The sequence below is a fragment of the Mauremys reevesii genome, linkage group 1 (genome assembly GCF_016161935.1).
Source record: "Mauremys reevesii isolate NIE-2019 linkage group 1, ASM1616193v1, whole genome shotgun sequence".
NCBI classification, from domain to species: Eukaryota; Metazoa; Chordata; order Testudines; family Geoemydidae; genus Mauremys; species Mauremys reevesii.
The window spans coordinates 39,874,207-40,018,385 of NC_052623.1; the positions used below are offsets into that span (position 1 = coordinate 39,874,207).

At 42.7% G+C, this 144,179-nt stretch overlaps 1 long non-coding RNA gene across 1 annotated transcript; it reads right to left on the reverse strand.

The window, feature by feature from the left end:
• Window positions 1–22,826: 22,826 nt before the first annotated feature.
• LOC120388396 lies at window positions 22,827–109,177 on the reverse strand. The gene is made up of 3 exons (XR_005590560.1): window positions 108,868–109,177; window positions 83,982–84,039; window positions 22,827–23,060 (listed from the first exon to the last, which is right to left on the reverse strand). It is a non-coding gene; the product is annotated as an uncharacterized LOC120388396 (long non-coding RNA).
• Window positions 109,178–144,179: the final 35,002 nt, after the last annotated feature.

Genomic DNA, 144,179 nt, shown 5'->3' on the forward strand with positions numbered 1-144,179 from the left:
CAGTCCTAGACAGGAGGGCTGTGAGATCCTAGACCTGAGGGATTATCTAGAGGCTCAAAGCAGAACACACAGGATCTGGGAAGCAGGGCTGTTAAACCCCTGAATTTAAGAGGCTCTACAGGCCAGGGAGGCCTGAATTATGCACACACCAGCCCCTGAAACTAAAGGGGAACTGAGTAATCTGAATGAATTAGATCCCAAAATAAAGAGACTACTATTTTAAAGACTCCATGTGTATGTGAATTATTTTTGAAACTCAGACTAAAACTGAGGCGGGGTGCCTACATCACCACCCCAGACCACAAGAGGCTGCCTTGGGACCTGTTACAAAGGTCTCAAGGGACATCAGAAAGTTATGTGAAACTGATGTTTCAGTTAACCAGCAGCTCTTATTCTACAGGACTCCTAAACTCCACAGAGCTGAAGCTAAGCTGCTGCAATGTTCCATTAAACCAGAGGTATATGATAGATTAGCCTGAGCCTTATGTAGTTACACAGAACCAAAGGACTAGACCCAGAAGACAAACTCAACAGTAGTGAAGCTTCTGTCCGTGCTCCAGAAGATATAACCTGATGTGATCTGTGATACAGATGTGATATTCAAGCATGGTGGTAACACACTGTTCTTTATTCTCCTGTTATTGGGGCAGGAGGAATAAAGTGTTGTTTACCCTGATTATGTGAATGAAGGACTATGAAACTGTTTTATGACAGAGGGTCTCACCATCAACTAAGTAGCACTCGCTAGACAAGGGATATGGGTTCCAAAATCCAGTGAATTGAGAGAGGATGGGGCAGGTATTTGTAGATGGTGGTGTGGGCCCCTTTTGTGAGCCTGAAATACCAATTGCTGCTCCTCCTCCTCCTCATCTCTCCACTGTTGAATGTCAGGACTAATTTTGATTCCGTTAAGAATCTAGTTACAGGCTGCTGAGCTGACTTCACTTTGGGATAATGGTGCACCAGCACTGGGATTCCCATACTACAAGATGAAATAACTAAGAGCTGAAATTATTAAAGAGCTAAAGGTACTAAGAGCTGAGATCACTGACTGCTGTGTTAACTAGTGGGGGAGCCTGCAGCTATATTGTGGAGCGGAGCAGTTTGTGGGGACAGCTGGAGCTGGCAGATAGGTAGGATGGCTGGCAGAGCGGAGCAGTTTGTGGGATGGTTGGAGTGGCCCACGGAACAGCTAGTGGAGCAGAGACGTTTGCGGGGACAGCTGGTGGAGCAGAGCAGTTCGTGGTGAAGGCGGAAGCAGAACCCCATGGAGAGGCGGGACAGTCAGCCCTGGACCATGTAAGGTGCCCCTTAATATCCTGCGCCCCGCACCCTTTCCACCCAGGCTGGGGAAGGTAAAACCCTGCTGATAGACTTTTGAACTCTGGGGCTGCACTGACAGGACAGAGACTTTTGGGTTGTGGGACTTTTGGGATTGTGGGTGATTTTTGGGTGCTGGACTCAAGAGACTTTTGGGGTGTTGGACTTTGGGGTCTTTGGGTAATTTTTGGGTTGCTGGACTCAAGAACCAAAGGAAAAGGACACAGCCCAATTTGCTGGGTTGAGTCTTTGCTCATGGTTTGGTCTATGAACTTTAGTTGTGGTGTTTTCCCAATTTAATGCTGATGTCATCTACCTCATGTTATTAAACATTTTCTGCTACACCAAGACTCTGTGCTTGCGAGAGGGGAAGTATTGCCTCTTCGAAGCACCCAGGGGTGTATGTAAGATTTTCCCAGGTCACTGGGTGGGGGCTCGAGCTGGATTTGCATTACGTTGTTGGGAGGGACCCCTATGTACTGAACCTGGCCCTTGCTGCTATCAACTCGGAGTGGCAAAAGGGTTACATAGGAGAAAAGTAAAGTATTGGATAATCTAGCTAATTTCCCCCAAATTTGAAAAAAAATAACTGTTTTAATTGCTGAATTTTTCCTCAGCTTTTTTTTGAAAAAAGACACTTGTCAGAAGTGAGATTTTTTTTCTGGGAAAAACTTAGTTTTCAACTAAAACCCGACTAAAACTTTCTGCCAAATTTTGATCAGCTCTTATTAATAGCCATGCCATTGCTTCGTGTGATTGTTATTATGTAATATAGCAGACTGTCTCTGAAGGGGCAAAGGAGAGAATCTAGAAGGGTATCCTAGTTCTATTAAAGAAACCTCTTCTCTGAAGCCTAATACAAAGTTCAAAAAGAAATATAGAGAAAGAAAGTCCAACTGAATGCTGCTAACATGGAAGTTAATCTGGAATAAGGTAGGGTGTGAGTTTAAATTGGTTTAACTATTCTTGATTAACTCCATGTGTGGATGCTGTTATTCCAGAAATACGAGTGATAAGGCAAAAAGAAATAAGGCACTTTTATTCTGGAATAAGAGAATAACTTCATGTGTGGAAATCAGAAATACAGTTATTTCAGAATAACTTTCCAGGTAGACAAGCCATTACTTTCCTGTTGTCCTGCCTTTTTATTCAGAAGTAGAGGCCTTAGTACACTTTAATGGTAAAATTCCTTAGTGCTCTTGATCTTCTCTGGATTCAGAAGAGACCAGCAATGCCACCTGAAGGCTGTCATCTTGGAATCAAGTGACTAGACTTGCAAGTGCTGTTTGTTTATAGTTTCACTCAGTACCAAATTCTGGCAGAAAAGCAGCACTGCAGCTTTCCATTGAGATATATTAGAAGACTAGTGGGGGAAAAAATAGTTTGTGTTTTTTGTTTAGTTCTGTCTTTCAGCTGATCATCCTTCATGCACGGCTACTGTCAGGGGCTCCTTATTTCCTGTTGCTCAGAAGAAACTAAAAAGGTATTGCAAAGTAATGGTTAAAACCCAAGAGACACTTAGAAAAACTGCAACTGAATTTAGAGCTCAGAAATGTGAGTTTAAAATTAATTTTATTTTATATCAGAAATCGTGACCAGTGGATTACATCTACATTTTTCCACAGTGCATAACTGAAATTTAGATGAATAAAGTATAATATTTAACTCTTCTGGTTTTCGGCATATTGTGAAACCAAAATGTTCAGAAGTAGTGCTGATGGGACCAAGGTTCATTTCTATCTGATGACTGCTGCTTTTTGTGAAATGAATATGTGGTATTGGCATCCTCCTTAGCAATCTCTGCAGAAACTGAGGACAGAACAGGGCATGAACTAACAGTTCTCTTCTCACATCTAGAAATGGTCCTTGCAAGAAAGGATCGAAGTGTGTTTATAGTGGTGGTAGGAAGCTTGCATTGCTACTCTTCGGTCTCTCTCTGACCTGTGGTATGTGCAGGCAGAGCAATTCAAATCTCCATTGTTCTCAGACACAAGCACTCAAGTTGGGATTTCCTAAAGCATGCGAGTTAGAAGCTCAAATCTCATGAACTCACCAAAGTAGGAAGGGAGCAGTCCCTATGTTCCCAAAGGCCCACACTGGAATTCTACCTTGGCTAGTACATGGGCTGTAGAGAGTCTCTCTCCATCCCCGAGGCATGCTGCACACCTGCATAAAGGCCAAGCAGACTCTTGCTTTTAGGAAGCAATCGAGCCTTTCCAACATACATGTGTTGATTAAAATCAGGTAGAATAGCTGGAAAAATGAAATCTTTGTGAATAGGACAGTGCAGCTGACAAATATCCCTGGGAGTCAAAGAAACTAGCTGATGGATTTATGAAACCATTCACAATTAATTCTCAAAAATGTTGAGAATGGGGCAAATGGGGAGCCCTGGGCCCTTTTAAATCACTGCCGGAGCCCTGGGCTAGCTGGGGGAGGCTGACCCCCCAAGCCCTGTCCCTTCCACCCAAGGCCTCGCCCATTATGGGGGCCTGGAGCCAAGCACCCGTCCTGGTAAGTCTTCTGTTACTTTCACCCCTGTTAGTGACCATCTCCTTTCTGGGCTGCTCCTGTGGCATCATATCAGTGCCCTGTCCTATATGCAGGGTTCATGGCAAAGCCACAATTTAGCCCTTAGTGGACTATCATGAATATCAGGAAAAATTCATAGTAGTGAGGTCTAGTAGGACAGTGGAATAGTTTCTTAAAGGTAGTGCAGGAAACCCCATCACTGGTGTTATTGAGAGATGGACTGCACACAGTGCTCAAGAGTACACTGTAGGGTACAGGCCTGATGAGAATGATGGAGCAGATGACCTACGGTAATTCCCTAGGTGTTTTCCATTTTCAATTCCCATGCTTCCACACAAGTTATTATGAATTGTGTCTCTGTCTCAGTGTAATGTGGCTGGTACATGCAGATGATGCAAGTCTAATCCATTTGAATACAGAGTCACATTTGGTAAGTGTGAAAGAGTTGTTTAAAGAGGAGATTTGGTTATTTCTATGGCTATACAGGTTGAAAGCAAAATTGAATGGTAATACATACAACATCTTGCAGGCTTTCGATTTTCTCTCCAAATGCATTTTTATAGCATAAAAATGAATTCCTTTTATCCCAATTTTATGATTACAATTATTTGAGCAAATATGATCATCTGTGACTCCCATGCTATTATGTGACTCCCTTGGTAGTGAGTGCAAAGTCATTTTGACATATGGCTTACGGCTTAGATGGCATTTGGTTTAGTCTTCCCTGTGGAATTTGAAGTCATGCAAGTCTTACTAAACAGTTCTGAAGGAAATCAAGCAGAAAATACTCGTTTACAACTAAAAGGCCAGATAAAGTGTATAAATTAGAAAACAATGGAGGAAAAAAGAATATGGTAAACAGTTTACAAAAGTGCAGACTGGGCAGCAGATAATTCTTTCTGCATTTAAATTACAAATTTGCCTGGCTTTTGAACTTTTTCAAGTAAATATAGTACAACAGAATGTTCCCCAAGGAAGATGCTATCTTGCTTTGAAACCAACTGCCATCTGAGCTGCAATATATTTCCAATAAGGCAGATTTATTTAAGACAGTGTTTTTTATATTACATGCTAGGAGAAAATATACATAAGAATTCAATATAACCAAGAGAGCTTTACAGCAACATGTAAGTTATTCTTTCAAATATTGCCAATTCAGCATATTTAGCATGCTCTTCTTTCCAATATGATCTAGGGGATTAGCTTCATGATAGACAGATCAGTACTGTCTTCACTTAAAATACTTTTCTTGCAAGGCAAAATTTGTATTTTCCATCCACTACTGATATTATCATCTTTTATGAGTCATCTGTTTTCTTTTTTGAAATTTTAATTTCTTTTCAATATGAATTCATGTTATATTTTTGATATGATTAATATAGATCTATTAAGAGGATAATCACTATTTTTTGTCATCTGGCTACTTTCATATTATTGTATTGCATTTTAATGTCTTTTTCAGAGAAGTAATGACATCCGTGTCTGTTTCCTACTGGTGTAAACTGGCATTGTGCCACTGAAGTTAAAAGATTTATGCTGATTTACACCAGCTGAGCTTTTATACCTGCCATTCTCATATAATTCATTCTTCCACCCTAACTTACTCTGTTCCTGTCCTTCACTCAGCAGTCTTCTATGGGAAATTGTTACTGATGTTAAAGTTAAATGTTATACAGTTTAGGGGAACATAAATACACGTGTATAGATGTTTTTGTCTTTTAAAGTATTTGAATGGATCTGGAAAAAAGAGTCATTTAGTATTTGCATTGAGGACCTGCTCAAGGTTTATTGTGATCCAAATACTTAATAATGCTACTGATAATAGACAGCAATGTGCTGGACAGGATTTGCAGACCTTCCTGGGCACATGAAATAGGTAAATGGCTTTAGAACTCCTCAGCTGATCATAAGATTATGGAAAAGAGAAGGCCTGGTTTCTGGAGTAGGTGGGCTAGCTAGCCTTGCCTTTTTAGTGATACATAAACCAAGTTCTGTTATCATTCTTTTATTGATATCCTACCTGTTATACCAATCCTGTAAAGTCCAGTAAAAATAATAAAATAAACTAGTCCCCTATTTTTGACAGTAGAAAAGTGAGCATTAACTTGCCACAAAAAGGGCATGACATGACAGAAAACTACATCTGAATTATCTATTGTACTTAGATGTCCCTCATTACCATAATATCTCAGAACTGCACAGTCATTAATATATCTTTCCTAACGACATCCCTGGCAGGTACTGAATTGCTATTACTCCCATGTTTAGAGACTGGGACCTGAGGCACAGAGAGACTATGTCTCAGATCTACAAAGGTACTTAGGCGCCTAAACCGCAGACTTAGGCACCTAAGTCCCAGTTTTAGGCTCCACTGCAATCGCAAAACTCCCTCTCAGCTGCTGCCTAACTGTGCAGGTGCCTAAACTTAGGCACTCTGTGCAAATTTCCCTAGGTGCCTATGTTACTGCTTCTGGGCATGTGTACTACTGCCTCCCTTTAGGCATCTGGACACCTATCTCCCTCCTAAGCCCCCCTGCAATCCACAAACTGGGGGGAAAGAACAGGAGTACTTGTGGCACCTAACAAATTTATTTGAGCATAAGCTTTCATGGGCTACACTTTCCCGAAGAAGTGGGCTGTAGCCCACGAAAGCTTATGCTCAAATAAAATTGTTAGTCTCTAAGGTGCCACAAGTACTCCTGTTCTTTTTGCAGATACAGACTAAAACTGGGGAAACTGGGGAAAACTGGGGAAGTCTGAAAACTGGGGAAAGGTAGGCAGAGGAGTATCTAAGTCACCTGAAGTAGCTCAGAGCCTGCCTACTAAGTCAGGTCAGGTCCCATTAAAAATCCAGCCAGAGGAGGAGGAGGAGGCGGTGATGATGATGATGATGTCCACTGTGTAACTTTCAGCCCAGTGGTTAGAGCACTCACATGGGAGATGGGAGACCCAGAATCCAGTGCCCCTGTTCCAATCACACTTTATTTATTCAAAGTAGAACAGCTTAAGGGAGCCCCACATCAGTATGTTCCATATCCCAGTGGTTAGAGAACTCTCCTGAAAGGGGAGAAATCCATGTTCAAACCTCCTCTCTCCCCTTATAGAGGGAGGAATTGGACCTGGGTTTCCCCCATCCCAGGTGAATGCTTTAACTAGTGACCTAACATTTATAAGTTGGGTGGCATCATCAGTTATTTTGTGTGGATCATTACAGGTGCCTAATTCCTTCTTCAAGAAATGCCTTAGGCATCTGAGCTGCCTGGCTACAGGTTCGAGGTTCCCGGTTGTGGATCCCTAACAGAGACAAACGCACCTCTTTGCAGACAGCATTTAACTCTGTGAGGGGGTGCCCTGTCTAGACACCCCCTCTTACTGGCATCTCCTGTTGGCTAGCTCTGGTGGCTCCCTGCCTAGCATGCTGGCTTTAGTGGATTGCATTCTAAGGCACTTCTCTCTCTCCATGCATTGTATACGGAGCTGAGGTGCCTTAATGCAGGGTTTGTGGGTCACAATGTTGTTCCTGTGATTTTCTAGGCACCTGAAAGGTTGGCATGGCGATGCTGAATATTGCAACACCTAAGTCCCTTTGTGAATCTGGGCCTACGTGAATTTCCCAAGGTTACACAGATAGTCTGTGAGAGAGCAGGGAATTGAACTCATATCTCCCAATTCCTAGTTAAGCACCCAAACCCTTCTTTGCCTTAGCTTGGCCCAAGCCATCTCCTTTGGTAATGCAGTTCCACTGGAGCCATGCTACCAGCAGTTCCCCCAGCCATGGTTTCCTCTGCAACACCAGGTCACAAATTATATTATTTTATTCTGTTTCACTTCTTTGAGGATTATGAAGGGGCACTCCCTCACTCTCGTGTGGAGGACACTAACAAGCTCTTCTGGGCCTGGTCAGCACAAACCAGACACACCTGCAAGGCTTGTGATGCCTGGAGGGGAGGATCTTAAAAAGGGAAAACCTGCCACAGGAAGGGGTAGTGAACAGGAGGAGGGCTGCTTCACCTCAGAGGCTGCTAACCACAGAAAGATCAGTCAAGCGGTTTCATGGGCCAGCTGCAAAGCAAGCTGCATGGACCAGCTGCAAAGCAAGATGTCCCAGGAGGAGGGGTTGAAGGTAGACCCTAATAAAAAAAAATAGACCCACTGATAGGCCAAGCCCAAAAAACTGAATTCAGAAAGACTGCCTGAGAGTCAGGCCTTCTTTTGCTTTCACTGTATAAACAGTCTATAAACATTTGAAGGGTCTAAACACCAAGGAAGGACAGACAATTTTTTAGCATTATACAAGGAGAGCAATGGTCTGAAATTAGGAAAGGAAAATTATTAACTGACTATCAGAAAAATATGTCCTTAAAGTGAGATTTTAGATGTGGAAGGGTATCCTAACAGCTGTGGTAGATGCTCCACCACTTGGAACATTTAAAACTAGAATTTACAAAAAGTTTGTGAAGATACAGTAGGATCCTGGATTGGGCTAAGTGAAATTACATCATCAACTGGTTCCTTATGGTCTTAACATCTAAGAAGTCTTTTCTAGCATTAGCTGCCAGGAGTCCACAAAGTGTTAGTACAAGTGAAACCAACAAGTATTACATTTTCGTTGGTTTCATCAAAATACAAAAAAATTGGAAGTAGAATGGAAGTAGCTTGGAAGTAGAATGTTTTTTTTTTTGTGTGGCCAAGATAAAAAGGAAGAGGGATGTATAATGTCCTATAGACATTGCCTCCAGATTCTTTACCAGAATTTAGGCACAACCAAGGAAAAGGCTGGCCCTGGAGAAACATACCTAGATTATACATTGAACTGGGGACAGAATGTTGTGAGTTTAGGGAACACATACACATACACACAGAGAGGACCAATAATGTATACAGTTTTATACCTTACTATGCCTCAATGAATTAGAGGCATAGTAAGAATAAAATGTGTGGAGGATCTTAAAAACAAAGAAGGACATTTTGAACTGGATTCTGCAATGAATAAAAAGCAAGTGAAAGTTTGAGAAAGGGGATGATATGTCCCTGTTGCCAAGTAGAAGCTGAGATGGCACATTTTGGACAAATCAATATTTGGAAACCATTGGAGTCATTAGAGGTGATGAGTACATGAACAAAAGCTTTAAATGAGCGGTGAAGATATATCTGACATTTCAGAGGTTATATTTAGTTGTCTTCTGGATCTGAGAGATATGGAAAATGAAAGAAAGTATGGATTCATATAAAATTGAGAACTATGGATATCTGATTCTGTTTAATGATGTAACAGATTATGGCCCTCTGTTCTGATCTCCTGCATAATACAGGTCATAATATTTTACCAGTGATCCCTGCCCAACAATTTAAGGTTGAATAATAACATCTGTTTTAGAAGGACATTCAGTCTAGATTTAAAGACTCCAAGTGATGGAGAATTTACCACATCTCTCCATAACCTGTTCCAATGGTTAATTACCCTCTGTGTTTATTAAAAGGTCTCTGGCCTTTGCTGTCTTCAGTTTCCAGCCACTGGCTCTTGTTATGCCTTTGTCTGTGATGTATGACTATAGAAGGATTCTGAGGTTTGGTTCTAAATATTCTGCTGCCTATAATATCTGAACCTTAACAAAGCCTGCCACATTTAGTCTTCAGAACTGTCAGACTGACACAAGAGCTGAGCCTTTCCTTGTGTTGGTAAGCTCCACCCACCGCCCCAGGATTTAAATTGGCTGACACTTTTCATAAATGCCAAATTAATATTTAAACAAATAATTTTCTAAAACTGCATGGAATTATTGCCTTTGCTTTTAGAATAAATCATTTTGGAAAGACAAAGGGGTTGGAGGAAGCCTGTAGCAGTACATCATGTAAAGAAATATTTTAAACACATGTAAATACAGGCTATATAAACATGTATTCAAGGAAGTTTTTAAAATGCATGATATTGACCTGACAGGCCATAATGACTCCATGGGAGACATTTTGCAGCTTTGTAATATATGCCATATTGCACTGACAGAAAAAAACAACAACTCCAATCACCACCCCTCATCATTGTAAATTACATCTAGGTAAACACCAACATCTGCTTCCCATGCAAACCGTCTGTCATCACAGGTCCCATTATATTATGATTAGACAAGAAGGTTTAATAACCATTACAGACAGGCAAATAGTAAGAGCTGTCAATACTGGGACAAGAGCGGTCTGACTAGTGGTTGAAACAGGGATGGTCATACCTAGTGGTCAGAGCCAGAGGCCAATACTTGAATCAGGAACTAGGACCCAAAGCAGGGATCATAGTATTGTTGGGTCAATTGCTGGGGCTGGTCATCATCCCCAATCAGTATTCTCTTGGGTGGGTGCCTCTGGGAGGGGTCAAAGTTCTGCTAGCCCCTATTTCCAATAGTTGAATGGGGGCTGCCCAGTAGCGGCTAGGGTGTGAGGGCTGCTTGGGAGCTCTTGAGCCCAAGTTCAAGATCTGTCAGCCCTTACAAGAACTCATTCCATAAATGAACAGATGGGTAGTAAATACATGGAGCAAACTGTACCAGCTTCCATAGGTAACTTTGTGTATTAAAAAGCTACTAAAATATGGATCTAATATACAACATAATTTAAATACTCATATCAGAAAGCAATACAAAGCAAGCCAGAGAGACTGTGTGTGTTCAGTGAGAGTGTGTTGCTGAATCTTTGTGTGACTAGTCAGTGAACACACATAAGAAATGCTTCAATGTACTTATAATTTGCTGTTTTACTAGTTCTTTGACATGTTTTGTAATTGTTAATGTTGTGTTCTCAGGCCCAGATTATGGCCCAGCCTTATGTGGCCACACTGGACATAGGAGAAAGATTAGAACCAACCACTCCCACATACACTCCTCTGCATCTTCCCCAGATACAGAGTCTGCAGACGTGGGAAAGAAAACCCAGTTTTTGCAACCACTCTCTCTCCCCATCAAGTGGAAAGGCAGGAGGCAGAGAAGTTCAGGAAGTAGATGGAAAGTTTATTAAATCCCCTACAATGCGTCAGGCAGTAGGGCTGACCTGGATGAAGAGGAAGTAACTGTGTTTGATAGAGTGCTGGTCCAGATTACAGTACTTCCTTCCCACTCCCAACTCCACCCCTTAAGAAAGGGGGAACAGAGATGAAATTGAGACTGTGTTACAGTTCTTTCCCTAGGCCATTCCTAGGATGGCCAGTGAGCAGAAGTTCAGTCTGGCCCTTAAATGTTAAAAAAAATGCTGGAGTTATGTACATTTAGAAGGGGAAAACATGGATATGCAGTGAACCGCTGTGTGTTTATGTGTGTGTGTGAGAGAGTGTGTGGGAACAGTACACAACAATTAAAAAAACTAATATTCTAATGGTTTAGAAATAATACTTAGCACTTCTTTCATGCTTTGCATCTTCAAAGCATGATGCAGACTTCAAAGGCCATTTTTGCATGCTAGACAGACAAACTGGGTGACGTAATATCTTTTATTAGACCAACTTCCGTTGGTGAGAGACAAGCTTTCCAGCCACACACAGCTGCAGGTCTGGAAAAGATACTCCCAGCATCACAGTAAATGCAAGGTGGAACAGATTGCTTTGCGTACGTAGATAGCACTTATTTTAAGGGACCATTCAAAAGTACAGTGGCCAGTTAACACCTCTGAAGTCAGGACAAAAAAAGGGGGTTAGTGGGTTACAGATTGTTGGAATAAGCCATAAATCCAATGTGTCTTTGTTCAGTCCATGATTTCTAGTGGCTAGCAGAGTTTGGAATGTAAACACTCAGGCTTGTCTTTTGAAAGTGTTATGCAGGGTTCCTTTGAGCATGAGGACTGATGTGTCAGATATAGACTGATCACTGTGAAAAGTGTTCACCCACAAGTGATTCAATGTTTTTGTCTTTTATCATTTTCCTATGTCAGTTCATTCAAGAGGAACATTTAGTGCACTGGATGAAGTATGCCACATGTTGTGATAGGCATGGTTAGGATCCATAGATCTTGAAAGGTGTACTGTGGGGGGTGTTGATCATTGTAGCACTGCAGATATGTTTGCAGGTTTTGCATCTGTTGTTCTGGCAGGGTCTGGTGCTGTTTTGAGTTGATATATCCTGCTCTGTGGGGAGCTTGCTTCTGATGTTGAGCTTGGAGATGTTGGGGGGTTGTTTGAGTGCCATAAGTGGGGGTCCAGGAAAGATTGCTTTCAGGATGAGATTCCCATCGTGTATAGATTTAAATTGTTTGATGATATACTATATGGGTTCCAGTGTGGGATGGTAAATGACAACTAGGGGTGTGCAGTCAGAGAGGGTTTTATTTCTGTATTAAAGTTAGTTCTCTCTGGTATTTGGGTGACCCAGTCCATGATGCAATCTACTTCTCTGATGGAGTGTCCTTGTTTGGTGAAAGCGGTTTTAAGTCTGCTAAGGTGCATATCCTGGACTTTCTCCTTGGAGCATATTCTGTGGTATCAATGTGCCTGGCTATAGATAACAGATTTCTTGGTGTGTTTGGGGTAGTTACTGGATCTATAAAGATAAGATGGTGATCCATGGATTTCTTGTATATGGCTGTCCATAGGGTTCCACTGTTGAAGTTGACCATGGAAGTTGAGGCTATATGGGAGAGCTCCAGAGTCCAATGGACAGGTGGTGGTTGTTGAAGCTGTGGTGGAAATCTATGCCAACAGACACATGAAGCTGGATTTATTTTTTTGTTGTTGACATCGGTCTGAATCAGTGGATTGGATGCACTATGCATGTCAGTCACATCTGAATGAAATTTCTGAGATTTCATTATATTGAGATCAATAATATTTCTATTTATTATTTCTGTGTGTTTAATAACCTTTTAATGATACTGTTTTACTGTGATCCTGCTCATTTTCAGTACAGAAGAGATCTAGTCTCCATTCGATGTGTGAGGGGTGAAATGCACACATAAATCCCACCATATACACTGGAGCATAGTCTCAGTGGTGTACAAAGTCCCTATTCATGCTAGTGAGAGCTGTACTCACATGTGGGCAGGACTCCAAGGGCAATGGAACTTACTATATGATGAGGGTGGGATTGGGGGGAATATGCAGAGTGAGTTCAGAACCCCTGTGTACCATGAGACCAGATCTGCTAGGGGTTCCTGTGCACCCCTGGGTGTTGTAGGAGCCAGGTAGGATTAATGGGTCCACTGCTATGTTCCAAAGAATCAACAGGGACAACTGTATCTTGTGATGCAGAAGAGTTCTACTGGTACCCTATATCCTGAGGCTCAGGATTCCTTCCCTGCCACCAGCTACTACAGAACTTCTCCATTCCAAACCTTGCTAGGACAGCAGGTCAAGATGTAGGAAATGAAGAGGAGCTTTGTAGAAAAGACCCTTTTAATTACATGTAACAAGGATACTAACACATGCTTCTCAAGAGAAAAAGGCACAATGACCAGAGCTATTTAAACTACTTAACTAGTCATAAAAATCAGGGTTTGTAGGCAAGAAGCCTGTGGGGTTTGGGTCTGAAAATGTGTCCCCCTTGAGGCTTTTGGAGGGTAATGCTATTTTTCATCGTATTGTTTGGATGGGCTGCTGCTTAGCTCTGAAAGTCTAGCCCTGGCAAAATAGGTCAGGCACCTCAAAGAGTCACTTTAATGAAGAGGAATCATGGCTGCTCTGAACATGTGTGTTAGGTTCTAAACAGCTGTTGTGTAACCAGGCCCCCAGAGGCTTTTCAAAGGTTCTAATCAAAGTGCTGCTGCAGTAGCAGACATCAGCTGTTAATGTCTGAGCTATTCCCCCTAGATATTGCCTTATTAATCCACTCTATGTTCTAACTGTTTCATCATCCAGAAATTATAGTTTACTAGAACTTCAGCTCAGAGTCTAGCTTCCCAGGCTGGGAATACTGTAAGAGGCAGTGCGGCCAGCACCATCAAGAGGAGGAGTTTTATGTCAGTCTTAAGCAGACCTCCTTGAATCAGAAGCCGCATCCAACCCTCTTTGCTCAAGTGGAAAGACAGATTAATGCAAGTAGGAGGTCAAATATGATCATTTTTCTGCCCCATTAGCAGAATTCACCTGTGGGACTATGTGGTGCCCATTACCATGGTATCTCAGGGCCTCACAATCCCTAATGCTCATAGTGCCACTGTGGGGTAAGGAAGTAATATTAACTCCATTTTCCAGGCAGTGAAGGAAGTCTGTAGGAGAGCAGGAACTTGAACCCAGAATCTACACTAAGGCCCTCATTACTGGACCAGCCTTCCTCTTCTGCTAGCACAACAAAGTTTAAGAGCTTAGCACCAAACGACAGCCTAAGTTACATGAGTTAGGATGAAATATGTTTAAAAGAAATAAGCTCTCATTCTTGAAGTCATTGGCTATCAACTGTGTGGAGTTCAGTTGAAGCTGTATACATTCCTTAATGGCCAACTACAAGGCTTCTTGCACTTCCTCTGAAGTATGTTGCCACAGTTGGTGATGGGAGATGGAAATAGATGGATGTTTGTTCTGCTCCGTAATTGCTATGTTTCTGTGCTCTTCGTTGAGTTTCTAACATACGATTAGAAGCCTTTTTAGGTAGCGGCATTGTGTGTATATTTATTGATTTGCTGAAAGATAATTAGCAGAGAGGCTTCCCAGGTGTTTTATGGTTTTATGAATAGACTCATTTTGTGATTTGTCATTTTTACTCTTTAAATTTTATCAGGAAAAATGAATAGTGGAACATAGAAACTACTTTTTTCAGTCAGTTACATATCAGATAATATTGTGCAGAATATATATCTTTATACCTCAACATTATATTTTGAATGTTTACGACAATGTGCTTTGTTATAAGTAGTTAATTCTCTCCTTTAATGTATTCAAACGTTTTCCTTTGACAATGAGAACACAATTATGACACAATTGTTGCTTACCCACATTCGTTTGGCTAGTATATCCAGAGCAACCTTAAAATGCAGGGGTGTGTGTGTGTGTGTTAGAGAGAAAAAGAAGAGGAGCAATTAAAACAGTATAATGCTATATCTAGAAACTTTGCCTGTTAATTCCACTTAGTGCCACTCCCAGCCCTCAGTGTAGTGGACATAACAGGGCAGGGGCGGCTCTAGACATTTCACCGCCCCAAGCACGGCAGCATGCCGTGGGGGGCGCTCTGCCGGTCACCGGTCCTGCGGCTCTAGTGGACCTCCCGCAGGCGTGCCTGCGGAGGGTCTGCTGGTCTCGCGGCTCCACCGAAGCCGCTGGACCAGCGGACCCTCCGCAGGCATGCCACCGAAGGCACCCTGCCTGCCACCCTCCCAGCGACCGGCAGAGAGCCCCCCGCGGCATGCCGCCCCAAGCACGCGCTTGGCGTGCTGGGGTCTGGAGCCGCCCCTGTAACAGGGGAGTGCAGAAGATAGCTAGGGCCTCTTCTTCTGGCTGTCACATGGCTGCCTGTGACCTGTTAGTAGTAAGCATGTGACAAAGCAGCCTGAAGGGTGATAGAAATTATTAGGATCATGGAATAAAGAGAGACTGAAAAGATTGGGACTGCTGACCAGTATTTTCTAGCTGTTCCCTTGTATTCTGCCATCTGTCTGTATCAACTTCTTGTGTCTTGTCTTATACTTAGATTGTAAGCTCCTTGGGACAGGACTGTCCTTTTGGTACATGTTTGTGTAGCACTTAACACCAGGGGTGGGAAAACTACAGCCTCGGAGCTTTGGATCCGGACCACGGGATTGCCCCCCATGGCGCCGAGGGCCTGGCGCCGCTCTCAGAAGCGGCCCCCAGGCGGTGGGGGCAGAGGACTTTGTGCATTGCCCTTGCCCCCAGGCACCACCGTCCGCCGCTCCCATTGGCTGGGAATGGGGAACCGTGGCCAATGGGAGCTTTGGGGGAGGTACCTGGAGGCACAGCAAGGGTAGTGCACGCAGAGCCCTCCCCCCCCACAAGGGGCCGCAGCGCTTCCATGAGCGGCCTGGGGCTGGGGACAGGGCAGGCAGGCAGGGAGCCTGCCCTGGCCCCGGTGCGTGCTGCTGCCACCCCAGAGCCACTTTACGTAAGCGGCACCAGGCCGGAGCTTGAACCCCTCCTGCACTCCGCCCCCAACTCCCTGTCCTAAGCCCTCTGCCTGCACCTGGCACCCCTCCTGCACCCCAACCCCTGCCCTGAGCTCCCTGCTGCACCCCGCACCCCTCCTGCACCCCAACCCCTGCCCTGAGCCCCCTCATACACTCTGCACCCCTCCTCTGCCTCAATCCCTTTCCCTGAGCCCCTTCTTGCACACCGCACCTCCTCCCACACTCCGCACTCCCTCCTGCACCCCAAGCATGCGGTTGTGTTCCTGAACATCTTGGCTAGTAGCCATTGGTGTATCTATCCTCCTGGGGCTTATCTAAGGCTATGTCTACACTGCACTTTCTTCAGTAACACTTCTGTCAGTCAAGGGTGTGAAAAAACACACACACGCACCCAGCCCCCCCGACTGAAAAGTTTTACCGACAAAAAGCCCCAATGTGGACAGTGCTTTGTGAGTGGGAGATGTTCTCCCAATGATGAAGCTACTATTCCTCAGTTGGAGTGGTTTTATTTTGTCAGCAGGAGAGCTCTCTCCTGTCGATAAAGAGAGGCTACACTGAGCACCTTACAGCGGCACTGCTGTAGCGGCACTGCTGTGCGCTGTAAGGTGCTCAGTGTACACATAGACTAACTCTTTTCTGCACACAATATACTTTTGGCCTTCTGAACATCCCCTGGCAACGAGTCCCACAACTTGACTGCATTGTGTGAAGAGGTACTTCCTTTTGTTTGCTTATTAATTTCATTAGGTGACCCTGGGTTCTTGTGTTATGTGAAGGAGTAAATACCACTTCTGTATTCACTTTCTCCAAACCATTCATGATTTTATAGACCTCTATTATGTCTCCTCTCAGCTGTCTCTTTTCCAAGCTGACCAGTCCCAGTCATTTTAATCTCTCCTCATATGGAAGGTGTTCCAGACCTTTAATCATTTTTGTTGCCCTTCTCTGTACCTTTCCCAACTCTAATATATCTTTTTTCAGATGGGACGACCAGAACTGCATGCACTATTCAAGGAAGGGCTATGTAGACGGGTCGGACTCACCCCCACGGCGCCTCCTGCTGGTGACTCCAGGAATTAGCTCTATTCCAGTGCTGGAGCACCCTCTGCAGGCCAGTGATCCACCTGTCCTCTGGGCCCTGTGTCCCTCCCTGGACCCGGTGCCCTTTTACATGGGGTGCTGCCCCTGGCAGTAACCCCTTTCTCTTAGGGTCTCCCCTTCTCAGGGAACCCCCACCCTCTATCCCCACCTTGCCTTAGTATTGGCTACTGCCAGCCATTGTCTAGCCCCACACTCTGGGGCAGACTGCAGTATCAGCCTACTCATCACAGGCAAAGGGGTTTGGACCTGCTGCTTTGGCCTACCCCTGGGCTGCCCTCTGCAACCCCCAGTACCTGTTAGCCCAATGCTAGGCCTCAGCCTGGGGCTTTCCAGGCTGGAGCTCCCCAGCTCCTCAGCCTTTCCCCAGCCCTGCTTCACCCTAGGTACCTTTCCTATAGCCCCTGCAGCCAGGCCCTTCTTCCTCTTCTGGCAGAGGAAGACTGTTTTGCTTCTGGCTTCCCTGGCCTTTTATAGGGCCAGCTGTGGCCTGATTGGGGTGTGGCCCAGCTGCAACCACTTCCCCAATCAGCCCAGCTTTTAGAGCCACAGCTCTCAAGCCCTGCCAGGCCACTTTTTAAACCCCGCAGGGCGGGAGCAGAGGTTCACCCTGCTCCAGGCTATAAATCCTCAGACATCAGGGCATAAACCAACCTCTGATTATTGGAAATTAGGAGGAAGCTTTCCCTGGGGGCATGTTTCCTTGCAGCTACCTATGACAGAGTGTCTTGCAAATTCTTCTAGAGCATCTGGTACTAGCCACTACTGGGGCCGGGCTATGGATTAGGTGAACCAATGGTCTGACATTGTATGGCAGTTCCTGTGTTCCTTCCCTGCAACAGGGACTGGGCTGGCACCCACTGAATGCAGGACTGGGGAGCTATAAAGATGGTGTTCGCCCTTTCACTTCTGCGGATATAGGTCAGTTGGTCCAGAGGATCTGATCCTGCGTGCTTACTGGGGTCAGAGTCTGAAGGCTTTATCACATCGAATGGTACCTCACATGATGTGTAATCCTGCTGTTTCTAGTAGTTTCCCAGTGACTGTTCAAGTAATAATGTAATCCTCAATGTGAGTGTTGAAAAATTTCACCCTGTTTGAGAGTGCTAATGTAATGCTGACAGATCCCAGTCATCAGTGGGATCGAACCTGGGGCCTTTGGAGCTTAGTGCATGAGCCTCTATCGCATGAGCTAAAAGCTACCTGGTTCTCAGCTAAGGCTGTAGAACAAACTCATGTAACTCTCTCTCTCTCTCTAAGTGGTTTCGCTGCCACTAGATGGGACACAACACCATACCCATAAGGTGTGTGGGTTACACTAACATGGTGTGAGAGCAGAGGTAGTATGCAGTGCTTTTTCCTAGCCCACCTTCTATATTTTCTTTAAAACCCCTGCTCAAAGCAGGACCAACACCAACTAAATCATCGCAGCCAGGGCTTTGTCAAGCCGGGCCTTAAAAACCTCTAAGGATGGAGATTCCACCACCTCCCTAGGTAACCCATCCCAGTGCTTCACCACCCTCCTAGTGAAATAGGACTTCTGCAACATTTACTATGTACTCCATGCAAACATCCTGAGCACTGAAATACAGATTTAATTTCTTGAGTGCTGTAACTCAGGTAACTGAGAGCTCCTTAAATCAAAGCGCTGAGCTTGAGAGTGAGGTTTCTAATTATGGGCTTTATTGATCACATCTGCAATACACCAATATCCATGCAGAACTAACTAAGCTCCCAAAGTCCTGTCCCATCACGCAGTGAGTTTAATTTAACACCTTTGATGGCAATCTCTTCTTTGGTTGTTCAAAAGTTGTGGGGATGTCCCCAGGACAGTACAAGTGCTATTGTACATTAGCTTACATTGAAGCTTACACAGGTAGTAAATGAGTGCTGAGATGTTCAGTGTAGAAATTATTTAACCAGAAATTCACTAGACACACAATTTCAATTCTTTTACCATCCATACATTCATAGAATTGTTAGGGCTAAAATACACCCATAAAGGAGTAGGTCGTATAAACCAACAATCTAATATCTTTAGACCATCTCCAATAATTCCTGCTGTGTAAAGGACGGCTGCCTCCTCCATAATATACAGGTTCTTATGCCTCTCTTTTCTGTACTGAACATTACAAGATATTTTTCTCTTGCTTCCAGTTAGTGCTTAGCAACCAAGGTTTCAGAAACCACAAATGGTATAGATTTCCAAGACCTCCCTCTTCTCCTGCCTGCTGATTCTCACTATTAAGACTGTTCCGATGATTTGTTATTGATATCTTAAAAATGGCCTATTAAGTGACATTTCTAGGGATTCAGTATCATCAGACATGAAACAAAATAGCCTCACTTCAGTTCTGACCTCTATTACCTTTAGCAGCAATCTATTACAGAGATATGAAGGCTAAAATAATAGCCATATTTTCAAGAGTGTTTCTCATTCATAGTGTGCTAGAAAATGGGTTACTGAATCTCTACTTAGCAAAAAGAAAATACATAATTTGAACCTTTCAAGGATTTGGAATCTCTACATTTGTAGTTCCTCTAGTACAGGGGCTGGCAACCTTTCAGAAGTGGTGTGCCAAGTCTTCATTTATTCACTCTAATTTAAGGTTTTGTGTGCCAGAAATACATTTTAATGTTTTAGAAGGTCTCTTTCTATAAGTCTATAATATATAACTAAACTATTGTTGTATGTAAAGTAAATAAGGTTTTTAAAATGTTTATGCTTCATTTAAAATTAAATTAAAATGCAGAGCCCCCCGGACTGGTGGCCAGGACCCGGGCACTGTGAGTGCCACTGAAAATCAGCTCGAGTGCCGCCTTCGGCACACGTGCCATAGGTTGACTACCCCTGCTCTAGTACATATAGCTTCCTCTATTTGCAATGTTATTTTTGAGATGCAAATTCTGTGAGTTATATTAGCACATTAATTTTGAAGAAGGGGATGACAATAGACTTTGAATAGAGTAGTAATGAGAGTACATAGTGAATGGAAAATAATGGGCTTTTCATTTGCTTTATTTCTTTGGATTTGTACAAAACACCAAAGGCCATCAATGCCCTTAACATTGGGAATCTATTGTGTTGTATTTTTAAACAGACCTAGCTAATACAGCAGCACTATACAATATTACCTACCACCAGCAAACCAGAAACTCAAAAATTTACCCCATCTCTTTCCACTCTAGCAATTCCATCTCCCATTTTTCAAAAGCCTTGGAAAAAAAATTAAGCTTTGCTATATGCCCTGATGGTCCCCAGATTTTAGTTATTCTGGACCAAGTGGTAAGGAGGCAAATTCCAAAGCTGGGAGACCCATCATATTGAACACTCAGCTAGGAGCTCTTTCTTATATAGACAAATATTGGTTTCAGCTCAGACCCCTCAGCTGATCTCAACTGAGGTGGAACCGTACAGTAAAAATGATGTGTTCTCACCAACAGAGAAGGACAGAGCTCCTAAAGTTTGGCATTAGGGGACAGTTGAGATAAGGATCCAAATGTTCAGTGTCCCAGATACTGCAAACACTCTCTCCCCCACTGAAGTCAATGAAAATTCTGCATGCAGAGCACTTAAATATCTGGGACTGAGTGGGTATCTGAACCTTAGTTACCATCCTTGACTCTTCCAAATGTGCAAAATTCACCTGAGCATCTTGTAGAATCTTTGGTGAGGGACCATGTCAAAGGTTTACTGAAAGTCCAAGTACATCATATCGACTGGATTACCCTTGCCTACATGTTTGTTGACCCCCCCTTCCCCCCCAAAAAGAATTCTAATAGATTGGTGAGGCATGATTTCACTTTTCAAAAGTCGTGTTGACTCTTTCCTAACAAATCTTATTCATATGTGTCTGATAATTCTGTTATTTACTATAGTTTCAACCACTTTTTCTGGTACTGAAGTTAGACTTGTAATTGCCAGGATCGCCTTTGGAGCCTTTAAAAAAAATTGGCATTAGATGGGCTGACAGACCTTTGTACCTGTCAGGAGTGCCAGTGACTTCAAAGGGGCTATAAAACATGCAAAATTTAACATCAAAAAAGGGACACCTTATCTATCTAATCATGCTGCACATCACCATCACAGGCACAGACCCCTCCTCCCTCCACTTCTGTGATGACATAACCTCTGGTGGAATTTCTGAAGTCCTCAAATATTGTTTTAAAGACTTCAAGTTACACAGAATCAACCATTTACTCTAGTTCTAACCTGCATGCCATGCTGCAGAGGAAGGCCAAACACCCCCAGGGTCTCTGCCAATCTGATGTGAGGTCCATCTTCTCAGACCCATATGTGGGACTGGGGCTGAAAATCCTGAACATGTCAAACTGTTACTTCAGAGCACAGTGCTATTATAAATAGGCCTTCTGAACTCAGTGGAGCTATTCATGTAGCTGATAACCTTTCTTCTTCCAAATAAGGATTTGAATTGAGTTAATATCATATTTCAATGCACAAAGGATTTGTTTAGTAAGTATACATGCTAAGAACTATTTATTTGGCATATGCAATCTGGTCAAGCCATGGCGTTCTTATCAACAATGTCCAGGGCACGAAGACCTCCAGGAAGTTGAGTTATTTTGCAGCCTTCAACAATGTATGTCATGGTTTATGGCTGCCCACATTGACATAGTGGACTGTCTCTATAACACCATCAAAATTCTGTTTCGGCACAAATTCCATGTCCAGTATGAAATCGGTTGAGAAGGCTCCATTCCCTTCATGGTAAATCAAACTTGGATTGACATTGAGTGGTGACTGAGACAAGATAATTATTTGTCACTTACTCTGTGGACCATGAAGCTCACCATGCATCCTCTACCATAAATCCCGGTAAACTTATCCACAATGGGTGCCATGGGGGCAGATGGCATGTGGTGGATCAAGCAAGTCTTTAATTAACAGTAGATGTGGCATATCACACAATTTTGTCACAAGCTTTGCTACACTTTCCTCTCTGTGAACACTGGGTGGAACAATACTGCAGGGAACTGGTAACCATGGTAGGAGGAGTAGATTTAAGTGTGCCTGAAATAATATACATGGTGGAATTAAGTTGTACATTGAGCATCCTTGTGTGAGACAAGTGAGCCCATCCTGAAGTGTAGTACTCTGCTGCTGAATAACAGAGTGCCAAGACTGAACTGCATAACATTTGGGCATTGGCGTCGCATGTCGTTCCAGACAGTTTTCCAAGCAGGTTGTTGCATGTTTTGACCTTAGTGACTGTCTTTGCAAGATGATCACAATATGTGAGAGTTTATCCAATGTGCCATCTAAATAGACTGGGTGTGAATTATGCTTTTTTCATGGACCACAGAACTATATTCAGCTCTTTGCCTACTAGTGCATGATGTAAATGGAAGACACTTGACACAATCTTACTCGCAGTTGGTATCAGGTGCCGCCAACAACAATAATTGGCCATCACCGCCATATCTGAATTAAAAAATGTTCTCAAGTATGTCAAGGGAGTGTGGCTGAGTGCCAAGGCATATGTCATAGGCATAAACAAACTTGCAAAACCTGGTATATGGTAGGTCATTCTAATATAAGTTGAATTACTTTGGAGATAATACTGATCCCTTAAGGGAGGCCATTCTTCTAGTGCCTCCAAGCACTTGTTCTATCACGAATATGCACACAAAAATGGTGATTTCTCAAAAACAGAGCTGTTGCACATACAAACTTACTTGGCATATTTATAGACAATTTCACCAAAAGGCCTGTGTGCCAGACTGTATCATATGCTGTGGTCAAGTCAAGAAAAACTGAACCAGTCTTCAGCTAATGTTGGAATCCATTTTTAATTAAAGTTGTAAGTGCCGGCACTTGATCACATGCACTGTGACGGTGACAAAAAACAGCTTCTTCTGGTGCCAGCATGCCTTCCACAGATGGTGAAATTCTTTGCAAAATCAGATGCTCAGGCACCTTAGAATATATGCTTAGAAGTGAAATTGGTCTGTAGCTCAAAGGCAAGTGTGGATCTTTCCCAGGTTTCAGCAAGGCAATGACATTCTCTTGGTGCCAGATTCTAGGCAGTCTGGATTCCCGCAGAATTCTGTTGAAAAACCAAAAAACCATTCCTGAGTGTGAGGACCCCAGATGTTTCATGAATTCAGGTGCAATTCTATCATATGTGGGAGCTGTACCCATTTTTAAATCATTCAGTACATTATCCAGTTCCAGACTAGATAATAGCTTCATATTACTATTGGCTGAATTACTCCTTAGGAAACACCTCCACTCATCATGTACCTATCATTTGACAACTCTGTTAACAGGAGCTTTGGCAACCTTTAACAGATAACTGGCAATCTAATTTGGACTAACTGCTGGCCTGCTTTGTGCACATAGATGTTGAGATGGACCTAGTCAATGAATTAAGCTCGAGCTCTTCTGCCTTGACTGTGTAACGTCAAACACCACTGTTGCTTCTTTCCATCAAGCCTGGCAAGCTGCCTCCAGTGATTCTATAAAATGGTCTGCAATCTCCGGATTATCTTATTCCTCATACTGCCACAGCAAGTCAGCACAATCCTCATTCAAACAAGGAATATACACGGGTTGGAAGCTGCATGGAATTGTTGCACTTGCAGCTTTAAAAATGGCACAATAGAAATGATAGTTTGTATCTTCCACGGAGATGATATTTAATGGAATGTTTATGATGCTCTCTTCTAAGTATTCAGTAAAGGAGCCCCAATCTGCCTTCCAGAAATTCCGTCCAAACTTTGGTACACTACTTATACGCAGAAGACTCATTCCCATCTGAATCAACGATGGACAATGTTGGCTATGTGGAAAATCATTAAGTACCATACACATGACTGGCTGCGGATGATTGGCAAACAATGTGAACCAGCGCAGATCAAGGCAATAGTCCCTATTCCAACATGTTGAATGAAAGGTACCACACTGCGTAGGGTCATGGACCAGTGTGAGACCATTCTTTTTTGCCCACTACAACAGTTGTTCACTGTTTGGGTCTGCAGTCACATATCCCCCTGGCTATGATGACTATCAAAGTCGCCAGTATACACTGCCAGATGCTTAAACCTTGGGAGAACTTGTCAACCCCATGTTTCACCCAGTGGCTTATATATATTTGCAATTTGAAATCCACCGACTTCAATCGTGTCACAAAAGGATGAAGATTCGATATGGACAACATCCAATATATCACTACAGATGCATGTGGCTCAGCGATGTTTCACATGAAGATCGCGACTTAACAGATCAAAACCAATTATCTTAACCCAATGTGCTTCATTCAGTGTGGTGTGAGTTTCTTGTAGACAAATAATGTCAGTTTGAACTTCCTTTACAAGAACAGCAATAAGTTCCCTCTTGGAGTAAGACAAACCTTCAACATTTATATGGAGTATCTTAAGTGCTGGACCTGTGTCTAGAACAGGAGTCGGCATCCTTTCAGAAGTGGTGTGCCGAGTCTTCATTTATTCACTCTAATTTAAGGTTTCACATGCCAATAATACATTTTAACATTTTTAGAAGGTCTCTTTCTATAAGTCTATAACATTGTTGTATGTAAAGTAAATAAGGCTTTTAAAATGTTTAAGAACCTTCATTTAAAATTAAATTAAAATGCAGAGCCCCCGGGACCAGTGGCCAGGACCCAGGCAGTCTGAGTCCCACTGAAAATCTAATCTAGCATAATTAGAGATTGCAGGGAAGTCTGTGGGTGCCTTACTCCCCTGAAAAGAAATACGGTGACCCTGAATAATTTTTCAAATAAATCTTGTTCTGTAGCTCATCCATGAGAAGTTTATTGCAAACGTCTGATGTAAAATTGGACTTACATCATATTGTGTAATCTGTTCCCTGACTTGTTGACTGGTGTTCTTATACTTGTTGACTGGTGTTCTTAAACACCTACAAAATCTCCACCAAGCATTCTCAAAACTACAGTACCCGCACGAGGAAATAAGGAAACAGATCAACAGAGCCAGACGTGTACCCAGAAGCCTCCTACTGCAAGACAAACCCAAGAAAGAAACCAACAGGACTCCACTGACCATCACATACATCCCCACCTAAAACCCCTCCAACGCATCATCAGGGCTCTACAACCCATCCTGGACAATGATCCCACACTTTCACAGGCCTTGGGTGGCAGGCCAGTCCTCGCCCACAGACAACCTGCCAACCTGAAGCATATTCTCACCAGTAACTGCACACTGCACCATAGTAACTGTAGCTCAGGAACCAATCCATGCAACAAACCTCGATGCCAACTCTGCCCACATATCTACACCAGCGACACCATCACAGGACCTAACCAGATCAGCCACACCATCATTGGTTCATTCACCTGCACGTCCACCAATGTAATATGCGCCATCATATGCCAGCAATGCCCCTCTGCTATGTACATCGGTCAAACTGGACAGTCTCTACGGAAAAGGATAAATGGACACAAATCAGATGTTAGGAATGGCAATATACAAAAACCTGTAGAAGAACACTTCAACCTCCCTAGCCACACAATAGCAGATCTTAAGGTGGCCATCCTGCAGCAAAAAAACTTCAGGACCAGACTTCTAAGAGAAACTGCTGAGCTTCAGTTCATCTGCAAATTTGACACCATCAGCTCAGGATTAAACAAAGACTGTGAATGGCTTGCCAACTACAGAACCAGTTTCTTCTCCCTTGGTTTTCACACCTCAACTGCTAGAACAGGGCCTCATCCTCCCTGATTGAACTAACCTCGTTATCTCTAGCTTGCTTCTTGCTTGCATATATATACCTGCACCTGGAAATTTCCACTACTTGCATCCGACGAAGTGGGTATTCACCCACGAAAGCTCATGCTGCAAAACGTCTGTTAGTCTATAAGGTGCCACAGGATTCTTTGCTGCTTTTACAGATCCAGACTAACACGGCTACCCCTCTGATACTTATACTAAGGGTTTCTAGTGAGAATATACACCATTATGAATTGGAAATTTGATTTCCACAAATATTCTGCAATAGCCACCATGTTTAATTGTTTCAGTGAATATTCCTTCCAAACTTGCTTAGTGGAATATTTGTGGAAAGCCAAAGGGGTGCAAATAGTGGTCAAAGTGTTTTGGTTTAAAAATGTCTGAGTACTTGTGGAAACTCTTCCAGATCTACTAGAGACAAAAAAGTAAGTAGGCACCATTTCATGCTTAAAATTACATGGCTTATGTTGTGGAAACAATATTAGGTGTTGTAGTAATACAAATATTAAAGAATAATACTGGTAGGGTTGATCAAAATTTTTCACCTTGGAAAATGTCTTTGTGAAAAATGAGATTTTTTTTCTCCATGGGAAAATGTCAAATTTACAGGTATTTTTCAATTTTTATGTTTCAGAACAAAAATGTCTTCACCAGGGCTTAGAGCAGAAGCTGAAAGTTAAACACATCTTTGATTCTTTTATTGAATCAGGGTCTTAGGCCCTAAACCTGCAGTCAGATAAGAACACAAGAATGGCCATGCTGGGTCTGACCAATGGTTCTTCTAGCCCTGTACCCTGCCTTCCAAAAGAGGAAAAGAGCTGCCAGATGGTGTCTTGTTGTGAGCAGACACCCTTCATTCCGCCTTAAGCCAGATGGTGACCTTGGGACAATTGCAGTGTGGGGGAGGGTGATAGGAAGTGGCCCAGGGAGAGCAGCCTTAAGCATCTCCTGGCAGTCAGATCACTGATAGCACTCAAAGGGCCCTGGGTCAGAGCCTGATGGAGTGGGAGGGCCCAGGCTTCTCTACCAACAATGCCGGGCAAGTCATGGGCTTAAGCCCTGACTACTAAGGAATGCTACCCTACCAACCAACCCCAGTGTGATGACTATCACAGACGCCATCATTTTGATTGTATAATTGGGCTTGCATTTTTCAATGTGCATTACTTTACGTTATCAACATTGTATTGAAATAAATTGAATTTCATCTGCCATTTTCTTGCATGATCACCTGGTTTTGTGAGATCCCTTTATTACTTATAATAGTCTCCTTTGGTATTCACTATTCTGAGTAATTTTATATCATCTGCAAACTTTGCTACTTCATTGTTTACTCATTTTCCCCAATCATTTATCAATATGTTGAACAGCTCCTGGGAAATCCTGCTATTTTCCTCTCTCCACTGTGAAAACTGACAAATTATTCTTACTCTCTGTTTCCTGTCTTTTAACAAGATACTGATCCATGAGAGGACCTTCTCTCTTATCCATGACTGCTTACTTTGCTTAAGAATCTTTGGTGAGGGACCATGTCAAAGGTTTACTGAAAGTCCAAGTACATCATATCGACTGGATTACCCTTGCCTACATGTTTGTTGACCCCCCCCTTCCTCCCAAAAAAGAATTCTAATAGATTGGTGAGGCATGATTTCACTTTTCAAAAGTCGTGTTGACTCTTTCCTAACAAATCTTATTCATATGTGTCTGATAATTCTGTTATTTACTATAGTTTCAACCACTTTTTCTGGTACTGAAGTTAGACTTGTAATTGCCAGGATCGCCTTTGGAGCCTTTAAAAAAAATTGGCATTAGATGGGCTGACAGACCTTTGTACCTGTCAGGAGTGCCAGTGACTTCAAAGGGGCTTTGGTGAGGTCCATCTGCCCAGACCCATATGTGGGACTGGGGCTGAAAAGCCTGAACCTTCAAACTGTTACTTCAGAGCACAGTGCTATTATAAATAGGCCTTCTGAACTCAGTGGAGCTATTCATGGCAACACCTATCACACAGGATTGGTAGGATAGAGCCAAATCCAGCTTCAGTGAAGTCAATGGGAATTTTGTCATTGTCCTCCTTGTGAGTAGATTTGGATTCTAACACTGTTGTGTAATCTTTGCCGCCCTCCAGATTGTGGTTAATTTCTGTTAGTTAAATGCAATCAACAAACTAAAAAACTTTAAAAACACAAATGTCAAGTATAGATACAACGTACAGGGAAAACAATGACATGGCTACCACTCTGAAATGTATAGGGAGAAGACAAATGTTTTGGGGGGATTGCAGAGTTCCTTGATACTTTTTCATCACACAAGCTGAAATGAGATAAATTAAGCTGTTACTGAGACTAAAGCCAGGAGGTTTAGACTGTCAGGAGGCAACTAAAAATGTAGAAGATTTATGGGAAAATAAGTCTTATAACTACAGATCTAATACTTTAGAGACTGAGTATATGATCAGGTTTTTTATCATACAAAACTCTGTCTTGGATTCTTCCAGTAATGCAACAGCAATATTTCCCTGTCTGATCATAACTCACAAAAAAATCTATTTTGAGAAATCCATAGTGGTTTTCAACCTTCCGGTTTATGAAAAGGAATATTAGCCATTAAAAAGTGTTTTATAAACATTTGATAGCAAATTATGTTCAAATACATTTTGTTGCATTTAGCAAGGTAGCTTTTGCAGTTTTCAGTGTCTGGATTTTTTTTACTAGTTTCCTTTCTTAATGGGTCTAAATTAGGGCTGTCGATTAATCGCAGTTAACTCAAGCAATTAACCCAAAAAAGTAATCACAATTATTTGCAGTATTAATCACACTGTTAAACAGTAAAATACCAATTGAAATTTATTAAATATTTTGGATGTTTTTCTACATTTTCAAATATATTTATTTCTATTACAACACAGAATACAAAGTGTACAGTGCTCATCTTATATTATTTTTATTACAAATATTTGCACTGTAAAAATGATAAACAAAAGAAATAGTATTTTTCAATTCACCTCATACAAGTACTGTAGTGCAATCTCTTTATTATGAAAGTGCAACATACAAATGTAGATTTTTTTTTGTTGCATAACTGCACTCAAAAACAAAACAATGTAAAACTTTAGTGTCTTCAAGTCCACTCAGTCCTACTTCTTGTTCAGCCAATCGCTAAGACAAACAAGTTTGTTTATATTTACAGGAGATAATGCTGCCCACTTCTTATTTACAATGTCACCTAAAAGTGAGAACAGGCATTTGCATGGCACTTTTGTAGCTGGCATTGCAAAATATTGTTTTGTTGTTTTATTTTTGAATGCAGTTATTTTTTGTACATAATTCTACATTTCTACGTTCAACTTTCATGATAAAGAGATTGCACTACAGTACTTGTATTAAGTGAATTGAAAAATACTATTTTATTTTTACAGTGCAAATATTTATAATAAAAAATAAATATAAGGTGAGCACTGTACGCTTAGTATTTTGTGTTAAAATTGAAAACAATATATTTGAAAATGTGGGAAACATCCAAAAATATTTAAATAAATGGTATTCCATTATGTTTAACAGTGCAAGTAATCGCACAATTAATCATGATTATTTTTTTAATCGTGCGATTAGTCATGATTAACTTTTTTAATCGCTTGACGGTCCTAGTCTAAATCATTTACTGTAGTTACTCACATTGATTTTTTTATAGCATTCATATATGAAGCAATAGGTTGCCTCATATCTTAAATGTGTACACTGACTTTAAAATGGCATAACACTTTGTGTAAACTATTCAACAAGCAAGTGCATGCTATTTGTAAAAGATTCGTTTCAAAGGGACTTACAGCACCAGTGGTGAATTGACAGGTTATATAAAACATATTTTCAAAAGCAAATACTAGCCATGGGATTTACAGTGAAGGCAAACCGTTCACTACTGATTTGTGTGCTTAGTGATTAACTCTGTATTCTCAAACTCTGTTTAAGTCAGTAACACGTGAAAATATGAAAAAATATGGAGTTTGGTGATTAATTTTGTGGATTAATTTTTAATGCAACTTGAACTGCGGAATGCAATGCAACAACAAAGTAACCGTTGCCTGCCTAAGGGTTAGATTGTGATTGACATGACTCTACAAGGCCATAGTAGGAGACTAGAGGTTTTGCTGCATTAGGGCTACCTGTTTTTTCACTCCAAGTGTTGGTGGGAGCTACTGAGTGGAGAGGGGAGAACACAGAGCTATGGCTCCTCCCCTTCTACTTGCTGCACAAAAAGCTAGCTGACCATATGGGGGGAAATGAGCTGTCATTTGAAAATGGCTATTATAAATTACTTCCCCACAGCACAACCAAGGAGTAGGTGACAAACTCTACCTATGAGGAGTATCTCTGACTCAAAATGCTTCCTGGGGCAGTGCAGTTATACAATCTGTCCCGGGACGGAGCTGAAGAGTCACAGTCTAGCCCTTGGCAATTAAAATTATGAAATTCAAAATATGTAACTCAACTAAAGGTTTGTCTACACTGCAAACCACTTGTGGTGGCATGTAGGGCATGTAGCTATGTGCCACAGTACAAGCAGGCTGCATCCACGCTGCGGCATAGAGCTGCACATGTCAGCGAAAGACTCTGGTGTGGGGTAAAAGCTCCCTGTGGTGGGGAAAGATTCCGGCACCAGGGAGGCACAGGACACTACACTGGTAAAAAGAGCGATGTAGGTGAGGGAGGCATTGCTTGGGAGAGTGGGCATGTCTCTTCTCTACTCTACTAAGCAGTGCCTCACCCTCTACAATGGTATTTATACCTGTGCTGGGGCAGCATGTAGCATAGGTACTCTACATGCCTCCAAAAAGAATGTGCAGCGTAGACTATCTTAGGAGACATCACTGCATGCGACTATCCAATGCAACTGCAAATGTTCACAATGGTGGGCACCCTTTGGCGAATGCAGGTATCACCTGTAATTGTGTAGTTGCACCTTTCTTTACTTGATTGCAGGTACAGACCAGGTAGTTAGTTGGAGATGCAATTACTCTCATCTGAACCTGCTGCCATTCACTTTGGACCTGATTCTACCAATCTTACATGTACTGAATTGTATCTTACTTCATGAGTGGATCCATCATACCTCTAACTGCCCTATTTGTACCTTCAATTAGGTAATGTCACATGATCCTAATTATCTGGCCCAAAGGCTATTATGATATTAACACAATACAGACAAAGCAGATGTTCTTTTATTGGAATTTGGTAGCTTATTTGGTTACCATCCTCTCCCCATTTGAAATGATTACATAAGAAATCAGGTCTGATTCTGTATCTTTTAAGCCAGGTGCTGCCCTAATATTGAACATCTGTGCTTCTTGATTGAACAAATGCAAACTGATTGTTGACAGCAAAGGATACATTGATTTGATTTGGTAACATTGGCAGAAGGCATAACTCTTAAGCTCTCCAGAAAATGCATTGGCAACATGGTTGATCTGTGTTTTCAAAGACAGATTTAAAACTATACTTTTGCCAGGTGCAGATATAAATCAATGGAAGGATTTTCTTGTAAACACAATGCAAGAGACAAGCATTCATCTTCCTCCTTTTCTCATTTTATGTGTAGCCTAGGTATGTATCAGACAGAAATAACCATCCAAATATAGGTTCCTAAAATGGCCTCAAAAACAATGGAAAGAACTATAAAACACTTGGCTTCCTTTCTAACAACAGTACTGAGGAAACTGTAATGTGTAAAAGTAACCATTTCAATTAAACTATTTTACCTCATTCAAATATACCAATATTTCTGCCACATGGATTCTTTAGGTAGCTGAATCCAGTATTTAGTGAACTATTATGGAGAAATGTATTTAGAATTAAGCTGTCAGTACAGTCTTGTTTATGCAGTAACTGTGGTCTATGTCCCCAATATGTTGTGTTATTGCTACCGGACAGCACAGTTTCTGGACACCTATGTCCTCAAGTGGTCACTGTTTGAAGTTGCTCCGAGATTTGAAATATTAGAAATGGCCCCACTGAAGATGGTGAATAGGAAGCAGCTGAAGTGGACAGAGACGCATAAGGGGCCACTGACCTGACCATTTGAGCTGGTGTCTGATTACGGGGTAGAAACTAGAAGGGCGGACGACATACCAGGGGTGGCATCATGGTTCTAGCCAGTGATAGACCTCCTTTGCGGGGCGGGGGCGTTGCTAGTGGTCAATCCCAAGAATTCTAAGAATGTCCTCATTGGCAAGTGCGCAGTACAAAGGAGAAGCAGGCTTCTTCCTGCTGCACCCTTGTCATTGCAAACATCTTATCCCCCCTGTCATGGCATTGCTGTCCCTATAAGGGGAGTCCAGGCCCATGAGGAGCTAATTTAAGGGGAATAAACCCACGTATTCAGTTAATTGAATGATGATCACCTGATACTGATAAAAGGCCATCAGGGATCTCTTGCAGGAAGATGGTCACAGAGAAAAGCTCTCCTAAGGGATGGGGGCTCCTGGAGACTACAGGCCCCAAGGAAGAGGACTGTATAACCCCAAGCCCAATGGGAGAAAGACTTTATTTCAAGGTTATTTTGATTTAATAAAGTAGACCCCACCCCAGCAGAGGAATTTTATCTGATATCCTTTTGTACTGTGCAGAGTTCTGCTTTGAGAAAAGAGAAGTTGAGGCAGTGAATGCCACACTAGGTCAGCAGGGGGTGCTATAGCACAGGCACAGCCTGACACAGTCCCTTTCCCCTCTGTTGATTGGTTGCATGGGTTTGTTAATAACCTTGGTGTGGGGTTATGCATCATGAGGTGTTTTGTAGTCATTGGTTTATATGGGTAAAAATGAATTTAGAAGCTCACATTGTTAATATACAATTTAGTTGCTGAATCAGCACAAGTTCGTATAATTTACGAATTTATTTTACAGGATCACACCTTTGGATAGCTAATCCTGGCAGCAGCACATAGATTCCACTTGGCAGGGCTAGAATTATTAGAGATGGAAGTTAGGTCTCATGACCCCACTGGAATTGGATTGAGTCATACAATATTCTTCATGCTACTACAGCCCTTGAAATATTGTGCCCCAGTTACAGCTGTGGGTTTAAGTGGGCTGGCTATGTCAGGATGATTGGGATTATAGCACTGAATTGGGGAAAAGACCAGTGATAAGATGGGGTGGTGGTTGTCTTCCAGTCTGATAATGGGACTGGGAAACGTTGCCTTTAGGAGTTATCTTGTTTGATTAAAGGTTATATTAAAGTTGCAGCCACTTGACCAAAATTCCAATGCCTGTCATTTTACTTCTTGCATTTGAACATTCAGATGATCGCACAGCTATGTGGATGTGTATAATGTGGATATGCAATATATGGCCAGATATTTAAACACTGGCCTTCCTGTCCACGCAATTTACAAGCACAGATTGAGGACACAGTTGCACACCCATAATTATAGCTGATGCAACTTATGCCATTTATATTTAAAGTACGTGATTATACCCAGCATCCTCACTGCATTGCTGTCTTATGCTGGTGTAATGCCACACAACTGGAGTAATGCAGTGGTGAATCCATCCCTATAACTCTAAATGACAAATTGTCTGCACAATTATTTGTGCTTACAAAATTGGTGAAGGAAAAAAGAGGTCCAAATAAGGCTAAGCTGTAAAATCAAGCCCATATTGTATATTCAAATATTTGTTTTTTTGTCTGTTGTTCTTTTCTCATTTGTTTCTTCCTATTTTTAACTGTCAACATTTGATCAAATATCTAAAAACTGTATTTTTACAAAATGTTTTCCCAGTGCCTTTTTCCACAACACACACAACCTTTACCTGGTAATAGATCTGGATATCAAACACCTATCAAACTATCTACGTAATTTGAAGGTCAAACAACCAATCAGTAGAAGCAAATAATGGGTGTTTCAACTCCTGTATATTTCTTTTCACCAATACCCTTTTTCACCCATGTTCTCTTTACTTAGTGAAAGCTGAATATATAGGAGAAATTAAACTATTTTTGAATTTGGTTCTTAGCAATTGTAGACACCTACCAACCCAGACTATTGTGGTTTGCAGACTTTAATTATATCTTGGGGTTCTGCCCTCCTCTCTCTTAGGGTGTCCTGACTTTCTCTCTTCTCCTCACTTCCTGCTAGCATTTTCCTGGTGTCCAGGCTGAGTCTCAGGCTGCCTCCCCCCTCCCCTCCTTGCAGGTTGCTCCCTCCTCCCTCTCCCTCAGTCTTAAAGGTGTCTGCAGCCTCTCCCAGCAGCCCCTGGAAGGCTTCTCAGCTCATTCCCTCAGCTGACCTGGGTAACGCCTCCCCTCTACCCTCAGCAGCCTCCTCTCCCCCTCTGTTTGACCTGTACAGGGTTTTATGCTCTCCTACACCTGCTTCCTACACTGTGGTTTGGCTGTCCGCTCTGAGAGGAACCCTTAACCCACCTGCTTCCATGCCCCGTTGCCTCCCTTGACTTTCGTAGCTGGTTGAAAAGACCTGTTGAACAAAACTCCTGGGTTGGCAACTTGGTCCTTGTTCTGTTCTGAGTCATTTGTTCTACTTTGGAGGCATGTCTGTTGGGGTGACAGGAACCTTTCTTTGTTTTGGTGGATTTCTCTTTGGGAGCATGGTCCGTGAGTTGGCATTTTTTCCTTTGAAGAACGCATGTGATTTCCTGGGCTATTTAGTAGCTTTCAGGAGGGCTTCTTGTTCTTCGTTTCCACCTCCGTTCACAGTTTTGTTGCTGAGGAACAGGACTTCCTGTTCTTCCTTTCGGCATTCTGTGTCCTTCCGGTCCCACTTCCACTTTCTGAGGCTACCGGCTGCAACGCCTCTCCCCTCCAGTTGCTTCCTTTCACTCAGCACTGGTGACCATTTACCTATATCTGGGCCACTCTGCCCGCAGCGCGGCCCCGCAAGACCATTTCCATCGCTCTGGTGCAGAAAACCTGTCTCCCATCTGGGCCAGCCAGCCCTTCCAGGTCAGAGAGCGGAACCGCCTGTAGTAAACAGCCAGGTCAGGCCGCTGGGCTCCCTTGAACTAGTTGGGGGGACCTGCTACCCCACCCTATATGGCCCAGGTATTTTGCTCTACTGCAGCCCAATTGCGCATGGTCAGAGGATTTGCAGTCAGCCCTGCCCCACCTGAGTGTATGCTTTTTCAAATCTTTTGCAGTTATATCCCCCAGTCTTGGACTATGGGCTGGTATTTCCAAGATTGCCTCCCTGCCCCTTGCCCCCTCTTGCCATAGCTGTGTCCAGGACTGCTTCCACCAGATCCTGCAAGGCAGGGTATAACGTGTTAATGATGATGAGATACAGTCCCTCTGGAGTTGAAAAGGCTGTCTGCCCTGAGTGCTTAGTAGTGAGAGTCAAGTCTGGACAAAAAAGGGGCCATGTTAGACAAACGGTGCTCCAGTGTATTGATACAGTCCAGTGGAGTTTGCGGGTCTGTCTGAGGTTTATGTCGTGATCACATCTCAATGGAGGCCGCATTTGTGCATCCGTGTCATACGTGACCACAATAAGTTGACATCAACATTTTCACTGGGCCATTCAAAATCCCTCATCATTCCATTTCCTCCTCTCACAGCAGGCTGGTTTGACAGGAACTCTTCACACCCGATTCATTTTCTTGACTCATTCACTTCTCCAGCTCTGACTTTCGCTCTTCTCTGCCTTACCCCTTGATCTCTTATGGCTTTTTGAGAACCTTGTCCTCTTTCTTTTGCTCATGGATGTCCTCTGCTCTTTTTCTGGCCACACTTCCTCTGGCCAGGGATCGCCCAGGGAGCCTGTCCGCACCTTGTGGCATTTCTCCAACACCTGCTGCCTCTGGTCAGCTGGGAGTTTGCCCATTGCCAGGAGGCAGGTTGAACCAGCTCCGGTGACAGGCAGGTCAGGTTCATGCGGGAGGGGGTTCTGCTTGGGACAATCTGTCTTTTCTCTCTCTTGTGGCTGGTGTTTCAACAGACCTGTCATTGCTCTTTGGCCTCGCTCTGGTTTCAACAGGTTCACATGATCTCTCCCCTGGGCTTTTGGCCCCTGCCATCTGGGCTTTTGCTCGCCTCTGCCAACGGCTTCTATTACCTGCTGTGGCTCTCTCGTACTGGCCTTCCTTGGGCTCTCTGATTGTAATATGGTTTGTTCCCCCCTCTGGATGTTTCTCTCTTTGTTCTGCTGTCTGGCCCTGACTTTTATTTTTGCATCTTTTCAGCAACACATGTGTGTTCTCCGATTTCTTCTCAGCACTTGTTCCCTCCTTCGCTGTTCCTTGGCAATATATGATGATTCGGTGGTCTGGTATCCTCCTTGATACACCAGAAACCTTCTCCAAAGTCGCGTTTGCCGGCAGTTCATGCTAACGTTAGCGAACGGAGGTGGCACATCGCCTCCAGTTCCTGATGTCCACCTCCTGGCGTCATGGGTATTCAACATGCAATTATGCGTAGCAGTGCCGACCCCCTTTCATCATAGCGGATAGTATGATCATGTATGATCCTGTGGAGCATATCATTCAGTGGATGATATTGATTTCTTGGGCGTAGTGTTATGTGGTGCATGATCTGTCAGCATTTATCTATTTAGTATAGCTAATTTTTTGCTAAAGTGTTTAGCTATGGTCTTGCTCTGCTTTTCGGGGTAATGGCTCGCGATGGAAGCATGGCGCTGGCGCTGACTTCAGTCTGGGAGGCCCAGTGAGGGCCCCAGCTGGGGTCCGGTGGGGGCCGCTAATAATGTATGCTCTGCCGGGAGCCACAACTTTCAGCGAGCTACTAATATTGCCTCCCTCAAAACCGGTGTAACTGGCATTCTGGTTCAATACCTAGGAGCGGGTCGGACTGTGTGCTTCGCATTCTGGACAGGCAGGCTACCTCTGTTATCTGCATACCAGGGTTTTAGAAACACTCCGCTGCTGTGAGCCTGGCTTGGCACGCCTCTGATCCTCCCCAGTCCGATATGTATGTCCACGATATCGGACTTCTTCTGTGACACCACAGGGACACGGATACTCGGACACATTTGATTCATACATACTCTGGCTCTCCCAACGCTCTTCCTGGGATCCTCCACCTCTCCCTTGTTCACTTTGACTCATTCTGATCTGTCTGATCATCTCTGTCATTCTTCCTGAGTGAAGTCCAAAATTGCTCAGCCCAGTTCTGATCCTCCCACTCTCCTCCTGTCCCCCCCCCCCTCTGGGCCAACTCTCCCCTGGAACTGGCCTGCTTTCCCCCTGCCCCAACTGCTGCCCTCCCCTCCCTGTTGGGGGCTCTCTCTCCTGAGTTCTCAAGCTCCTCCTTCTTCTGATGCCCCCTCCTCCCTCGCTCTTCTTGAAGGCTGGTCTTGCTTTCCTCCTCTTCCTGTCTTCCTCAAATTCCTGGGGTGTTTGCTAAGGCTTGAGGCCATCCCATTGCTCTCCTGAGTCCCTGTGTTATCTCTCTCTGGAGGACTCTGGGGGACTTTCGGGACCACCCCAAAGTCTCTGGAGTTGAGGACTGGGGACTGGATTTCTATTTTTCCCTTCCACCCACCATCACTTTTCACCCTCTGGGTTTCTATTTTCACTGATGGTCGGATTAGAATTTACATCCCCATGGACCAGGATATCCCTGACCGCTTGGCCCCGATATCCCATGATACTACCCGACCAGACCAGCTTTCAGCTGACCAGCGTGACTGCACTTCCTATATCTAGCAACTTCCTTTTCCTTCATTCATTTTAACTTGATCTATATCTATGACTCTTCTAGATTTTACTACTACTATACTCTTACAGGACTCCATGACTGACTAGATTTTCCAGGGCAGCATATGGGCTCTTCATGTTTGGGGCTGCATTTCCTAGCCTATCTCTCTCTCCTCATGGCATTTGGGTGCCCCTCCCTCTCTCCCCCCTCTTTTGGGCTGCCCCTCCTCTCTCTCTCCCTCTCAGCAGGTCCCTCCAGCTCTTTTTCCCCCCTCTGAGCTCCTCTCTTCTCCCCTCCTCCCTGCCATTCGCCTTGCCTCTGCTGGCCCTGCCCCCGCCCCCCCATGCCTCCGCTCCTCCTCCCCCCCCCCCAGTGGTCCAGTGGTCTCCCCCTCCCCTGTGGTCTGCTAGGAGAAGGGCAACAAGCTCCATCATAGAGGAGGGGGAATTTTTGCACTCCCCCATGTCCTTCACCGCGGTGTCCGGCTGTACCTCTCCTCCTGTGTCCGGGCGGTCCTCACCTCGGGCCCTCCGGCCGGCGGGTCTCGCACAGCCGCTCGTGGATGGGATGGGTCAAACAGCTGGGCTCTCGGCTTTTTTGGCTCTGTATCCACCACCATGGGAACCTCTCGCCTCTTATAGCTGTCGCCACGCCCAGACAGGCAGGATCTCTCCCGAGCGCTGGGAGTAATCCGCTTGCTGCTATTCTGTTGCCAAACACGCTGCTTCTCTTGCCCACACAGAAAAGCAAGTGCCCTCAGGCCAGGCCTCCGCCAGGCGCAGGCCAGGCGCCCGCCGGGGCGCCTCCAAAGCACTCCTCGCCTCAGGCCCATCTCTCACTGTCATCCATCTTCCATCTTCATGCAGGGGGTAGGGGCGTGGGGGGGGGGGCCCAGGGGGGGGCCGTGCGTTAGGGGTTTCACAGCCCCTGGCTGGTTCCTTCCTCCTCGTGCTGCGGCATCTTGGCTCATCAGGTCTTCATGTCTCATGCTGCTGACTGCCTGCTGCTGGGCCATCTGCTGCCTGGTGGTGGCTCTGCCTGAGCCTGCCTGCCTGCAGTGCATCCTTACCAGTGCCTTTTTTTTTTTTTTTTTTTTTTTTTTTTTGGGGGGGTTTGGTTTTTGTTTGCCGGTTTGCTGCTCAAAGTCTCCCTCTCCTGACACCACCTCCTGACACTCAGTCCGTCTCCCCTCTCCTCCCCCAGCCTCTGCTTTTTTGGCTGGTGAGACTGGCTAGTAATAGTCTATCCAGGCCTTAGGACTCAGGAAGTCCCTCCCCCTGTCTTCTCACCAGTCTTAAGTATTTTTACCCTGTCTGAGAGTGTCCTGCCGCTCTGCCTGGGAAGGCTTGCTGCTTGCCTGGTCCTGGTAGCCAGGCTCTCTCTCTCTCTGCTTTCCCCCCCCCTCCTTCCTCCCAGGTTTAGAGGGGTAAGGTCTCAGGCAAGTCCAAAACCAGCAGATCCTAATTGCCATTACCTAGCTCCTCCTCCTCCAGATTAATTTTTTACCTAGTGGGGGTAACTTCAGCTGAACCTGCTTGACCTGTGGTTGCTTTGCTTGATGGAGAGGAGGAGCCTTTTTTAACCTCTGGGACTGACTCCTCCCCCCCCTCTGGCAACTGTCTGTCCTGAGTTTATCACAATCTGTTATGAGATATAAGTGCTTCAGTTATACTTCAGGAAAAAGAATGATTAATAGTTTAGGATTTTTTTCATAGTCCTTTCTCTTCTGTTTCTTTCTCTAATAACTCTCATTATATGATATAGTAATTTTAATCTTCATCAACATTTGTCAGCAAGCATTGGACTCAGCATCAAACATAAATGTGGAGCATGAAAATAAGGAACTAATATGTGGTCCTTTACTATGAGATGTGTCAAAACATCAGAGGGATTGACAGATCTGAATGTCACTGGTTCTGGGGGTAACTGAATCCTGAGTTTTGGTTTGGAGTTAATATAAGTGACTGAACCAAAGATAATGATTGTACAACACAAAACAACATACCTTGAACAACATTTTTATCAGGTACTGTAGTGAGGCGGCCTGGTACCCAGCCGCCCTGGAGGAAGAAGGGCCCAGCCGGAGGCCGGACTGGGCAGAGCTAAAGAGCTCTGAGCCCGCCCCGCAAAGGGTGAAGCGCCGACCTGGAAGTATAAAGGCAAGCCTTCTGAGCTCAGTGAGAAGTCAGCGACCGGAGCGAGCGGATGTCCCTCCGGGAGCTCGGCGCCGCGAGGCTCCTACCCTTCCCCATGCTCGCTACCTAGAGGAGCTACCAGCGCTCCCCTGAGCTCGCTACCCAGAGGAGCTGCTGGAGCTCCCCCGCACCTACTACCCAGAAGAGTCGCTGGAGCCACCCTGGATCGCTGTTCCGGAGGAGTTGCTGGACCTGCCATCCAGCCCTGGCCGTGACGAACCCATGCACCTGGACCCGGTGGAGGACGACCCCAGAATCCAGGTACGCCCCAAGGGGGAGTTTGGAAGTGGCACGGGGACAGCAGACCCAGAGCCAATGTCAGTGTGTTGCGGCCAGGATCCCCACTGACACAGCAGCAGCCTGCCTGCCGCTGTTATGTCTGCTGGGATGCAGTGGAGTGGGACGGCCTGCGTCCCCCCTGCCACCCCACTCGCGGGTGGCAGTCTCCTCCTCGCCCCAACGCCCTGACCCAGGGCTTTATAGACTGAACTGCTTGCTCAGCCCCTACCTGAGGGCCTGAGCCCTGCACCAGTGTTTGTTGCCCCGCCCTGATCCAGGGCTTGGGCTTTATAGACTGAACTGCTTGCTCGGCCCTTGCTGGAGGGCCTGAGTCCTGAGCCGGTGGTGTCACCCCCGTGTGGTGAGGCGTCCTGGTACCCAGCCGCCCGGAGGACGAAGAGCCCTTCCCCTAATGGCGGATCCTACAGATACTTTCCCGTTTCGATTTACAAAACTTCAGTCTGTGTGAGTTTCTCTTCAGAAAGGGATGCTATTTATCTCTGTGACCTTTACACAGCCCAGCTGGTATATAAGATTTGTAGAGAACCGATAAGGGCACATATTGTGTGAGTATTGTGACAGAAGTATGAGTGACAAGTGGTTAGGAGCAACAATCTAGGCTCATTGTATAAACTATATTATATTAACGTATTAAGTTATGTAAAGAGCAGGTTATTATGATTATGTATATATTAATTCTCATCAGTGTGCCTGGTGCTGCTGCAGGACACAAAATGTGACACGTCCTGCCCCAAGAATCTATAATCTAAAAAAGCCACACTAATGGAAGGCAGATCCCATTGGGAAAAGTAGAGGCAGAAGGAACCTGATGTGGACGCAGAGTTTGGGATTTTTTAAATCATATTAGATCACTTGGTAGCTCTCATGAAAGATATGAGTTTTTAGGAGATGCTTACATGAGGATATGAAGATGGCTTGTCAAATTTAGATGCTCAAGGCTTCTAAGAGTTACCCAGGGTACAGGCGGCTGATGGGCCAGCCAAGAATCTGGCCATATGCTCTGCTCTGCTCCACTCAAACTCTTGGCATATCCCCTGTATCTGCCCAATGCCAAAAAAGGCAGGCTAGGTAGCAGTGAGCTGGCTAGCACAGGCTTTGCATTATCCAAGGAGTTCCCTTTGGCTATCCCTTTAGGGAAACGTTTAGTCTGCTTTGCAATGATTTAACAGCACAAAACAGACACAGTTTTGCCAAAAATTGAACCCCAGTGACTAGCAGTACACTACTTTGGTGAAAAGTTTGTGTAGTGATTCTGAATAACTATATAATGAATAATTTGCACCTTTTTAAATGCTTACCTCAAGGCTAAAATGCCCATCCCAGTTACAAATAATGTATGGTAAAATATAGTCTGTGAAATCACTATGAACTGAACATGCTTTGTGTCAGCCAGTTCAAAGGAGAATTTTTATAATCAAAGGAAACATTTTCATTTTCAGAAAGGAATATTAACACTCTTTCCCCCTCTAAAACATGGATATAACAACACTGAGATGGTTAAAGTGAAAGTGATTTTTTTCAAAATATTTTGCTGTCTCATGGTCAGGGATCAGATTCATCCACAAACTATAAGAATAAACAGCACTTCTCCTTACAATATTTTACATACATAAAGTAATTCATCCAAACAACATCCTTGTGATGCAGATAAGTATTTCAATCCCTAATTTACCGATGGGAATATTGAGGTACTAATGATAATGGCTTGCAGAAGGCCATAGAGTAATCAAAGCCAGGATAAGACTTCTTGAGTTTGTAGCTCCATTTCCTGTATTCAGACAAATCGACAACATCACTCTGTATTGTTCATTTCTCAAATACACATAAATGCAAGTTTTTGGACCAGCACATATAATAGTGAGCTTAAAGATGGAGAATTCCAAGAAGGTTAGCTAGTGCCAATACACAATTCTTCCTACTTTATATTCCCCGATGTTTCATGCAGTCTACTTTTAAATAAATGAATCTTCCTCCACTTCCCATAACTGCTTTAGCATTTCCTACACTTCAATTGTATCTGATATTCAGCCTAAATATTCCTTTGTTTAGGTTCATCCTATAATAAAGTTGAACAGAGGGTTCAGATGCTAACTCAACAGTGCAGGAAAATGCACCAAATTGCATGTACAAATACACTGAATCATCTCCTCACTATGGATCCCTCCAATGAGTATTTCTTATCCTTATTATTTCAATCTATCTATCTACCTCTGAATAGACAGAGGAAGATCTTAGTCTGATAATTGTCTGTCAGAGTGACGAACTGTTCACTGTGAAATGTGGAGAAAGTAAATAAGGGAGTGTTATTTACTCCTTCTTATAACACAAGAATTAGGGGTCACCAAATGAAATTAATAGGTATCAGGTTTAAAACAAACAAAAAGAAATACTTTTTCACACAACGCACAAACTGTGGAACTCCCTGTCAGGGGATGTTGTGAAGGCCAAGACTGTAACAGGGTTTTAAAAAAAACTAGATAAGCTCATGGAGGATAGGTCCATCAGTGGCTTATTAGCCAGGAGGGGCAGGGATGGTGTCCCTAGCCTCTGTTTGCCAGAAGCTGGGAATGGGCAACAGGGGATGGATCACCTGATAATTTCCTGTTCTGTTCATTCTCTCTGGGGCACCTGTAATTGGCCACTGTTGGAAGACAGGATATTGAGCTAGATGGACCTTTGGTCTGACCCAATATGGCCGTTCTTAACTATAACTTTTTAGCTGTCAGATGAGGAACAATACCCCAACATGAGAGACATAAGAAATATATGAATGCAGGAAGCTTACTGTTAGATGGCATTAGTTACCTTAATACAAATAACAAGCTACAATCTCATTTTCCTGACTCATAATTTCTACATTAATAACGTACCATATTAAAGGTGAGAACACAAGGTCTGGTTGGGTGTTAAATGCATTGAAAATGTGAGACAATTAAGTGTGCTGTGAGCAGCCATCTATTCCTGTAAAACAAACTGCTCACAAAAAGGCAGACGTGCATACAGAAATAGGAAGCCTGTACAATGCTGCCACTGGGAGCTTCAAAGCATTAAAAGGAAACAATCACTTCTCTGTACTCGCTTCCCCCATCCCCTGTGTCTACATGACAGCCAGCCACATTTCTCAGAAATGTGTCTGTCACAAGTACAGCCAGGGCAAGGATTAGCTTTTAAAACCTTTTTGAAATCACTTCAGGATCATTTCCCTACTCAGTAGAAAATATGAAGAAATTAAGCAGGAACATGAGGCACAAGCATCTACACAGATATTAAATGCACTCTTACTTGTGAAATGCTCTAGTTGAGAAACAAAGCACTCAACAGTCAAGACACTCCAAATATCAAGGGGTCTGATTGTCCTCTCATTTACTCCACTATAATCAGGAATGACTGGAGTCAGTGAAATTCCTCATTGGAATTTAGTTTAAGTTTAAGTTTTCTACTACTACTTTTACTCAGCACCATAGCATAGCCTCTATATGTTACTATATGTATTAAATAAATATGGCCATGAGCTGCCAACGCTGCAGTGTACCCTTTAATGAGGCATCCTTAAGTGAGGAACCATTAACAGAGAGTATTGAAAGTGATAACAGATGTCAGGAAAGCCCTTTTCAGGCCCCTTTAAATCACTCTAAACGGCAGTTTTGATATTTATTTAATGCATTCTAATAGGCATGAGTGAAAATGTGGTGTTTAAAAGTTGTATCTTCTGACAGTGGCCAGTGCCAGATGCTTCAGAGGGAATGGACAAAACTATTTCAAGTGATCCATCCTCTGTCATCCAGTCCCAGCTTCTGGCAGTTGGAGGGTTAGGAATTCTCGGAGCATGGAATTGCATCCTTGACCATGTTGGATAATAGCTATGGATGAACCAATTTGCCATGAACTTATCTAATTGTTTTTTGAACTTTTGGTCTTCACAACATTCCCTGGCAATGAGCTCCACATTGACTGCATTGTGTGAAGAAGTACTTCCTTTTATCTCTTTTAAACCTGCTGCCTACTAATTTCATCATGTGACTCCTGATTCTTGCATTTTGTGAAGGGGTAGATAACACTTCCTTATTCATTTTCTCCAGACTATTCATGATTTTATAGACCTCTGTCATATTCCTCATCAGTTGTCTTTTTTCCAATCTGAACAGTCCCAGTCTTCTTAACCTCTCTTCATATGGAAACTGTTCCATACCCCTAATCATTTTTGCCGTCCTTCTCTGTACCTTTTCCAATTCTAATGTATGATTTTTACAACAGGGTGACAAGAACTGCACTCAATAGTCAGTTGTGGGCATACCATGGATTTATATAGTGGCATATGATATTTTCTGTTTTATTATCTATCCCTTTAATGATTCCTAACATTCTGCTAGGGGTTTTTTGACTGCCACTTCACACGGAGCAGATGTTTTCAGAGAACTATCCAAGACGACTCCAAAATCTCTCTTTAGTGGCAACGGCTAATTTACATAATTTTATGTACATCATTTTGTATGTATAGCTGAGATTATGTTTTACTAATGTGCATTGCTTTGTACTTATCAACATTGAATTTCCTCTGCCATTTTGTTGCCCAGTCACCCAGTTTAGTGACATCCCAGGAAGTTGTCCCAGACAGTCAAAGTTAGATGTAGTAACATAGCAGTTGGTAGCATGTGTTCTCAAGCCATACATGGGAAAAACAAAATCCAGTAAGTAGGGGCATAAATGTCATGGTGAATCTAGCCATTACTCCCAAAGATGTCCAGCAACTCCTTGCATTCTAAAGCCTTGGCAACATATCAATATGATATGTGTTCATATTAGTTAATACTTTTTATTCTGATGAGGCAGGCAGATATGAGAGATCCACAGTTAAACAGCATTTTATTTATTCAAATGTCAGCAGGAGTAGGAGTCTGGAACTTGCTTATCCTGAGTGCTGTGAATTTTGCTTCACAGCTAAGGAGATCCCCTAGTGACTTTTTATACATAAACACAAAATGTCATCTAATTAATGCTGTATTAGAGTTTTGACTCTAGAGCAATATGCACCTTACAATGTTTCAAGGCCATGTTCACCTCTCCCACATGTTTCCTTCTGCTCTGGAGATCTGACTCAGTATAATTTCCTCATGCAGACAAACACATACTTGCTTTACTAGTCTTCTACTTTAATGGATCATTGCATTTGTATTGTATTTCTGAAATATGCAAACACAATATCCTTTTTGCAAATACAAAACCTAATAGATTAGGAAAAATAATTGAAACTTATCTTGCTTCAGCAGGGCTGGAGTGTATTAATTCTAAACTGATCTTGGGGAATGTGTTTATCCTATTCTAGGAACATAGGGATAAAAAGAGAGATTAGATATTTGTTGACATAACTTCTCCTTTTGGAAACAGCAATACAATTATGACCCTCCTGCGGCTCTGCATGTTCCTGAGGCTGATGCGGGGCTATACAATCTCTTCTCTTTTAAACTCTTGCAGAGGAGTAACCACATTGTTATATCATGAAGGAGGTTTGGAGATAAATGGAACAAAGGTTGCCAAGCACTTATCAGCTCTTTCTCACCATGAACTATTCTCATTCATTATTTATATTGCAGTAGCACCTAAAAGCCCCAACCCAGATCAGGGACCCATTATGCTAGACAGAGATGGACTACAGCATTGGCAGTAAAGGCCCATGCCTCGGGTCCCAGCTCCCAGAGTTGCATTATGAGTTCAGAATCTAAGCTTTCCTTTATATATATAAAGGGGGTATATGTATATATATATATATATATATATATATATATATATATATATATATCGAGGAGGGGTGTGTGTGTGTATATATATATATATATATATATATATATATATGTACCCCTCCTGGATGCAAAGAAAAGTTTCAAAATGTGACTCAAGCATAATTGATGCCTGCCTGGCTCTGGCTCTGCAGCCAGGCTGAAGCAATAGCACCAAGAGGTGCAAAATGCTCTATTCAGTCTTAACTCTAAAACCTGCTGCCTCCCCAAGGGGTAGGGTCCCATCACAGGGTCATGACACCAGGATGCCCTATATGTGTTATGTCTAGTCCCCCAGCTTGCCTTAATTTAACCTTGGTGCTAGGCACTGTACACACATAGTAGGAGACAGTCCCTGCCACAAAACCTTTATAATCTAGTACAGAGCCACAAAAAAGAATAAAACCCATCTCTTCTAAAAACCAAAAAGAAATGAGAATGAAAAAAAAAAAAAAAGCAAAACCTTGAGGTTAATGGTTGTACATGGTGGTTTTTGCATGCAGAAAACTCATTTTTGACAAGCTGTTTCCAAGGTGAATTTCCAGCCTGGGCAAATAAGGAAAAAAATCTAGATTTTCCCATGCGGCTAGAATTTCACATGAAAATATTATACAGAGCTGTGTCAGCAGGTGGAAATTCACTATTTTACTTTGGATTAAATACAGTGTGATTCTCAGTGCACGGCTTCACTATGGAGCAAAATCAGCACTGCTGCAATCGAAGCATCAATTTAGGAGGTCTGGTGAAGGCGTGCTAAATCAATAGGAGAGCACTCTCCCATCGATTTCTGTGCTCCACCTCCCTGAGAAGGTAAGTTGGCAGGAGAGCATCTTCCTTCGACACAGCACAGGGACATTGTACTATGTGGATCTAGCTACGTCGACTTCAGTTATGTTATTCACATAACTGAAGTAGCGTAGCTTAGATCGATTTACTGTGGTAATGTAGACCAGGCCTCAGACAAAAATACAGCTCTTTTCACGTGCACTTTTACCTTTAAGTTCAGTCATTTTCGCAGCACTCTTCTATTCACATTTTAGTGTACATTGAATTTACCTACAATTGTGAGCAACTTGCTGTGAGATTGATTGGAGAAATCTGATCACCAATCCCTTTTATCATCTGACCCTCATTTCCCCAAAGGATTAAAATATTATACAAATAGCCATGTTACATTCATCTTGCTGAGGGGAGTAGTTCCTACTGAAGGTAATGGAACTTATCATGCATAAGGTAAAAAGGATGTGGCTCATGTATAATTCATATGCATTGCAGTATGTGTGTACAAATTTAGTTGTGATCTAGGGGTCATTTCTTCCTTCTTGTGTGTAGTAGTAAACTACCACATGTGAATCAGAATTAAATCCCACCTCGCTGTTAGTTCCTGAGCATGTAATAGATATGTATGGCTTGATCCTGCAAGATACCCTCAGTTCCTTGGAGGTATAGTGATCAACAACTGTGAGGTACTGAGCATGCTCAAATCTAAATGAAACTCATTTCCAAGAAACGAGTAATCAAATACATTGTTATTTAATGACAGTTTTATTTATACTGGAAAAGAAATTGTTTCACTATACACTGTGTTGGCCTTTGCTGAATAACTACAAAATCCTACAATTGTAAACTTAGTCCTCCTTATCCCAAGTTGATGGAGCTATGCTGATTTACATGAACTGAAGATCTGACCCAGGAAGAAATGTATTCCTGGGAAATATATAGAGCTAAAGAAACTGACAAGACTTATTAGATTCTTCATTTCTGAGGGACCTTCACTTTTGTGTTCTGAGGCCTTAAACTTCGCGCGGCAGCGCGCAGCGCGCGCTTTTGTAGCGCGCTAAGTGTAGAAGCGCCAGCGCGCAAAAAAACTCTCCCAGCGCTGTGTCTGTCCCAGCTCCAGCTCCCGGGGGAGCGGACAGCGCTGGCGGCTCAAGCGCGGGGGGGGACTTGACTGACGCTTGGTAGCGGCGCATTTGCTAGCGCTGCAGAGGTGTTTTCCACACCTGCTGCAGCGCTGCAAATTTGTAAGTGTAGCCAAGCCCTGAGATGTGATGCATTTTTATTAAATGCACTGTAATATCACAGTGCAAACTTGTATCCGAGTCACTACCTCATTTTGAAATAATGTTTTTCTATGTATGTCCTTCCTGTTTGAATACAGTGTTGGTATTTTGGATTATTCCCTGTGCATTCTGTACCTCAAAGCAGGACCCTGGAATCCCCATAGTAACCACTGTCATATAATTATGATATGTCATACAAAGCATGCCATATAAGATATCATATGAAAGGTCATAATCTGCTGAAACTGATTGTTCTGTCAAAATATGTATTTCATCAGTATGTATGAAGTTATGAGATGTTGCTATATGATTATAATTTAAATATGTTGTAACTTTGAGAGTTATCTACTGCCAGTTCTCCAGTGACAACAAAGGAGGTGATCCACTCCCAGGAGGGTGCTACATGGCCATTAATCAGCAGGGGAATTGTAAACAAGAGATTTACAGGGCTGTAAGAGAGGCACCACACAATGGGATTGTTCAAACTTGTGACTCAGCAAAGCCAACCAGGACATGTCTGGGCTAGTGTCCACCAGGCACATGTACTCAGGATATAAAAGAGGGGACAGTGGCATTATGCCTTTGACTTTCTCCTCCCCCACTCATGCTAGAAGCAACAAGAACACTGGAAAGAAAGACTTGAACTGAGGAGACTGGTACGAGGCTTAAAGGGGAGTGAGAAAAACTGCTTGATCCAAATACTGTCTAATAAGGTTTAAGATTTAGACTGTGTGCTTACCTTTTATTTTTTTTCGGTAACTATCTCTGACCTTTTGTGCCTACCATTTATAATCCCTTAAAATCTACCTTTCTATAGTTAATAAATCTATTGTATATTTTACCTAAAACAGTGTTTTGGTTGGGAAATCTCAGCTCAGTTTACAAAGGCTAGTCTGTGCCCTCTCCACATCAAGGGAGGGGCGGATAATAAACTTATACGGATCAGGCTTCTGACAGGGCAAGATGGTATATTCCAAGGTTGGGGGCTTGAGAGATTTGCTGGTGCCTTTCTCTGTGTGATTCGTGAGTGGCTCGGGGAGCATTCATGCAATTTAGATGGGTGTGGGGGCTCCACATGCTGTTGTACTGAGCGATTACAGTGCCCAGAGGGATCTGCTGCTTGTCACTAGCAAAGCATTGTGTGATACCGCCCAGGCTGGAAAGTTAAGGGGACAGAGTGATATCCAAGTTCTAGGTTGTACCCTGGGAATCCCGTCACATTCCCCTTCCTTAACATATCTGCAAATTCCAGATTGAACCATAGCTATATAATAATGCTGGTGAAGATGTCATGCTGTGGGATTCCACAGGGGTCTGTTTTGGGACCGGCTCTGTTCAATATCTTCATCAACGACATATATTGGCATAGAAAGTACACTTATTAAGTTTGCAGATGATACCAAACTGGGAGGGATTGCAACTGCTTTGGAGGATAGGGTCATAACTCAAAATGATCTGGACAAATTGGAGAAATGGTCTGAGGTAAACAGGATGAAGTTTAATAAAGACAAATGCAAAGTGCTCCACTTAGGAAGGAATAATCAATTACACACATACAGAATGGGAAGAGACTGTCTAGGAAGGAATATGGCAGAAAGGGATCTAGGGGTTATAGTGGACCACAAGCTAAATATGAGTCAGTGTGATGCTGTTGCAAACATGATTCTGGGATGCATTAACAGGTGTGTTGAGAGCACGACACGAGAAGTCATTCTTCCGCTCTACTTTGCGCTGGTTAGGCCTCAACTGGAATATTGCATCCAGTTCTGGGCACCGCATTTCAAGAAAGATGTGGAGAAATTGAAGAGGGTCCAGAGAAGAGCAACAAGAATGATTAAAGGTCTAGAGAACATGACCTATGAAGGAAGGCTGAAAGAATTGGGTTTGTTTAGTTTGGAAAAGAGAAGACTGATAGGGGACATGATAGCAGTTTTCATGCATCTAAAAGGGTCTCTTAAGGAGGAGGGAGATAACTTGTTCATCTTAGCCTCTAAGGATAGAACAAGAAGCAATGGGCTTAAACTGCAGCAAGGGAGGTTTAGGTTGGACATTAGGAAAAAGTTCCTAACTGTCAGGGTAGTTAAACACTTGAATAAATTGCCTAGGGAGGTTGTGGAATCTCCATCTCTGGAGATATTTAAGAGTAGGTTAGATAAATGTCTATCCGTGATGGTCTAGACAGTATTTGGTCCTGCCATGAGAGCAGGGGACTGGACTCGATGACCTCTTGAGGTCCCTTCCAGCCCTACAATCTATGAAACTAAGCAAATGCAGTGCCATAGAACACTGGCTTTTTTTTCATTTCCTTCTCAAGGCTGTTAGGATCTCCTAAACACTTCACTGTTCCAGCATTTTTACATTCTCTGAACAGACTCTTCTTGACTCAGAAACTTACCTAAAAATATCAAGCAGCTGAAGGGAAAACAACCCACTTGTTCATCCATAGGAGTGGGCTGAAACACTGTCAGACAAGCTATTTGCTTGGACAACACTCAATATGCTCAACCACCTGCTGCATGAATGAGCTCAGACAATGAGAACTTCTCTAACAATGTGCAGGATCCTAAAATAAATTTTAAAAGGCAATCTCAGCATTTCTCAACAGATGGATAAAATAAAAGGACATCTCCTCAATCAAGAAATCCCTGGTTGATTTATTCTTAGTAATAATACTTACTACTTACTTATCTTCAAAGTACTTTGCAAACATTAACTAATACTCACAAAAGCCCCTGTGACATAGGTAAGTATCATTATCCCCTTTTCACTGAGAGGTTACATGATTGAAAAGCCACACACAATGAATCCTTTCAAAGTCAGGTTTAGGATTATTGCAACCCAGTTTTATACTCTCTCTTTATATGGAGTGATACATCAGTTTAACAGATGACAGATATGAGCACTAAGGAAACTGAATTGTCGTTAGAAAAAAATGATTATTTACCGTAGGAAGTGCAAGAAATCTATGAACAACTAAGAACTTCAAAGTTGTCAGAAAGCTGCATACTAGAGGTGGCCAGTAATCCACTGTGAATAATATTAGCTGAGAATTTTGGCAATTTTTCCTTGAATAATTATTTGTGAATACATTTAGTGGTGGATTCTCCACTATACTGATAGCTTTAAAATCAAGATTAGATTTTTTTCCCTAAAAGGTATGTGTGACAGGTTGGATTACAGAAACCCCCTCTGGGAGCTGCCAACTGACATGCCAAGATTACCTTTGCCCCTGTTTGTTTGGTTTTTTTTTTTTTTTTTGCTAGTTCAGGACTTCAGCACCCTGTTTTGCTGAGCCAGAAACTTTTGTCAGCTTTAGCACAGACCCAGGGTCTGAATTACTTGCCCCAAAGCAGCAGGTTTACCTGAAAGCAGCTAACAAAAGTGCGCTTGCTTTTAGCACTTAGATGCCCAACTTTTAATGGGGTTTAAACCCAAATAAATCTGTTTTACCCTGTATAAAGCTTATGCAGGGTAAACTCATAAATTGTTTGCCCTCTATAACACTGATAGAGAGATATATGCACAGTTGTTTGTTTTCCCAGGTATTAACACATACGCTAAGTAAAAAGTGATATTATTAAATACAGAAAGTAGGATTTAAGTGGTTCCAAGTAGTAACAGACAGAACAAAGTAAGTTACCAAGCAAAATAAAATAAAATGCACAAATCTATGTCTAATTAAACTGAATGCAGATAATCTCACCCTTAGAGATGCTTTAGTAAGTTTTTTTTTCTCAAACTGGTTTCAGAGTAGCAGCCATGTTAGTCTGTATCTGCAAAAAGAACAGGAGTCCTTGTGGCACCTTAGAGACTAACAAATTTATTTGAGCATAAGCTTTCGGGGGCTACAGCCCACTTCATCGGACGCATAGAATGGAACATATAGTGAGGAGATATATATACATACAAAGAACATGAAAAGGTGGGAGTTGCCCAACCAACTCTAAGAGGCTAATTAGTTAAGATGAACTGTTGTCAGCTGGAGAAAAAAAAACTTTTGTAGTGATCATCAAGATGGCCCATTTAAGACAGTTTGACAAGAAGCTGTGAGGATACTTAACATGGGGGAAATAGATTCAATGTGTGTAGTGGCTCAGCTATTCCCAGTCTCTATTTGAGCCTAAATTGATAGTATCTAGTTTGCATATCAATTCAAGTTCAGCAGTTTCTCCTTGGAGTCTGTTTTTGAAGCTTTTCTGTTGCAAAATTGCCACCTTTAAGTCTGTTACTGAATGGTCAGAGAGACTGAAGTGTTCTCCTACTGGTTTTTGAATGTTATGATTCCTGATGTCAGATTTGTGTCCATTTATTCTTTTGAGTAGAGACTGTCCGGTTTGGCCATGTACATTTCCGCCATGTTAAGTATCCTCACTGCTTCTTGTCAAACTGTCTTAAAGGTATAGGCTGAGCCCTGATTGACTGTCTCCAATCTCGGCTCTCATTGGCTCTCAGTAAGCCATTTCCTGATTGGATGCCGGCCTGTGCAGTCTCTCTGGCCTACTCTAGCTCCCTCTCACATGCCCTATATGCTACCTGAGCCTCCTGATCAGACAGGGAGACAGCCAGAGTGGTCTTTACTCCCAGGGCCACTGGCACACCAAGGTGACCTATTTAAATGTATCCAGATATGAATCAAAGACGATTAGGGTTGGAAGAGACCTCAGGAGGTCATCCAGTCCAACCCTCTGCTCAAAGCAGGACCAACCCCAACTAAATCATCCCAGCCAGGGCTTTGTCAAACTTAAAAACTTCTACGGATGGAGATTCCACCAGCTCCCTAGGTAACCCTTTCCAGTGCTTCACCACCCTCCTAGTGAAATAGTGTTTCCAAATATCCAACCTAGACCTCCCCCACTGCAACTTGAGACCATTGCTTCTTGTTCTGTCATCTGCCACCACTTAGCTTAGCTCCATCCTCTTTGGAACCCCCATTCAGGTAGTTGAAGGCGGCTATCAAATATCCCTCACTCTTCTCTTCTGCAGACTAAATAAGCCCAGTTCCCTCAGCCTCTCCTTGTAAGTCATGTGCCCCAGTCCTCTAATCATTTTTGTTGCCCTCCGCTGGACTCTCCCCAATTTTTAAACATCCTTTCTGTAGTGGGGGGCCCCAAAACTAGATGCAGTACTCCAGATGTGGCCTCACCAGTGCCAAATAGAGGGGAATAATCACTTCCCTCGATCTGCTGGCAATGCTTCTACTAATGCAGCCCAATATGCCATTAGCCTTCTTGGCAAAAAGGGCACATTGTTGACTCATATCCAGCTTCTTGTCCACTGTAATCCCCAAGTCCTTTTCTGCAGAACTGCTGCTTAGCCAGTCAGTCCCTAGCCTGCATCAGTGCATGGGATTCTTCCATCCTAAGTTCAGGACTCTGCACTTGTCCTTGTTGAACCTCATCAGATTTCTTTTGGCCCAATCCTCTAATTTGTCTATGTCATTCTGCACCCTATCCCTTCCCTCCAGCATCTCTCTCTCTCCCCCCAGCTTAGTGTCATCTGCAAACTTGCTGAGGGTGCTGAGGATAGCCATGAGTTTTCAAAGATAATGGCCAATGGCTCTGTAATCACATCAGCCAACTCCCTTAGCACCTTCGGATGCATTAGATATGGACCCATGGACTTGTGCATGTCCAGCTTTTCCAAATAGTCCTTAACCTGTTCTTTCACCACTGAGAGATGCTCACTTCCTCCCCATACTGTGCTGCCCAGTGCAGCAGTCTGGGAACTGACCTTGTTTGTGAAAACCGAGGCAAAAGAACCATTGAGTACTTCAGCTTTTTTCATATGTCTCTGAATCATCTTCTAGTCCCATCTTGCGTCACAAGAGACACCTCACCCACCTTTGTTTCTCAGACTCCTGTTCACTAGGCAGAGGAAGATCTGCTTTTGTTGCTCCATAAATTGTTGGAACTGGAGTTGCTGCTGCTCTCCAGATCATTTCAAAAGGGATTCCTTTTTCATCCTGGCAGAGCCGGTTCTCAGACTCACGCCAAATCAGCTTGCCCACTTTCTGCACCATGCATGGGCTGCTGCACTGATTTTCCAGGCCAAAAAGTAAAACAGTCAGACAGACATCAGTCAGTTGTGGTCCCTCTTCTCCAGGAACATCTTTATGGGAACATATAAAGAGTTCAAACAGAACAAACTAAAGCACTAAATAGCAGTAACAAAATAAAGGCAGCAACTACAATCAAGTCTCCACACTCCTATAGACCTGTAGCCAGGGCTTCATCTCCCACCTAGCTGTTTCCCCCCTGCTGTCTCACAGGCACTATTTGATTAGTGCCCCTGTGTGATGGAGCGATTCTGGCGGGACCCAACTGAGAGTGCCAAATCAGGACCAATTGCTCAAACAGGGCAGTCACAGCCGAAACAGGTTGAAGACCAGATGGAGATGATGATCAGCCTTATATAGCTTTTCTTTGTGTAAGAATCTCTTTTGTCCTCACGGTGGAAAAAAATTAAAATGGAGTCTTTGAGTCACATGGGCCAGTCCTGCATACTTCGCTGAGTCACAAGGCATGTCTGCCTTTCTCCCATGGGTCAGTTGTGTAGCTGATGGTCCTTAATGGGCCATCAATCAAATACCACAGTATAGAGAATATATACATAATCAACAAAAAAAAATGATACATGCATACAGACAGCATAATCATACCAGCAACCCAGAACCTGGTCTTACAAATCAAAACTGCAGGCTGTCTCTCAAGTTTTGCAGTTTTTTTCCTTTGCTTGATGCTTCTGTCTCACTCACTGACCTAACCAACCAACTCTCAATCCAACATTTTATTTTTGGATAGGCGTGGGGTTCGTCTGGTCAATCTTGTATGGCTGCTAATCCTTATCAAATCCCTAATCAATCAGGCTACAGAGCTAACACCACATACACCTACCCTTGTCTGGGATCATCACCAAAAAAATACACACAGTAGAGAGCCAATATATATACTTTCAACAAAATGACTAATATGCACACAGACAGCATAATCAATCATAACCACCAGCCCAGAAGAACCTGGTTAGACATATATATGACCCCTTACTTAAGATTTGGTGCCACTACAGGACCTTATCATAACGTCACACCCTGCTCCCTCTAGGAGGTCAGGTTTAACTTGCTGCTGCATAAACAATTTAGGGTCTGGCTAGGAGTGACTTTGTAATCCTATCATAGTGGGATTTTCCCATGGATCTCTGATCATCCATCTGTGGATCCCTTGGAGCTCACTACCAGGGGGTGGGAATAAGAGCAGCTGGACACAGAACCAGCTAAGAGGCATAGGGCCTCTGTGAGGGTGACCTTAGCCTGCTGTGAATCCTGGTGGACCTTTGGGTTACGGTCCAGGTTCCATGCCTTATTCCATGAATGGGACAAACCTTGTCCTCTCTCACAGACCAGTGAGAGGGGAATTCTGAGCATGTTCATGAAGCAGTGAGATGTGGGAGACCCTGGAGTGAGACCTGCCTGGGGACTGGGCAAATGTGCCATACAGTAACTACCTTTTTTTTAAGGAAACAGAGCTTGTGTACCCTTTATAAACAAACAAGTTACACTGAGAAAACCCCTGATTCCCTATCCCTGATTTCTGCTCCAAACAGGAACTGACTCATAAGGCCCTGAATTCTACTACTGCTCAGCAAAGGGACAATTGTGTGCAATCTTTAGCACAGAAAAAAGAGGGTGAGAGAAAAACAAAAGGCAAGAGATAGACTTCAGAAAATGAGAATGACTCATTGGGTCACTATCAGACGTTATATGTAAAATACAACTTTTTAATAATAGACAAAGAAAGGTAATGATTAATCTGAATCCAGCACGTCCTAAGAAAGATCTTCTGTTGAATAAATCAGGACCATAGGTCAGCTCAGGATTATTTAATTTTATAGCCAATATTTTTTTTCCACTGGGATACAGTTAAAGTAGTACACAGCTCAGTTTCCCAAGAAGAGTATAATTTATCTAGGCTTAATGCTGCTGCCTTCCTAACATAAGAATACAATACTATCATGGCCTATCATGTTTATCAACATCTTTCAGAAGTTTTAACAAATAAGATAATTCCAGAATGGACAACACACTAGGACTGAACTAGTATTTCAACAAATACTTTGTGAAGGATGTTTTCTGTAGATGGTGTGAGTTTTGCAAGAGCAAAGCTGGTTTAAATGTGCCTGCTTGAATCAACTGGGAAACAGGTCACACAATGTTTCCATATTTTTGATATTTTTTATTAATTAAGAAAAGCAGAATTTCACCAGATGATCGACTCCTTGTGGAATAAGGGATGGAACATAAAGGCTCAGCTGAATGTTTCTGGAGGTTTGTGTTGTGTCTGTTGTTCTTCCCACATTAGAACTTAATGTCTATGCCTGGGAACAAATGCACTCAAATTGCTACTGGTTGAGGTCCTGATCCAACATCCATTAAAATTAATGGGAGTCTTTCAAATGACTTCAGTGGGCATGGGACCAGGTCCTAAATTAGTACTAACTCCATACTACATTTCCACTGCTATAAGCAAGCAGTAAATATAATTAAACTAGATCCTTCTTACAAATAAGCTCCTGAAATGTAACCAGCATCTCGCTTTTGTTGAAACTGATCTGTACTGGCCCACAGCTGGGCATATTGTTACCGGTACCAGTGAAAATTTGGATTCAGTTTGCTCAGTGCACAGCAGTTTATTTGAGAAATAACCTCTTACTGCTTATGTGATGCTATAATATGTCTCCCTAATAAGCCCCAATTCCCCAAGCATAAACCCTCAGTAACTATGTTGGCCTTACATAGTATCCTGATTGGCAAACAAAGCAGGTATAGCTACCAGTCCTACATGGGGACTTTTTTTCTTCTCTTCTCTTTTCTTCTCAAGCACTTGGTCTGTCAAATGTCCCCCAAAGCAGGGTCTTGGTTATCCCGAGGCCCTACGGTTCGAAAGTCCTACAAAAGTCCCTTGCAGCAAGGTTTTGGCTACCCTGAGACCTTCTGTCTTACAGTGCCATGGACCTCTTCAGACGTTAATTGGGGAATTAACTGACTAACTCTGCTTAGCATTTATACCTCTTGTTCTCAGAGGAGTCACATGTCCCAGAAATTTGCTCTGTGGGTGTTCCATTACTGGTTTTTCTAATTAATATTTTAAAAGGGACTGCAAAACAGGCAGAGACCGAAGATTAGTTGACGCTTGCCCTCTCATCAATCATTCACTTGAGCCCTTAGCACGATGACATCCAAAAGGGTCATTTTGACCCGGGTTAGCCTGTGTTAAGCTCACTGATCCCATGTTTTTGCGTTTTCTTTACTTGGTGAGCTGGCCATCGGCTGATCTAAGTTCCATGTTGAAACACACATGCAGATAGAGCCTCTAATCACTCTCAGTAAATTTCCATACCAACTGTCTGATGCCAAGAGAATCCTGCTCCCAGAATCCTTTAGCAAATTCAGACATATCACATCATATTAAACTCATGTTCGCCACATTCATTCATATCAATCACAATAATTCATAATAATTCAACAATCCCAACAGCTTTCTCTTTTGCTTTCTTTCCTTGCCTAGCCTATACACCCTGAAGCGTTGTCAAGTCATTTACTCACTCCTACTGTAGTCAGATACCTTATTCCCTCTGTGACTGAAAATACTTCCCCGACCTGGGGTAGATCTTCATTGAAGCTGCCCACGGCACAACAGAGGTGTTGTTATTATTCCCAGCTCTTCCAAGAATATTGCAATTTCTGATAGATAGATAGAATGAAGAGATTGCATTATCCAGAGAAAAGCCAAGTCCAGGGCCCAAAGAAACTGGAGCCAACAGAAGCAGCTCAAGCAGGTTTGCAACCTTGTAGGGAAGGAAAGGAAGATGGGGCCCAGCCATGACCATCCATCCCCACAAGTTCCTTGTGGACCCAGAACTGTCCATGGAAGACCCCTCCAGCCCTTTGGAGGCAGTAGAATCCATGCATACACACCCTGCCCCACAGCCATGTGGGCTTGGGGAAGAAATTCTATGGTGGAGACAGCACAAGGAGCCAGAGAAACTCTTCAGGAGCAGAAGGTGGCACAGGAACTGTCCCAGCAGGGATTCTGGGAAACCGATGATGTCATAAAACTCCTATCCACAATTTTCACTCTAGATGTTCCCCTGTGCTGACTGGCCATTCACTCCAACCTCTTCCTGCACCTCAGAGTCTCTTCACCTCAGCCTCAGTCCACCTTCCTTCCATGGTCCCTCTCCTCTACCTCCTTTCACTCCTTCTTCCCCTTGCCATGTCCTCTTTATTCCCTTCCATTTCTTGTCCCCTCTCCCTTCATTTGTTGAAATAACCCTCTTCTAACAAAACCCCAATATTAAAGAAATATTGCAGCAGTAGCATGATGTTTGCAGCCCATCTCACTATCTCTTTCCCCTAGTGTGTGTCTGCCTTGTCTATTTAGACTATATGCTTTTGGGGGCAGGAATTGTCTCCTATTCAGTCTTCGTACAGTGCCAACACAATGCGGCCCTGTTCTTGGTTGGCCCTAGTCACTACCATAATAAATCAGATAAATTCTCCTCCTCCATGTCCTACATCACCTTTTGAAGGCTACTCATATAAGGACATCCTAGCAAAGTGTGAGCTCCTTCTGCTAAGAAGTATTTTGGGATTACTCACCAGGTCAGGTCAGCTAGCCCCAGTTCAGCTCAGAACCAAACGAAGTGTGAATCTGAACTAAAGAGAAATCTGAAAAGAATTTGCAGAGATACTTAAGCATATAAAAAACAATGTGTCAAAAGTTGGCTGGCCATTTTAAAGGGATATTGGTCTCAGCCCACCTGTGACTCAGCTGATTTGCTTCCTCAGGCAAAGAGAGTGAATTAAGTCACATGATAGATGGCCATTTGACTAAACCAGGCCTCTGGGGGCATAAAAACAGAGGCCTATGGATGTTCAAAGTTAGGACTGCAGAGTGAAGCTGCAGGATGAGAGAATCTCCTGCAGTGGTCTCTGCTGAAGGATGTCATGGCTCGATGGAAAGCCCTAGCTGGAGGTTTTGTTTCCCTTTTGGGGAGAAGGCAAATGAGACAGGCCAGGCCAAGCCAGGTCACGTTCTCTTCGCCAGAGGCTCAGAGAACACTAGTACCTCAGGGAGAAGGGGCTGTGCTGATCTTAAGGCTTTTTGTGTTTATTTTTTGAAATGTATGTTACTAAACTGGACCCTAAAAAGGGATGTTATTGGAATTGTGGAAGCATTTTTGTGAGTTTATTGAGGAACCCAAAGGGGAAACTGAGGCAGGAAGCTGCAGAATCAACTCTGACCATGAGAGGGTGTGTAGGAGGCAGATGACCCTGTTACACAATGTTACCACACTGTCTATATTGAGCAGGCTTAACAATATTTTTGTCACAGATACAACACAATATGTTCAGTGTCTGTAACACAACTTGGAAAAAAGTCTCTGACACTTATTAAACCTGGCATCACTAAAGGCCTGATCCTCTAAAAGTAAGGTAGGACTTGTTCTGCCAATTCATATTATTTTTGCACAGAAATGGCCCACACAGTTGATCTTTTGAATCACCACAATTCATTGCACTATTCAACCCTGCATGTAGATTTAGGTGAGGGGTAGGCAACCTATGGCAGGTGTGCCGAAGGCGGCATGTGAGCTGATTTTCAGTGGCACTCACACTGCCCGGGTCCTGGCCACTGGTTTGGGGGGCTCTGCATTTTAATTTAATTTTAAATGAAGCTTCTTAAACATTGTAAAAACCTTATTTATTTTACATACAACAGTAGTTTAGTTATATATTATACACTTATAGAAAGAGACCTTCTAAAAATGTTAAAATGTATTACTGGCACACAAAACCTTAAATTACAGTGAATAAATGAAGACTCAGCACACCACTTCTGAAAGGTTGCCGACCCCTGATTTAGGTGCTTAGAGCGAGCAGGAGAATAAAACTTGGAAAGATTTATGGAAAATAAGGGAAAATATGTTCATAAGTCACAAATGGACTGCAAAAGCCTGGGTTGGCATCACAGAAATACAAGACAGTTCATCAGCTTGACAGACAGTGCTGGAAATGAAATGGAATGGTCAGGCATCACTAATGTGATTAACTCACTTGATTTCATGGTTTAAAAAAAGTAAATGAGTTGTCCCAAATGTGATTTAGTGTTTTAGTAACATGCATCATGGATCAGTAAACACTTGTTGTTGAGGGTTACCTTAACCTTGAAATATTTAGTCTCTGAATCAGATTTGCTTTGGGAAGAAAGGTCTTGTTGCAAATTCAAATTCTTGTTTCAAAATCCTCTTGGTTATACATTTTGTATTCTGAGGCAACTGGACTGGTAAAGTTTTTCTATTCTATTCTATCTAGCTAATTCACAGTCCTATATCACACCCATCACAATGGTATCTGAGGCCCTATAAGTGATGTATGATACAATGTGACTAGCCTCTGTCATGTGTAGATCTTTTTATAATCCACGCCCCTCTTGTAAGTCACCATCTCTTCTCGCCATTTTTGAATGTGTGAATGTGAATAGCAAAAGGTTCATTTTGGCAATAGGAAGCCCTTATGCCCTCTTATTATATGTACTCATATCTCTGGGACAAGTCTGGCATGAGAATTCAAAGCATGAGTAGAGGAAACATGGTCTCCTAGCTGTTAAATTGTCCAGATGTGAAAAGTTACAAATCCCAAGTAAATAATTCCCCAATTCTGGATATCAGTCTCGTGTCATATAATCTGATTAGAAAGCCCATTGCTTAAAAAATAGAGATATGTCCCATGAGTTCCATGTACCTACCAAGCCATACAATGCTATACTGGCTATTATGACACCGTCTCTGACTGTAGAACAACTAATGGTGACCTGTGCTGTAGCACAAAGAAAGTGTGGAGATCTACCACAGAGGATCCTAAAGAAAATCATTGAGGCACCTAAAGCTTGGCCAAATTACCATGCGACTGTGAGAAGTTGCTAAATTGGCCCACAATAGCAGTTAGTTATAATCTTAATTACTAGGGCTGTCGAGTGATTAAAAAAATTAATCATGCGATTAATCGCGCTGTTAATAATAGAATACTGTACCATTTCTTAAAATATTTATGGATGTTTTCTACATTTTCAAATATATTGATTTCGTTTACAACACAGAATACAAAGTGTACAGTGCTCACTTTTTATATTTATTTTTTATTACAAATATTTGCACTGTAAAAAACAAAAGAAATAGTATTTTTCAGTTCCCCTATTGGAAGTACTGTAGTGCAATCTCATGATGAACTTACAAATGTCGAATTATGTACAAAAAAAACTGCATTAAAAAATAAAACAATGTAAAACTTTAGAGCCTACAAGACCACTCAGTCCTATTTCAGCCAATTGCTCAGACGCACAAGTTTGGTGACAATTTGCAGGAGATAATGCTGCTCACTTCTTGTTTACAGTGTCCCCTGAACATGAGAACAGGCATTTGCATGGCACAGTTGTAGCCAGTGTTGCAAGATATTTACATGCCACATGTGCTAAAGATTCATATGTCCCTTCATGCTTCAACCACCATTCCAGAGGACATGCGTCCATGCTGATGACGGATTCTGCTCAATAACGACCCAAAGCAGAGCAGACTGACTCGTGTTCATTTTCATCATCTGAGTCAGATGCCACCTGCAGAAGGTTGGTTTTCTTTTTTGGTGGTTCCGCATAAGAGTGTTGCTCTTTTAAGACTTCTGTAAGCATGCTCCACACCTCATCCCTCTCAAATTTTGGATGGCACTTCAGATTCTTAAACCTTGAGTCGAGTGCTGTAGCTATTTTTAGAAATCTCACATTAGTACCTTTGCATTTTGTCAAAACTGCAGTGAAAGTGTTCTTAAAATGAACATGTGCTGGGTCATCATCTGAGACTGTTATAACATGAAATATATGACAGAATGTGGGTAAAACAGAACACAGGAGACACACCATTATCCCCCAAGGAGTTCAGTCACAAATTTAATTAATGCATTATTTTTTTAACGAGCATCGTCAGCATGGAAGCATGTCCTCTGGAATGGTGGCCGAAGCATGAAGGGGCATACGAATGTTTTGAATATCTGGCTCGTAAATTCCTTGCAACAATGGGTACAAAAGTGCCTGTTCTCACTTTCAGGTCACATTGTAAATAAGAAGCAGGCAGCATTATCTCCTGCAAATGTAAGCAAACTTGGCTGAACAAGAAGTAGGATTGAATGGACTTGTAGGGTCTAAAGTTTTACATTGTTTTGGTTTTGAGTTCAGTTATGTAACAAAAAAATCTACATTTGTAAGTTACATTTTCATGCTAAAGAGATTTCACTACAGTACTTGTTTGAGGTGAATTGAAAATTACAATTTATTTTATCATTTTTACAGTGCAAATATTTGTACTCAAAAATAATAATATAAAGTGAGCACTGTACACTTTGTATTCTGTGTTGTAATAGAAATCAATATATTTGAAAATGTAGAAAAACATCCAAATATGTTTAATAAATTTCAGTTGGTATTCTGTTGTTTAACAGTACAATTAATCACAATTAATTGTTTTAATTGCAATTAATTTTTTTTAGTTAATCGCATGAGTTAACTGCAATTAATCTACAGCCCTATTAATTACTGAACACATTTTCTGGTTTTCAGGGAGGACAATATCCAGTGTCCAAGCGTTCTATGCTGTAGGTCTACAGAAGCCTAGACACAGACTCGGATCACTGTGCAGTGATCACTACAGTCAGAATCACACTGAATACTTCAAAATTTGCAAATAACAAGAGAATTTACAATGTTAAAGCTTTGAAAAATAGACCTTATAATGAACTTTTAGAATACAACTGGTGGCTGCTTTGCCCCTGTCTTAGACTTAGAGGACACAACAGTGGAATAGCTCTGGGCAGAGGCAAAATACATCATTCATGCCATGAGTGAGAAGGTTGTAGGGATGAGGTTGTATCCAAAAAGGAAAGACTGGGTGACACCAGAGATTGAAAACGTATCAAAAAGAAAAATAAAAGAAGTGTATAAAGAACACCTGGAAGCTGAAGATTGCCCCCTGAGCAGAAAAACAAATACAGACAAATGCAGCTCAACAAGGAACTAAAAGGAATGGCTAGAGAGAGCAGGTGAATACATTGAGAAAACACTTTCAAAAAAATCAATGCAAGAGGGCTTTTTCAGAAAATTAGACTACTATCAACAAAGCTAACACCTGTAACATGTCTGCTAGTAGATAAAAATCAAAAGAGAGAAAGAATATTTTCCTCAGTTATTGAATGTCAGTAGTCCTTGAGGCCGTCAACTGCAAAGGCAGCCATGAAGAAGAACAGATATTGGAAGTGAAAATTGAAGCCACAATCAGGTCCCTGAAAAACAGCAAGGTACACGGTCCACATGGTATACCACCTGAAGTGTTAAAACATGGTAGAAGAGGCTTGGTCATGCTCCTTTGCAAACTATTTAACCTTATTTGGATGAAGGGTGAAGTCCCTGAAGACTGGCAATGCTCAATCATTGTCCCACTTTTTAAGCAAGGTGACCTGACAAATTGCCACTACAGAGAAATAAATCCTATAAGCATTCCTAGCAAGGTATTCTGATTCCTGGCTGATTGAAAGGAAGAGCAGAGGAAATCCTTTCAGTCAGAAGCTGGCATCACATCTCGATGTTCCACTGCCAATCAGATATTTGTTTTTTGTTAAATCTCAGAGAGACAATGAGTTCAACAAATCCGTTTTGCATATTCATTGACTTTAAGAAAGCACCTGAATACATTAACAGATAGCCTGTGTGGTAAGTACTCAGGTGGTATGGTTTTAGCAGAAAGCTAATCGAAATCCTGCAGTCTGTACAGCACAGCTTTACATGCAGTAAGAGTCAATGGAGAGCTGACAGGGTGGTTTGAAGTGAAAACTGGAGTCAAACAGGGGTGCATACTCAGTCTAATACCTTTTGCTCTGTACTTAGAAAACATCTCGTCCAGATGTTTAGTACCAGTGAAGAAGGCTGCATGATATTAGGGCAAATGATCAATCACCTTCACTTCACAGACAATAATCATAATAATGCCTATGGAGGAATACAACCAAGACACAGCAATTAACCTGTGCACAACAGTCAGAGAATGGGGATTAAAATTGAATGATCAAAAGACCCAACTAATAGTAACATCGAAAATCAAGAAACAGGGTAAACAAGTAATTAAGAGTGTAGACATTGAACAAGTAGACAACTTCTGCTACTTGGGTTTCATTATAACATGATAACGGCTATGAACATGATATCATCAAGCGGGTAGCTGCTGTCAGCAGACCATTTGTATGCCTGAATAAAAACTTTTAGAACCTTAAATTCGTGTCCCCAACAACTACATCCAGATGATATACATTGCTCCTTGTACTCATATTCCTTTGGGGTTGTGAAACCCGTGTAATGACAACACATCTAGAGCAAAAGCTGCTAACTTTCAAAATGAGTTGCCTGTGCCATATCTTAAGCATGACAAGGCTAGATAGACTAAGAAATGATGACATCCATGGAAGACTGAAAGTGCAGTGCATGACTATAATCATCAAAAGGAGCCAATTACAATGGTTTGGCCATGTTGCTAGAATGACCCCATACTGACTACCTAAAATTGTTCTTTATGGAAGAATAGCTGGTGAGAGGCCAGGGACTTCCATGGAGACAGTGGTATTATAGGTATATCAGACCATCCAGGCAACCCCCAAGAAGTTCCAGTGGTGGCTCAACATAGATGTGGAGGGAATCTCCTCAGAACCTATCCAACCTTAAGGATGGTGCAGGAAAAAGGAAATGATGAATGAAGACAAATGTCCAAATCATGAAATATGGGGAATTTTTATTTTTGAGTTTCTTTTCTATATTTGACCCAATGTCTAATATTATAAAACTCTCTGATAAGTTAGGAAACAAACCATATGCACTCTTACTAGAATCTGTAGTAGATTTTGTTGATAATGGACTTTGTTAAAAAAGCAAGCAGACAGGATTGTAAAATGCTTTACTTTGGCAAGCTTGAACTGAGATGATAGAAGAGCAAAAACTACCCAGTGTACACGCAACAACTGAGTGTGATGTTTTGAATGCTCTAAGACACACTGTGTTCCATTCTCCCCTGAATTAGGAGTTTGAGGCCTAGCTCAATGGGAAGTTAACTGAAATTAATGTGAGTTAGGAATCTAAATACATTTGAGTATCTGGGCCTGATTGCTGTATTGATTGTTACAAGTTTGGTTACTTTGTGAAAGTGGCGTTTGTGAAATGGCTCAGGAGAGGGTATTGGTAAAGGAAGCTGTGCTTGGGCACCCCAAAATCAGTGTTGTTTATTATTACACATTAGGAAATATTTATATTCTTTCCTCAAAGGACATAGTGTTACATCCCTTCACTTCATCCTAACACCAAAATAGTCACAATCCTTACATGATAATCTTGTTATATGTGTTGGCTGTTTTATTGCATATCAGGAAGAAGGGGTTGAAGGTTGGAATGTAGGATGGATGGACAACTTGTAGAAGACTGAACAGTGCCATAAGGAGCAGGAACCCTTTATCCATAAAGAGTGAAATCCTGGCTCCATTCAAGCAAATGGGAGTTTTGCCAATGGCTTTAATGGGGCCAGGATTTCAGCCAAAGTGTTTCAGACAGTGCTTTACGGACAGTTGTAATTTAGAGAACAGAAAAATTGACACTCACCAAGAAGACAAAGCACAAGCTAAAAGCTGCACAATAAAGCATGTAGAGGCAAAACAAACAGATAAGAGAGCAAAAGGAGTTGAAGGACATCGTGAAAGCTGTGAACAAGTGGTGTGGCAGGGAGGAAAGACAGAAGATGTGCTCTGATGGCAGAATGAATAGCTGAGTGCATCAAGGGCTGTGATCAAGAACAATGGAGAAATAAACTTCAGATATTTACAGATTGTACATGGCTATGATGCCCTATGGTAAATCCCTTTGGTAGTTCAATGGTGGCACTTTTGTCTTGCAATGAAGTAAAGGTATTTATAAACATGAGCTAATATTGCAGTGTTTGGATACATATCACAGTTTACATATTAATGGTATTGTTTAGATCAATAAATGTGTTTATTTGAATATAGTTTGTGTGTGTATGTGTGGGGGGGTATTTAGGTGTAGAGATATCAAAAGTTTCACTCAATTTAATAAGATAACCAGAAACCATTATCCTGGGTAGTGTGAAGAGGCTCACTCTGCAGTACGGTAAAATCCTGTTAAACAGAGAGGTCTGATGACTATATTACTATATAACTTTTCTCTAACGTTTATCATTTTGTCTCTGATATCTTCATGGCAATGATTTATAAACCCTTTAACTTTCTAAGTACATTTTTTTGAAGTGAGCACATAAATATAGGTAAAATATTTGATTTGTTGTTATATCTGTATATATATATATATATATATATATATATATTTCCATTACCCAATCACTGCACACTATTTAAGCACCATGCAAAACCCACAGATGTCTTTATACCCTGGAATGCACCATTACCTCCCATATGGAAAGAGAGGGACAAATTCACAATTGGCACAAAGTAAGATTCAGTGGGGTTGCACCTACTTGCCCCAGAATTGGGCCCAGAAAGAGAATTGTACTCTTGAGGTTCGATCCTGAAAGGTACTGAGTGCTCTGGGACTATTCACGTGCATAAAATTTAGCACATGCTTAAATGCTTTGCTTAATCTGGGCCAGAGTGCTTAGGATGGTGCAGGACCAAGACACCATCATAAAAAAAATGCAGTCAGGAGTACAGTTTGTACATATGGTCATGGTTTCCATCAAGAATAACTCAGCATTTTATTAGCAAGTAATGAGGCATTGCAAGTATCTAGCATTATCTAGCCATATTCTTACTTAAATGGCACAAGTAGATTTTGCCAATTCAGTGGTCAGCATTGCCTTTAAAGAAAAACAATGGATAGCAGTGTCCTTTTTTTACAAATATTGCATCCCTGAGTGTTGTTATGGACTGGAAAAGAATGATAAAACAGCTAGATGATGTCATTACAGTCTCCATGGTGCTGTCACAATGTAAAAACTTATTCAATATAGCTGCCTATTTAATAGCACAACCAGCTCTCACAAGTTCAGATGATTATTAGAGCCAGGACAATCACCTGGAGCTGTGCCAAATAGATTCGGTATTCATTTTTGTAAATAATATTACCCACCCCAGTCCTGTGATAAGAGATTGCATTAACTGTGTGATATTGGGTGGGGGTGGTGCAGCATTTATAGTGTCAATGGAAAAATCCGTGAGAACATGGACGATAAACTGTGCTAAATGACTCTGATGCAGCCAAGGATGCCCTTGGTCAAGCTACTGAAGAACAAACTTGCTGTAGTTAATCCATTTGCAAAGCTTGAGGAATGGAAATAAATGTTGACAGTGAGGGTATGGGGCTTTCCTGAGTCAAAGGATAACGATTAATGATTTCATTCTTGTTGGTATTTCTACTCTAAGTCAGCCTGACTTCTCAGCTGGGCTGTAATTTCTATCTGTCTAGATATTTATATGTCACCCCCTTATTACTGTAGTTCCTCCATGTCTTGCAAGCAATAATGAATTTATCCTCACAATCAGGCCAGGGGAGTATTATTTGTCCCCCTGTGAAGCTAAGAACTGAGACTTAAGTGATTTGCCCAAGGTCTCAAAGAAAGTCTGTGGCAGAGTCAGGAACTGAACCTGATGTCCTGCAGCCCAGCAGAGTATTCTAACCACAAGGTCACCCTCCACTTTCTAGGGCACACTAGAAGGAAGACAAAGGGAACAGCTTGTTCCCTTTGCTCCTTCCTATTGCAGCCTAGCATGTTCTCAAGAGTGTTAGCCCCGTGCAGGATTTCACATTTTGTTGTTTGCCTCTACAGGACATGCTGGATCAACCACAGTGTGAGAGACTCCACTGCTGGCCAACATTCACTGCCGCTCCAGCGCAGGAGCACTCCTAGTGCTTTGAAGCCCTGTTACTGCCAGACTACCACTCTGCTTGCATATGTAGTTCTGCTGCCATGACAGAGGTATAAACGCTGACCATCTTATTGTTCTGTGTTTGCACAGCACCTGGCACAGGAGGGTTCTGGTCCATGACTGGGCCTTCTAGGTGCTAAATGTAATGACGACAGAGACCCCAGTCGGCAGGATTGAACTGGGGACCTCTGGAGCTTAGTGCATAAACCTCTACCGCATGAGCTAAAAGCCAACTGCCTGTTAGCTAAGGCTGTAGAGCAGACTCATTTAACTCTCTCTAAGTGGTCTCAGTGCCACTAGATGGGACAGAAAACCCCACCCAGAAGGTGTGTGGGTTACACTAAGGTAATACTAATAATTGGTGGATGATGCTCCCCTGCTGCTTGAAGGTAGCTTGGTCACTGCAGAGGCTTCTCCCTCCTTTCCTGGTGTTCTGCCAGTTACATTGCCCTCAGGACTGCAGCAGTACAGCATTTAGAAGGGGTAGCTCTGTCTTTCTCCCACCGAGCCCCTGTGATTGCAGTGGACTGCTCCTGTGCCCTCTTCTTTACTCACGTAGCTCTTCAGCGACACCGTGAAACAGTTTAAAAGATATAGATAAATGTGGGTGGACAAGTCTGGCAGCGTAAGGGCTCTGATGTGTTTTATGGGAGAACCATCTCATGCCAGGGCTCAGGCCTTCTGCTAAGGTAAGTGGTCGGTGCAGCAACCTCTGTTGTGAGCTCAGCACATAGGTGCACCTGCGTTCAGAGCAAACACAAAGGGTTATCAAAATGGTCACATTTATGACAAGTTCCCTCTGAATGCTGGACAGACTCTGCCTACACATTGACTTCTGCAATTCTCTCACAATTGCATAGGCTAGCCATGTGTTATGCAGCTTGGGTCCCTTTTTATGCTGTTTTCAGCATGTCCTGCTATGAAATAATCTCCTTCACTGTTTTTTGACTATCCTCTTCACTGAAAACCTGCATTGGCAATTTCTTATCTGCTGCTTTGCAAATTTGTAGGACTCTCTTGAATGTAACTCTCAGAGCAGATGCTTACGTATTTTCTCATCGCTTCAGGTACCCTCTAAAAATAGGACCCCGTAAATTATGCAGAATTAATCTCACTGCTTTTATTCACAATTTTTTTTCTAAAACTATTCAACCAGTTCTAGTGTTCAACAACCAAATGCCTCACCTTTCGTAGAGGCTGTTGGGTCAAAAGAGCAGTGGGAGCTACACAAGCTGGCTGCTTGGAAGTAGCCTCATGGTGATCAGAATGCTGGGGTATTTCTTTAAAAAAGGAGGAGCATGAAAAACCTGCTCTGGGGGTGAGGGAGCTGGAGGAAGCTAAGGTTTCTGGGGCAGTTGAAGCAGGCTGAGCTTAAGCCTGGGATGACTCTTTTTGGGGAGGGGGGGGGGGCGGGTGAGGCAGAATAAAGAAAAAAACAGCAAGTGAGCACAGGCTGCACCTCCCCCCCCCATGAGTGCTGCTGTGAGCAAGCCAAAGAGGCAGTCCTGGAAACAGCTGGTGGTGGAATCTGGAGGGAGGCTCCCCAGCACTGGGAAAGAGGTCAGTAGTGAGCAAGGCAATTACGGGCACTAGAAAAGATTGGACACAATAAATGGCGAGGGGGAGGCAATGGATAGGGACCCCAGCATTCGTGTTGCATTGGAGAGTGCTAAAAGGGAGAAAGCCCAGTTCATGGGGGACAGGGAAGAGATAGCAGGAAAACAGAGATGGCAACAAAAAGATCAGTACCTGGAAAGAGGAAAAGGTAAAGGAAGAACAGTGCAGTTACACAAGAGGAAAAAGGACAGGAGTACTTGTGGCACCTTAGAGACTAACAAATTCATTGTAGCATAAGCTTTTGTGTAGCCCACGAAAGCTTATGCTACAATAAATTTGTTAGTCTCTAAGGTGCCACAAGTACTCCTGTTCTTTTTGCGGCTACAGACTAACACAGCTGCTACTCTGAAATGAGGAAAAATAACGAAAGAGTCTCTAATCTAAGAACTTTATTAGAAAAACACAGTTAGAAAACTGAGAAAAGTGAAACAAGAATGAAATAATCTGTAATAAGAGAAAAATTGTAATTCAAGAGAAACAGACTTAAGAATTAAGGAGACGTGAGCAGTAGCAAAAGAAAGAAAATAGTAAGGCCTGTAAAACAAAACATCTAGACAGCATCTTAAGCTATACAAGGTGAAGTGACAAGAACAGGGAAACTGTCAGAGAGCAAAGGGCCTGTAAGCCAGAAAAGAGCAGAGGGATAATTGTTCAATCAAAAAGCCAACACATAGCATCATGGCTTTATTTAAGCTGGAACTCAAAACACTAAACAGAGATTGCACAAGATGATTTCTCCCGACTTGATTGCTATAAGCCCTCCAAACTTGGGGCTTTCAGCCGCTAAAAACTGAAAAAGGAAAGCATAGCAGTGGGATTCACATTCTAATGTTTTGTGGTTTCTAATTCAAAATTCTGTTATTTCATAAGTGTAAGTTGTTACTTATAAAGTGAGTTTAATTAAGATAATAGTTAAAATACAGTAGATAGCAGTAATAGATGACAGTAGTTTATGGTGTAAGCCTAATAGTAGTTCTACGAAAACTGATTTACTTGTGATTATTCCCCACTTAACTGATTTCTACTTTACCCCCACTGATTAAGATGAAACATAATTTGGCCTCTAGATTGCCTCTACCTCTCTTTATTGCTCTTATTCTGAACACCTGCCCATCAGGCTTGTTATACATGCATGAAATATAAAGGATAAAGCCCCTGGCCCAAGAACCTTACAATCTAATTTAAGACATGATGTAATGTGTCAGAGCATTCAACAGTGGGATTGATGACTAGGAATATAGAACAGGGAGGATGAAGGTTGCAGCAATAAGATTACATGTTGACGTGGGATTACACAATTCTTTATGGATCTGCTATTTAAAAAATGATTATTTTATGTGTTTTTTATTATTTTCCTTTGCCTCTTCTGTCCTGCACCTCACTGAGGAAGCGAGTCTTGAGGAATAGTCTGAATCTTATAGGTGCAGGACAGTGATTTTGCTCAGTGTATTTGTTTAGGAACAAAATATGGACCCTGAGCCTGGAACCCTTTTCACACACAGTGCTCAAGGTGACCACTCTCTCTTCATCCACATCCCATCTCAGACTAGGGCAGCATTTTTCAAAGTTCAGGTCTCGACCCACTACTGATCGCGGCATGTCAGGCACTGGGTCACTCTGGTCAGCACAGGGATGGTAAAAGTCCCATCGGCAGGGCTGCCCAGCTAAGGCAGGCTTGTGCCTACTTGTTCTGACACCACGCTGTGCCCAGGAAGCGGACAGCAGAGGGTCTGGCTTCTAAGCAGGGGGCCACCAGGCTCTGTGCACTGCCCCCACCCCGAGCACCAGCTCTGCCAGTTCACAGCCAATGGGAGATGGGAGGGGTGGTGTCTGAGGGCGAGAGCCACACGGAGCCGCTTGCGCGCCTCTGCCTAGGAGCCGGACTTGCTGCTTGCTGCTTCCGGGGCACAGCACGGTCCGCAGTGCCAGGACAGGCGGGAAGCCTGCCTTAGCATCCCCACTGCGCCGCTGACTGGGAACCACCCCCAACCCCACACCCCAATCCCATGCCCCAGCCCTGAGCCCCCCACAACCCAGAACCCTTTCCTATACCCCAAACCCCTCATCCCCAGCCCCGCCCCAGAGCCTGCACCCCAGCCCAGAGCCCTGACCCCCTCCTGCACCCCTGCCCCAGCCCAGAGCCCCCTCCCACACTCTGGACCCCTCATTCCTGGCCCCACCCTGCAGCCCTCAGCCCTGCACCCCAACCCTCTGCCCCAGCCCTGAGCCCCTCCCACACCCCAACCCCCTAATCCCCAGTTCCATTGAGTCATGGGCATCAACAATTTTCTTCAACTGGGGCCCCAGAAAAAAAGTTTGAAAACCACTAGACTAGGGTGATTGGATAGCAAGTGTGAAAAATCAGGACAGGAGGTGGGGACAATGGGTGCCTATATAAGAAAAAGCCCCAAATATTGGGACTGTCCCTATAAAATCAAGACAGCTGGTCATCCTACCTCAGACTACACTTCTGGTGCCAAACTTACCATATGTCCCACCTTAACTAATTGTGTTATCATACACATCTTAAGAAATACTTGGAATACTCAGTGATAATCTTCTGTTCCCCCAGAGAAGCAGCTCATCACCATGCATATTTTTGTCTCTCCTTACAGAACCATGGGGCAGGGCAGTGTATTGCTTTGGGTTCTGTACAGAACAGACTTAGCATTTAACAATTACTTTGTGTATCTTATTTCTAAGAGAGTCTATTAATGGCTTCATAGTCACGTTGAACTAAAGGCATGGCAAGACAGAAAGCTGGTGTCTCTGAAAGCAGGGTAGCAGAGCCACTCCAGCAATTCCATCACTCCTTGAAGAGACAGATGTGTCAACAATGCCATGTGATCAGTGCTGAGGACAGCTCATATCAAAGAGACTCAAGAGAGAGGTTTTATCTCCATTCATCACCAAAAGATCATTGACTACCTGTATGAGCATTTCATTTGCAGCAGCTAGTGCTGTCTCTGTCCTAAATCCAAGCCTAAAACCATACAGATGTGGATCATTTTGTGTAGACATGAAGATACCGGACTCTTGGGTGGCCTGATCAGGTGTTCTGGGACAGGAGTTTGGTGTCCAAGGGCAGTAGACAAGATATGAGCATGCTCTTCTTCCCCAAACTCTATCGTGCAAGGACACAGACGTTAGTTCATAGAAAACAGGGATATTGTCTACTCCCTCCTTCTTGGTCTTGTGGCATGTTATGTCTTTTGCTCTTTATCCACCAAATAAATATTAAGAAACCACACAGGCATAGCTGAGTCCCAAACAACCATATTAACTAAATATACACAAACATGAAAAACCCAGCTACATATGTACTGCTGCTTCTGGCTGTTTCTAAAACATAAAATACAGTGAGCACTACTAGGGGGCTCACAAATTATTTAAAGCAATCCTACCCTCTATCTATTCACTACTTGGCAAAAGAGCAATTTTATCTCTAGACAAACTTAAGAATCTGATTATTTTGTTTCATATGTAGAATATAACTTTAAAGGGAAGAAATATGGATTTTTTTAAATAAAAATAAAGCTAGTAGCTTTTTAAACCCTGACTGTCATTTTCAATGTATATAGTAACCATTTGAAGCGATCAAATGTTGCTGTATTGTGTTTGCTCAATTCTTTATTAACAGAAAAGCAAGGCATTAAGTTACCTAAATAATTAGGCAGTGAGATCTGACTTTACTGACCTACATGAAAATGAAAGTGAATATGATTACTGTTAGAAATAAGATTGAGCAGCCAGTAAATGTTACAATTTTATGATTCTTTTGTTTACAAAAGGCTTATTTTAGGCCTCAGTATCCTTGTGAGATATGTGGTTCAGTGTATCTATAGTTCTGAAAAACTGTGTGATAGAAATTCAGGGTTAGATAATATGAATTCATCAAACCTTTTCAAATACTACTATGCAGAAAAACATATGACACAAACTCTTCTGTACTGTTGCTCTGAAGCATTGGCATAGAGGTTTAAAAGGTCTTTTGAAAGTATGATAAAGCTGGGTGTTTTATGGAGAAGGTAGAGAATCCTATCTTAACTTGATCACTTCTGCACACAGTCATAAAACACCAAGAGCAGCACTACAAAACGGAAGTTAGAAAGATTTTCTGTTACTGTTATAGTATTATAGTATCAGCTAATAGCTCTTACTAGTATGTATAATTCAACCACAGCTGACATTTCATTTCACTGTATCATAATACTTGCAATTAATATGACTCAAGGGGCCTACTTCTGCTGTTGACCGCCTCCATCTATGCAGAGCCCCAATGACTTAAGGGGGGGGTTGCATGGGCCCATGCAGGTTTTTTCATAGGACAAAAGCTTAAATTTGCTAAAACTTGACCATGCTCTTGATGCTTCTTTATTGTATTCCTGTTCACCCCTGTTTTTCCTTATTGCATCTTAAAAGACTGATTGCTCAGTGTTACTGAACAACCACAATTCTGACTAGTACTGGCTACGCTCAGCACCTCTGAGAATCAGGCCCTTATGTCTACATTAAAAGTTTGTGTAAAAAACCTGTGAAGTTAATGGGAGTGTGTAATGGCTGCACAATAAACATCTGAACAATTCCTCAGGAAATACATTGTTCACTTCCACATTTTACCACACATGCAGAAAAAAATCAGGATCCTGATTCTCTTACACTAGGTTCCCTTTACAGAGTTTTGGCAGTGTTAAAGGGGTCTTAGTGTACATGAGAATAAAGACCTAGATGTGTAATTTTGTCCAGCTAATTTTGAATTATACTAATCTCTTATTTCAGCCCTTGCCCTAAACTGCAGCTGTTATTGCCGTATGAAGTGTCTAATTAATTTATTCCTGCAGTATCTGTCTAAGGCAATATCATCAGCCCTAGTAATTAATATCTACTTGTATCATCTTATGAATGTCACTTGACTGGAGTTCTTCAGGATGTTTTCCCATGATTATCATTTCTAGGGAAAACACTTCTTTGGTTTCCACAGTATTTAGGTTTTTTTTTTCATGGGTTTTGAAGCTATGGCAAGATTCTGTTCTCTTGCATCTGGAAATGAATTCAGAAAAATGAAGTGAAAGAAATTCTCTCAAAATGGAAATGAATGCATATCTTATACAACAGTAGTGTAATATAAAGTTTCTGGTAGACATGTAATGAGTAAATCCAATAGTAGTGAGCAAAACTGTTTGGAAAGTGTCTCACCATGTCCTCCATACCCCATGGAAAATGTTGACTTTTCAGAGACAAAATCAAAAACCAAGAACTTGTCTGAAAACTAAAAAATATTATTTGGAAATATCTTGCAGTGTTTCATGGGAGTTTTAATTAAGGTGCCTCATGCCCCTATTCTCCTGGCTGCACTATGGGCTTCCCTTTTGCTGAGCCACAGCAGTGCATCATGGGAGTTCCTAGCTGTGGTGCATCATGGTTCATGAAGTCCACCTGGAGAACCCAGTCCATAGTTGAGAATGGAGGCATGAGGTAACCAAACTACAACTCACATGAGACTGGTTTTGTCCAAAAAAATTGGCTTAATGTCAAAAACAATTTTTGATTTTGTTTTTAATATAAAAATGTTGCTTTCCAAGGAAAATTTACACACTTTTCACACAAAAATGTTTAGTTGAAAACTCACATTTCTGCTGAAAAACAGTTTTGACAGAAAATTTTCAACGAATCCTAGATGTGAATGCAGATGCAGAATGCCATTTCAAGAAAGTATTTAGTTTATTCTATAGGATTATAAAAATTTGAAATATTGGAAAAATAGAAATAAAGAGTAATAAAAATAGATCCCAAAACCATAAAAAGAGATTAGAAAAATTGAAGTTGTCCCCAAAACAGCATCTTGCTTCCTACACGTAACAAAGCCATGTCTTCAAATCTATCTCAACTTCTCATTCTGCAAATGACACCCTTTGGAATCCACCATCGAATATTCCAAAGGAATCCTCAAAAATACAGTGAGAAGATAAAATTTGACCCTATCCCAAGGGTTGCCAACTCATAAATTGGGTGACAAGAGGTTATTTAGTTTTATGGACGTTTATTTTTTGCTATTGTTCCAGACAGTGCTTCACTAACAAAAATAAAAGCCATTACATGAATACAGTTGCAGCCAATTTTACTTCTGCATAACATTTCTTTACATGCTACTTAGGTTATTTATTTAGGGACAGATTGTCAACCCCTTACTCCTATGAGTGACTGGGTACTAATGTAGGTATTCCCACTGAAATCAATTAGAGTAGTTGTAAAGAAGGTATCTACTCAATGCTAGTAAAGTACCCAGAAACTTGACCTTCACAACATTTCATCCTTTTCTTGGAAACAAAATATCTTAAGCCATTTTGTATTTCTTTAACCCTTCATAAAATATTATTTCAATGCATTACTTTGCCAAATGTACTCAGATTGAGTAATGTCTTATTCCCACTGAAGTCAATTCAGATTCTGCTCAGTAAGAGTGAGCAGAGCAGACTATGGGCCTGAACATTTTGCTCTGCTAGATCAAGGCAAAAAATTTAGATGATGCTACTTTTATATGTTGATGTATTATAATGCTGAGCATTATCTGTAGTGATCCAACCCCTTTAAAATAAGGCAGGCAGAGTGCATATTAAGTTTCACAAATGTATCCCATTTACATTTGAAATCCCATAGGCCTTTCAAGGTCTGATCCTGCGTGGTACCATGTGCTATCGAGTGCCCTCAAGTTCCGTTTGTTTTTATGAGACCTAAATGTGCTCAGCGCTTCTGAGGAAGCTTCCAGCATCTTGCAGAATTGAGTCTTCAGTGGGAAACTCATTAAAAGCAAGTAGAGAACTGTAGACAGTTTCACAGACCCAAGTCCTTCAAAACAATAAAGGAAGATAACTGTGCATCCACAGTTTTCAGAAACCCTTTGTGTGGACTGAAAGCAGGGAATTAGATTAGAAATCCAATAACTGAGTCTTGCATATGAAAGACTGTATCCAGCTTTGTCCCTCAGCAAAATGAAGCTATTCTCGCTAGTCTTATGTCTGACTTTCTGCAAAATAATAAAAATAATCTATAAAAATAGTAACCCATTTAACTAGTTAAAACAGGATAATCACAGATGGAGGGAGTTGCCAATCAGCCATTTTTATGGACACCAGGTATTTTTCCAGGGACTTCACAGACAGGATCATTTACTAACCGCTGCCCCAACCCACCTCTTTATCTACTGTCTAATGGACACTTGGTTGTAATTGTTCACCGTGCAAGTACCTTCACCCGATCAACACTACAAATACTAGCTGCAAATCTGTAATAATCAGGTAACAAGATAAAGTCCATATGTATTTTACATAGTATGACCAGGATCCCAGGGGAGACAGCTGAGGTCACTCAGTTAGGGTGAACTGCAAAGAATAGGGCAGACAATCCCCAAAGCTGGTGGATATTATCTTTGAAAAATCATGGCGATCGGGGGAGGTCCCGGATGACTGGAAAAAAGCTAATGTAGTGCCCATCTTTAAAAAAGGGAAGAAGGAAGATCCAGGGAACTACAGGCCAGTCAGTCTCACCTCAGTCCCTGGAAAAATCATGGAGCAGGTCCTCAAGGAATCAATTCTGAACCACTTAAAGGAGGGGAAAGTGATCAGGAACAGTCAGCATGGATTCACCAAGGGCAAGTCATGCCTGACTAACCTAATTGCCTTCTATGATGAGATAACCAGCTCTGTGGATGAGGGGAAAGCAGTGGATGTGCTATTTCTGGACTTTAGCAAAGCTTTTGATACAGTCTGCCACAGTATTCTTGCCAGCAAGTTAAAGAAGTATGGGCTGGATGAATGGACGGTAAGGTGGATAGAAAACTGGCTAGATGGTCGGGCTCAACGGGTAGTGATCAATGGTTCCATGTCTAGTTGGCAGCCGGTATCAAGTGGAGTGCCCCAAGGGTCGGTGCTGGGGCCGGTTTTGTTCAATATCTTCATTAACGATCTGGAGGATGGTGTGGACTGCACCCTTAGCAAGTTTGCAGATGACACTAAACTGGGAGGAGTGGTTGATACGCTGGAGGGTAGGGATAGGATACAGAGGGACCTAGACAAATTAGAGGATTGGGCCAAAAGAAATATGATGAGGTTCAACAAGGACAAGTGCAGAGTCCTGCACTTAGGACGGAAGAATCCCATGCACTGCTACAGACTAGGGACCGAATGGCTGGGCAACAGTTCTGCAGAAAAGGACCTAGGGGTTACGGTGGACAAAAAGCTGAATATGAGTCAACAGTGTGCCCTTGTTGCCAAGAAGGCTAATGGCATTTTGGGTTGTATAAGTAGGGGCATTTCCAGCAGATCGAGGGAAGTGATCATTCCCCTCTATTCAGCACTGGTGAGGCCTCATCTGGAGTACTGTGTCCAGTTTTGGGCCCCACACTACAAGAAGGATGTGGATAAATTGGAGAGAGTCCAGCGGAGGGCAACAAAAATGATTAGGGGGCTGGAACACATGACTTATGAGGAGAGGCTGAGGGAACTGGGATTGTTTAGCCTGCAGAAGAGAAGAATGAGGGGGGATTTGATAGCTGCTTTCAACTACCTGAAAGGGGGTTCCAAAGAGGATGGATCTAGACTGTTCTCAGTGGTAGAAGATGACAGAACAAGGAGTAATGGTCTCAAGTTGCAGAGGGGGAGGTTTAAGTTGGACATTAGGAAAAACTTTTTCACTCGTAGGGTGGTGAAGCACTGGAATGGGTTACCTAGGGAGGTTGTGGAATCTCCTTCCTTAGAGGTTTTTAAGGTCAGTCTTGAGAAAGCCCTGGCTGGGATGATTTAGTTGGGTTTGGTCCTGCTTTGAGCAGGGGGTTGGACTAGATGACCTCCTGAGGTCCCTTCCAACCCTGAGATTCTATGATTCTATGATTTTATGATATTCCAATACTTAGATTTACCAAGCCAGCACAAAACAGCTTGTGTTAGACGTCACTAGTTACTCAGAAGTCAAAAACCCAGTTCCCTTAAAGTAACCCAGCCTCAGGCCTCCACCTAGGCATCCAAGTCAGATATGATGAGGATTAATGAAAAACGTATTCACCATATAAAAGAAAAGAAAAGGTTCTACCAAGCCCAAAGCAGGGCCGCCCAGAGGGGCGGCAAGAGGGACAATTTTCCCCAGGCCCCCCACCAGAGTTTTTCGGGGCCCCTGGAGCGGGGTCCTTCACTCGCTCCGGGGGGCCCAGAAAACTCTTGCGGGGCTGGGCGCGGGAGCTTCTTCTGCTCCCGGTCTTCGCCGCTGGGGGGTCCTTCCGCTCCGGGGCAGAAGGACCCCCCGCTGGCGAATTACCGCCGAAGACGGAGCGGGACCCGCCGCCGAAGTTCAGCTCGGTCTTCGGTGGTAATTCGGCGGCGGGGGGCCCTTCCCTTCTGGGACCCGCCGTCGAAGTGCCCCGAAGACCCGCAGCAGGGGGCCCCTCTCCGCCAAATTACCGCCGAAGACCAGGCTGCACTTCGGCGGCGAGTCCGGCTTCGGTGGTAATTCGGCGGCGGGGGGCCCCTGCCACGGGTCTTCGGGGCACTTCGGCGGCGGGTCCCGGAACGGAAGGGCCCCCCGCCGCCGAAGACCCCGGGCCCCCGGAATCCTCTGGGCAGCCCTGGCCCAAAGGATCAGACACATTACCTCCCACGTTAATGAATATTTCCAATCTTACCCAAATAACACTTACAGCAAATTCTTATTAACTAAACTAAAATGTATTAAAAAAGAGGAGAGAGAGAGAGTATGGTTAAAAGATCAGTATACATACAGACAGGAGTTCAATTCTTGAGGTTCAGATTCATAACAGAGATGGTGAGCTTTGTAGTTGCAAAGAGTTCAGAATTTAATCCATAGGTTATAGTCCAATGTCCAATATCAAGTTCAGGGTGTTCCCGCTTAACTGGGATCTCAATCTTGTGACTCAAACTTCCCTGATGAAGTTTAAGCAGATCTGAGATTTAAAAGATTGGGACCCAAGCGTCTTTTATACAGTTTTCTAGCATCCACTTGACAATACAGTCCTGGGTAAACAATAGGCTTTTGATGTAATCTTATGTTTCCTAAGCACCACCAGTAATTAGTTACAAATTAACATAGGACAATTTATCCATTAGGCAGTCTATTACAAATTTTAAAGCAGGGTTTCTCAAACAGGGGTCGCCGCTTGTGTAGAGAAAGCCCCTGGAGGGCCGGGCTGGTGTGTTTACCTGCCCCATCTGCAGGTCTGGCCGATCGTGGCTCTCACTGGCCGTGGATCACTGCTCCGGGCCAATGGGAGCTGCTGGAAGTAGTGCCACTTCCATTTGCATATCTGATTAATTAATTACATTTCTGTCATGTCTGCAAAAGTCCACTGGCTCCATAGAGCGCTGTATAAAGCCTGTCATGCATTATAGATCTTGTTGGGGCTTGATGGACCCTTTAGACATTCAAAAGGTGCAGCACTAAAGGTGCCAAATATCTCCTGAGAGATGCTAAGAATCTTCTGCTCCCATTGTATTGAAGATGTAGTGCGCATCTCTCGATGTCCTCTGCACCACACAGGAGTGTTCAGCAAATTGCAAGATCAAACCCTATATTAACTACAGGGCTACAATAAGGCATGGCAAGAACCACTATAGAGAAAGATAGTGGTCAGCAGAAAGAGGGCAAGAGAGGGAAGACAGCAAAGCAGAAAAACATAAAGGCTCTTTCTGAGTCTTGTGTACAGGATGCAGTATATCCTGAAAAATACACATCAGCATTGCATTAGCATAGCTAGAGACAGTTGCATATAAATCACTGGTTAAATGAATTAGACTGGCAAATGAAATAAAACATTGAAAACATTTTATGTCAGGTTCCCTACAACTGCAAGGGGTAGTGTTTTAAAGTCTTTGAAGTGTACTGCCCCACAAAATACATACTACAAGAAATATTTCAGCAGCTTTCCATGCAGGTCACATTCATCATGATTAGTTTGAGGGTGCCTAACATAGTCACTCTTGTCATGTGACCAGGCTTGCATACAGGCATCAGCTGGAAAGACAGAATTGAGGATGCAACAAAGGAAAAACGCTATATTTTTACATTTCTATGTATAAAATTTTATAAGCAGCATAACATAATGCAATGTCAATTATTCTGTACTAGTGCGTACCAGAAAATATACCATTATGATTTGAAGATAACAGGCCTAATACTTCCTCCCCATGCAGCCCAACTCACAATGAAAGCACTAGGAACTTTGAGACTATTACTCTTTGATACACACATAACCAGACCCTCAAGATTATAGTGTCTTCTTTGACACTCAAGCAGCACAATGGGGGGACTTAAAGTAGCCTTAAGATAGTAATGAAGGGTTTCCTCTAGTGTAAGGGAATCCTAGGTTGACATACCTGTTCCTGATCCCCCGGAAAATGGGGTGTTCTAGTCAGAGCCAGTGGCAGGGAGAAGGTTTGAGAAGCCCAGAGGTTGAGCTCAGCAAGTGGAGCAGTTCTTTGGGAACCATTATCTACTCTGTGCTAGTTAGAGTGGATGGGATGGGGGGAGACTGAAAGGATTCGTGAACCCACCTATGCCTCCCTCCCACACTTTGGGATCTGGTTCTTAATTTTTTCTTAGGGTGTCAGAGAGTTTAAGGCCAGAAAGGACCATCAGATCATCTAGCCTGACCTCCTATATAGCACAGGGTGCCAATGAAACCAGGGACCTGAACACTACACCCATCTACCAAAATTAGACCAAAGTATTGCATCCCTCAAAAGACTAAACAATTGTGTGCCACAGGCAAAGAACAGGAGGGACTGAAGTCCAAAGCCCAAAGCCCCTGCAGTTGCCGGGAATTAATCAAGTGAGATATACCCAGAAAATCCTAGCAAGTGACGTACACCCCACACTGTAAGGGAATGCAAATATCCCAAAGTCACTGCCAATCTGACCTGGTGGAAAACTCCTTCCTTCCACATATGGCCATCGATCAGACCTTGAGCATCTGAGCAAGAACCAGCCAGCCAAGCACTTGATAAAGAGAACATTCAGTACAATCTGAGAACACCAGCCCATCCTGTCTAATGTGCCAACTCAAACTGAGGCCATCTCTGATGCTCCAGAGGGAGAAGAAAAAAACAGCCAATCCCACAACACCCAGAATACACTGGGGAATAAAAATTCCCTTCCTGACTCCTACAGATGACTTGCTGAAGCCATGAAACATGAGATTTTAGGAATGTAAGACATGAACCGGAAGGGACTCCCACCACAACAAAACACTCAGATACAATTCCACCCATAAATTTGAGAAGCTGTTTCTTAAAACTAATTAAGTTGATTCCCTCAACAACTCCTATTGTGAGCAGGAGCCGGAAGGGGACCCGCCGCGGGACCGGGGAAGGGCGGCGAAGCGCTCCGCGCTGCTTGGGGCAGCCTACTGTCTAGAGCCGCCCCTGATTGTGAGGCAATTCCAGAATCTCACTCCTCTGATGGTTAGAAACCTTTAACTTGTAGATTAAATTTATTCATGGCCTGTTTATACCCATTTGTTCTTGTGCCAACATTATCCATTTAGATTAAATAGCTCTTTTCTTCCTGACCATTCCCTTCTACTTCAGGATAGATGAACCCTGTTTTAGAGCCCAAGGTTAATATGAATGTATATTTGAAAATGGTAGCTATGGATTTTACCTATGTATACTAGCAACTTCAGTAAGATTGTTAGCTCTTTGGGCAAGGACCTTCTATTTGTTCTATGTCTGTATAGTGCCCAGCAGAAGTCCACGACAGTACACGATACAAATAAAGAAGAAAACGGAGCATTCGTACAAAAGTTATGATAGGTTGCTATTATAATTAACTTACTAATTATCAGAGGGGTAGCCGTGTTAGTCTGGATCTGTAAACAGAGTCCTGTGGCACCTTATAGTGTTTGGAGCATAAACTTTCATGGGTGAATACGCACTTTGTCAGTTACGAATTATGATTGTCTCAACCAGGCATCACATGGGCCAACAAGGTCTGTCAACTGAACAATAATAACAATTTACAGCAGAAAGCCCATTTGTTTCCACAATTAGTAGCTCAAATTCTGAGCTTTATTTATATTATGCTTCTAAATACCTGGAGAATTGGTCACTATCAGCACTTAGGAGTTAGGTTGCTGGTTAGGCTTGCGATGAAGCACAAGGCAGCAGATGCTTTCACAAGCCTCATATTCATTGTTAATAACTAAGGTGATGGGGATTAATACTATTAAACACTGATTATGTTGCAAAATAATGAGAATGTGGGTTTCAGGACACAGCTGAGTACCTGCATTTGAAGGAAATATTTATTTTTACTCATCAAATGTATTCAATTACTCAAGACAAAATGACCAAAAATTCATCATGCAAACACTCAGATACATGAACAGTTGCAAAATTTCATAAATTATAGCTTTTGTTAGTGTCACAGCCACTTTGGTAGGCAATTTTGGTGGAATGTGCACAAACTGAGGTATACAACTGTTAATGATAGAGAGCTATGCATTAATTCTCTACAAACCGGCTGAAAATGCACCTCGCAGATTGCTCAAGGTTCGCATGACTTCACCATCCTAAAGCAAGAAGCATTTACTGTCAACAGCTCTAGGAGCAAGGAATCCTGTCCACACTAAAGCAGGGCCAATTTATTTGATGCATTTTGCCTTTTTCTGTCATTTTTTTTATACTTATGTTGCTGAACAATTGTGAAAACACTCTTTGTAGTCCTTATTTTCCACTAAATCCAAGCTGTACTGAGGCCTGCCAACATTAAGAAAAAGTACTGTTTTAACTCTACAAGTATAGGGTTAGGGTTATAGTAAAAGCAGTTGTTTCCTAGTATGGATGAAACTATACTGCTTTAAAGGTGCTTATATTGGGGAAGGTGAACAAGTTATGTTGGTACCAGGCACCTTTCTACTGATAGAGCTGTGTTCACACAAGGGGGCTTGTGCCACTTTAACTGTTTTGGTACAACCATCATACCCCAAACCGAAATAGTTAAACCAATAGAAAAACTGTATGTACACCAGGATTTAGGATCAGCTGCAGGAGGGAACCAGTTGCAGTTCCTTGATTCAGAAGAACCACTCAGTCCTATCATAAGTTAAGGCTGAATAGAGGCAGTAATAACTTATCCCATTGGTATAAGGTTTTATGTGGTACCGACTGGCCTTAGCAGATTGGAGAGCCATCCTACCACCTGAATACATTTCAGAGGGGTTGTTTCAAATATACCTGTGATTATTTGTTATTTGTCATGTGACTGCTTAGCAAGGCCACATGGTAGTTATTTCTATGCCCTGATTTGACAATGAACTATTGGGATGGGGAAATCAAGGAGATATGAAGATGGACACAAACTCTTTGGCCTCCAAATTTTCACAAACCCATTTGCACAAGCACTTGTGATACTAACATTCTCACAAACAAAATCACTGGTATGAACGTTAGCAGAAATTTCGGTTAAAAGATTTGCAAGTCCCATTCATATAGAATGCACAAATTCACCTGAAAGAGTGCTGGCAAATACTTTGCTGCAGTATTAGCTGAGCTCTAGCACACAGATATGTTCATTCTGATATGTTAAAATACACCATGTCCAGACTTACCAGGAGAAATTATCCTTGTGGCTTCACCAGCTATTTGCAGTACAGTAAATTGACTAATCTAAGAAAAAGGAAATCAAAGGGTTTTAAATAGTTTAAAAATTATCCTCGACAGACTCTTATTAGCTGATAAATGGCTTTGCAGCAAAGTACATGTTCTCTCAATGGGATAAAAATGGGAACTGTATACACAGACTGAGCTTCTGACTTTTGCAAGTAAAGATTCATCCCTTTAAATTGTAACTTCCAAAAAGCACTACATGGAATGATTTAATCTCACCAGCTATCTTCCTGTTTTTAGCCTCCTATTGTGCAGAGCCCTCAAGGGCACTTCCTTCAAATCAAAATCCAAGAATCATGCATCAAGACATATCTGCAAGGCGTTATCCCAAAAACATCAGAATATTAACCGAAAGGGTAAGGGCAGCAGTATGTGCCTGTGCTACATGTTTTCACATCTTATCTTTCTGTGACCTTAAGTTGAACCTGAAGTCTGCATTCAGTATAGATTAGGTTTGTCCTAGCATGGCTGCCTCTTGGATTTACTCAGTGTGTTGTGCTGCATGGTTGATACCTGTTTGCCTTGTTGCTATAGATGCTGGCCAAAAAATGTCAAATCTAGGTGCCTAAAATTAGGTTCCTAAATCCAAATATAAGTGACTCAATATCCCCAGGTCCTGAACCCATACATTGCATTGAAGTCAATGGGAGCTGTGTGCATTCAGCCTTGTAGAAAATCAGAACGCTTTTATTTATGTTTAAATATGGATTTCGGCACCCTTGTTGGAAAATTCTTCACTGACACTTTACTCCTATAACTTGTGTAGCTATGATAAGACCTCAGGGGTCAGTGGGGTTGCAGGGGTATAGGTAAGCTCAGAATGTGCCCCATGAGGACCTCTGTCTCAGTGCAGATGCCTAACTGCACCACTGTTCCCGGTCTCTCCAATTAGCTCTTGGGCTTCACCTCTCAGGGTGGAATCACACATTTCTTACACACTCAGACCTGGTCCCTAGGCTGCAGTACTGTGTGTACAACTACTCTCTCCCTCCATGAGCTTGTGACCAGTGCATTTCAGTGACCAGCACAGGCTCCTTAAAACAAAAAAAAATGTTTTTGTCCATAGGAACAAGGCATTTTGGAGAAAAGAATTAAAGTCCCCCCTTATATGTATAGCTTACCTAGAATATATCTATCCCTCTACAAGAGGACCCTGGTAGATCTAAGCCTTCCCCAAACCCTGCACAACAGCCTCTGGGGTTTCCTTAACTCAGAACCTCTCTCCCCCATCAAGTCAGTGTGTATCTTATAATTGGCAAGATCTTTGTTCTCTGTCTATAAGCTTGCCTCTGACTCCTCCCCCAGCTTGCCAGACTCAACTGGTTGGTGACACCAGTCTTTAAGCTTTGCTGACAAATGTGTGTCTAGATCCATAAACACCCCTCCTCGGATGCATTTCCAGGGGCGGCTCTAGGCATTTTGCCGCCCCAAGCACGGTAGGCAGGCTGCCTTCGGCGGCTTGCCTGCGGAGGGTCCTCTGGTCCCGTGGCTTCAGAGGACCTCCTGCAGGAATGCCTGCAGGAGGTCCTCACCAGCAGACCCTCCGCAGGCACGCCTGCGGGACCAGCGGACCCTCCGCAGGCAAGCCGCCGAAGGCAGCCTGCCTGCCGCCCTCACGGCACTGGCAGAGCGCCCTCACGGCGCCCCCCGCAGCTTGCCGCCCCAAGCACATGCTTAGCATGCTGGGGTCTGGAGCTGCCCCTGTGCATTTCATCACAACCCTGCTATCAGCTGAGTCAATGCATTCATATCATAAACATCACAATAACACAGTCAAAATACCATATTCATAAATTACTACAGGAAAGTAAAAATCCATCGCCCTGTCTCTTGATAAAATGTAAATATTCTTTCTTTTGGCCTTAGAAATCTTTCCTTCTTTTAGTATAAAATGTGTCATATAAAGTTTATTGGTTTCATTCCTTGTCCCGTAGGAATTTTGCCATTGACTTCAACCCCAAGTCAGTAAGGCACTTAAGTACCTGCCTAACTTCAATCTGAGTGTTACTCCTGCTAACAACCTCAGAGTCCAAGTTGTTGGCTCACTGGCAAGACCCCTTCGAGGTGGTGAAACAAGTAGGGGAGGTTGGTTATGAGATCTGGCAACCCAGGAAAAGGAAGTCTATCCAGGTGTATCCTGTCAACAGATTGAAGGCCTGGAAAGGACAAAAGGGCCTCCTTGTCACCCCATTCCCCCTGACCCAGAACTTGGACCTCAGACCTCAATGTCACAAGGCTATATGACAGTATCTGTAGGAAAGGGTGTGCAGCCCACACAAAAGTGACAAATACTCCAGCAGGTCAAATCATTCCCAAACGTGTTTTCAGCAATACCCCAGTGGACCCATCTGATGATCCACCACATAGACACCAAACATGGGAGGAAGTATTCAAGAGCATACGGCCATTGCTGAGGAAGATTGGGAGATGGTTCATCAGGAACTCCAGGCCATGGTAGAATTAGGAGTCATTGAAGAGTCACATAGCAAGTGGAGGAGCCTCACCATGCTTATGCCCAAACTAGATGCTATGACACAGTTCTGTATCGACTTCCAGAGGATAAATGCCATGTCAAAATTATCAGAGGGGTAGCCGTGTTAGTCTGGATCTGTAAAAGCAACAAAGAATCCTGTGGCACCTTATAGACTAACAGACGTTCTGCAGCATGAGCTTTCGTGGGTGAATACCCACTTCTTCAGATGCAAGATGTCAAAATTAGACACGTACTCCATGCCTCAGGTCAATGAACTGCTGGAAAGACTGGGGAGCTGCTAAGTACATATCTCTCCTCAACATGATGAAGGGATACTGTCAAATCCCCTGGACAACCAAGTCTAAAGAAAAAAACCCCACCTTCTTCACACAGTGGGGGCTGTACCAGTTTAGAACAATGCCCTTTGGACTTCATGGGACAGCCTCCACATTCCAGTGGCTGATGGACCGAGTGTTATGGCCACTTGGGGAATACATGGCTGCCCACATTGATGATATAGTAATCGACTGTGAGATCTGGACACAACACATGAAGCCTGTGGCGGCAGTAATATGGGCTCTCAGGGAAGCAGGTTTGATGGCCAACCTGGCCAAGTGTTGACTGGCTGCCCAAGAAGTCCCCTACATGGGGTATGCAGGGGGAGGCTGGCTATGACCTTTGGAATGAGGTCCAAGCCCTAGCTAGCTGCCCTCTCTCTTCCACAAAGCAGCAAGTTCAGTGGTTTGGGGGATTAGTGGGTTTATCCCAAACTTATCCACCCTTGTTGTCCCTTTGATGGACCTGGTAAAAGACACTGCAGCTAAGAAGATCCGGTGGACCAAAAAATGTGATAAGGTGTTCAGGGCACTACAGGATCAGCTATCCCAGGAATCCAGACTTCTCAAAGCCTTTTGTTCTTGAAACAGACACCTCCAATGTTGGACTCGGAGCACTGTTATCTAAAGAATTTGGAAGAGAAAAACACCCTGTTCTCTATCTTAGCAGGAAGTTGTTTCTGCAGGAAGTAGCCTACTCAGTCATCAAGAAGGAAGCTCTGGCTGTGAAGTGGGCTATGATACCACTTGTGGGGACAGCCCTTCCTCCTGGTAACTGACCAGGCACCACTCTGCTGGCTGAACTCGATGAAGGACCATAACTCATGTATTTTGCAGTGTTATTTCTCCCTACAGCCATATAAGTTCCAGGTGGTGCATCATGCAGACATGGAAAACAAAAATGCAGGCTTCTTTTCATGGGATGGGAGGACATGAACTGACCCCAGGACACCACAACTCAGGTTCTAAGGGGAAGGGTCTGTGATGGGGCATACAAACCCCACACTGGGACAGAAGGGTTTAAAGGGCAATACTGCCCCTCCAACCCTGCAGAGCATGTTCCAACTGCAGACAAGGTTGAAAAGGGAGCAATCCAGCTCAGAAGGAACCTACGCTGCAGTCTCCTGCCAAAGGGGGATAAAGACACCTCCCTGAAGTACCAGGAGTATATGCTGAGCCTGGTTGTGGCTGATGGTTTGGTTTTCTTTTCCTTTTTCTTTTTCCTTATCTGGGACTAGAAGTGAGGGAAGCAGTGGTAGGAAGTGACTCAGGGATGGTAGCTCAGAGGGTCCCCCCAGAGATCAAACACTACAGACCCTCCTAGGGCCCTGGGTCAGAGCTCGGTGGAGTGGGTGAGCCTGGATCGAGCCCATAACTTCTGTTTGAGCGGTGACATATCTCTGAGATGGATAATAGCTGAGTGCCTTCTGCGGTTAGGATATTAGCCATATTATACAAGACAACTAATGTCCATCAATTGTGGTTTCTCTTTCCCTGGAATGAAATTGTGTTTGGTGAGGGGTTTAATGTTAACATGCTGCTTTTGTTCTTACAGAAGGAAGGAGAGGGTCAAAGATTTGTCATGATAACTGCACATCTGAAAATAATTGAATTTGATTTGATGTATAAGGATGCCAAACTTCTTAGGTGTAGTTGCAGAATACTATTTGTTAGTATTTGTGAGTAGTCAAATAATGAATACAATATATCATTAATTCTATTTTGCTTTTAAAAATGATTGCCAATGACAATTATAAACAAATTATTCCACTAGCTTTGGAACTCTGTGCGGTGGAAGAAAGAAGAAAATGTCTTAAGAAACCCAAATGATCGTTTGGTTTGAAATATTTTACTCACAACTAATGATAGTGGTTTTAGCATAAACAATGAAAGGCAAAAACAAGGAGTCAGGTGGCACCTTAAAGACTAGCAGATTTATTTGGGTATAAATTTTCTTTGGTAAAAAACCTCACTTCTTCAGATGCAAGTGAGGTTTTTTACCCATGAAAACTTATGCCCAAATAAATCTGTTAGTCTTTAAGGTGCCACCGGACTCCTTGTTGTTTTTGTGGCACAGCTACCCCCTGATACTTGACACAATGAAAGGCAAGCATTCTTCAATTCATGTTCAGTATCTTCTGGTTGGACTGCAGAGGAAACTGTTTGTGAAAGTCATCGAGCCAACTGAAAAGGCTGCACCTGAATACCTGAACCTTCTACCAGGCTTTTCAGTTTCAAACACATTCAACAGGACACTTGAGTGCTCAGTGCCAGATAAGTTCTTTCCTTTGCACTGTCTCCTGTACTTTACATGAAATGTCTCCTTCCCCTGGTGCCCTTTCAAAATTAAAAAAAAATCTTGTTGCCTTCAATTTTTAATCTATGGTCACAAATATACTGTAAGGTCAGGTTAATGTACTTAGGCTGCAGTAGTATGCAACTGCACAGTCTGTCTAGAAAAGAGTCTGGAATAATCTTACCAAAACAGAATAAAGTCAGCAATCTCAGCTTTTGTACATTTTGCATAAGTATCTGGGGATCACTCTAGGTTGACTCACTGAATCTTGGGGGTGATCTTATTTCTGCTTTTGACTAGTGCCTGAGTTGGAGAATGATGGCAGTTAACCTAGGGCTTTTGATCAATCTTCTTTGGGATGCTGTGAGTGTGATTTCCTTCCCTCCCCCATCCCCATTTCACATCAGTTAACCCGTGATTGGGAAGATAATTGCAATTTCTGGTATTTTTGTAGACATTATTTCTACTGGTATTCATCTATCCAGGGACACTATTGTCCTATTTACTGTTCTATAAATGATGCTTTTCCTGCTGTTATGTGTCATTGCCTCTGGGCCTAACAGCTCCATCTGACATGACCATCTTTTACCATATGTCCACTGCCACATTTCTTACACTTTACATTATTTTTCCTGGTATTGATCATGCCATATAACATATCAGCCAGTTCTTCAACTTGCTTAATTATTTAGCTTTATCTCTTAGTCATGAGGTTCTTTATGGGCTAGTTGATCCATTGGTAAAGCTGTACTGGTCTAGATGTCTCATGGCTTTCTCAATGTGTGCATAAACTATATCCACTGTCTCTTTGTTGCCTACTTATCTGGAGCTGCTTCTAACTAGACTACACATTATTTAGTAGTCTCGGGTATATGGCATCCCATGAAGATGTGAATCAATACTTTTAAATCTATCTTTGTGTTCTCTTCATTCACACTGCCAAAAGCCTTATCCAAAAGCTGATCATCTGTCATCTCAATCCTTTCAACCTTCTCCTCTCTAATTTCTTACCAGGCTCTCTTTCAATCCGTCCAAAAAGTTTCTTTAAAGAAATAGCAACTTGGCCCTTTGCACTTATGTCCAGAGCCTTCTCAAATCCCTTCATGGACTTCCCTTTACATCTCTCTTCAAATGTAGCCTCCTTGTCTACCCCTTCAAGACCCTGAATAGTTAGCTCCCAGCTACCATGCTACCCTCCTCTCCTTTCATCATCCCAGCACCATTTCTGCCCACCCAAGTGCATGGTTAATCACTTCCTTCATGCCCTTTGTGAGGCTGGCTAACCAGGTCATGCTAGAGTGTATGCAGGTCAATTCATTTGTGTAGATCAAAGGAATTGTTAAATATATAAGTCTGTATTCAGCTGTTTAGACGTCATGAAAATGAATGGGATGTTACATGCATTGTTTTCACTTACCTGTTCCTGACATAATGTAATTGCAAACATTTACAGGGTTAGTACCCTTGTAACTAAATTACCCATCAAAGAAATCTTATGAAATGCTAATGAAGGACTTAAGGACTTTAATAGAAAATGCTAATTTCAAAGCAAGTGGCCATTATGTATATGGTCAGAGATCAAAAGTCTAAGTGTATTCCTCACTCTCTGTCATCAAAGGAAAAGCCCACATGGGTAAAGACACTGTCAGCTTGTTTTCTGTGAAGATACTTTAAATATGGATTCAAAAAAATAGATCCATTATCTCTGAACTGTCTTGGACTCTTACAGGGAAGTACCAATTGCAAAGCGGAGATCCCCAGAAGTTATTCTGGGTACCCTGAAAAGTCTTTTGGGAGACTGGCAGTTTATTACATCTTGACCATCATTTGGACATACAAACTGTGATTCACCTGTGCATATATTTTACCTGATTTAACCTCTCAATAACTCGTATTTCTTTTTCTTAGCGAATATACCTGTGGTTAGTTTACTATAGAATTGGCTGCCAGCGTTGTCTTTGGTGTAAGATCTGGAGTACCAATTGATCTGGGGTAAGTGACTAGTCCTTTGGGACTGGGAGCAACCTGACGTGTGATTTTTGGTCTATTTGGCCATTATTACTAAGTCCAGTTTATCTGGGTGGCAAGATATGCCCTAAGGAGACTGTTTGTGACTCCATGGTAATGCTGGTATAGTGATCCAGGCATTCACATTTTAAACTGGCTTATTATAGAACATACCATCAGTTTGGGGTGTCTGCCCTTGTTTTCTGACAGTCTGCTCTGAGACAGGCACTCACACTTGTGAGCCACTCCAAACAGCGTGACACCCTTATCCCACTTTTATCTTTGTATCTTCTTCCATGCAGCCCTTTATTCCTCTTTATAGAGCTAGTTGAAATATGGGGCTTCCCCCACCACCACCATCAGAAACTGAGGAAAATGGGAAATACTTTTAATTATTTCCTGCCAAAAATTTCAACTTTTCATTGGCCCCCTCAAACTGTTGTTTTTGTTTTGTTTTGTTTTGTTTTTTGGTTTTCCAATTAAAACTCCATTTGAGGAAAACAGACACATTCCATCAAGATTTTTGCTGAGTCAGTTTTAAATGTAGAAAAAATAAGTTTTGATGGAAAATTTTCAACCGGCCCTCCCTATAATCTGCTTGCTACTGGCCCATATGAAGCCTCCATGTGCACACCTTCTGAATATCTCTCTTTATAATTCCCTTCCAAAAGGCCTATAAATCCCAGTCTATATCACACAACTACAAGAACAATAGATGGCGTCATATCTTCTAACAAACAAGTAGAACTACAGGACACATGCTGACTGTAACTGCTATATCAATTTGCATTTTGTTTAGTCCCTTTCCCAATACCCCATTTCTTAATTATCTATTCAGATGGTAAGTGCTCTTGAGTGCGAACTTGTCTGAATATTTATGTATGAAGTGCCTAGCACATTCTTGGTGTTAGGTATTATTTTCAGGATTAGGCCGATGAAGTGGTTTTCAGACAGTACATTTTTGATACACTCATCATAAGGTAAACTACTTGAGTCTCAAAAGCCAGACGTATGATTGAAAGTGCATTTATAGCCTGCAAAATGACTGTATGAAAATGGCCCTGTTTCACCCTTTTGGAATTATTCCATAGCACAGTGAGCTCCATATCTAATTTGCTCACTTTGGGCTAAGCACTGTTAAGCTCTGCCCATTGTGAGGGGTACTTACAGGGAGAGAACAAGGAGGCATTCTACCTCAGGGAGGGATGCACACTACTACACTTCAAGGGTTACAGCCTGCTTCTCCTTGTGAGTTATTTGAGCTCCATGGGCCAATGTGTAAGAAGGATCAGGGCTATATTCCTTTTCCTCCTTGCCCTTCTCCCTTTGGGTAGGGTGAATTTTATAGGGACAGTCCCGATTTTGGGGGCTTTTTCTTATATAGGCACCTATTACCCCCCACTTCCTGTCCCAATTTTTCACACTTGCTATCTGGTCATCCTACCTTTGGGGCCCTAGTGAAGTAGGAACAAAGCAGTCCTTGAACTCTAGAGACTGAATTCTATTCAGCTCGTATTCAGGCTATGGTGTGACCTCAGCTATGCATTTAGAGATCAATCAGAATCAGGTCCTTCTTCAAGTACTAAAATGGCTTTCCTAATTGCCAGCCCTGCAAAGTCAAACTACAAACTCAATCTTGAAATTATGTGTGCTGTTTCTGGCTTGCACAGCATCACCAGACAACCCAAAGTGGGATAGTTGATGGTTCTTTTGATGCTGAATGAGCCAGAAGAGAATCCAGCTCAGTTTACCAGAGTGGAATTGGTTTTGTGCTTCTCAGAGAAAGGCAAAGGAGTGAAAACTTACTTTGCCAGAAAATTAAATCTGCTCTCTGAAGCAATGTATGCTTGCTGCCTGCCATTCCATCTCCTGATCTGCCTTGCACCCAATCTCATCACCTCCCTTATTCTTCTCCTTAAACTCTTGTTCTCCTCTGGGTCTTTCCTCTCACAATACAAGCATGCTTTAGTATCTCCCATTAAAAAATACACACAACTAAAAAACCAACCAACCAACACCCTTGACCCCACTGGCCTCTCTAGCTATTACCCCATCTCCCTTTTACCTTTAAGCTAATTGAACATGCTGCCACAGTCGCTGGCTGGAGGAGTTCTTCTCCTCCAATTCCATCCTAGACCTCCAATCTGGCTGCTGTCCTTTCACTCCACTGCTCTTTCCAACTCTCTAATGGCCTCTTCCCAGTCAAAGCTCTAAACCAGTACTCTGTCCTCATCCTCCTTGACCGGTCCCTCACCTCTGACATGGTCCTCTTCTTGAATTGTGTCCTCCCTTGGCTTCTGTGTCTCGGTACTTTCCTGTTTCTCCTCCTAACATTCACTGGGCAGTTCAGCAACTGGTGACCATTTTTAGTAAATTGCCATTCACAGCATGGCCACCTAATAGTTATTCCCAACCTGCATTTGAGTAACTATGAGCTCTCCTAGGGGAGACCCAAGTCTGAACTACAAGTATGGTTGCTCACTTGAAGGGTGATATATATGTGTGGATGATGCAAAGGAGTTTAAAGCTACTGGGTCCTCAGCATTCTGAAAATCAGCCCATTTATTTAGTTGCCAAAATCTGAATTTAGGCGCCTAACTCTAGGCACCCATTTTAAAAAATGCCAGTCATAAATCCAAATGAAAACCAAAGTACTGGGAGAGAAGGACAAGGTTTTCCAGGTAAGAAAAACATCAATACCTGGAAGTTAAGCCAGATTTATAATATAAGGGCAGAGCCCGACACTGCATTGAGGTGATTGTAGTCAGATCCATGAGCAGGAGGAAGAAGATCCCCTCTCCTCTTTATGGCCTGTAGTCAGTGAAAAGGCTCCTATTATAAGCATGTCTCTGGAGCAGAGATGAGCTGTACTGTTGATTGCTTGTATCTTAATACAAAATGACTAAAAGATCTGGTTTGTTCCTCAATAAAGCTTTACTATTAAACAAACAAAAAAAGCCATCTGATTATAATGAGATTGGGCACGACTATACTGAATCACATTTGAACAACTGACCTAAACGTGAATAGTAATAGGATGCTGAGCATATCTGCAGAGTCATCCATTAACCTTTATTTCTATGTATTTCTTGTCTTCACTTCATGACTTCTATCCTTGCCACAATTATTAGGAATGTTGGTACTCAGCTGGGTGACCCACTCAAGTCAATTTCTGTTTATTTTTTATCCTCTACATTCAAGATCTTGTGGGGCTTTTTTTTTTTTTTGGAAGTACCAAGGATACGTCATTAACATTTTTCCACTCATCATCTAAAACAAGTTGACAATTTCAGTATTCCCTTATACAAACTCAGAAACAGTTCTTGAATCATTCATCTAACAACCTTTTAAAATAGTCTCTTATTATTCAGTCTTTGTGGGGGGAAGTCACTGGAACATAGCCTCTCTTTACATCAGAATAATATTTATTTGCCTTTCTCTAGTCATCTGCAGTGACCACCTCATATTAATTTATTTCTAGTTTTAGGTATTTTAAGCCACATAGTGCCAAAAAGCTTTTCCCCCCCCCTTAATTTAGCCCCTCCCCACCCTCCACCACACACAGAGTGTTATTCAGTCCTCTGGCAATACTGAGCTAAATGCAGAACCCTTTGACCGTATAAAGAGCTTAACCTTGCACAATCTATATGATGCATACTTGAAAAAGAGGTGTTGAAGCCATAACGGTATTTCTATCAGATCTAGGCACTGAGCACTGGGAAGTTTCCTGTAGGCTAACACAAAGAGGTAATCCTAGTCTTGCTCTTGGTTCCCCTAAATGCTCAGCATTTCATCACTATACATTTAGCACAACATTGGCCTCTGAGGTTGGGTGTCTCAAGTTGGGCAGCCCAAAATTGTGGCACCCAAAATCAGAGGCTGATTTTGAAAATTTTGGGCATGTTATTTGTTTAACCAAAAAGTTAAAAGACTAAATGGATGGAAAGTCAGTCCTGGCAATCAGTGAACTCGGTGGACAGGGAATGTTCTTCGAGAACTCCTGCTTGTGTAATCTACATGCTTTTATAGTACAGCATTTTATTTTTCTTAAAATACAAAGAAAGGGAGAGCACCAGTGGAGTGGAGGTAGAGGGGAATTATTAGAATCATCTGTGTTTAAGCACATGCATAGGAAGCACAACTACAAGTGGCTAAAAAACAAGCATACAAACAACCCAAGAAAGGTGGAGGTGTGATGAAAATTACCGACAGGCTCAATCATTGGTTAAAGCCATGTGAACGTCACTAAGGACAGTTTTATGTCTCAACATGTTTCAACCCACTAGTTGAGCCAGTCAGAGGGATTTGGGGGAGAAGGCTTTACCTACAGAGGAGATGATGGGAGAACCAATTAACTGAACAACAGAAGATAAAATGCCAGAGGTACATTGGGGTTGTCAGGACCGGGCCTCAAAACCTGTAACATTTTGGCTACAGACAGGGGTGTGCACAAGGGGGAGCAAGCAGGGGCACCCAAAAAAAGCATCTGTGTGTCCCTGCAGATGGGGGAAGGAAGAAGCAGCAAGGCTGCTGGCAGAGATCCTCCTCCCCATCAGTAGCTTCTGTACTCTTGTTATGCTCTGTGTGTGTGTGTGTATTTGTAAAGATGTTATATACTATGGGCCAAATTCTCAACTAGTGTAAATTGTAACTACTGACATCAGTTTATACCATCTGATGCTATCTATACTTATATGCATAGTGCTTTCACAGTAAAGGCTACATTTCTTACAGAGCTTAGTTTGTGACAGCCAGCTGTTTGGATAGGACATCACTTCCTTCTGCTACTCAATGCACTAAAATACTGATGGGGAGAATACCTTCAGGGAAAAGTACTATAGGAATTGAAATTGTACAGTATATCGTCTCACTTCAGCTCCAGTCTTCCTTTCTTAACAGTTTTGCGATATCCAATGTTAAATTCTAATCCCTGAGGCAAATAATGTTGCACTAGCAAGAAAAATACATAAAAATACAAATTTAAAGGAAAGGAAATGGCGAGAACTTCTCTGAGCCCTATGACCACTCAGTATGGAACTGACCCAAAACCTTATAAAATCAGTGGGACTCTCTCCACTGACATTAATGCAGGGGTGCTGGAACAATTTTTATAGTGGTGGTGCTGAGAGCCACTCAATCAAGCTGTAAACCCCGTATATCAGGTGTTCTCAAAATGGGGGTCAAGAACCCTCAGCGGGTTGTGAGGTTATTACATGGGGGTCACGATCTGTCAACCTCCACCCCAAATCCTGCTTTGCCTCCAGCATTTATAACGGTGTTAAATATATAAAAAAGTGTTTTTAATTTATAAGGGGGGTCACACTCAGAGGCTTGCTATGAGAAACGGGTCACCAGCAAAAAAGTTTGCGAGCCACTGCCGTATATGAGGAAGCCACATCAAGCCAGGGGGTGCAGCAGCTCCCCCAGAACCCTTAGTTGCAGCACCTATGCATTAATGGACTTTGGATTAGGCCTATTGTACCTTAATAGTGCACTCTGAAAGCAGGTGGGAGCTGGCCAGTTTTACAATACCCTTTCATATCAATGTTCAGCACACCACTGTTGAAAACGATTCTTAAATACTGTGCTCCCATGAAGATCTCACTACACTTGCAAAATAGCATATGTTAGGATCTTATAAAGATTATTATGGAAAAACTGATCAGAAATTATGATGCTGTTATTTATCAATCTTCCGAAACATGGGAGGGAGATGAGAGGAAATAGCTCTGTAGAATTGTATTTTCCAGCACCGCAAATTATTGCTCTATTGCATCAGATAGTAAGTAGGTAACCAAAACTGAGTGAGTAATATCATGAATATGGCAACATTCCTAGCAGTCTTAAATTAATTACCTGGTTAACTATTGCAAAGGATTTTTTTTTAACTGAGAAGCTCAGACTCTGAAAAAGAAGTGTCACGAATTAAAAATGACTCCAGAGGGTAACCCAGAATAATGTTTTAAGAACAGTTGCAAATTAGTATCCACCTGGACTAAGCAGCAGTCTTCTAAATTAGGTTACATGTCAATATGAATTAGGAAAAAGTATAAATGTCATCTTTATTTCTGTGCTTAATGCACAACTGCAATTCGTCTGAAGCTTAGTGACTATGTATCAATGCATGTTTAACCACGGAGTACGATATGTAACTTAGAACTTTCAAAATGTACAGCTCCTGACCCCTGCTGATCCTTCCAGTTTTAAACTGAAGTGGGCACCAAAGGTGGGGCTGGCCATGCCCACAGCCACCATAAACAGCACTAAAGTAATGGGAAGCTATATATATTTTGGAAAGATTTCATTGTTGCATCTGGCTTTCCTTGCTATGACAAATCTTTGACAATTTACCACTGTAGCTTTATACACCATTCTAAAGTCATGACACTCTCAATAACACAAATGCCGCACATTAATCCACAGGATGCATTTGACAATTCAAAGCTAATACCAATCTCTCACAATTCACCAGAAGTTGTAACCACAGCAATCTTTTTCTCTCCCTTCTTTCCACTAAAGCAGCAAAGTGTGACATCACAGCAGTTTTAAAAATGTTTCCCCTCGCATACATAGTGTCAGCTAGAGCAGGGGTTCTCAACCTTTTTCTTTCTGAGGCCCACACAACATGCTATAAAAATTCCACGGCCCATCTGTGTGTCAAAAAAATGTTTTTTGCATATAAAAGCCAGAGCCAGTGTTAGCGGGTAGCAAGCAGGGCAATTGCTCAGGGCCCTGCACCACAAAGGGCTCTGTGAAGCTAAGTTGCTCAGGCTTCAGCTTCATCCCCAGGCAGTGGGGCTTCAGCTTTCTGCCCCAGGGCCCAGCAAGTCTAACGCTGGCCATGCTTGGTGGACTCCCTAAAACCTGCTCACGGCCTCTCAGTGTGCCCCGAACCCATGGTTGAGAACCACTGAGCTAGAGGAAAGCTGTATGGAAGTGTAACCACAGCATCATCCTTCTTGGGAGAGTAGCTGCAATGTCATACGCTGACAAATCTATTTCAGGAAAATAAATTCCAACCTTTCTCCTCTCTAACACCCTCTTGCTCTTTCTTTCACTCATTCACTTCCCCTTCTCTCAATTCCACATTCATTCATTCCCACTTGACTTTCTTCATATGGATCCTGATTCAGAAAAGCACTTAATTTGCAGTGAAGCATTTAAAAAGCTCAGTTTTAACTTTGAAGTCTTTAGGACCTGAATAAGGGCACCATTGTCACCAACCGGCCCTGGACGGTCAGACCTCGTGGTGGAAACAGGGCCGGCTCCAGGCACCAGCCCAGCAAGCAGCTGCTTGGGGCAGCCAACGGTGAGGGGCAGCATGTCCGGGTCTTCAGCGGCAATTCAGCGGCGGGTCCCTCATTCCCTCTCCGAGCGAAGGACTAGCCGCTGAATTGCCGCCAAAGACTGAAGCGGCAGCAGTAGAGCTGCAGATTGCGATCATGGGTTTTTTTTCTTTTTGCTGCTTGAGGCAGCAAAAACCCTCGAGCCAGCCCTGGGTGGAAACAAGAGTTCAGCCTACCAGTTAGAGCTGGGTCCAGGTTGGGCAGAGTCCAGGAACAAACTGAAGGTCAATGCCAAAGGGACAGAAGATAAATGCCAGAGCTGGAGGGTTAAACCAGAGTCATAATACAGAGCCAGAGCCTGGAATCAGATGTATCAGATTCACAGATGAACACTGTTGGGGAAGAGTCAAGATGGCTTTTGTAAATCTATTACAATTCTCTGAGGGGTGGAAAAAAGATAATCCAGTGGATGATTTAGAAAGCCCTTGACAAATTCTCTCACCTAAGGATCTTAAACATAAGAACAGCCATACTGTGGGTACGTCTACACTACGGGATTATTCTGAATTTACATAAACCGGTTTAGTAAAACAGATTGTATAAAATCGAGTGCATGCGGCCACACTAAGCACATTAAATCGGTGGTGTGCGTCCATGGTCCAAGGCTAGCGTCGATTTCTGGAGCATTGCACTGTGGGTAGCTATTCCGTAGCTATCCCATAGTTCCCTCAGTCTCCCCCGCCCCTTGGAATTCTGGGTTGAGATCCCAGTGCCTGATGGGGCAAAAATCATTGTCACGGGTGGTTCTGGGTAAATGTCATCAGTCATTTCTTCCTCCGGGGAAGCAATGGCAGATAATCATTTCGCGCCCTTTTTGCCTGGATTGCCCTGGCAGATGCCATATCATGGCAACCATGGAGCCTGTTTTGCCTCTTGTCACTGTCACCGTATGTGTACTAGATGCTGCTGACAGAGGCGATTCAGCAGCGCTACACAACAGCATTCATTTGCTTTTGCATGATAGCAGAGATGGTTATCAGCCGTACTGTACCATCTACCATGCCATTGTAAATTGGCAATGAGATGACGGTTACCAGTCCTTTTGTGCTGCACCATCTGCTGCTGTCATAGGTGCCCCTGGCTGAGATCAGCCGGGGGTGCAAAAAACAAAAATGGGAATGACTCCCTGAGTCAATCCCTCCTTTACAGTATCTAAAAATAGAATCAGTCCTGCCTAGAATATGGGGCAAGTGTACTAGAGAACCAGTGTATCAGAGAACCAGAGAGCACAACCTCTCTGTGTCAGATCCCGCAGAAATGATGAGCTGTATGCCATTCACAGGGGGTGCCCCTGCAACAACCCCACCTGTTGATTCCCTCCTCTCCCAGCCTTCCTGGGCTACCGTTGCAGTGTCCCCCCATTTGTGTGATGAAGTAATAAAGAATGCAGGAATAAGAAACAGTGACTTGTTAGTGAGATATGAGGGGAAGGCAGCCTCCAGCTGCTATGATAGTGCAGACGGGACATTAAGCAGTGTGTGGGAGAGGAGCCCAGCATCCCGCTGCTATGATAGTCCAGGCAGAACAGAATCTTTTCTTTACACATGAAGGGCGGGAGCTGATGGAGCTCAGCCCCCTGTTGCTATGATGAAGATGGTTACCAGTCGTACTGCACCATCTACCAGGAATGATCAGGAGTTTTTTACCCAGGCGCCCCCGGCCGACCTCACCAGAGGCCAGCCAGGAGCACTCACGGGCTGATGATGAGGACAGATACCAGTCCTTTTGTACTGCACCATCTGCCACAAGGCTGATGATGACGATGGATATCAGCCATATTGTACCATCTGCCACCCATGGGGGGGGGCGAGGATGCTGCCGTTGACTGCTGCAGCATCGTGTCAATCAGCAGCATTCAGTAAACATAGGGTGACATTTAAAAGAGTCAAGAGAGGATTTTTTTCCCTTTTACTTCTGGGGGTGGGTGAGGGGGGTAAATTGATGAGCTATGCCCTGAACCACCGCGGACAATGTGTTTGACACTACAGCCATTGGGAGCTCAGCAAAGAATGCAAATGCTTTTTGGAGACTGCAGGAACTGTGGGATAGCTTGAGTCCTCAGTCCCCCCTCCCTCGCTCCCTCCCTCCCTCCAGGAGCATCCATTTGATTCTTTGACTTTCCGTTATGCTTGTCACGCAGCAGTGCGCTGAGTCCCTGCTGTGGCCTCTCTGGAGATTTTTTAAAAATGCTTTGGAATTTCGTCTTCTGTAACGGAGCTCTGATAGAACAGATTTGCCTGCCCATACAGCGATCACATCCGTACGGTCCACGCTGAAGCTCTTTTTGGATTTTGATTTCAGACTGCATCGCCACCCGTGCTGATCGGAGCTCCACGCTGGGCAAACAGGAAATGATATTCAAAAGTTTGTGGGGCTTTTCCTGTCTACCTGGCCACTGCATCCGAGTTCTGATCTGATTGCTGTCCAGAGCGGTCAGTGGTGCACTGTGGGATACCGCCCGGAGGCCAATACCATCGATTTGCGGCCACACTAACCCTAATCCGATATGGCAATACCGATATTAGCGCTACTCCTCTCGTTGGGGAGAAGTACAGAAACCAGTTTAAAGAGCCCTTTATATCGATATAAAGGGCCTCTTAGTGTGGACGGGTGTGGCATTAAATCGGTTTAACGCTCCTAAAACCGGTTTAAATGCGTAGTGTAGAGCAGGCCTGGGTCAGACCAAAGGTCCATCTAGCCCACTATCCTGTCTTCTGACAGTGGCCAATGCCAAGTACCCGAGAGGGAATGAACAGAACAGGTAATCATCAAGTGATCCATCGTATTGCTCATTCCCAGCTTCTGGAAAACTCAATCCCTTTTAGTTTGTGACAGCCAGCTGTTTGGATAGGACATCACTTCCTTCTGCTACTCAATGCACTAAAATACTGATGGGGAGAATACCTTCAGGGAAAAGTACTATAGGAATTGAAATTGTACAGTATATCGTCTCACTTCAGCTCCAGTCTTCCTTTCTTAACAGTTTTGCGATATCCAATGTTAAATTCTAATCCCTGAGGCAAATAATGTTGCACTAGCAAGAAAAATACATAAAAATACAAATTTAAAGGAAAGGAAATGGCGAGAACTTCTCTGAGCCCTATGACCACTCAGTATGGAACTGACCCAAAACCTTATAAAATCAGTGGGACTCTCTCCACTGACATTAATGCAGGGGTGCTGGAACAATTTTTATAGTGGTGGTGCTGAGAGCCACTCAATCAAGCTGTAAACCCCGTATATCAGGTGTTCTCAAAATGGGGGTCAGGAACCCTCAGCGGGTTGTGAGGTTATTACATGGGGGTCACGATCTGTCAACCTCCACCCCAAATCCTGCTTTGCCTCCAGCATTTATAACGGTGTTAAATATATAAAAAAGTGTTTTTAATTTATAAGGGGGGTCACACTCAGAGGCTTGCTATGAGAAACGGGTCACCAGCAAAAAAGTTTGCGAGCCACTGCCGTATATGAGGAAGCCACATCAAGCCAGGGGGTGCAGCAGCTCCCCCAGAACCCTTAGTTGCAGCACCTATGCATTAATGGACTTTGGATTAGGCCTATTGTACCTTAATAGTGCACTCTGAAAGCAGGTGGGAGCTGGCCAGTTTTACAATACCCTTTCATATCAATGTTCAGCACACCACTGTTGAAAACGATTCTTAAATACTGTGCTCCCATGAAGATCTCACTACACTTGCAAAATAGCATATGTTAGGATCTTATAAAGATTATTATGGAAAAACTGATCAGAAATTATGATGCTGTTATTTATCAATCTTCCGAAACATGGGAGGGAGATGAGAGGAAATAGCTCTGTAGAATTGTATTTTCCAGCACCGCAAATTATTGCTCTATTGCATCAGATAGTAAGTAGGTAACCAAAACTGAGTGAGTAATATCATGAATATGGCAACATTCCTAGCAGTCTTAAATTAATTACCTGGTTAACTATTGCAAAGGATTTTTTTTTAACTGAGAAGCTCAGACTCTGAAAAAGAAGTGTCACGAATTAAAAATGACTCCAGAGGGTAACCCAGAATAATGTTTTAAGAACAGTTGCAAATTAGTATCCACCTGGACTAAGCAGCAGTCTTCTAAATTAGGTTACATGTCAATATGAATTAGGAAAAAGTATAAATGTCATCTTTATTTCTGTGCTTAATGCACAACTGCAATTCGTCTGAAGCTTAGTGACTATGTATCAATGCATGTTTAACCACGGAGTACGATATGTAACTTAGAACTTTCAAAATGTACAGCTCCTGACCCCTGCTGATCCTTCCAGTTTTAAACTGAAGTGGGCACCAAAGGTGGGGCTGGCCATGCCCACAGCCACCATAAACAGCACTAAAGTAATGGGAAGCTATATATATTTTGGAAAGATTTCATTGTTGCATCTGGCTTTCCTTGCTATGACAAATCTTTGACAATTTACCACTGTAGCTTTATACACCATTCTAAAGTCATGACACTCTCAATAACACAAATGCCGCACATTAATCCACAGGATGCATTTGACAATTCAAAGCTAATACCAATCTCTCACAATTCACCAGAAGTTGTAACCACAGCAATCTTTTTCTCTCCCTTCTTTCCACTAAAGCAGCAAAGTGTGACATCACAGCAGTTTTAAAAATGTTTCCCCTCGCATACATAGTGTCAGCTAGAGCAGGGGTTCTCAACCTTTTTCTTTCTGAGGCCCACACAACATGCTATAAAAATTCCACGGCCCATCTGTGTGTCAAAAAAATGTTTTTTGCATATAAAAGCCAGAGCCAGTGTTAGCGGGTAGCAAGCAGGGCAATTGCTCAGGGCCCTGCACCACAAAGGGCTCTGTGAAGCTAAGTTGCTCAGGCTTCAGCTTCATCCCCAGGCAGTGGGGCTTCAGCTTTCTGCCCCAGGGCCCAGCAAGTCTAACGCTGGCCATGCTTGGTGGACTCCCTAAAACCTGCTCACGGCCTCTCAGTGTGCCCCGAACCCATGGTTGAGAACCACTGAGCTAGAGGAAAGCTGTATGGAAGTGTAACCACAGCATCATCCTTCTTGGGAGAGTAGCTGCAATGTCATACGCTGACAAATCTATTTCAGGAAAATAAATTCCAACCTTTCTCCTCTCTAACACCCTCTTGCTCTTTCTTTCACTCATTCACTTCCCCTTCTCTCAATTCCACATTCATTCATTCCCACTTGACTTTCTTCATATGGATCCTGATTCAGAAAAGCACTTAATTTGCAGTGAAGCATTTAAAAAGCTCAGTTTTAACTTTGAAGTCTTTAGGACCTGAATAAGGGCACCATTGTCACCAACCGGCCCTGGACGGTCAGACCTCGTGGTGGAAACAGGGCCGGCTCCAGGCACCAGCCCAGCAAGCAGCTGCTTGGGGCAGCCAACGGTGAGGGGCAGCATGTCCGGGTCTTCAGCGGCAATTCAGCGGCGGGTCCCTCATTCCCTCTCCGAGCGAAGGACTAGCCGCTGAATTGCCGCCAAAGACTGAAGCGGCAGCAGTAGAGCTGCAGATTGCGATCATGGGTTTTTTTTCTTTTTGCTGCTTGAGGCAGCAAAAACCCTCGAGCCAGCCCTGGGTGGAAACAAGAGTTCAGCCTACCAGTTAGAGCTGGGTCCAGGTTGGGCAGAGTCCAGGAACAAACTGAAGGTCAATGCCAAAGGGACAGAAGATAAATGCCAGAGCTGGAGGGTTAAACCAGAGTCATAATACAGAGCCAGAGCCTGGAATCAGATGTATCAGATTCACAGATGAACACTGTTGGGGAAGAGTCAAGATGGCTTTTGTAAATCTATTACAATTCTCTGAGGGGTGGAAAAAAGATAATCCAGTGGATGATTTAGAAAGCCCTTGACAAATTCTCTCACCTAAGGATCTTAAACATAAGAACAGCCATACTGTGGGTACGTCTACACTACGGGATTATTCTGAATTTACATAAACCGGTTTAGTAAAACAGATTGTATAAAATCGAGTGCATGCGGCCACACTAAGCACATTAAATCGGTGGTGTGCGTCCATGGTCCAAGGCTAGCGTCGATTTCTGGAGCATTGCACTGTGGGTAGCTATTCCGTAGCTATCCCATAGTTCCCTCAGTCTCCCCCGCCCCTTGGAATTCTGGGTTGAGATCCCAGTGCCTGATGGGGCAAAAATCATTGTCACGGGTGGTTCTGGGTAAATGTCATCAGTCATTTCTTCCTCCGGGGAAGCAATGGCAGATAATCATTTCGCGCCCTTTTTGCCTGGATTGCCCTGGCAGATGCCATATCATGGCAACCATGGAGCCTGTTTTGCCTCTTGTCACTGTCACCGTATGTGTACTAGATGCTGCTGACAGAGGCGATTCAGCAGCGCTACACAACAGCATTCATTTGCTTTTGCATGATAGCAGAGATGGTTATCAGCCGTACTGTACCATCTACCATGCCATTGTAAATTGGCAATGAGATGACGGTTACCAGTCCTTTTGTGCTGCACCATCTGCTGCTGTCATAGGTGCCCCTGGCTGAGATCAGCCGGGGGTGCAAAAGACAAAAATGGGAATGACTCCCTGAGTCAATCCCTCCTTTACAGTATCTAAAAATAGAATCAGTCCTGCCTAGAATATGGGGCAAGTGTGCTATGGAGCCAGTGTATCAGAGAAGCACAACTGCTCCGTGTCAGATCCTGCAGGAATGATGAGCTGTATGCCATTCACAGGAGGTGCTCCTCTAACAACCCCACCTGTTGATTCCCTCCTCCCCCAGCCTTCCTGGGCTACCGTTGCAGTGTCCCCCATTTGTGTGATGAAGTAATAAAGAATGCAGGAATAAGAAACAGTGACTTGTTAGTGAGATATGAGGGGAAGGCAGCCTCCAGCTGCTATGATAGTGCAGACGGGACATTAAGCAGTGTGTGGGAGAGGAGCCCAGCATCCCGCTGCTATGATAGTCCAGGCAGAACAGAATCTTTTCTTTACACATGAAGGGCGGGAGCTGATGGAGCTCAGCCCCCTGTTGCTATGATGAAGATGGTTACCAGTCGTACTGCACCATCTACCAGGAATGATCAGGAGTTTTTTACCCAGGCGCCCCCGGCCGACCTCACCAGAGGCCAGCCAGGAGCACTCACGGGCTGATGATGAGGACAGATACCAGTCCTTTTGTACTGCACCATCTGCCACAAGGCTGATGATGACGATGGATATCAGCCATATTGTACCATCTGCCACCCATGGGGGGGGGCGAGGATGCTGCCGTTGACTGCTGCAGCATCGTGTCAATCAGCAGCATTCAGTAAACATAGGGTGACATTTAAAAGAGTCAAGAGAGGATTTTTTTCCCTTTTACTTCTGGGGGTGGGTGAGGGGGGTAAATTGATGAGCTATGCCCTGAACCACCGCGGACAATGTGTTTGACACTACAGCCATTGGGAGCTCAGCAAAGAATGCAAATGCTTTTTGGAGACTGCAGGAACTGTGGGATAGCTTGAGTCCTCAGTCCCCCCTCCCTCGCTCCCTCCCTCCCTCCAGGAGCATCCATTTGATTCTTTGACTTTCCGTTATGCTTGTCACGCAGCAGTGCGCTGAGTCCCTGCTGTGGCCTCTCTGGAGATTTTTTAAAAATGCTTTGGAATTTCGTCTTCTGTAACGGAGCTCTGATAGAACAGATTTGCCTGCCCATACAGCGATCACATCCGTACGGTCCACGCTGAAGCTCTTTTTGGATTTTGATTTCAGACTGCATCGCCACCCGTGCTGATCGGAGCTCCACGCTGGGCAAACAGGAAATGATATTCAAAAGTTTGTGGGGCTTTTCCTGTCTACCTGGCCACTGCATCCGAGTTCTGATCTGATTGCTGTCCAGAGCGGTCAGTGGTGCACTGTGGGATACCGCCCGGAGGCCAATACCATCGATTTGCGGCCACACTAACCCTAATCCGATATGGCAATACCGATATTAGCGCTACTCCTCTCGTTGGGGAGAAGTACAGAAACCAGTTTAAAGAGCCCTTTATATCGATATAAAGGGCCTCTTAGTGTGGACGGGTGTGGCATTAAATCGGTTTAACGCTCCTAAAACCGGTTTAAATGCGTAGTGTAGAGCAGGCCTGGGTCAGACCAAAGGTCCATCTAGCCCACTATCCTGTCTTCTGACAGTGGCCAATTCCAAGTACCCGAGAGGGAATGAACAGAACAGGTAATCATCAAGTGATCCATCGTATTGCTCATTCCCAGCTTCTGGAAAACGGAGGCTAGGGACACCCATCCTGGCTAATAGCCATTTATGGACCTATACTCCATGAATTTATCTAATTCTTTTTTTAACCCTGTTATAGTCATGACCTTCACAACATCTTCTGGCAAAGAGTTCCACAGGTTGACTGTGCATTGTCTGAAGAAATACTTCCTTTTGTTTGTTTTTAACCGGCTGCCTATTAATTTCATTTGGTGACACCTAGTTCTTGTGTTATGAGAAGGAGTAAATAACACTTCCTTATTTACCTTCTTCACACCAGTCATGATTTTATAGACTTCTATCATATCCCTTTTAGTCATCTCTTTTCCAAACTGGAAAGTCATATTAATCTCTCTTCATATGGAAGCTGTTCCATAGCCCTAATCATTTGTGTTACCCTCTTCTGTACCTTTTCCAGTTCCAATATATCTTAAGGAAATCTAAGCAGTCATGAGATAAAAGAGAAAGTCCTCTCATGGGTCAGTAACAAAGTGTAGGAATAAATGATCAGTTCAGAATGGAAAGAGGTAAATAGCACTGTGCTCCAAGTATTTGTACTGGAACCAGTGCTGTTCAACATATTCATAAATGATTTGGAAAAAAGGATAAACATTAAGGTAGCAAAGTTTGCCAATGATACAAAAGTACTCAAGACAGTTAAGTCCAAAGCACTCTGATGACTTACAAAGGAATTTAACAAAACTGGGTGATTGGGCCACAAAATAGGGGAAAATCAGTGTTGATAAATGCAAAGTAATGCATGTTGGAAAACATAATCCCAGCTATACATACAAAATGTGGGGTTTAAATTAGCTGTTACCACTCAAGAAAGAGATCTTGGAGTCATTGTGGATAGTTCTCTGAAAACATCTACTCAGTGTGCAGCGGCAGTCAAAAAAGCTAACAGAATGTTAGGAACCATTAGGAAAGGGATAGATAATAAGACAGTAAATATCACAATGCCACTATATAAATCTGTGATAGGTCCACACCTGGAATACTGCATGCAGTTCTCATTGACATGTCTTAAAAAAGATATATTAGAAATGGAAAAGGTACAGAGAAGGGCAACAAAACGGATTAGGGGTATGGAACAGCTTCCGTATGAGGATAGATTAAGACGGGGACTGTTCAGCTTTGAAAAGAGAGGACTTCTGGGGATATGATAGAGGTCTATAAAATCATGAATAATGTGGAGAAAGTGAATAAGGAAGTGTTATTTACCCCCTTCACACAACACAGGAACCAGGGTCCCCCAATAAAATTAACAGGCAGCAGGTTAAAACAAACAAACAAAAGAGAAGTTCTTCTTTACATAACACACAGTCAACCTGTGGAACTCATTGCCAAGGGATGTTGTGAACACCAAAGGTATAACTGGGTTCAACAAAGAATTAGATAAGTTCATGTTGGATATGTCTGTCAATTCATATCAGCCACGATGGTCAAGAATGCAATACCGATGCTCTGGGTCTCCCTAAGCCTCTAACTGCCAGACGGTGTGACTGAATGCCAAGGGATGGATCACTTGATAATTGCCCTGTTCTGTTAATTCCTTCTGAAGCATCTGGCATTGGCCACTGTCAGAAGACAGGATCCTGGGCTAGATGGATGACTGGTCTGACCCAGTATGACCATTCTTATGACCAGTACCAGAGAGAAAGAAGCCAAATGCCAGAACCAGAGGGTCAACCAGATTTATAACCCAGAGTCAGAGCAGGGATCAAAACCAGGAATCTGAATCCAGAGGGGAGCAGGGACGGGGAACAGAGACTGGATCATGTTGGAACAAAGCCAGAGCAAGGTCTAGAACAAGGGCAAGCACAGCTGTAGGCATGGCACACATTGAGCAGCCACATATCTGCTGTGAGGGCAAGGTTTACAACAAGGCAGCTAATCCCGAAGTCATTCAGGGGTTGTGGCCTCTGTCAGTTCCAAGGCAGTTAAGTTGGGCTCACTGGTTGCCTAGCAGCCAAGTTAGTCAGGGAGCAGGCCAGCAGCTGGTCCTAGAAGGTCCTGTCTCTGATACGTACTTTGCATTCACTTCCCCACCAACCTCATTCAGTCAGACTCTTGTCTCTCACTCCTTCCCTTTCTCCCATTCCAAATCTCCTCTTCTTCACTGATACTCCCATCTCTCCTTTCTTACCTCCTTCCTCTTCCTCTCCACACACGTCATCTCCTTCACCACCGCACAGTTTGGTTCCGTTTTGCCTTCTCCCTTTTCTTGTCCTCATTTTTCCCCATCTCCTCCACTTCCCTAAAGCCTTGTCTACGCCTTAGTTTTGGGGACAAAAGATAAGCTGATGATCAAAAAACAAATAATTACATCACTTGTGCATGTTCACACTATGCTCCTTCTGCTCGACTGTGAGAGTAATGTACTGTGGGTAGCTATCCCACTATGTTACTTGCTACCTTTTGAAGCTAGGTGTTGTGGGAAGGTGGAGTGAATTGCAGTGTATCATGGGTGCAGGTTCAACGTTCCATGATTCAGTTCTTTCCGTCCCAGTATTCTATCAGCGTCTGACTGCATTTCACAGCATTTTTCATTGACCCCCGTTTACTGTGTACCCGCCACCTATGTCTGAAAGGATGCTCTCTACTGTTTTAGTCACTCTTCTGAACACATTGTGGATGGTCATGCAGTATGTCATGAGCTCCCAATCTGAACAGGAACCAGAGTTGCCTGACCTGCTGTGTGCCATGGAAAGAAACAACACCAGATTACTTTTGGCTTTCATGGAGCAGCTAAACATGATGGACCATTGCTTTTGGGCTCAGGAAACAAGCACTGGGTGGTGGGATTGTATCGTTATGCATGTCTGGGATGATGAGAAGTGGATGCAAACCTTTTGGATGTAAAAAGCCACTCTCCTGGAACTGTGTGAGGCGCTCACTCCAGCATTGTAGGACAATGACACCAAAATGAGAGCTGTCCTCTTGGTGGAGAAACACATGGCGATCACTATGTGGAAGCTGGCCACTCCAGACTGCTACTGCTTGGTTGTGAATCAGTTTGGAGTTGGGAAGTTGAACGTTGGGGCTGTGTTAAGACAAGTGTTCAGGGCAATTATTCTTATCATGCTATGAAGGACTGTGACTCTTAGCAATACATGTGAAATAATGGGCGGCTTTGCAGTAATGGTATTCCCTAGCTGTGGAGGGGTGATAGATGGCATGCATATTCCAGTTTTGTCCCGAACCATCTTGCGATGGAGTACATCAATAGAAAGGGGTACTTCTCTATGGTATTGCAGGTCTATCATGGGTGTTTCACTGACATCAACACAGGGTGGGCTGGGAAGGTGCATGACACACGCATCTTCAGGAACATTGGCCTGTACAGAAAGCTTCAAGCCGAGACTTTCTTTCCAGACCAGAAGATCCTAGTGGGACAAGTTGAAATGCCCATAGTGATCCTGGGAGACCCAGCATACTCCTTACTCCCATGGTTCATGAATCCTTACACAGGAAACCTGGACACCAGCAAGGAGTGCTTCAACAATAGGCTGAGCAGGTGCAGAATGACAGTGGAATGTGCCTTTGATAGCTTAAAAGCACGCTGGCACTGCCTTTATGGCAGGTTAGACCTAAATAAGGAAAACATTCCCATGGTCATAGCAGCCTGCTACACACTCCATAATATTTGTGAGGCTAAGGGTGAAACGTTTCCACCCAGGGTGTAGCTCAAAGGCAGATCACATGGCTGCTGAATTTCAGCAGCCAGATACCAGGGTTATTAGAGGGGCATAATGAGGGGCTATTCAAATCAAGGATGCTTTGAGGCAACATTTTGACAATGAGCACCAGTAATGTGTCTTTCTATAGATCACTCTACCATGCTTTGTTAACTTGCCACCTTGCATGACAATTGTGATGATTCCTGTCTGGGATTTGTAGTCGGCAAATAATCAAACTGCCACTATGCATTACTACCAGCAGCAACCATCATGTGTAGGAGACAAATTCTTTCAGAGCATTTGTTTTTATTATATATCAATTAATAATACAGACAAAAGGCTTGGTGGGAAGGGAGATAACAGTGCAGGGCAGTGTAGGCTCTCATAGCTGTGTGTAAGTTCAGCTGTCATTTTGGAAGCTGTCCGAGAAGTGGAGTGAATGGGGTAATGAGACACTCTGGGAAGTTGCAAGAAATGTGTGGGAGGAGTTTGGGGAGGGCATGGTAAGCAGTTCTGTATCAGCTGGGGGGCGGGGTGAGCACATATGTGTTCTGCCTGAAGTGTCATTAGGGACTTCAACATTTCTGTCTGCTCCTCCATCACTTTTATCATCTGCTCCTGGTACTTTAAAATGTGCTCCTCACTCTCCTTTCTTTCCTGCCTTTCTATTTTAATTTTTTTTCTTCACGGTCTCTCTCAACTACCTGTGTTCTCTTTTTTCAGCCTCTGAGGACTGGAGCACCTCTTGGAACATGTCCTGCTTCCTGGACCTTGGTCGCTTCTTTATCTGGTGGAGCCAGCGTGTAGAGGGTTCCCCTAAAGGCCACTCCTTCAGAAGCACGAGAAACAATAAACAGAAGCATGATTGTTAGTTCATGCACAGCTTTGGATCATTATAATAAAATACATCTCTTTTAACATTCCAATCACTTTCTTACTTCCCTTGGTAAGCACTCATGTTGGCGAACAACCTGAATATAGTGAGTTCAGCCCGGGTGGAGGTTGGGCATCCAAGATGGGAAAAGGGTCTAGGAGTTGCTTGTTGGCTAGTTTTTGGCTTGTAGCTTGTTGCTTCTTTTTTTTTTATTGGCTCCTGGCAAGGAGGGGCAAGGGAGAGTGAGCAGGGGTAAGGGGCAAGCAGGGACAAGAGGGGTAGAGAGTCAGGGGAGCACAGCAGGCCCACCACAGTCCCAGACTGCACGCTGGGGGGATCTAGTCACATAGAGTGTTGGGGTTCTTAGGGATTGGCTTGTTTTGGCCTTGTTTTGAAATGGGTTTAGCTTGATTTTTGGCTTATTGTGATGCGTGTCCCATTCATAGCCTTTATCACACGAGCCATGATAAATCTGCCCGTAGGTATTGAAGTTCCTATAGCTGGAACTGGGACTACACAGCCTTTTCACCCCCTATATTCAGCAGATCCAACAGCTCTGGTGTGCTCCAAGTGGGAGAGGGTATGCTGCGTGGAGCTGCCATGGTCAGCTGGGAAGATACGATGTGAGTTCTCCACCCTGAGCAAACAGGAAGTGGAATTTCAAAAATTCCTGGGCCTTTAAAGGGAGAGGGGCAGAAGCGTGTATACCTGAGTGCAAGCCAACGAAGTTCAAACTGCTGACCAGGATGGGACTGTGGGACACCTCCTGGAGTCCATTTACAGTGACATAACCAAGCACGGAGTCTACACTGACACTGTGTCGGTCTGACTTTGCTGCAAAAAGTTCTATGTCTCTCGTCGAGGTGGTTTTATTTTCCCAGCAAAGGAGAGTTTTGTCGGCAGAAGTAGCATTGTAGTATGTACACCTCCATGAGTTAGTCGACAAAACCATGTAGTGTAGACAAGGCCATAGTCTCTCTCCATCCATCACACATTCTAAACCTTCTCTCCCAATCAATTATCCTCTCCAATCAACTCAACAAATCAATCAAGTTTCCCCTATCTTCTGTCATCACATTAATTCACCTCCATAGAACTAGTTGTCTTCCACTATTAAATCTGAAATTATCAGAGACCCTTAAAGTGATCTTTTAATTTAATAAATTGTATTAAATTTAATATTCTAAAATAATTGTTAGTTATTAATCAATACAGACCAAATAAACTATTTCACACCATCAAATCAATTCAAACCCTTCCACCAAACTAATACATTCACTCCCCAATCAAATCAATTCACCGTCACTCCCTCGCTATTCCTAGTATCCTGCTACCATCTTTCTCTGATGGCTGAGTCAGACAGAAGCAGCAGAATATGGCTTCCCCAAGCCTTAGCGGGTGACCTCAGGCACATTCCCACTTGTTGGTTTGACCAACCCAGGGAACATAATCACGTTCCTGGGATGTTCTTGGGATTGACTCTGTCCTTGACTATGTATTTTAATATCTTCATAGTCATTTATTAAATCTGATTCACTTTCAATACTTTACATCACTGAGGGCCTGTCTACTCAGCAATTTACTGTGTTGTAAGCCAGTGAGTGAATCTATAGTGCACCAGCTTGCTGCAGAGTAACAGCCCATGTGAACACTGCCACAGTGCAGAAAGAGTCCTCGAGTGCAGCTTGGTGTAAAGTCCTCTGGTACATTCACGGCACTGTAGCAGTGTCCACGAGGGATGTCACGGCACAGCACTCTGGCTTGATATGCAGTAACTTGCCCTGTAGACAAGCCCTTAGTCATTTTTTTTTGTTGTGGGTAGATACAAGCCTATATTAACAATCAATTTGTTTAGTAATATTTCATCATATTACTTCTGTTTTGATCCTGGAAAATATTTCAAACAGAATTTCAGATTGCAATTATTTCATTGTCCATAACTCTGAAGTAAAATCTGCTTTCCCCAAAGACCGTGATGCATTACATTTGAAATGCATAATGACATTGATCCTGCTACAAATTGAAGAATGTTCAGCAGAAAATAGAGGCTCAGAACCAAGTATTCTTGATTTCCCTCACATACACTGTATATGTGCTCAATCTCTGTACAAATACATTCATATATCAGAGTGGTAGCAACACTCTTTCTCAAAAAGGAATAAAGCAATTTTTAAAAAGCATGCTTGGCTCAAGAATAAAGTGTCTGAGGAAAATTGCATGCAGCTTGAAATAGAATGGAGGCTAGTGATGAGGTTAAGGTAAAGATCTTTTCCTGGATAGTTATAATGCTATGGGCTAGACACTGGAGACAAGTCACTGTGCCTGACAGGTATGTATTTCAGTTGTGCAACTTTGCGTGACCAAATTGAGGTTGGATTTTTAAGGGTGTAATGCACACCGAATGACTAATGAAGATCTGCCTATTTGTTAAGCGTAGTATCTTTAAAATGGAGATTCTCCCTGCTCTCATACCCATAAAGATCCATTGTCACTTTTTGGAAGACCAAGGGTGAAGTCCTAGTCCCATTGAAGTCAATGGCAAAACTCTCATTGACTTCAGTAAGGCCAAGACTTCATCCACTGAGTTTTTTCATGCTGTCTTGGGTGGAATGGAGTGAACTGTTCATAGCAAATAATATATCAGATGAATGGAGCTCTTAACAAATATCTATGAATACACTTTGATTGGTATGAATTTGTTCATTATTGAAAATTGCTTGATGTAAACTTTAGAAGAATGTATTTCAGCGAATGAGATTGCTCAGTTAGATAAGGATACTCACACACATAAGCACTGAAGTGGGCCCTTGCTTGCCTCTTAGCCACCTATAATTACATAACCCTTTTTTGTTTCTTTAAAAAAATCATAATGGTTACTCACATGTGTAAATGTTTGCACAATCAGGGCCTAAAAGAGGAACCTTCACTTATACAGATGTAAACCTCAATCAAAGTAAAAGGATTTACCCTAAGGCAAAATTGGTGTCAGTGAGGGAAAAATCAGTCTCAGAACTTGCACAGTATGGTCTAGATTTCAGTTCTGTTGAAATCAATGGAAATTCTACCAGTGACTTCAGCCTTTCCCATTAAACCAACTCAGTCAAATCTTAAAGAATCTGCTCTCTGTAATAAGATAAGAACAAGCGAGTATAAATATAATGGAACTTGGTGGTATTTTCTATAAAACCATTTGTCACAAAGGACCTGCAAAGCACATGAGAAGAGAAATGAAAGGAGGAAAACAGCTATTCAAAATTTAACATCTAAGACCAGTTTTCTCTCTGACAGTTAAACAAATAAGAATGCAGAACTCCAAAGAAGTCAAATATTTCTAGCACTTAAATGAAGTATGTGCTTAAGTGATTTGTTAGATCAGGAGCTTACGTGCTCTGCACTTTTTAGGTTGAACCTCTTATTTCCTCTCTCAAGAAAGAAACAAAAAGTTTTTCACCAAAAAGGCACTGTTGTGTATTTCTGCAAAGTTCTCACCTTTGTAATGGATAGACCATAGATCTTTCGAGCAGTCCTTCACTCACTCTCTCATTACAAAGGAAACCAAAAGTTTTCATTTTAGACAGAGCCAAGGCCTCAATGATTTTTGACTGAAAAAAATGTGATTAAGAATCAGCAAATCCAAACTGTGCACAGCATCCAGAATATCTGAAGTAGAAGATCCCTTTAAAATCGATATCCAAACTCAGAGGGGTAGCCACAAAGGGGATGCATCCTCAGAGGGGATGCATCCGACGAAGTGGGTATTCACCCACGAAAGCTCATGCTCCAAAACGTCTGTTAGTCTATAAGGTGCCACAGGACTCTTTGCTGCTTTTACATATCCAAACTGTAACTGGACTGTATTCTTTGAGTAGGAAAGATTTAGCCATTTGAATATCAAATTCATTTTGGATGTGGGAAGACTTAATTGTATCCATTATTTAGGTATAAGGAAATTTCACTGATTGTTTGGACTTCATGTATCAAATTTGAGGTCATAAGAGGGATTTAAGAGGTGCCAGGACTTTATAATTCCCTCTAGATGAGGGTGAAATTCACCCTGCTGGTAAGTGGTGAACAGACAAATTAGGTCTGGCCATTGATCAAGGCAGATTTAAATAGATGATTTTGTTCTTCATTTTTCTTCAGTTCTTTTAGGAAGCTCTACTCCCCCCAGGCCAAGTATAACCTGTAAGAATACAGAGTGCATTAATTAAATCTTTATTACATAGAAAGATAAATGCATCCTTAAGTACCTCCTTGTATAATAATGTGCAAGGAACTTATAAGTCTTGGGTACACTAGAGTAGTGAAGTTTTAATCACTTAAACAAGGTTGGATATAATTCAAACACTATCTTGATTTTTTTAAAATGTTTAAAGTTCTAAAAAAGAATGTATGTGACTTACTTATGATCATAAATTAATATTTTTACACTCATTTCCCCTAATGTTACACTAGCTTTTCATAGCATCTTCCCCCCACTGATGAGTACTACAGCAACCTTGTATAAGTGGATAAATCCATTAGTGATGGCAGACTTCATATGTAGTATAGCATTTAGTTTTGCCATTTATATTATGACATATGACTTGATGAATGCAGCCAGTAATGCCTAATCCTGGAGGTGCTCAGTGCCTCCATACTGTGTGCAATTTGATGTAACATAACTTACTAGTAGAGATGGTCAAAGTTTTTCATTCTAAATATTTATAGGTTTGGGGGGTTGTTGGTTTTTCCCCTCCCCCTGTTCTTTCCAGTTTCTTTCATTTTTTTCAGCCTTTTTAGTGGCAAAAGCTAAAAAGTGGGGAGGAGAGAAAGAACAGCAACAAAATGATAATAAATTGATTTTGATTTTCTCATGTTCATTGAAAATCCACAATATTTTGCCCAAAATTTCAAAATTTAACTTTTTAAAAATCTTCTATAAAAATGCTTGCCATTTTTACTAGGTATACATATTATTGTAAAGTTTCAAAGTACTGTATTAACACATATTAATGAATCCTACCAAGATCTGTTGTTATTACCCCCATTTTAGAAATGGAGCAACTCGGACACAAAGAGGTTGCTGTCAAAATTTTCAAGTCAATAGGAACTTTTGGTGCTTGGCACCTTTGAAAATAAGGCCAGCTATTTAGATGTCTATTTATGGATTTAGATGACTAACTTTAGGCAGCTGGGTTTTAAAATATTGGCTTGGGTTTCTTTTATCTTTGTTCTATCTGTACTTATAAACGAGATTTGTTGGTGTTTACTTGCACTAAGTAAAAGCCTTATTTGTCTGTCTGTTAGAATGTTCCTGGGGAAGCCAACCTTCAAGTGTATTTCTAAGGGCTTGCCTACACTGCCACTTAAGGATACTGCTGGTGGTGGCTCCAGCCTAAGCTATACTCCGTGACCGACATGGCTAAGCAGGTCATTGTTGAGCAATTTGTCCACCCTGAGGGCGGCAGTGGGCTTGATGGAAGACTTTCTGGCCACAGAGTCTGGTGGCAGAGGCTGCAATGCCAGCCAGGAACCTCCTATGCTCAGAGAAAACCCCTAGCCCCAAGGCCAATGTGTGACCTGATTCAAGCTGTGACAAGGGCTGCAGTAGCAGACATATTCCACAAATTGCCCCGGCATCATGGGGAGCCCCCACTGGCTGTGAATCTGAGCCCACTGGATCAGCTGCAGAACCCCCAAACCCAGCCCAGCCCGTTGGAGGTTGGGTCGTTTTTTACCTGCAGCCACTTCGTCCACCTCCAGCAACAATGCCCGGCCATGGACTGCATCTTTGGCCAGGACTACACCAGGGAGTCCCATGACCACCAATGGCCTGTCACCAAGGTGACTGTCCTGGTGGGCCTAAGTGGGAAACAGGTCCCTGCTCTGGTAGACTCAGGCTGCAGTCAGACCCTTGTGCACCTCAAACTCTCTCCTCCAACTGACTTTTGGCTAGACAAGATCCAACTCCTATGTATCCACAGTGACATGAAGTCCTACCCCAGTGCTCAACTCCCCATAAAGGTGGATGGAGTGACCAGGGTAATGACAGTGGGATTAACCCCAAAGTTTCCCTACCCAATCATTTTCAGACAGGTCTTGCCGGGTTTTACCAGAATCCTACAGGTCGTGAGCCTCCGAGGCCCATGTACCCAGATAGCCCTTGAGGGAGACCCCCTTGAAGACAAGGATGAAGGATCTGAGAGGGCCAAGCCTTGCGACCCACCAGCCCAACCCTGGGGCCCAGATTCCCCAGAGAGAGACGCTCTGCACGCACTGCCTGTGGAAGAAGCACCCCCAGACATAGCTACTGATTTCAGTTGGGACCAGAGAGAGGACCCCACTCTCAGCTGGTCCAATGAAAAGCTGGCCTATGTCAATGGAGGAGGCGACAGAACTTCATTGAGCAATCCAGTGGCCATGGTTTGAACTGACCAGAGATTGCATTGTGTTGACTGAGACCCTCGAAACCAAGAGCCCCTATCCCAACTGGTTGTGTCCCAGTGTCATGGGCGGGCTGTTCTGAAACTGGCCCATGACTTCTCTGTAGCTGGTCATCTGGGGCAGGAAAAGACTCTGGCTTGGATCTTGGCCCAATTCTTCTGGCCAGGGGTGCATTGAGAGGTCAAGGACTACTGCACATTTTGTCAGCTTCCGGCACTGCAAAGGGTGCAGAAGGCCCCGCTGCTCCCCCTACTATTGGTCAGGACCCCCTTTAAGAGGGTTGTGATGGATCTGGTGGGGCCTCTTGCCAAGAATGTCTGTAGGTTCTGCTATATCCTGGTGATCATGGATTGTGCCACCCACTTCCCCGAGGCCATCCCACTAAGGAATGCCACTGTCTGAACCATCGCAGTGGAACTTTGGAGGATCTTCACCCAGTTGGGCCTGCCTCAAGAGATCCTTACCTACCAGGGGACAAATTTTAAATCCCAGCTACTCCACCAGGTCTGTGGTCTCCTGGGAATTAAGAAGCTGCAGATGTCAGTCTATCACCCGCAAACCGACAGGCTGGTCAAGCTATTCAACTGAATGCGACATCCACCACAACACACACAAGACAGTCACTGGGGAAATAATAATCCTGCCACTGCCACTGCTGATTGACATGAGCAGCAAGCCTCTGAAAAGTGCTTGCATTTCAAACTGCTGTACAGTTGCCAGCCCCAGGAGGTGCTTGACCTAATGTAGGAAACCTGGGAATAGACACCATTGCAGGTCTCCTGAAATACCTGCTCCAGCTGCAAGGGTGTTTGGCTTGCTCCAGAGACATGGCAAGGGAGAACTTTCAGGCCACAGGCGCAGGTGAGAACACACAACCAGGGAGCCTGGACATGGACCTTTGAGCCCAGTGACCAGGTCCTCCTCTTATTCTCCTTGTAGGAGTCCAAACTCCTAGCCTGAAGGCAGGGCCCGTGCAAGGTGATCTGCTGGGTGGGGCCTCTCACCTAGGAGATCCGACAACTCAACTGATGGAGGAAGCAGCAGCTGTACCATGTGAACCTCCTGAAGCCCTGGCACAAGCAGGAGGGGCTGCTGATCACCTTCTACCCCTCTGAGCCAGACCTGGGTCTCCAGTTCCCCATGGCCACTGACTCTGAAAAGCCCCCTACTCGGAGACACCTCACAGAGGAGTGGTGGAAGCAGACTAGAAGCCCATTGAAGGTCTCTTCCAGGACCTTCACAGCCTTATCAGGACAAACCACCCTGGTCCAGTGCTAGTCCCAAAACCGGCTGGGACCCTTCTCTTCTGCATCGACTTCAGGAAGGTCAATGCCAATAGGGTCTGGCACAGTGTTCCCATTCAGTGAAAGGTTCACATAATTTGCCAGGAATCAAAAATAATCTGTGGAAGCCTTTTCCCTCTTCTAAGTGCATTCCCCAACCCACAGATACCCAAATATTAACAAAAGATTCAAAAACACATATTTAATTTTTATTATTGAGCTTCCTGGCCAGAGATGTGTGGTGAAGTCCAGGTATGAGTGTCATTTCCAAAGGAAATGGAATGAATTCACATCAAGATACAATGTAGGCACATTGACCTGGCCACCCAGATTATGTTATGCACATTTTAAAACTTGTAACATTCAAACCAGCATGGAATCCCAGATTTCTTTCACCACTTCCCAGAAGCAGTGCTGACTGGACATCATTTCAGAATTCTTTCTAACAACTGTAAAAAAAAGGTAATGTATAAAAAAAGGTTATTCTGAGGTGCAGAGGACATTAAGTGGGCGATATACCTGAATATCACACAAAGTCTCTTTTGGAAATCCCAGTAATATGGTCCCATGAAAAATGTGAACACCCACATCTTAGATGATCTCAGAGCTGGATAATTTTAAATCAGTCTATGCATCCACTTAGTTCTCTAAAATGTCTATGCACTTGGTTATTATTTTTAGAACATTAAGAAAACTGCTAAGCACTTTACAAAACAAACAGACACATACTATTACCTGAAGAGTTTACAATCTAATTAGAAAGAAGATACGCACAGTCAACAGAATACCAACCAGTTTGGGCAAAGCCCTATGGATTTCTAGTCCATTCTCTGTGTGTGCTGAAAACCATGCATCTAGATCTACACTGTGTATGTATGTTTTCTGTATACACAGAAACAAAGAAAGATTCTGTTTCCCCCTTATTGTCCGCTAGTAGAGAGAACATGATCTCCCACTTCTCTAAACAAAACAGACTTTCACCCAACTTAGCATCAAATCATTCCTTTAGATCCCCCACCACTACATTGTGCTATACCATGTGACAATAAAATTGTTTTCAAGCATCGGAGCAGATCTTAAACTATATGCAGCAAAGATAGATCATAGAGTAGGGGAAGAATCAAACCCCTTGTACCTACACTGACCATGTTACATCTGAATGTTGGTTTTAAGTGCTTTACAGCAGTCAGCGACATTCACTGGATATTAATTTTCTCATGTGGAATTCTATATTTAGGCTCATTTAAAACTGGTGGATTTTGTCAAGGTAATGGGTCCCTAATGGATTGTACAGATACATGTTAACTACTTTTTATGTGAAATAATTTAGAAAAGAACAGAATATCAAGGGGAATATCTGGGGTTAGGCCGAGATGAATCCAATTGACCCAGAACAAAAAATGGAACATTTTCCCCTTAATTAATTAGGATGATGAAATTTTAGAAAGTGGACCATGTAGTCTACGAATATAATTTTCAGTGAAAAGAGCAAACTATGTGATCGGTCATCTATTGGGCAGGAAGGATGGTCTAATGGCTGTGGCATTTGACTGGAACTGAAAACACCTGGGTTTGCTTTGTGGTTCAGCCAGATGCTTCCTATACCTCCATAACTTGCTTTATCTACACTTGGATCTCAGTTTCATGACCATAAAATGGGGATACCCATTCTCCCCCTCACAGGAGGGTTGTGAGGCTAAAACCCATTAATGATTGTGAGGCATTATAAAGATGAAAGTCATAAGCACTTTGATAGTTTTCCTGCAGAGGATCTATGAGTTCTAAGTGATACACTAGTTTTAAATTATATGGCCAGAATTAAGTAGCTGGGAAGCCCTGTTCCCTAAATGGAAACACACCCCCATGTAGGTCTAGGGTAATTGCCTGCATTATTTTAATATTGGACTCCTTTGATGTTGCTCCCAATTTTCAGTGTTCTGTAGTTTTTGTTAATGAAAACTCAGAAGCTGGGGAGGAAAAACTGGAAATTGAGAGGACTGGGTAGAAGACAACTGAGTGTCTTGGCATCTGGAAAAGCTTGAGAGGCAAATGATATTTCTGGCAACTGGGAAGGTGATACAGCACATCTTGTCCCCCACCCCTTTTGGACAGGGAGCAGAGGTGATGCTGACTCGAAATGTTTTTTTTTGGGGGGGGGACGGTGAAATATGAATTCCTTGTTTCCCACCATAGCAACATTTGTCAGCAACTAGCTGCCACATTGCACTCTTGAATATGGGCAATTATACCCACCATGATGGTCATCTCTTTATCTGGATGATCCTACTAAAATGACCAGCATTGAAATATTTAGAGGTTTTTTTACATCTAAATTGTGATCTTTAGAGGTTTCTGAGTTAACATCCCATTGAAATGAAGGGGAACTGTTCCCATTTTTACTAGAGCTAATGTTTCAGGCTGTCTGCAGACTCAGGCAAAAATCACTGCATTGGTTTACATTTGAGTCCCATTTTGAAAAATTATTTTCACTTTGCTTATAGGTATATTTGTTGGTAAGAAAGGAATAGGATTCTTCAAGAACTGTAATGCCCAAATGACATCTGCATCAATACAGTGGGTTAGAGGGAAACAAATAGAAACAGAGTGGCATAACTTGTCATCATTTCATAGTAGGCAATTTCAAGGTCTTGATCCTGCTAAGAGAATTACATGGTCAGATCCCTATGCCCAACTGGAACCATGATGAGGGTCTGTGCAAATGTAGGCTAAAGCCCACACAGTTGCTGCAGGATCAGGACATAAGATTCTGGCTGAACATGTGTTCTAGAGGCTGCCTCTCACCTCTTCCCCTGCATGAAGAGGACAATCCTGATGTGTCTATTTTTGGATTCCCTGAATACATATTAGCTAATACCTCTGAGGCTAGGTTTGAGGGATTATTGGTTACTCCTGTCTTAGTTCAGATATTCATGTATTGTTGTTAAAGGGAAATATATTGGTTTTCCTCTTTATGTCTGGGGAGATTTTTAGCAAGTGGTACATAGGCCTAATGCTAGCCCCCCTTACACAGAATAAGCCACCATTGTCATTCCTATCTCTTCTATTCTAAGAACTATCACTGTGACTTTTACATCCATTACTGGTAGTTATGCAGTCAGTGTGGAAGCACAAATGTATTCTGAAAGATAAATGATGTTGTAATAAAATAGCCCAACAGCGAGAAAAACTGCACCATATTAAAAAATATAGTTTAAACCTATGTTTAGAGACACAAGGGGTGAAGATTTATATTGTACATGGGAGGGGAGCATCATTATAATATTGAAAACCAACTACAAAGTAAATTGCACTTATTAAATTGTGTTGTACCTAGAATATGATCCATATAAACAAAGGACAAATATAACATCTAAAAATGACTCAAGGAGTAAGTAAGGGACATGTGCTGAGGATTTGATATCGAAAGGTAATTCAGGGGCAAAAAAAGAGGGACACAAACATTGGTCTCTGCTACCCAACGCGAAAAGCAGGACAATACACCAGGTGGTAAAATGAACAGCTTTCTGTTGCTGAAGACTCCAAGGGATCCAGCTGCTGTGTAAAATATACCTCAGTACACATAATGTGTAAATAGCTACAGAATCACATAAAACTCTAGCTGTCAAACAGGGTCCAAATCCTATCATTTCTTCTGCCACAGCTTTTCTAAGATCAGACTTTCCTTTCTGTTCTACTCCAAAAGCTCTTTCCATGCTCTGATCATCTATTTTGATTATTACCATTTCTGGTCTCCCTGACTACACCACTGAACTCTCTCAGTCCATACAAAATACAATTACCAAGGTAATCTTCCTTACCATTTTGTGACTCCCTCAGTTGGCTCTCTGCTCCATTGTATCATATTTAAATTTCTCCCTCCCCTTAGTGGTGTATTGAAAATTGTGTTAAAATTAGATCACTAATTTCTCAGGGGGATTTTTTGGTCCTGCTTACAGGCTTGCGGGCTCTGTAGGGAAGCAAGTGGTCTGGACCCAGTAGCAGGCAGTCTGCAGACACATAGCTTAGAGTAAGTTATGCCTGGCTGGTTTAGGGAGCAGCCTGCTTGTCTCTCTCTGGTTTGGGGCTCTTGTGTGTTATTCTGAATTCTAAACTAAAAAGTAGTATTACGTTGCAACCGTACAAGCAAAAGTATTTATATTTTAATTTAACTTCTCTATGTGTATGCCATGAACATAACACCCTTCACTTTCAAGGTTCTACATAACTCAACCCCCTTCATTTAATTATCCTTGTTTTTCTTGCATTGCACCAGCAACACTTAGCTTCACCAGTAAGACCACACTCAATTCCCCATTCATCCACTTCTTGCACAGTGATCTCTGGGCTTTTCCCACATTGCCTGCTATGTCTGGAGCATTCTTCATGACCAGATATATCAGAAACAAGTACCATCTCATCACTCAAATCCTTCCTCCAATGAAGAAATTCCACCATGAGAAAACAGAGTTAAAGATTTTTTCCCCATTGAAACAAAATAAAAATACGAGAGTGATGAGATGTTTGTCCATCATCCCTTTGCTCACTTTGCTTTTCTGGTAGAATCAGAATCATAGAAATGGTTTGGTTTGGTTTCCTTTGCTTCCTTTCCAATATTGTTGCCTTTTCCCCCACCTGCATCTTTTTTTTTGCCTGCTTAAGCCCCTCTTCTTCAAAATTTTAGGTTTGTGCTTAACTTTAAGCACATGAGTAGTCACACTGAACACCAATAATAAAAATAATAAATGTATGATTTAGATTAATGAATAATTTCCCAAAAGCCAATTCATCTCTGACTTTAAGGGGGTGTATCTACTCCTCAAAATTCTGACATCCTAACAATAGCAAATACAGTCAGATTCTGCAAGCCTTCTGCCCCTGTTCTCAAATAGTTCCCAGTGAGCTAAGATGTTACCAGAGTGACATTTCTTAACCCTCCAGCTGTGTTTTTGATGATGTAATTCTCAAATGAAGAGCTCAGAAATGAATGTCATGAGTGCAAGTCATTCAGTGCACATGGTGGAATAAACAAAGCCTCCTTAGAGTTATATTCAAAAGGGAACCATCTACCTACATGTGATTTTACACTTCTTTCTGTTAATCTGAGCTCAAATACAAAATTCACAGCTCAGAGAATATGAATCAGAGCCTTCCCCAGTAAGAAAACCTGGTGTAGCTCCATGGTGTAAAGAATGGTCTTATTGAGCTGCCTATATAATTCCCCAATCTTTATTGCAATACTCAATACCTGACAGTATTAACAAAATTTAGTCCAATACTGTTTTTCCAGTTGATTTGTTGTCACACATGGTTTCTCAGACTAAGCTATAAGCTACTCTGTACCTAATGCTGCATGGAGTATAACCTGGGACAGGGCCGGCTCCAGACCCCAGTGCGCCAAGCGCATGCTTGGGGCGGCGTGCCGCGGGAGGGCGGCAGGTGGCTCTGGTGGACCTCCCGCAGGCGTGCCTGTGGAAGGTCCGCTGGTCCCGCGGCTTCGGTGGAGCATCCGCAGGCGTGCCTGCGGGAGGTCCACCGGAGCCGCGGGACCAGTGGACTCTCCGCAGGCACGTCTGCAGGAGGTCCACCGGAGCCACAGGACCGGCGACCGCCAGAGCGCCCCCCGCGGCGTGCCACCCTGCTTGAGGCGGCGCAATTCCTAGAGCCGCCCCTGACCTGGGAACAAGTTCCAGAGCACAGGGAGTCCCTACAGACTGATCAGCAATAAGACTATTGGGTGGTCCTGCATTGTCTAACAGCAATCAGTAAATAAACCTCAATTTTCTCTGTCCTGGTTGACCTATGTTATACTTGTTACCCCTCTCCAGTCCTTTCCATCGGTTCTGAGTAAGGAGGCATATCTACTACAGTTATGATTTCTGCATTACAAAGATAACACCAATTGTATTCCCAGAGATCATCCAGAGTGCGTCAGGCTGTTAAAGCTGTACTCACTCATTGATCCCCTCTGTAAAATCTGAGTAGGTGTATGGTACACTCCTAAGCAGAACATATTAATAGAAGAGTCTCTCATGCTTTTTAAGCAGAGAATGATGTTCAACCAATGTAGTCTTTTGAGCCAATCCAGTGGGTGGAAGGGATAGCTCAGTGGTTTAAGCATTAGCCTCCTAAATCCAGGGTTGTGACTTCAATCCTATAAGGGGGCCACTTAGGGATCTGGGGCAAAGTCAGTAGTTGGTCCTGCTAGTGAAGGCAGGGGGCTGGAGTTCCTGACCTTTCAGGGTCCCTTCTAGTTCTATGAGATAGGTATGTCTCCACATATTATTTATAGGATAAGGCTGCATAAACATTGAGAGCTCCACTGTTTAAACTTCCAACTCATTACACCCCAACAGCACCTGTTCCCTCTCACAAACACACACACACATTTTGGAAGCTAACAAGAAAATAGCCTGGTCCCTATTTTCCCCAGATTAGGCCTGAGGACCATTTGAATGTGGATAGCTACTTTTCAGAGATCCTATTAGTCAGTTACTTTGCTATATCATAGAATTATCTAGCACAGTGCCACCTACTAGAAAAACAGCTCTTAAGGACTTATTAGCATATTGCAGAAAGCTGGGGAGATAAATATTCTGCAACATAGGGAATCATAAACCATAGAAAATTGATAACAGCTACTTCACTATGAAAGGAAAGTGACCCTACATAACCCTTAAGCTACCTTAACCCCATTTTCCCTACCTATGTTCTTCAATCTTTACCACCACCCTCCCCACCAGGTTACCCTTTTATAGGAGCTTTTCTTCCAGCATGCTTCTGGGATTGCAATGGGGATAGGGATTGGCCCTTTAAATTTGGCAGACTCAATCAGCTGCAGCCCTAAAGTGACTCTTTTGGAACCAACTGCTTTTTCTCTTTTGCAGCTGGTAAGTACCTACATTTTTCCCTTTGTTATTGTTGTAGTGAAAACACATTTTCATATTCCAATTTTCATGCATATTTAGAGTAATTTACTGGAGAATTTTTTTTTAAATGTTTGGTGAGTGTAGAAATATATATGAGGGGGTGAACAGATTAGACCAGATCCCTGCGGCATAAGATACAACAAGAAAAGACAGGGATGAAGTCAAGAACCATGTCTGACCTAAAAATCTACTTGGCTAAATTTAACAGCTCTGTGATAAAAGAGCAAACAACAGTGTTTTAACTGTGACTTTAAAGGTAATTGCATTTCTGGCTGTCTAAGTATCCCGTAAGGAAGGACAGCTCAAAGCGTGGGGCAGTTCATGGAGTGGCAGGTTCTGAACATCACTTCAATTCGGAACATAAAAGCTTTTCTCTACTCAGGGCTCAGACGTAACTCAGGGTCTATTGTAAGACAAACATACTTGGACTGAGCACCACCTGTGCACAATGACGTTCAGAATCAGGCTTTTTCTCTAGAAAGTTTTGTGCATGCATCTAGCATTCTTCTATTGAATACTGGACATGCTGACCACTGTCAGAAGAGACAAAATCTTGTTTGAGTAGCGTGGTATATGATTGGCTGGGGGCCGTGGGGCACAAAAAGCAGGAGGGAAGATACATGCGGATAAAAATGCTTCTTGTTGTGGTATGTGTTGGCTTCACTTAGATGGCCAATGAAATCAATGGGGTGCCACATAGGAGTCAATTGCACAGCTGAGACCTTAAATAATGAGGTGGTGCAGAAGGCTGGTTTAGTGGTTGAGGTGCTAGGGTAGACCTCACAAGAGCCAGGTTTAATTCCCCACTCTGCCACAGACTTCTTGTGTGAATATGGCCCCTCTCTGTGTTTTGGTTTCTCTAGCTGCACAATGGGAATAATAGCACTTCCATGTTGCGAGTACAAATACATTAAAGACTGTAAGGTGCTCCGATATGGTAGTAATGGAGGCTGTATACAAAACCTAGGTAGACCGAGAACTGCAGGTAAGGCAATATGGATGGACTAATCAGTCTATCCTAATGCCCTGAAATGTTTGTTTATAGTAGGGAAAATGTAGTATGTGTCCAAGTTCAAGAATTATGGGTAACAGTATTAGTGAAGGAAGATTCTCTTAAATCACCTTCTCCTGCAGAAGTAGAAAATAGATGCAGGGTCAGGCAATCTCACTCCACAGGCACTATCAGAAATATTTAGAAAACAGGCTGTTTTTTTCTCTGTACTAGCTAAAACAGCATATGCCGGTGATCTCAACCCAGGCAGATTCCTGCAACTTCAGTCAGCTCCGTTGAAGTGAATGAGGCTCTGCACAGAAGCAGGGAACTCATGGCACTCATTACAGGACCAGAAAGTATGTCATGTCCTCAGCTGAGTGAAGCTACCAGATTGCATTTGCAAATCTTTGTATGCAAAAACTGATGTGTGCATGAGCACATTGCAAGTTTGATCCAAAGTGAAATCTCATCATTTCAGACAGCAAGTACAGCTTTTCAGTGTTTGTGGCAAAAATATCCCCCCTAGGGCAAAACTGTGATCTCTATAAATATGCCCCATTACAAATATACATTTTTTGCAGAAAAACATGCTTCTACAACCAAATGGTAATTTTATGCTTTTCAAAACTAACTTCACCACACAGTGATGTATGAGATACTGCAGTTATTTTCTGTGCTGAAGTTCAGAGTGAAATTAGTTTGGTTTTGTACTTGTGCTACTTTCATTTGAGTATCCCAGCCAGACACAATGGGTAGGGTGTTTGAGGCTGCTTTCCTTTGTTCTCTTGATTCTTGAAGCCTAGTAATGAGTTTCTGGAGAAGGCTTGCTGCAGGGGATCCTCTGTTGGTTTTTGGTGAGCAATCAATACTGAGGCTGGGCTATACTGACGATCCCATTTCCTCCCATCCCGTTGTGTGGGGACCGTTAATTAAAAGTTGTCTTTTCTTTTTAAATAGCCATTAACATAATTAGAATTGGAAATACTGTGCTGTTGCTAACATTGTGAAGTGGGCATTATTGGAAAATAATTTGTAACTATACTTACTATCAGATGTGACAGGCACGTACTTTCTCTGCATGTGAAACTGGATTTAGTGGAACTGAAGTTATTCAGCACTTTGCAGGTTCAAATTATTTTATGCACTAGTAGTGTCTCCAGTAACACCCATTGCAAGTAAAACTGACATGTCCTAGCATACTAAAAGCCAGTGCACAGCAGGGGGACCACATTGTTTTTTTTACTTAAAATGGGTAGGCAAAGCCCTGCCTTGATCAGCCTTCATTTAATTTAAACTAATTTGGTTTTAAGAGACTCAAAGTAGAAAAAAGCATTTGCTTCTCTCTTCTTCACTGAGAGCCCTTGCTGTGTGTTTCCTCCATCAGTCTCTGTTCTAAGAGTAATCAATCACTGATAACTTCCTGCAACATGTCCATCATGTTGCTGCTTTAAATTCTTCATAATACAAAGATGTGAACTCCTGATCCACCTTAAATAAGCAGTGCAGCAAGAATGTCTCTGTTACTGTTTGGAAAATGTCTTTGTTGCAATGATAATTATTGTCTGAAAACTAACAGTCATGTTTCTAAGTGGACAGGAGGAAGAGTTCCATTAAATAATCCCTTGGAATCCGTCGTATATAATATACAGAAGTGTTTGTAAACACATACAACATTCACAGAGCTACCATTGTACTAAACTTTTCTCCACTGCATTGAATGTAACTATTGTGACTGTGGAACAATATTTTAATTTGTCATTAAAACTAAGATAGAAATACCAGAAACATTTTGAGGAATAAGTGGCAGTGGCACATACATAAGGCATCCAAGAGAAAAGCTTGGAAAAACCTTTTGTGTCCTATTTATAAATAGGTACAGCACAGACTTGCTGTATTTATTTTGTAGCAACCTACAAACTCAAAAAGACAAGAGCAAAAAAAAATAGACATAACAAAACATATTAGCCAGCAAAAAACCAGTAGCTAAAGGACAAAAGAAAAAGTCTGCTTGGAGGAAAAAATTATTTCCCTGCAAAACAGCATTTTCCTGTCTGATTCTGATATTTTCCTGAGTGTTGAAACTTTAGTAAGCAGAAGATTTGCACAATTTTAAATAAAAGACAACTCTTTGCATCAATGTAGATAAATACGTTTCTGCAAAATTCCAGTTCCAGAGACTCCCCTTGACCTCAGCAGGCATTAGATTGTGCCCTTTCTTTGCTTATTATCTGTTTTTTATTCCCAAATGGAAAAGCCTATTGGTGTGCCGGCTGAGAGCCTAAAGTAATTTTCAAAAGCACTCAGCTTTGGCCTCACTCTGCTCCCACTACAGTCAACGGAAAAACTCTCTCTGATATTAGCGGAAACAGCTGAGTCAAGGCTGTATGCTTTGGACAATCCTATACTATTCTGTATGTCTTAAAACTTTGGACAGGAGGATCTTGAACTGGCAGGGTGTGGCTGGCCAAAAAAAGCTACCAGCCATGAAAGTGCTGAGAAGCAAAGCATCCATGGTGCCTCACACACTGAGGAGTTTCACATATCTTGCCAGCATGATGCATTTCATGCAGTCATTTATACAGTATGGGGACACAGGTATTGGGGAAGTACTTTCTATTGCTAATTCAGGACACTAATGTCTGCTCCTATATCAGGTATAACTGGAACTCTCAGCACTCTCCAATGTGTGCACACACATTCGCGTAGAAATCTATGCTTTGCATCCTTGTCATTCTTGGCCAGTGATGTCCACTTGGGAAGTACTGGCTGAGATTGTTAGCACACCCTTTCAGGGGGACAGAATGCTGATTACTTCAAAGCCAATGCATTTAGCTTCTGTTCACAAAGCAATATACACAATCTAGCCAACTATCGGGCAATATCTAAACTCCCATTCTTGGTAAAACAACTTTCACAGGATGGAGATACATTTATCTTCAACTTGTCAAGTGGGTTTCAACCTGGGCATGGCATAGAGACCACGCGTGTGACATTAATTGAGGATCTTCTCCTGGTGATGTGTACTGACCAGGTGTCCTTGAAGATATTACTTCTGGCAACTGCCTTTGATACAATTCTTATGACGTGGTATTTGCACATTGTCATTCCACAGTGGGAGTGGAAAGGGCTGCTTTCAGCATGGCTGTCTTCCTTTCTTGCAGAAAAATCCTATAGGGTAATGTTGGACAATTGTTCTTCTTTTACACTTGCTCTCTTGAGTGAGGTACCACAGGGTTCTTATGTCAGTGTAAGTGAAACTGACAGTTATTGAAAAGAGATGTGTTGTAGCATATTGACTATGGAGACAACACTTAACATTACAACTCTATCTTGTCCCGGGGCCTTGAGAGTTCAGCTGAGCATCTTTCCTAGTGGCTGGGTGACACTGGGCATGGCAGTGAGCGATTTGGGTCTGTACCAGAACAAACACATGTGATTATAGTGAGTTGGGGTGACAACTGGAGGATTTAGCTGAGATTGTATTGGCCCTCTTGATTGAAGTTGTTCTGATGCTGTTTACCGCAAAGATCGCAATTTGGGAGTTGGAAAGATTCCCATTCCTTTCTAGAAGATACATTAACAGCAGTTAAAAAGACGTCTCTTTTCCCCATCTGTGTCTGACAAGAAAGCTGCATCCATTCTTTTGATTACCTTGCTACTCTAACCCAGGCCTTTTTCACCTGTAGATTGGATTGCTGCATTGGTCTCTATTTGGGACTACACCTTCAATTCAATTATGTGAAGAATGCAGCAACTCACTGTTTAAGTGAAGTGTCCCACTGTGTGCTGCCTGAAGCATGGAGAATGATGGATTTTTTTGAGTTGCAGGCCACTCCAAAAAAGAAGGAAAAAAATATGTTCAGCTCAAACTGAATTTGAAAGTTCTGAAAAATTTCAGTCAACTGAAAAAGTCTGTTGTGGGTCAAACAAAACATTTCGTTCTACCACAAACATTTTGTTTCTGGGAACTTGCAAAGGAGTAGATTCACAAAACAACTGGAGGAAGAGGAGTCTCCTTTATAAGCTTCAGACCAGTGGGAGAGCTGAGTACAATTTCCCCCTCTGTATGATGTGGGGAGGGAATTTGATCTCAAGTTTCCCACACTGCAGGAAAGTGATGGGTGACCCACTGGGCTATGAGATATTTTAAAGTGAGTCATTCTCAAGCTCTCCCATTGAAGCTATTCCACAGTGCATAAATAGTCATTGGAGCCAGCCAAAAGGAGTGAGACTAACTCTATGGCCTGGGGGTTAGGTCCCTCTCCTGGGAGGTGGGTGACCTAAGTTCATGTCCCTGCTCTAATGACTAGATAATTTATAAAAAGCAGAACAGTTTTAACAGAAGAGACGGAGAGACCCAACTCAGAATATCCCATTATCCAGTGGCTAAGGCACTCTCATGAAATGTGGGAGATCCCTTCTGCACAACAGACAGAGGGAGCAATTGAATCTGGGTCTCCCACAAGAGTCTCATAAACCCTGAGCTAAAGCTTATAAGGGTGACACCCTGTCCTCCTCTGTCCATGTTATGAATGGCTCTTCATTTCCCGCAATAAATGCTTTTGGTTGTAATTAAATCAGTGAATTTGTGTCAAATTCACAAATAGTTTTTGTGCCATCTTAAATTCCATTTTTGGCAAATTTACTGTTACATACACAGACATTGCCAGAGATCTCTAATGGCTGCCTGTTAAATTCTACTTGGAAGCCAAAGTATTTTTAAGCTATAACATCTGAGGTGCTGCAGTTGTGATCAGCAGAGATCAGGTGCTAGAGAGAGGACTTCCTTGGAAGAGGAGAGAGAGGTGTGAGCAGGGTGTTCTCAGAAAGAGGCCCTCAGCTCTGTGATTTCCTCCCCACCATCACTGCCCCACTGATCAGGAACAGCCTGGATTTGTTGAACTTTAGGACATACTGAGACTCTCTCACTCTGAGCAGGTATTTGGGGTTAATTGCGGGGAGGCGGTTGGGATGTGGGTTTCTTTTGACAGTTTTTTAGAAGGGGAAGGTTTAAATTGGTTTGTACTGTGTTGTTCCCTGGAGGCTGATTATATGAGAGGTGGATTGTGCAACTATTTTGCTTCTGAATGATTGTGTAATGTATTTTTAAGACACAGAGAAGGTGCCTAGGGCCTGGGATGTGTGTTTCTTTTGTGTGCTATTTCAGTTTAATGCAGTAAAAAATGACAGCCATCACCACCTGGACCAGCTAGAAGGGCAGTGTTCTGAGAGAAAGCCTCTTAAACCTTTCCTCTCCTATCGTCCTCCCTTCTCATTTCCAAATTGGCCTCACAGCTAGTGATGCCCCTTCCTTCCATCTTGCAGAAAAACCTGCCATAATCCTCCCTCTCCACTTTCTTCATTTAACTTGCCCCCATGGTGACCATTCTGAATGTACTGCTGTAACATCATGCTAACCACAAATTCTACATTCAGGCAATAAAGCAAACCAACAACAATGAAAAGCTAAGGCCGGGTCATTAAAATAAAGAACACTTTGTTCTTCAGTACATGCTGTAAACTCTATCTTTTCTATCAAGTGTTTGGGAAGGTGTGGTGCACTGAGGGCTTCGAAAACAGAGACCTAACAGTGCAAGTATCAGACATGGTGGTGGCAGTTGGATGAGACAAAGGGGATGGGAGATGATAGGAGGAAGAGATTAAACAGCTAAACATAGTTAAGCATAGAGATGGACGTCTCAGCTCACCACTTGCGCATATGCAAAAAGAAACAAAAACCTCCCTAATTCAGAGAGGATTTATAATTTAGCAATATTCTCCTCACTCCAACACATTTATATCAGGTGGTCATCTTCACATTCTGATTTCAGATGTATGAGGCATGTGGAGTGAAATTTATAAGTTTGAGGCATGTGGAGTGAAATTTATAAGTTTGAACAATAGCAGGCAATGACAGAATAAGGAAGTTTGTGTAATGATGTTATGCTACCAGGATCGAGACAATAGCTTCAGACCACTGTTTTCAGGAGCACTAAGAAACCCCCTAAACTCTAGCCTATTAGAGCAAATCCATGCTTTCACACACAGAATATTCTCATCCAGTATATTTCAGCACCTTGGCCAGCACTCTGTTCCTATCTTGCACATGCAGCATATGTCTCTCTGGAAGCTTGACCTGAAGTCTAATTTCATTCCCAAAACTATACATGTTGACCAGTAACTAAAATGTAGTAACAGAATTGTTGTAAGCCACAAATGGGGTGCAATTTCAGAACTGGGTGAGGATGGGGTAGGATAAATTGTTTTAATTACATTTGTACATATATTCAATTGGAGTTGTGGATGCTCAACATCCCTATTCTAATCTGTGCAGGTTCTTATACCACACTCATCACTGTAGTATCTGAGCATTAAGCAATGACTAACATCTATCACGTGTTTTCTTTTCTTTTTTCCTGGGAAGAAGCACGTACTGTGGAGTGTCTTGCTTTATTAGGGTTTTTTTAAAACATACATATTGCTATGTGTTTGTCAGATAAAATGAGTCAAAGAAATGTGCCTTGCATTTGGAGAAGAAGGTTGTGAGATTTGTGATGATTCTTAGTTTCTGGGGGATTTCATTCCACACAGTCTTAGATCAGCCCCCCAAAAATGTTGTCTCCTGCACAAATGAGCTTTAACCTGATTGTAGAGCATTCCAATGTGCCAGAGGAGTGAAGTTGCTGATCATATCTCTGTCCTGGAGCTTTAGGTGGGTTTTTTAAATGTCTTAGGCCCTGTCTCTTGAAGCTAAGGGCTGAGACCTTGAACTTGATTCAAAATTCTACAGGAAGCCAGTGCAGGGAGTGGAGGACACTCTGGATGTGCCCCCAGAAGCACCTCTGAAAATCAGGCTCAAGTTGGGCACAAAAAAATTGAGAAACTGAAACTGAATGGCTGCTTTTTAAATGTTTGGGCTAGAATGACAGGATGTTTTGTAACATGCTGAGATTATTGCTTTGCCAGTAAATAATGCAGGTTTTAAATCATTATATTAGCTGACCTATCAAGACATTTTTGTACTGTCTAGATTTTTCTATTTCTAACTGGCTCTGATTCATGAATCACCGTAAAAAGAAGCAGAAATGGAATGAATTTAAAACCCTCAAGGGGAGGTAAAAATAGAGGTGACAGCCAAGGTCAGCCAACACACAGAGATTTAATTGTTACCTCAGCATAATTGTAGCAGATCTTCTCACACGAAATCAAGCACAGCACCCAAGTGGTGTATCAGAAAAAGGGGGAAATTGTAGTTGTTTAATAAGCTGTATCTCAAAATAAAGTGCAGAACATTGTAAAGACCAATGTCTTTTCTGATGTGTATTGGAGTTTTTGTCTGAAGATTGTTTTTGTCTGGTGACAATATTTACTATTCTGTCAGTGGTGGCAATACTGAAAAATCCCAGTGAATACCAATTTTTATACTGCACATGTGCTTTATGGTTTCTTTGATGCATAGTTTCTGTGCAAGTGAAATTTGTTTGCCAAAGATCAAGAGATGCTTGAACTTATTTTCAGGGTTATTATGCCATATGCATCATTGTGGTATCTTGATGTCTCTCCTGACATGCAAAAGTTATTTAAAATTCAGTGGAATTTCAGTTCCAGTTGAAATTACAGCAGTGTCATAATCTACTCACTGTCAGGCAAGCATTAGCTGGTAATGTGTTTTGGGAGAGAATGGCATGTGGACACCACTGTTTTTTCTTTCCTCTTTCCAGGTGTGCCCCAGTGACATCACTGTTACAGCCCTGATGAACTCTCCCTGATTGTCACTCACCAAGTGGGCCAATCCTTGGGTCCCACATGCTCTTGGCTTGCTGGGGCTGCCCAGAGTTTAGGCACTGTCTCTGACTCTGGGCTTCAAGGCACACACTCCAGGTGCAGACCCCATGTCTGATGACCCTTTTAGAAGTGGGGATCTCACAGTCCAACTGCCTAAGCCCTGAAACTAGTGCTGGCTTTCCCAAGCCGCCCCTTACATGCTCTGAGTTTCACAAAGTTTCCCTCTTCATGGGCTACATCACAGTGTAAGCAAATAACAGACTCTGGAAAAGGCTTTCTAAAGACGCACACAAAAAATATGTATACAGATCTATAGAAAAACAATAAAATCTGCACACAAATCTCTCCCTTAGTTTAACTACTACTCTGAGAACGCTTTAATTTAACATCAGTCCTTTCAGGAGTCCCATGTCTTCCTGCATCCCTCTCGTCCTACTCAGCCTTTGGGTTCTGGTTTCTTCCCCTCTCTCAAGATGGCCAGGGAGAGAGCCTCCCTTTTATAAAGTTGCAGTCTCCTTTGCCAAATGACCACCCTAGGTCACTTCAGCTGCCTGTCAAGTGATCCACTGCTTGGTTCCTAGCTCACTGGAAAGGACAGGTTTCTTTGGATGTTAGCTAACTCCTTGTCCAAGAGTGCTTGCATTTGAATAGGAGACAGTTCAGTTTAATGACCCTTGATTGCTCTGTATTGTTCACCCTTCTGCCAATTTCAGTCCAAGGTGGAGGTGAAATGAAAACAGGAGAGGCACAGTACACTCTTACAACCAAAATGACACTCAGAAAAAAGAGTTTGTAGATACAGATGTGCGGTAAATCATCACAATTACTAGTGAATCAGAAATACATGAACACAAACCCTTTTTGTAACACAGAATGTAAAATATAATGTACACATATTTTCTTAACCCTCCCATCTCCCCGCCATACACATGTCCAGTAGCTCCTTTCTGTAGTCTAATCTGTATAGCTAATGGAAATAAACAAACAGCTGGTTGATGGCAAGGCAGTTTCAATAAGCTCTACCCTTGCTGGCATCCTTTTTGAACTAATGCTTTCATGAGAATAACAGATCTTTGAAACGATGGTTCTGTGCCACCATTCTGCATGCAGATCTCTCAGTTAAATCAATGGACGTTTTTGATAATGCTCTATGCATGATCTACACCCTCAAGTATGAAACCTGAAATGCTAGAGACTTTTTTATTTTCATAGACCACTTGAAAATTGCTGAGACTCTCGGTGGACCACTTAATGATCTTTCAAAATGTTGTTTTTACTGTTAGCTAACTATTTAAACTGCTTTGGATAAAAACACTAACATACATATATATAAGTGTTATATATAAAAACATAGTGTGTGTGTGTATATATATATATATATATATATATATAAAACACTAAATAATAATTAAGCACACAAACACACAACTCATAAAAGAACACAACTCATATTTTAATATCACTAGTCTTACCTTTCTAATGTGATGGATGTGCCCTCTTTCCCCTGCCGTGGCAGCCCCCGAGCTAGAGCTGGGAAGGAGGGGGGTATCTCCCCTGCTGCGGCAGCCCCCAAGCTGGGGCTGGGAAGGAGGGCCATCTCTCCCCAGCAGCCCTGAAGTCGGTGAAAGTCGCCTCTTTCTCTGGCTGCTGCAGCCCTGCACATCCCAAATTCACCCCACCCCCTCTTTTCACCCCACTGCCCCTTCTCACCTGTCCCCTATTCCCCCCAAGGCCACCACCTCACCTTACATGTGTGTCTTCTTCAGGGTCCAGTCACCTAATTAGTGAAGCCACGCCTGTGCGGCTCCACTAATTAGGTGGGTGGCCCTTCATTCTCTCATATGCGGCCACCCAGGCGCACATCTTAGAGGGAACTATCTGCAGACCACCTGAATGGTCCATGGACCAAAGTTTGAGAACTTCTCAAACTTTCTGCCCTAATGTCTGCAGAACAATCTGTTTTTTGAATAACACCCCAGCTGCCAATCAGTAAGTGGTTGTATACTGCCTTACCATCAATCAGGAAAGATTTTTTTCCCCTCAACCACCCCCTGATTGACAACTTGGATGTTATTCAAAGAAACAGATTGTTCAGCAGACATTAGGGTCTCTAGCATTTCAGGTTTCATCCTTACTAGCATGCCCAGACATCTGTAGATTTCCACCTTGAATCCGGAAAGAAATGTTTCCCCCTCTGGGTTATTTTGACCTGGGTTGGGAGAAAGGTGGGCCTTCCCAAAATGCACCTGTCAGAGGATATCTCAAACTTGGTAGGATGTGGCTTAGAGCAGACTTGTACCACACCTGGCATTGCAGCTTTATTGTCTTAAACAAGGCATGAGCTGATGTCTGGATTCTGGTAAATTGTGGGGAAAACTCCTGGGACTAATATACTCTGCCTGATAACAATTTGGTTAATACTGGTCTTTAATGTCACGACAATACATGTCATGACATATCTTAGAAAAGGTATTTTAGATATTTTTTTTAGATTTGTAACATTTTTAGTTATTTCCTTCAAGACCTGTACAGTTAGACTCATGGCAACTAAAGCACGTGGTGGAGAGATGAAAAAATAGTTTCCAATACAATTTTTTTAAACTCCTTCATATATTTTAAGGCCACTTTCTGTAACACAGGTGATGCAATCAGAATTCCTAATAGTGTGGCACTTAGGCTCTAGTGTTTAACTTTTGCAAGAGCTGCAGAGCTCACTCCTGGCTTTGCCACTCATGAGTCAGACAGTTATTCCACTGTTTGTGCTGAGCATCTCTGAATATCAGACTCTCAAGTCTTCAAAACATAGTGGACACTTCTCAAAATTTAGGACAAAACTTTTCTATCATTCCAAGCCAACATATATTTTCTCTCCTTCTTATTCTAATTTATAACATTATGGCCGCAGCCTTGCAAAGACTTACCCATGTGTTTAATTATACTCACGAAGTAGTTTCCCTGAAATCAATAGGATTACTCAGTATTTAAATCTTCACAGGATTGGGGCCTGTATGTCCATACATATGCCCACAAATACCATCCTCGTGATCAGAAAGCTATACAATATAAATCTTTGATTTAAAGCACCAATCAAAATGACTCAGGCTAAAAGGTTTTACCAGACAAGAAATGTGAATGCAGTCACGTGAATGCAGACACTGCTGTAGCTTTTTTCATAATTACTAACATTACCTTATTATCTTTAGTACTTATCTTTGAAAGAAAAACTTTCAACTTTCCAGCAACTATCCCAGAGAGAATAGCTTTTTTGTTTTGATTTTTTCTGCAGTTTAATGCCACCACTCCTCCTCTATAAAACCTCAGGTATACTTGTGACCATTCCTGGTTTTGGGGGTGGGGTGGTGGGGAATCTTTTTAGAAATTCAGATAAATTGAAACAAATTGCTAAGCATTTTTTTCAACTATGTATCTGAATGCCCTGCTATTTTATTCCGTTTCTTAACCTTGACAGCAAAATTATTTTATCTAGTCTAACAAGTTGCCATATTTAGCCACAAATTTTCACTGCAGGTTTTCTTTCTCATTCAGGTGAATGGTATTATTCATTGTGTAGCTATGCTGGTAAAGGAACAGGAATCATCCTGTCAGAAGACTAGTTTGTAATTTGCCTTTTCCTAGTGCCACATTAATTTGTATAATTTAGCCATAGATATTGGTTAAAACTTGTCAGTTTTCTACAAAAACAATGTAGTTTTATATTCACATTAAATGCTTTTCTACTCTACTACAGATCTGAATTGCTGATTGGGGTTATTTGTCACTTATGACACTTCAAGCAGGAATGATTTGTTTGCATAACGTATGCCAGATTTTGCTGTTTAATAATTAATACCCCTGATAGCGTACAAAGCCATCCCTGCTGAGGCAAGTCCATCAGAGAAGGAAAAAAAAGACTCCTAAATCTCTGTGGATCAGATTCTGATTGTGCTTAAATTATGGTACATCCAGAATAACTCCAGTGGATTCAGCTCTAAACCACTCTGCATATTAATTACCTGTAATGAAATGTCTAGTCCTCTTTTAATATAATTCATGCTTTCTTGTTTTTGAATTTGCCACCTTTCCAACAGCTTTATGGCATCCACTTCCTCTATCCCTCACAGAATTATCTATGCCTCCACTATATCCCTTCTTAATTGCTTCTTTTCAAATTAAAAATAGGGATTTTAATGTGTCACCATAGCAATATAGCCCATGGACTCTTTTTCTTACTAGCAGCCATCTTCTGTATCTTTTCTGATTCTTCACTGTTTCCTGTAATATGGTAACAACATCCCATGTTTAGTCTTAGTAGGTAGCACTTTTGTATATATTAAACACAAAAAATGACATTAAAAAAATGCTATTTAGGTTATGAAGTCAAGCACTTGCAAATTAGAAAACACCAGATTTACTACTGTGAGGTGAGTTGCTAGACACAGAAAGTGGTTGGAGGAAGCCTAGTCCAGTCCGTCACTCTATCTCCATTCTGTCTCCAGAGATAAGAAAGCTCCTGCTCCATTTGTTGTTCCCAGAGGTAGGATTGGCCCCAGGTCAACTTCTGGGTCTGGAGGAGTTAGTGGAGGACTCCAGACCGTCTCTCTCTTCCCTCAACTAGGAGTTGAGGAAGTGCCTTGTGGGGCCTTGGAGAAAGGAGGAAATGTGCCACTGGGGGCATTGGGATGGTTTCAGGGCATTACCAAAGAGAGGGAATTCAGCTTTTTTTACTCTCTCCTCCTTTCCACTATGGCCGATCCCTGGTTTCCTTACACAGTGTGTGATGGTGGTGGTGCTGGTGCAGATATATAAGCCTGGCCTCAGAATGTGCAGTGATTTGAGCAGGCTGCCAACATTTTTCCGAGGAACACAAGGGCGAGAAGGGAAACGGAATTTTTCAACATTATCTCTCAGCCAAATCTGGATAGAATTTCCTGGGACAAAGAAAAGTCACTTCTGTAGGCCAACAAGATTTCTCCTGCTGAATATCAAAAGCCTGCTGCAAACAATGGAGACCTGAGAACTTCTCAAAGCTGCCAGAATCCTGTAAAATGGAAAGTATAAAGCAACCTAACATACATCCCTCTATAATAACCAGTGTTTCTTCTAATTAGAGCATTTGGCATGGTCCAGAGCATAAAGTACAAGGTCAGAGGACCTGGGTTCTAATCCTGTCAAGTGAGGTGCTAAATGGCTGTTTTGTCATGGTTACTTTGCTTACTATGCCAATGTAAAGAACCATTATACCAATGTAACTGTGTCCACTGTTAGTGAGATTGTAACTAAGCCAGTCTAGTTACTTTGTACAACTTTCTGGTGTGCACAAGGCCTAGCTGGCAGTTTATCCAGGATGTGGTGGCAGACAATATCAGTCTCTTTTGAATATTTCAAGAGCAAATTTAGCAAGTGAACCATCAGACACATGGAACAGACAATTGTGTGTGACCACAGGGACATGGGGAAATAGTCTGCTGGTAGCTTTTCTGAGTTAGCATTCCCAGAACAAAGTAAGCAGGACCTCTCTTGTTCTCAGAGCCATGACTTCCCCAATTCACCTTTTGCAATAACTCTGAGAGCAAAAGTTGCTTAGAAGGACAGTTTGTCAATTTAAAAAAATATATGTCAGTAAGTGGCAAATATACATATTGTCCTTCTTAATTTGTCTATTAGAACATTAGAACATAAGAACATAAGAATGGCCAAAAGTCCATGTAGCCCAGTATCCTGTCGTCCGATAGTGACCAATGCCAGGTGCCCCATAGGGAATGAACGGAACAGGTAATCATCAAGTGAGCCATCCCCTGTCTCCCATTCCCAGCTTGTGGCAAACAGGGGCTAGGGACACCATCCCTGCCCATCTTAGCTAATAGCCATTGATGGACCTATCCTCCATCAATTTATCTAGTTCTTTTTTTAACCCTGTTATACTCTTGGCCTTCACAGCATCCTTTGGCAAGGAGTTCCACAGGTTGTCTGTGTGTTGTGTGAAAAAACACTCTATTTGTTTTAAACCTACTGTTTATTAATTTCATTTGATGACCCCTAGTTCTTGTGTTGTGAGGAGTAAATAACACTTCCTTATTTATTTTCTTCACACCAGTCATGATTTTATATATCTCGATCATATTCCCCCCTTAGTTGTCTCTTTCCAAAGATGAAAAGTCCCAATCTTACTAACCTGTCCTCAGATGGAAGCCGTTCCATAGCCCTAATAATTTTTGTTGCCCTTTTTCTAAACCTTTTCCAATTCTAATATATCTTTTTTTGAGATGGGGCAACCACATCCGCATGCAGTATTCAAGATGTGGGTGTACCATGGATTTATATAGAGGCAATATGATATTTTCTGTCGTCTTCTCTCTCCCTTTCTTAATGATTCCCAACATACTGTTTGCTTTTTTGACTGTCACTGCACATTGAGTGGATGTTTTCAGAGAACTATCCACAATGACTCCAAGATCTCTGTCGTGAGTGGTAACAGCTAATTTAGACCGCATCATTATATATGTATATTTGGGATTATGTTTTCCATGTATTATTTTGCATTTATCAACACTGAATTTCATCTGCCATTTTGTTGCCCAGCCACCCAGTCTTGAGACAACCTTTTTGTAGCTCTTTGCAGTCTGCCTGGAACTTAACTATCTTGAGTAGTTTTGTATCATCTGCAAATTTTGCCACCTCACTGTTTACCCCTTTTTCCAGATCATTTATGAATATGTTAAATAGGACTGAACCCAGTACAGACCCCTGGAGAACACCACTTTTATTAGCTCAGAGAACTAAATGTCAAAATGTTTCCTAAAAGAGAAGGTACATAAATACCACTTATAAAAGTAATAAGGCAGGGCTTACTCCTTCCTACCCCTGCATAGGTGAGGAATTGAGTTTCCTCCAGGTGCAGATGAGGACTGTGTGCTGTTCCCATAGTTCACAGAAGGTGCCCTGAGAAGGTTGCTGTAAGAACCTGAGGGTGCTTGGAAAATGAGACGTATTTAGGGACTGGAAAAATAGCACTGTCAGAATCACAATGGAGTTTTGAACTGGCCAGCCACCCAGGGGAGGCCTGAGTACCCAACCGCATGCCGTGCACTTCATGAACTATGATTACATTTTCAGAAGACATGAATGGCTTCAAACTACTTTTAAACTTCCCCTGTTTGAGCCCCCAAAACTGGCCAGACAAATCCTCCACTTGGCAGCCCAAAGAAGAAGAGTCTTTGTGAGTTCTCTGCATGCCTTTGTGTCTCCGCTTCCCTATCTTTATAAGGGGGGCAACAATACCTCTGATCCTTTGTAAAGTGCTTGGGGTGAATGGGTGACGTGTACTATAAGTGATGAGTAGTTGTTATTATCTTTGTGCTCATTTATTGTCTCAATAGACTTTTCTATTCTATTTGTTTCTGTAACTGCTACACCAGACATTTAGCTGATGGCTTTAAATTCATTTCCCACTCACTCTCACTATCCTTTTACTGATTAGGGTCTTTTCAGCCTTTGACCAATCACAGCATAATCCCTTTAAAGATGGCCCTCATACCAATCCCGGAAGATCTCCGCTTGACACTTCTGTCTTCCTCAGTCTGTATTCATTTTACCACTAGCCTCTGATCTTGGTCACTAAGCTAATTTTTATCCAATTGAACATTTCACCATCAATTACTAGCATCATATACTCCCTTTTTATGTAGCACTGTATGAAAAGACTTCTTGATGTCCAAGTAGATTATATCTCTTCCCTCTTTCCTGTCAGCTCTCATTGTCACTCACCCAAAGAAGTTAATCAGATTTCTTGAGCAAGATCATCTTTTCATAAATTCATCTTATCATTGACCAGTCTCTGTTCTCTTTATGAAAAGAATCCGGGGAAAAGAAAACCAAGAAATAGAGAAAACATACAGAACAGCGAGGTAGGGGAAATGGGAAATGTTAGGAATGTGTGACCAGTCACTTTATTTTTGCAGCCAGCTCTGTGTGCAAGACACTGGAGCAGTGTTTTAGCAGCTGTAGGCAGTGGGCCATATTGCAGTTTTAACTTAAATTGACATGGGGGGCTGGATGGGCACCACCAGCATTTAGGGTGTTAGGCATTGCCAGAATAATTATGGGGTTTTGAAAACTGAAAACTGATCAACCCAGGTTGTCTAGGATTTCTCCTAATATGGAGAACAATCTTACAGGTAAGATCCACATGTAAATCACATCCAGGCTGTATCTAAATCTCAGCAAATTTTCCTGTATAATGTCTCTAAGGTCTGTCTTTTCCTCTCTGACCACAGAGTTAAAATGCTCTTTTGCATATAGATTATAATATTTCATTACATGACCACATACAGGTTTTGACACAGGACCCATGGTCCATTCAATGAACAGGTTGGAAGCACAAATAGGCCAGATTAAGATTGTACAGGTAACTGCAGGTCCTGCATTTAATAACTTTTGAGCACTTGACTTAACAACCTAAATGTTCTTTTAATTTTTTTTATTTGTTCTATATATTACATATAAATATATTGTTTTGTGTCTGTAGGTGCAACTTAATCCAGCCCCCTTGTGTACATGCATTATGATAGTCTTCAATTCGATTATCCCAGAATATTTCTTCTAGAGCACCTCTGCCTCATTCATTATATGGGTGATTATTCAATATTTCTTTTTAACCTCCACATTCAATGTGTTACTCCAGGCCCTATTTAAGGCACACTATCCACACTGAATGCAAAATGAATTTCCCTCTGGGATTTTATGAAGTGCTTTGACCATAATATCTTAGTGCTTCGCAAACCTCTGCCACAGACTTCCACCTGTTGAGCTAACAGAATAACTGTTAATAACAGAAGGCTATTATCATCTATATCCTCTGTGGTCCAAGGATAAGGCACATTTTGCCAGTAGGTTTCACAGCTATTTGAGGACAGCATTGGACTGTCTAGACTGAGGACTCGTGGGTTGAATTCCATCTTCTGTAGTGGATTATGCCCTAGTGGTTATAGATCTTTCTATTCCTATCTAATCCCCACCCTCTCCCTAGCTGCGGCTCCCTTCCCATCAGTTCCTCTCCAACATCCACCAGGACTCCTGCCCATCCCCCACCACCTTTCTTATTCTATCCACTGCACATCCCCTAGCTCCTATCACCCTCCACCCCAATGGTTTCTCCCACCCTCCAGTTTCTGCCCCATCCCTCTCTGAAATTATATAACCCCAGACCCTATCCACCTCCACCCGCTTCTGCCCTCTCCCCCACTCCCAGCCCCTGGCTCCTGTTTCCCCATCTCTCTGACATGGCTTCTGCAACACCCTCCGTCTCCCACATACCCTATACCCCAACTTCCTTATCTTTATGCATTCCAGTGTGGCTACTTCCTCTTTCTCTTCACTGCCGGGGTGCCAGCAGTGGGAGCATTGAGAAAAAAAGAGATACAGGCTCCTTGCTCTCAATTCTTGTCCCTCGTGCCACACCTGCTCAGAAGCAGCAATTGCAAGGAAAAGCCTA